At 42.8% G+C, this 144,179-nt stretch overlaps 1 protein-coding gene across 1 annotated transcript; it reads right to left on the bottom strand.

The window, feature by feature from the left end:
- Positions 1–68,705: 68,705 nt before the first annotated feature.
- CHSY3 (chondroitin sulfate synthase 3) lies at positions 68,706–143,851 on the bottom strand. The gene is made up of 3 exons (XM_077344471.1): positions 142,529–143,851; positions 139,081–139,364; positions 68,706–73,661 (listed from the first exon to the last, which is right to left on the bottom strand). Exons 1-3 carry the CDS (start codon positions 143,283–143,285, stop codon positions 72,099–72,101), a joined length of 2,604 nt encoding a protein of 867 aa, XP_077200586.1. The 5' UTR covers positions 143,286–143,851; the 3' UTR covers positions 68,706–72,098.
- Between the last annotated feature and the right edge of the window lie 328 nt (positions 143,852–144,179).

Here is a 144,179-nt window from a genome sequence, read left to right as displayed (position 1 = left end):
GTGACATCACACAGACCCTCCCACTGAATGTGACATCATGCTCTGTTGCCCTCCACCACCACCCCATGTCAGAAAAGGCCTGCAGCCTATTCCACTGGGCTGGCAACAGGGCTGGGACAAGCCTCCATGTGCCCCCCCCCCACCTCCAATGCCGGGCTGCTTTCTCTGGAGTAGCCTTCCTGTCCTTGGTGCTTGCCCCCTTTGCCAGGCTCTAGGCACACGGGCAAGAAAGGAGACTCTCACACATGGCTCGACTGGCTGCTGTGGCCACAGAGCTCAGCTGGGGTGGTTCATAAGGAGCAGCCATGAGCCAATGCTCCACTTCTCTTGGCTAGCCTGGGTGTGGCTAGCTCCAAAATTGGGCTGTGGAGCCAGGGATTTGGGCTGTCTTTCTTGCTTGTTGCAGGGAGCATTCCCCTTTTGAGGGCAAAAGCCACAGTGATGAACCCCCATCCACTGACATAACCATATATGGTCATATCCATTTTTTAAAAAAATTAAATATATATGCAAATAATAACTCCCACCCAATTGCTGAAACCCTTCCAAGGCCATTGAGAAACCCCAGGGTTCCACAAAACCCTTGTTGAGAAAGCCTGGGATAAGAATGACTTGCAAAAATAATTGAGTGCTCATCAACACATTCTCTTTAGGTTTTGGTCAGTTCTGTGCTGGTAATTTAATTCCTGGCACACACTGGTTTGATAAGGATTGGGATCATAACATAAATAGAAAGGGGTTTCCAGCTTTCCTTTGTGCTATTTCCCTGACATGAAAAGGGCCATGGGGAATGTTTTTGATCTGGTTGGGGCTTTTTGTAGACTGGTGGGGAACAGCTCAATTAAACAACTAATAATAAGCCATTTCAGGTAAGAAAAATAGTACAAATGAAAGCTAGAAAACCATTTCCTTTTTATGCCCTGGTCCCAATCCATGGGACTAAATGAGTGCCCAGCTTGCTGGGAAGTAAACGGTAATGACTGGGGAAGGCACTGGCAAACCACCCTGTATTGAGTCTGCGATGAAAACGCTAGAGGGCGTCACCCCAAAGGTCAGACATGACCCGGTGCTTTCACCGGGGATACCTTTACCTTTACCTTTTACTCAATCCAAATCAGATACGTGTGTGCCTGGAATTAAGTGGCTAAAACAGAACTGACCAAAATTAAAACAAAATGAGTTGATGGGCTCTCCTACTTTTTGCCCACCATCATCCTAGTCTAAATTGGGCCTGCATATGCCTGAGATTAAGTAATAAGCAATTATGTAAAATTAATATATCATAATTGTGTAATATGAGTTCCCAGTATGATTAATCATGAGGGATCAGAGAAAACATAGCATGTAAACGGGCCCTGAGACTGGATCCATGTGAGTATTTCAGTCTAGTTTCAGTGATAGAGAAAACGCCCTTCTGGAATTATGATACTAACACCCTGCTCCTGGAATACTCAACTGCTGTTTCAACTAGTCTAACAGGCTATCCTCATTCCAACCTTTTTCTTCAGGAATGTTTGCTGCTACCAGTGACAGCTAAATCTCTTACTGGCTGTGTCTTGCCTTTTATTTTAGCCAAACCTATTCAGTCAACAACTGTTGTGGGCTACTAGCTTATTAGTTCTTAGATATAGGTTCATAAGAGTTAATAGACTATCATCCAGTTATTTGTAACTCATTCAGATGCCTCTGTCCTCTATACAAGTGAAGTAGATTTCTTGAAACAGACAACCATTCTGTTGGTTCTGTAACCATGAAACAACTTCATGCTTGGAAATTTTTGAAGTCTCAAACATCAATCTGAAAGTAAAGTCACCACACTAGTATCACATAACTTTGCAAGTTCTTATTGCCTCCCAGTATAAGATCTTATTTACATATCTTTAAACCGCCCCGCGGCGCCACGGGCTAAATAAAGGAGTAAGGGCCCCGAAGGCGGGATGAAGAAGGGTGCCAATAGGCCCCTTCCCTTGGACTGACCAGATTGGCCCCTCCGCTGGTCAGTCCACCCCCAAGCTGCCAATCAACAGCCACGCACAGTGCGGCTGCTGATTGGCTGCTTGCCCGGCCAACAACCAATTGGGTGGCGCAAAGCGCCTCCCAACCCGCCCCACCCCCCACCAGAGCTTTCCTTCGCCCCACGGTGGCCATTACTTTGCTGGGCGCCAAAAGCGAAGGTAGACTCCTTGGCCCCCGCCCTGACAACGGCTCCCCAAAACCCGGGGAGCCCGCTGGCCGGCTCGCTGAGCCGCCCAGCGCCCTCCCCAGGGCCTGGGGAATGTTTCCTTACCTCGCACGTCGCCTAAAAACTCTCCCCAAGCCCCGGGGAAGGCGATCCGCACTCTAGAGTGATTTTTAGAGTGGTTGACCATGTATGCTGATTGTTTTAAGGTTTTAAACTTGCATACTGATTTTACTGATGTTACCCTCTCTGAGTGTTCGGATGGGCAGGCTGGAAATATTGTATTATTATTTCAAAATGAGGTTGATAGATTCCACAGTCATCCTTCCCCCCCCACACACACACACACACATTATTTCAAGGTCCCTGGTTTACATCCATAGCCTACAAGCTGAAGGGGACTGACCTTAGTCACTCAGCATTCTCTGGAACACACAAGGGGTAAAGAAATCTTGCAAAATGTTTCCATCACACTTAACTTTTTCTGGTTCACATACCTTCAACTTTTCCTTCCTCCGTTTCTTTTGCATAGGTCAAGGTCAAGGTCAAGGTCAAGGTAAAGATAAAGGTATCCCCTGTGCAAGCACTGGGTCATGTCTGACCCTTGGGGTGACGCCCTTCTACTGTTTTTGTTTGCATAGGTACACATACTAAATAATATCATGATATATCCCTGTTCCTTGGCTGCTGCTTGCAGTTTATTCTTTAGCTTGAAGAAACTTGCTATCTCCAGCTTTTCACCATCTTCAGTGCTACCAGGTTCTTGGATAGATAAATCCTTTTGCTTTTCAGCTTGAGACTGCATAACTTCATGCTCTATCAGCTCTTCACCCACCTTCCGGAACTCCTCAGTCATTCCCAGCTGGCTGTTCTACAGTGGGACTTGGTGGTCAAATTTGATTCCCTATACTGGCTGAAGAAGCATGGTTTCTTTTAATGCTTTGTTGCTTGCTGAATAAATGCATTTTGATAACGATTTAATGGCAGTAATGGTGCATGTGGTTCAGTATTTTCTCCTAATGCAGAAAACATTGGCTGATCATTCTTTTGTTATGGTAATGAATCAAGATAGCTCACCGGTGTTTCCCAGAAGCTTTAGAAGATAATCCCTTGATACCTTTGTTAAGCAAAAGAGCTTGGGAAAGATTAGTCCTTCCAGCTAAGGAGTGGAGGCAGTGCTGATTGGAAATACATGTTTATGAATATCAAAGAAAGAACTAACAGCAGATTTTTAATCTAGTTGCTAGTTTCAAATGTTATATTTGCTATATATACTTGCTAGTTTCAAATATTATATTTGGGGATACCCAGTTGAGTGTACCAGAAGTTTATACTACCCGCAGCCTAATATGGATGGTTGCCATTTCATCTGAAGCAGAAAATATACATGTAATGGCCTATTTAGACAATATGGTGAAAGAATATATATGGGAATAATATGAATAACATGTGCTCCTGATGTACATGGCTAAATACCCCTAAATGTATTGAATGAAAAGGGCTGGTGGCATAGAGAGAAGTGATCAGAGTACTGTGAGCTGGCGAAAGCCCCATGATTTCCTTAAGATTTCCCTCTGTCTTTCGAGGGGAGCTGACATGGAATACTAAACTGGCTGCCTGCTGTTGTTTCCCTTAGGTTCTTGTATATTTCCAGTGTTTACAAGTATTCTATAAGATCCCAGTGTTCTCCCCATTTAAGGGAACCAAGCTCCATACCTTAAGAGCCTCAAATGAAGATCTAAAAGTGGAAACTAATCTTTTAACAGCTGAGGAAACAGCTGAGAATGACTCAGATGACAGAACAGTAAGAATAACTGAATAAAAACAATAGCTAAAAAAGAAGCAAATTACATATAATTTGTCACTGAAAAGTGAATTTGTCATTGACAAATTAAACAGCCATAAAAGTTAAAATGCAATAAAACCATTCTAATACAGACATTTAAAAAAATCAGAAATTTTAAAACTAAATATAATAGCTAGGGATAATACAGACTTCACAGCCTTAAAAGAGCCCAAACTGTACATGTTGGTGAACTCCTAGACTTAGGTCCAAATCAAACATTACAAGTTACAGGAGTTGCCAAGGGGATCAGCAGCCATACTGCAGTTGCAAGTTTCTGGTGGCTGCTCCACTTAGAAATACTGCAGAGACCCAAGCTGAAAACATTTTTTTTAATTGTCAGGTAGACAGTTTAGAGTTATGAAAGATGCTCAAGGAAAGCCGAGAACAATTTCAATAGAAGTTGTTCTTATCAGATGCAACCTAGACTGTAAGTACTTTAGTTGGATCCCCTCAACATTTTCCGTTGTGTGCTAGATCCTGTCCTTTGCAATATCCTGAGTTTGTAGAAATAACATTTTTTAACTGGAAAGAGTCTGCAGAAATCTTTACCCACCTGCCTGGCTTCTTCCTGTGAGGTGAGGTTTGGGCAACCATGTTTATGTATACCGCCCTGAGCCAGCTTGCTGGGAGGGCAGTCTAAAAATTCCAGTAAACATAAAGAAACATAAACATGTTGGAAAGAGGGGGGCTGGATTTTATCTGGTGGTTGTAGCATCCAAAAGTATGTGTAGAGGGAAACAGTGGCTAATCTTGCCGACACTGTGACAATGGTAAGCTTTGGAAAAGATCACAATAAAGCCTGGCTCCTGTAAGAGTGGAAAATTTCAGGTTTTCTCTCTTTAGTTGCAGACTTTTTCCATGGCACTGTCCTTGAGGTAACCATTTGTTTCTTCCAGTCACTGGAAGTTTTTTTTTTAATTCATTAGAAAAAGTGGCCATGACTTACTGCGGCCCACCATTGACGAGGTGGTGGACAGGAGAAAGTGAAGGTGCTTCCAGGCAGAACGTCAGGAAAGAGCAGCCCAGGGCACATGCACCTTGTACGGGAGAGAAAGGCGTGGGTGGCCTCTTTCTTCCGCAGCAGCCGAGCACACAGCTCCCCAACCCATCCACCCTGTTATATTGTGGATCTGTTGAAGCTTATGGTTATGGCTTGAGGAGATACTGTTACAGGTTGTTGTTGTAATGCTTATGTATGATAAAATAATTGTCACAGCTGTAGGAGGGCAAGGGGATGGAGCCTGATTAGGGGATGGGAGTTTGGATGGGGAACAAAAGTATTCCCCAGTTAAGGAGTCTTGTTTAAAGGCATTAGAGCTGGGTGGGGTCACCTGGCTGGGAAGGCCCAAAACAGTGCCAGCAGAGATGTGGAAAAGGGTTGGGCTGGAGGAGGTTTGCACCTTCTGAAGCACCCCACAAATCACTGATGAGTAGATACCCAGCAGCAAGGGGTCCCATGGGCCAGGTGGGGACTGGGACGGGTTCCCCAGGGTGCCTCTGGGGCAGGTAAAATGTGTCCATGACCCAGTTAAGGCTCCCTCTCCCCTTGCTGGCCAACACATTACTGTTGAATAAAAGCTGTGGCCTGTTTGCCAAACAATAAACAGGTGTGAGCATCATCTTTCAGCCCATATGCCAGCCTGCAAGTCAGTATCATTATATACATATATATTGCGGTAACAATATGTATAACATGTTCTTTGAATTCGAAGCCTTCATTTTTAAAAGTAAATTTCTAGCCACCCCTTCCCCCCCTCACACACACTTTCCAAGATATTATATATAAGATATACAATATATAAGATATAATATATAAGATATACAATCTGAGAAACTGTGGAGAAACTGGCCTTGTCAACATGCTATTGCCATTGTGATTTATCGGCTGCCCCACCAGAATCAGGAAAGCCACAGGGGTCCATCATTTTATGGACACCACCAATGTACCCTGCCCTGAGAAGGTAGGCTATAAATGTAGATTGTCAAGTCCCATGGAATTCAGAGGCACTGACATCTGAGTAAACACGTATGATGTTGTGCCATGAAACTTCAGTAGAGGTGTTAGTAGTCAACATTAGGTATAGTGAATAGTATTCCTTGTGGAGGATTCTCAGTGATGTACTTTCATATTCACATCTGAACTGAGAAAGAAATGGGGAAAATTGCAGTACCAGAGTGGCCCTCAGAATTTATAAAAGTAACTTCTTTATTCAATGAAGTTTAGTGCCAGGAAGATTTTCCTGTCTCTTTTTTCCACAATTGCTTCACCTCCTGGTAATAAGGATTTCTGGGGCATGTAATTCTACAGTACAGATGAAAAGCTCCTGCTCTAGGCTTTTATACATTTATCTAAATGCAAATAAAGTCCTATTAAAACACTCATTATGAAAGGTTGCAGCATCTTGGTTCATAAGAGGCATCTGCATAGACAGCATATTGAAATAAAATTTAATACTGACTGACTAAATCAGTAACTACCAAAAATAAATTAGGTGGACTAGACTCATTCCAAAAGCAGAAATCTCTGAATCTCAGGCATGGCTCAAAATATAGACTAGGGTTGCATGCTCCAGCGCGCTTCGACTGCTGCAGCAAGCACCGAAGCTCAAGGTGGTCACAGTGCAGTGTCACAGTGCAGAAGGGAGGGGAGGTACCGGTGGCGGTGTGCCAACTGACGCCCACACACAGGCGCAGAGCTCTGTGCCTGAGTGTAGGGGCCGGCTGGTGCGCCACCGCTGCCCCTCCCCTCCACGCTGCAGTGCTGACTGCCTCGGGCTTCGGTGCTTGCCTAAGTGGCTGAAGTGCTCTGGAGCATGCAACTCTAATGTATAAATTTAAAAGAGGACAATAAATAATTTTTGCAGAGTTCTTGGAGGAAGGGGAACATTCAGTGATGCTACAGGTCATTGGCCCCAACCAAATGCTTGGTGGAAGACTTCTGTCTGGCATGCCCTTTGAAACTGAGCCAGCTCCTGAAGGGCTCACAACTCTTCTGGGAGCTCATTCTACCAGGTAGGGGTCAGGACTAAAAAGTCCCTGGCACTAGTTGAGGACAGGTGTGCATCTCAAGAGCCAGAGATCACCAGCCAGTTAAACTGTTATTCGGGAGATCCAGCTTGGTGTAGTGGTTAAGAACAGTGGCTTCTAATCTGGCAAGCTCGGTTTAATTTCTTGCTCCTTCACATGCATCCAGCAGGTGGACCTTGGGCTATTCACAGCCCTGATAGTGCTGTTCTCACAGAGCAGTCCTGTCAGAGCTCTCTCAGCCTCACCTACCTCACAAGGTGTCTGTTGTGGGGAGAGGAAGGGAAGGTGATTGCAGACCACTTTGGGACTCCTTTGGGTAGTGAAAAGTGGAATATAAAGTCCAACTCTTCTTCTTCTATCAGTCCCTCAGGTACGTGGGGCCCAGGCCATGGATAACCTTAAAGGATACAACCAAAACCATGAACCTGATTCGGAATTCAACCAGAAGCCAGTGCAGCTGCTTAAAGACAGGTGTAATGTGAACTTTCTATGGTGTTCTGGTAAGAACCTGGGCAGCAGCATTTTAGACCAGTTGTAGTTTCCAGGTCAGAGAAAAGAGCAGGCCTGCATAGAGCAAGTTACAGTAATCCAGCCTGGAGGTGACCACATGTAGTCCACTGTGACTATGTGTTCTGGGGACATGTAGATGCACACTTCCTTTCCCAGCCCCTTCCTACTCAGTCACAGGATAACCGTCTTTGAGAGGTTGAGTTTCAGGTGACTCTGTCCAAGCCAGACTGTCACTACTTTCACGCAGCTGGAAAATGTCTATCAGGACATAGGGATGGGTGTCATCTGCATATTGATGACTCCCAAGTCCAACCCCCCAGACTATCTGGGGATAGAGCTTGGAATGGGGGGTTTTGGGGAAGAGAGAGACCTCAGCAAGGTATAATATCACACAGTAGTAGCCTAGCTGGACATAGATGGAAAAACACCTATTTGGCTACTCTAGTGACCTGCGCCACCATGAAATGGAAGGTGTCCAAGATTAAGCCCACATTCCTGGTGGAATGTGCAACCTGAAGTTGCACATCATCCAGGGTGGACAAGCGCTCTTCCAGATCCTGGTCCTTCCTACCTAGCCAAAGGACCTCTATCTTGGAAGGGTTGAGTTTCAGGTGCCTGAGCTAAACTGTCACTGCCTCAAAACATTATATTTTGAGTGCTTGTAAATATATAATTTATGTACTTTTTATCTGCATGTTCATTATGTTAATTTGGATGGTTATAATTTGCTGAGGCCAAATATAGTATATAAAGGAGGGAAGGGGGTTGGGATGCTCAGGATACTTCAGATTTCGTGTTTGAATTTGGAATCCTTACACAGGTAAATGTCAAAAGGAAAGGGTTGGTACACTGACTGTTACTGTCACAATGCCCCCTAACTCCGTCTTTCTTTACTATTGTTCCCAGGAGAATGTTGTATTTTGAGCTGAAATATCACAGGTCACCAAACTCATTCTATAATTATTTTTGTCCCTTTCAGTGTTTTGAAGGATGATTACATTAGCAAAAAGTGGTGTTCAGTAGGCATGCTTACCTGGACCTCATTAGAAATTGGCTGGGCTACATGGAGTTATTTTGCATTTGATTAGGATCAGGCCTAAATTAGCTTGTATTAAGCTTGGGTCTATTTTGAGCTGCGGTTTATATGACTGATGATATTTCACTAGAGAGTGCTCCCAGCTTCTCACCTTTCTGCCTGCTGACACTTGGCGGGGTGGCAGAGGAGACAAATAGCCAGATGTCACACCAGCAGGGCAATGACATTTCCAGTGAATACCTGGAAATGATACCCCATTGCCAGTTCTAGGACTGGCCCAGACTCTATTTTGACACTTTCCAGCTTCTCAGTGCTAATCAGTCCTACCTGCCAGTTCCCTTTCCAAAACAACAAAAAACACACACACAATTTTTTTCAAAAGGAATAGAGGGATAGAATCATAGAATCATAGAATCATAGAGTTGGAAGGGGCCATACAGGCCATCTAGTCCAACCCCCTGCTCAACGCAGGATTAGCCCTAAGCATCCTAAAGCATCCAAGAAAAGTGTGTATCCAACCTTTGCTTGAAGACTTCCAGTGAGGGGGAGCTCACCACCTCCTTAGGCAGCCTATTCCACTGCTGAACTATTCCGACTGTGAAAATCTTTTTCCTGATATCTAGCCTATATCGTTGTACTTGAAGTTTAAACCCATTACTGCGTGTCCTGTCCTCTGCAGCCAGCAGAAACAGCATCCTGCCCTCCTCCAAGTGACAACCTTTCAAATACTTAAAGAGGGCTATCATGTCCCCTCTCAACCTCCTTTTCTCCAGGCTGAACATTCCCAAGTCCCTCAACCTATCTTCATAGGGCTTGGTCCCTTGGCCCCAGATCATCTTCGTCGCTCTCCTCTGTACCCTTTCAATTTTATCTACGTCCTTCTTGAAGTGAGGCCTCCAGAACTGCACACAGTACTCCAGGTGTGGTCTGACTAGTGCCGTATACAATGGGACTATGACATCTTGTGATTTTGATGTGATGCCCCTGTTGATACAGCCCAAAATGGCATTTGCCTTTTTTACCGCCGCATCACACTGCCTGCTCATGTTTAGTTTACAATCCACAAGTACCCCAAGGTCTCGTTCACACACAGTGCTACCTAGAAGCGTATCCCCCATCCAGTAGGCATGCTTTTCATTTTTCTGACCCAGTTGCAGAACTTTACACTTATCTTTATTAAATTGCATCTTGTTCTCATTTGCCCATTTTTCCATTGTGTTCAGATCTCGTTGAACTCTATCTCTATCTTCCGGAGTATTTGCCAGTCCTCCCAATTTGGTGTCATCTGCAAACTTGATGAGTAGTCCCTCCACCCCCTCATCTAGAATTAATAAATATGTTAAAAAGTACCGGGCCGAGCACCGAGCCCTGAGGTACCCCGCTACTCACCTCTCTCCAGTCTGATGAAACACCATTGACAACAACTCTTTGAGTGCGGTTCTCTAACCAATTCCCTATCCACCTGACTATCTGAAAATCCAGATTGCAGTCCTTCAATTTATCCATCAGAACATCATGGGGATCCTTGTCGAAAGCTTTACTAAAATCCAAGTAAACAACATCAACCGAATTTCCCCGATCCAGCAAACCTGTTACTTGGTCAAAAAAGGAAACTAGGTTGGTCTGGCAGGACCTGTTGGAGACAAATCCATGCTGACTTCCTTGAATCACCAAATTTTCCTCCAGATGTTTGCAGATCGCTCCCTTTAATATCTGCTCCATTATCTTTCCCACAACAGAGGTCAGACTCACTGATCTGTAGTTTCCTGGGTCATCCTTCCTCCCTTTTTTGAAGATCGGAATAACGTTTGCTCTTTTCCAGTCCTCCGGGACATCTCCAGTCCTTAAAGAGGTTCCAAAGATGATGGACAAGGGCTGTGCAAGTTCTCTGGAAAGTTCTTTGAGTACTCTCGGGTGCATTTCATCCGGACCAGGGGATTTGAACTCATCCAGTGCAGCTAAATGCCTCTCGACAACTTCTCTATCCAAGGTAACCTGCCACCCAGACACTATCCTTTGGCTACGGCCATCTCTAGATGTGCCTAAACACTTTGACCTGTGGGAAAAAACAGATGTAAAATAGGCACTAAGCCTTTCTGCTTTCTCTGCATCTTTCGTTAGAGTTTGTCCATCTGCACCCAACAGTGGGCCTACTGCCTCCTTTACTTTACGTTTGCTCCTCACATAACTGAAAAATCTTTTCTTGTTACAATGGGCTTCCCTGGCCAATCTTAGCTCACTCTCAGCTTTGGCCTTTCTGATGATTGTTCTACACTGCCTAGTAACCTGTAGGTACTCTTCTTTAGAGCTCTGTCCTTCCCTCCATTTCCTGAACATTTTCCTTTTCTTTCTTAGTTCCTCTTGAAGTTCTCTATTCATCCAAATAGGCTTCTTAGAGCTCCTGCAGTGTTTTCGTCTTTCTGGGATAGTCATTGATTGAGCATGCAATAGCTCTTGTTTGAGTAGCGCCCACCCTTCACATGCTCCCTTCCCTTCCAGCATTCTCGTCCATGGTATGACACTCATCATGTCTCTGAGTTTATTAAAGTTTGCCCTACGAAAATCCAACATCCGCATCTGGCTACAAACTTCCTTGGCTCCCCATCTCAAAAGGAATTCTATGAGGACATGGTCACTTCCCCCTAGGGTCCCCACCTCCTTCACCTCATCCACCAACTCTTGCCTGTTGGTCAGTATTAAGTCCAGTATGGCTGAACCTCTTATCTTATTGGACATGGCAAATTACTGAAATAACTGGCACTACAGATATAATCAACTTAGACATTATTTCTTATCAGAGCTTATGATGGTGGAAAGTGCCAGTTTATGTCACAGCCAATTTATGGTGGGTTTCCAAGGCAAGAGATGTTTGGAGGTGGTTTGCCATTGTCTGCCTCTGTGTCTCAACCCTGGTATTCCTCAGCATCTCCCATCCAAATACTGACCAGGGCTGATCTTGCTTAGCTTCCAAGATCTGGTGAGATCAGGCTAGCCTGGGCAACCAGGTTAGTGCTAGAAGGGATTATAGGGTGTAATTTTCTGTGCTCCTGAAAGTGGGTAGCATTAAAAGATTAATCAGGAATCTATTAATATATTAAGACTGGACTGGACAGTGGAACTGGCAGTGTTTCACACATGCACATTCTTATATAATGTGATAGGAGTCCTATTTTCCCTTTCTCCTCCCCACAGACCTGTCTTACTTCACACATTTCAGCAGCCGTCACCAAAGAAGAAAATTAAACTCTACCACCACCATTGCTACTGTGCAAGTACAAAGCTGGTCAACAGCTGTTAGAGACATGCAAAAGAAATTGGAGTTTTGGCTCATGTTTGCTAGTTGAACATGTTCCCGGCCAAGTTTGCTGCATCCCAATTTTTAATAATCAGATGCTTGATATACTGACAAATTATCTACACTTGCCTCCCACCCATTCATTCTCTCATTTCACAAAAACATATCTATACAAGCATTTACCTCTCCAGTTATTTTTCTGGGAATGGACATAAACCTGACCAGAAAACAAGCCGCCATTTTCAGACCACCATAAAGCTCCTTTGACTGAGTCTCATCTTTTTACACTCTGGGTGAGTATTTTTCAAATAAGATTGAAAAAATAATATTATCACCATTAAAAGTAAATATGCTCTAGCCCAGTGGTCCCCAACCCCCGGTCCGGGGACCGGTGCCGGTCCGTGAATCAGTTGGTACCGGGCTGCGGCTCCTCCCCGGCTGCTGCCTCGGGGGTTGCCCTGCCACTCTGCCGCCAGCTCACCTTTGGTGCTCTCCAGCAGCCGCCATGGCTGGGGCTCCCCTTCGGTGTGGCACTGCACAGCTGGGCACTGCACAGCCAGGGGCACCGGCAGGAAAGCAAGCGGAGCAGAGGCTCAGGCGGCAGCGGCGAAGTCCCTTGGCAAAAGACTACCCCCCCCCCCCGGGCCTCAGTAAAATTGTCAAGAGTTGACCGGTCCCCGGTGATAAAAAGGTTGGAGACCACTGCTTTAAAGTGTCACAGAAATTATGTGGAAGAGTTTTCAGTCTCCCGAATTCAGGTTATCATAAACTGAGAGGGCCAAAATACAGATACTTCCTTTGTATTAAAGAGTATCAATAGAATAATACATTTGCATTTGGAAATTCTGCTATACTATTTTCTACCCTTTCCATTTCCTGAAGGCTTTCTTCCTGCAGTGCTTACCACTGGGAACAACAGTTTTTCAGACTAAAAACTCAGATGATATAATTAGCACGAAAGAAAGAACTTCCTGCTATCAGCTGGTTTTCTTTCAGGGTATGTTTACTATTGCATGAAAACCTTATTGTGCGGTTCAAAGTGTGTTATAAACATTAAATGCATTCTGACAAATGCATTTTCCATTACTGAAATTCTCTGGCAATTGAATCAGCAATTTCTGACTATGTATGAGCATGGCACATGGGTACACTATCTTTTTGCTACACTTGAAATGGAGACCAAGAGTATATGGGAGTAGATCACAAGTAACCAGGTATCATATTTTGACCTTTCTAGATGAGGAATACAGGTATGAGACTCTGACAAGTAGTAGTCTTTCATATTATTAAATCTCCTTATGACCCACTAGTAACAGCAGGCTGCTGGGGGTCGAGATGTGTCTTATTATGTCTTAGATAAATGCAATCTGGGCAGGTGGAGTGCTACAAACCTAAAAGTGCTGCTGCAGAATGATAGGTCAGTTTGTAATATCCCTCATTCCTCATATAGGATATTATTGGAAGGGGAAGCTGAACTGTAAGCAACATGGAGGCCTGGTGGCTTTCTTGCTGGAGTAGGTGTTAATAAAGAGCTGATTGTTTTCAAAGAATTTGCACTTGTGTCTGCCAAAACCACAGACTTAACACTTTTGTAATGCATTCTGTGGATATATCACTTGCATACACACTTAGATTTTGTGTTAGTGTAGTTCCATCTCAGAATGCCATTAAAGTAGAATCTGGACACAGATATATGGATGACTATCAGATGCTGAAGGCTGAGGAAGTAAACAAGCTGCTTTGAAGAGTGTGGCCAAACATTTCTAGACTTAATCCTTGTTCTTTGTGGGTGTTAGCATCAAGACAGGCTGGGTTGATCATGTGTATTTGGGTGGAAATAAATGCCTTTCCGCAGGAAGGTATAATTCCAACAGCCTTGACCTTTTCTTCTCCCATGTTAAATTAAACACTTACTAGCTTATTTTGAACTTTCAAAAGCCTCGGATGTCACATTTCAAAAGCACAATATAAGAATCTCATCCTTCAGTTCTCCTTCAGTTCTCTGGGCTAGCGTCTCTCTCACTAACCCATTATTCATGGGCCAGAACACCCGCGTTGGTGGCAGCAGGGCATCAGGGAAAATCCCTGATTTATATGCCTGCGCCACGAGTGCAGGCATGGCCCGGCCCAGGGCCACAGAAAGCCCATGTTATCAGAATGTGGGAACTTCTGCAGTCCTTGGGATACTGCGGGCACTGGCAGGGGCTGGGCGGGCTGGTGCTGTCCATAATTGCCAACACCGGGTCTTTCGTCCCACCGGGCCCATGCCCCTGCAAGCTCCGCAGAGCCGTGGAGCTGGCAGGGGCATCCCCCTGCCCCCGCTGTAGTGTGTGGTGGGAGCCCAACCCCTCCCCACTCCCCCCTGGCCCCTTCCCACTCCCCCACCAGCCTCTACCACTTACACTGCCCGGCAGCATCCCGGGCTTCCTGGCCCCGGCGCACAGCACATGTGCGCGCTATGCCGGGGCATCCCCGTATGCTGGAGAAGCCCTTCCCCTGTGCATACATGGGGAACAATGGGGCATCCTGCCCCTCCGCAACAGCACAGTGGCAGCGCAGAGAAGCCGCTGCCATGCATAATGGATCTCTGTCTCTGTCTGTCTCTCTCACACACTCTGTCTCTGTCTCTCCATCTTTCTGTCTGTCACTCTCTCTCATAAAATAGATAAAGAGCCTGCTCAGTAAAACATATGGGAAAATCCTGCATGTGAGGGAGAGAAGAGGGCAAGATCATCATAGTTGGCCTTAAATTAATAGTTCATTATTATGCTGTATTTTCTAAAACACCTCAGGCAGGTTCTCTGGAAATTTAGTCAAATGCACTAAATAGAAGTGTCACATAGGTGACAGGGACCAAGAAGTATTTATTAAAACTTTTAATACTTTAAAAAGGTTTTTAAAAAAAACTTGCAACATATCCTTCCACAATAAAATCTCTCATATCATTCTTGCAATGCCAGAAACCATGAAAAGTTTTGTTTTAATTCTGAAATTAGTTAAATTATATATCCTACATTTCCAAAAAAAAGTCTGCTTGTAGAGGGAGAAAAGGAAGTTCATTGTCTTCTAAGTCTTTGATCATTAAAAAAGGATTATCTGTTCAATGTCTTGATTGTCCCCTCCCCCCCCCATGAACCAATATGGCATATTTATATGAGAGGCATATTTATCTGGTCTTTTCCATTGTGATATAATGAATAGAAGAAGAAGAAATTATTGTTGAAACACAATCTGATTCAAATCAAACAGGTGAGGCCCATCCAGCAAATATCTTTGCACCAACCCACTTTCACTAATAATGTGAAAAGTAGGCTTGGAAGGGAGTAAAACCTGTTTTTGTTCTCTTGAACACACAGGACCAAACCCACACTTTCTGGGAGCGTTGGTTAGGGTTTCCAGGTCCCCTAGCTCCTGGCCCATACCAATTATTCTGGAAAAACCCTCCACCTTTTGTGATACACTGCTGCTATTTGCATTAAGGTCCATGTGGTATTGTTATGTGCATGGTGTACACACTTTGTGATAGCCTGCAAATATATATATATATATATATATATATATATATATATATATATATATATATATATATATATATATATATATATATATATATATATATATATATATATATATATATATATATATATATATATATATATATATATATATATATATATATATATTGGGGGGGAATCATCTGAACTAGTGCATAGCTACTTCTCTAACTGGCAAGACTCATATCCACTTTAATGTAGATTTCAAAATGATAATTAAAGCAGCTAGTTCTGCCCTGCCAATCCAAATGGTGTGCTTTGCATAGGGAGTCGACTGTGTAATTAATATGCTACAGGAACAGGAGTGGTTCCTTCAAAGAGGGGGTTGGAAAGCCTGCTCATGCTCTTTTCAGCACACGTTTGAAAGTTCATCTTGGGTGAACAGTAACGAGGGCTTAATAGATGTTTAATATGCTTGAGGTCTATAATACAGCAAGAGAGCAATAAAGGTGCACCAAGAAAGCAAGCATTATCTGACAATAGAATTTTAAAAAATGTATTCCCTGAAATGCCGAGTAGCTGTGTTATCATTCTGGTACAGTGCAGAGATATCATTTAATGGAACTGAAATGTTTTTGCATGTATTTGCCATCTGCACTTTTGCAAACCAAAGAGCAGCTGCAAACATTAGGCTCTGGCTCCTTTGGTAATTAAGAAAAAAAAGGCATCAGTTACCATGTAGAGTTTTCCCTTCTGGTTGGACAAACACTGCTCATTTCATTCTCCAATTGTTCTGCAGTTTGCTTTAGCAAGTGTTGTTCTTGGGACCCAGTGATGCACTGGGATTCTAGAAACAGTTATATGGCACAAGACAGGAATGATCCTATCCTACGAGCATACTTTAGTAAGATCAAATTCAGAAAAAAAACATAGAAATAAATAAGTCCCTATTAGTGTATTGCCCATCTGCTGCTGTCAATATCATTTTACAGTCAACATAACAGGTCTCCTCTTAGCATGAGGGAAACAATTGCACTGGATGGGCATAACAAGTCACAATGGCCACAGAGGCAGGTGAGAGTAGCAGGCACTTAGAGATCCTACATGTTCCCAACCTCTCAGTGCTAAAGTGAACCCAAACTTGTGTTTACTAAATTTAAAGTTGTTTTTTGTCAAGTCTTGGGTAAACTCCATTCTCAAACTATACAAAAGCCATTGTGAAGTTTGGTGTCAGTTGGTGGTTCTATTTCTAACACAGCAAGCACTCAAACACTGTACTTACCTAATGGCTTCCATTTTTATCAGATAGACCTTATTTAAGAGTGCAGAGTCAATAAAGGTAGAGAGAGGAGTATAGGGGTTGTCAGAGTGGTAGTTTTCTCAGCTAAATGAAACAATTCTACTTCAGACTGGTGATTGTACAAGACTGTCAGTGTAATACAGGGCCCATTTCACCAATGGAGGTTTAGATCAAAGTCACAGAAGCATTGATTTCTAGTTACTGCTACAGTGAATGTGTCCTTTACCTAGGAAAATATGTCCAGCAACATAGTTGCAGGAAACTTTGATCCTCATATTGATATAGAATCATAGAGTTGGAATGGACCATACAGGTTATCTAGTCCAACCCTCTGCTTAATGGAGGATCAGCCTAAAGCATCCATGATAAGTACCTGTTTAGCTGCTGCTTAAAAACTGCCAGTGAGGGGGAGCTCACCACCTCCTTAGACAGCTGATTCCACTGCTAACCTGTTTTCACTGCAAAAATGGTTTTCCTGATATCCAAGGGACCAAGCCCTATGAAGATAGGTTGAGGGACTTGGGAATGTTCAGCCTGGAGAAAAGGAGGTTGAGAGGGGACATGATAGCCCTCTTTAAGTATTTAAAAGGTTGTCATTTGGAGGAGGGCAGGATGCTGTTCCCATTGGCTGCAGAGGAAAGGACATGCAGTAATGGGTTTAAACTACAACGATATAAGCTAGATATCAGAAAAAAATTTTCACAGTCAGAGTAGTTCAGCAGTGGAATAAGCTGCCTAAGGAGGTGGTGAGCTCCCCCTCACTGGCAGTCTTCAAGCAAAGGTTGCGTAACACTTTTCTTGGATGCTTTAGGATGCTTTGGGCTGATCCTGCGTTGAGCAGGGGGTTGTACTAGATGGCCTGTATGGCCCCTTCTAACTCGATAATTCTATGATTCTATGATTCTAACCGGTACCGTTCTACATGTAGTTTAAAGCTATTACTGTTGGTCCTACCCTCTGTTGCCAACAGGAACTACTCCCAGCCTTCTTCAAAGTGACAACCTTTTAAATATTTAAAGATAGCAGTCATGTCCCCTCTCAACCTCTTATTCTCCAGGCTTAACATTCTCAAGTTCCTCGGCCTTTCCTCATATGGCTTGATTCCCAGGCCTTGGATCATTTTCGTCATCCTGTTCTGCACCCCTTTAATTTTGTCCAAGTGTCTTTGGAAATGAGGCCTCCAGAACTACAGACAGTACTCTAAATGCAGTGACCAATGCAGTATATAGTGGGACTATAACATCTTGAGTTTTTGATATGATGTCTCTGTTGATACAGCCCAAGAATGTATTTGATTTCTTTACTATTGCATCACACTGTTTACATACAGCCCACAAGTACCCTAAGTTCTTCTTCACACACAATGCTACCCAAAGTATATCTCCCACCCAGTAGGCATGCTTCTCAGTTTTGTGTCTCAGTTGTAGAACTCTACACTTCTCCTTATTGAATTGCATCTTGTTCTCATTTGCCCACTTTCCCAGCATGTTCTGGTCTTGTTGAACTCTATATTCTCAGGGGTGTTTGCTAATCCACCCAATTTGGTATCATCTACAAATTTAATGAGGAGTCCCTCCCCCCTCTCATCCAGATCACTGATAAAAATATTCAAAAGTACCGGATCCAGTATTAATGTCTGTGGCACCCCACTGCTCACCACCCTCCTATCCAATGGAATACCATTGACAACTACTCTATGGGTGTTGTTTTCTAACCAGTTCTCTATACACCTAACCATCTACAAATCCAGTCAGTATTCCCCCAGTTTACCCATCAGAACATCATGGGTAATCTTGTCAAAACCCTTACTGCAATCCAGGTAAACAACATCAACTGAGTTTTAATGATTTAGTAATCCTGGGATTCGGTCAAGTAAGCCTGTTACATTTTGTGAACCAGAGACTGCTTGGTTAGTTAGCTACAGTGTTTCTGCTGGTCGCAGATATATATTCATGTGTGGGGTTGGGGGGGGGGGTACAGACAAAAAATGTAAAAAGTGGGAACCAAAGGCTATGAAAGAGTGGAGACAATGTTTCCCCCTATCCATTTACATCAACAGTAAAATCCTAAGTATATTGACACTCTTCTATGCCAATTAAAATCACTGGGTTTAGAATGGTACAACACTGTTTAGGATAGCCCTGCTGCTATACCAAGGGTGAAATATTCCATAGTTAGGATTAAGAACAAATTGATTCACATTTAACTTGCTGCTAATTCTGTTTCAAGTCTTTCACTATGAAGGCTTCCTAATGTCTTTTGTTGAAAAATGTTGGCTTATATATCAGCAGCAGAATGTTCCAGGTGATGACGATGTCTTGTTGCTAGTTTCTGAATATTCATTCCATTGACTTCATTTATACCCATTTTTCTCTCTAAGAGGAATCCAAAGTGGTTACAATATTTTTTCTTTCTCCATTTTATTTCCCAAACAATCCTGCAACACAGGTTAGGCTGAGCACATATGACTCAAATTGCCCATAAAGCTTCCATGGGCAGAGTGGAGATTCAAACATGTGTCTCCCAGATCCTAATCTGACACTACACCATATCTTTCAATGAGACTAACCTTTGTATAAAAGAGAAGGAAATTGTTGGCAGTTTCATTAAAAGTGTATATTCTGACTTTCCTTGTGGTTCAAGGCATGTTAAAGATAATAATTAAAAGCATTACAAAAGAGACACCTACAGTTTATATTCCATTTAAAGGCCTAGCAGATGAAATGGTCTTGCAGTGCCTCATAAAAATATCTAAAGACAGCATTCTCATAAAAATATCTAAAGACAGCATCCTCATGCCTCCTCAGGGTGCCCATTTCCACAGAATGGTAATGACAATAAAAAAGACGCAGGCTCTGGTTGATGCCAAGTACCAATTCCTCCTCTTAAGTAGAGGAATATCAGGACTGCCTGAGGAGTACAACTGGTGCATGGTGACATAAGAGAGGAGAAGATCCTTTAGATAACTGTGCCTAGGTCCTGAAGGTCTTTAAAGGCCATAAGCAGAACAAAGTTTGAGTCTTTGTTAATCTTAAACATGCCCCTGGACTCAAACTTTGTTTTACTGCTTCAGATCAGGATGGCTACTGACCTGAATCTATCTTAGAAACACACTAGCAGTCAATCAAGCTATTTCAGGACAGGCACGATAGATACCTGCTGGCTAGTCCATGGCAATAAGCAAGGTGCCACATTCTGAACCAACTGTTTTACAAGTTATCTTCTAGGGCATCCCAATGTGTAGTGCATTACAATAGTCTAGATGTGAGATTTAAAACTGCAGGTCAGTATGCCAGATCAGCTGAGTCGAAGAAAGGAGGGAGTTGGCAAAGCAGATGCAGATGACAGAAGGCATAACTGGCCACTATACTAACCTGCTAAACAAAGTGCAAGGTTGGGTCCATGAGCACCCACAAGCTCATCACCTGCTCTGGAAATGTCAGCATTCCATCTTCTACCATAACACTCTCTTGGAGAATAAGTAGGTGAGCGAGTCTGTGTTTGTTAGTATATGCTCTTAATAACAAGTCTCATAATAGTGATGTCTGAGTGGACACAGGGGCCTAGGCCTAGTCTGCACACAATAGATAATGCACTTTCAATGCACTTTAGAAGTAGAAAATATGTATTGCTAATTATACCAGTTCCTATAAGATAGTAGCACAATGTGAATGTAGATTAGTGTGTTTTATAAGATCACAAACAATTAATACAGTGATTGTAATGTGAGAAGAACAATATTTCTGTATTTTTAAGGCATGAGTTATTTGGGAAGAGTAAATAATATTCTGTATATACTAGATTTTTAAAATAAAAAAAATTAATTGCTAAACAATTTTCATAAATTTTCTTAATAGGAGAAAAAGCACACTTTTGGAAATAAAGCAGTGGGTTGGATCCAGTGAACTTTTTGTTCAGTGTCACCAAATTCTCCTTGACAGACCCTCTCCCACATGGCTTTTGTCTATGCAGGCTCTGTAATCCCTAGCATAGGCTTTTTTGGGTGGTCAACGATGACCTTTCCTCCTACTTTTACCATGAAAAAAAAAACCTGATTGGATCATCCAACCCAAAATTGCTGCTGGTACACTTCCTGCTTAGATATTTGTGTGTGAAGTGGCACGGAGCTGCAGCTAACCTATTCTGGGTATTCTGAAACCTAAAGATGCCAGCAGAGGGCTTTCAAGGCATGTGATTAAACAGAGGTGGTTTGCCATTTGCTTGATATCTGCCTCCAGGTGGGACCTAGGGATCCACCCGGAATTACACTTCATCTCCAGATTACAGAGATCAATATATGTGGAGGAAATGGATGTTTTGAAGGGTGGACTCCATGGCATCATGCTCCACTGAGGTCCCTGGCCTCCCTCAATTCCATCCCTAAATCTCTAGGAGCTTCCCAACCTGGATCTGGCAACAATACCCCCCATCCCCCACTAATGGTCATAGGGGACCTGGCAATCCTACTGTTAAGTCTTCCTTGGTAGTCTCCCTTCCAAGTACTGACCTTGCTTAGCTCCCTAGATGTGTCAAGATAACCCACCATGCTGCCTTCCCTCCGTTAGTCCAAATACAATGTTATATTTTCTAGTTTTAAGCTTGATGTCACACATGCCCATTGACTACAGTTCCTGCTGGTATCTTTAGTTTTCATAATACCTACATCCCACATGTTATGGATTTTCTTACACATTAAATGCTGGTTGGGTTGGAGATTTTCCCAAACCCAACTTGTACTTAATTTATCATCTACCATAATCTTTTCATGGTGTTCCAATAATTTCCCAATGCTTTCTCAAACCACATTTGAGAAAGCATGGAGAAGTGATAAGTAAACCATCAAAAGTCAACAAATGGGAAAAGGGGAAGAGAAGCTCAGAAAAAAATGGCTATATCTAAGAGCCCTAACGATGGGAAAACCTCCATGTAAAACTATTCAAATTGGCATCTCCTTCCTTCAGCCTCTTTACTACCTTATTTTTTGATTAAATACTTAACTTTCTGCCTTTCCTTTTGGCTCAATGAAGCTTATTTTGCTGCATGTGCGGACCAGATTAGTGTTTTTCTTCTTTAAATATGTTAAGATTGCCAATTAGATGCTAAAGAGAACAGGCTATTCAAATTATTTGTTTAGTGCTATGGATGCAGCGGAAGGTCCCCACAATGACTCTGTTCTTCTGTGTGCTTGCGGGACTCACTTGTTAAGATATGAAAGCTTTCAAATGAAATTATTGTAGTCGCGGATCTGTGCAGAATAACATGTCAGAATTAAAACATCACACAACTCAGCACTTCTCCATTTCCTTTTCATACTTCTTTCCCATCTTTTTCTTCAGTTCCAGTCCCCTGCTGCCAGGCCTTACCATCCTGCCGCTGATCAGATGGCAGATGGGGGGATTCACCTAGAAACAGAGCAAGGCCCAGTCGATGTTGCAGTGACATGTCTATGTCACTTCAGACGTGATCCACACGAGGGCTGGCAGGTGTGGTGGCCCTCTTCAAATTTTCCCTGTCCTCTTAGTGCCTGCCCACTAGCCTCGTGGTTCCGATGGCAGCAAGTGAGTGGTGGCTGTAGGAATTGGTGGTGGAAGCAATAAGGCTGAGCAGGTAGGGCTCAGTATAGTGGTGGTGGTGGTGCAGGGGGTGTACTTGTGAGTCAAGGCAGGTGCCACCAAGTGCAGGCAGTGCGGTGGGAAGTGGGTGCCTGTCATGCTGCCATTGGCAAATTCTGCTGCTGCTGAGCTCCTACTGCCAATCTTTAACAGACCTCTTGGAGAACAGCTGTAACAGGACTGTGACTAGCCCAAGATCACCCAGCTTGCTGCATGTGGACAAGTGGGGAATCAAACCCAGCTCTCCAGATTAGAGACTTTTAACCACCACACCAAGCTGGTTCTCCTTAACATGGCTGCTTGCTATGAAGTGAGGACTGTATTCCCATCAATATCGCTGATAAGTACCCATTATCTCAGTTTGACACTAGCACCTTTCCCCAGTGAAAAACTGGGGGGTTAACAGGGGAATTAACAGGAATGCCTCTTCAGTTATGTGTACCTCAATATGTGCTCACTTCGGCAGCACATATACTAAAATTGGAACGTTGTGTACCTCAATGTCTACATTATCATCACCTGCCAAAAGGTAGTGCTCCTAAGCTCTGATCACTCCAAGCCCACAAAAGGTGTTGCGTATTCTATAGGTATGGTCTTTGCTGAATGACCTACAGAAGTGTATGGATTCTGTAGCTGGAGTAACCCTTTTTCAGTCACTGTGTGTATGCCTAGCAAAAAGTGATCTTTTTTTGCAGGAAAGACTCAAACCCTCATCTGCAGAGCACCTAGGAGTTTTTCTTATTCTAGAGCTGATTGTGCTGATCATGCCATGGTACCTCTTCTAGTAGAGGGGGCTGTGTCCCATTTATTGCTACCCTTGACATGTTTTTCCTATGGGCCATGGTGACATGATGCCATGTTTCTATCCACCTTTCATGGAGGCATTGGTAGCACCCCATTACTTGCTACTGTTCACTTGCTATGATCTCTCCTCCTTGTTCAGGACATACCCTCCTCCCCAACTATGTGCACAGGTATGCTCATAGAAGATCAGACAAAGAAAACAGACTAGTGATACTAGCAACAGTGTCAGTGATGCACTAGCCTCAAGGTTTCAGAACTGCATTGGAAGTTGCACAAGCAGCATAAAGCAAATATGCACTTACCCTCTTTCTCTATCTCTTTCTGAACTTCTACTGGCCTCCAAGAAGAATTCATCATCATATTTCAGAAAAAGACAGTATCATCCCACAGGACACCAAGATCGAGGAGAGTTCTTTTATTTCCAGAGGAGCCATATGTGCTTTTCAATGCCAATTATGAATACCATTCGCAAAGTTACATCAAAAGAAATTTCAGCTAATTAAAAATTAAACAGAGATATCCATTTATATGATCACTAACATTAACTATGTGGTTATGGGAAGGTTTGGGATTTCTTCACAAGTAGGTGTGTGCTAAGGTTGAATAGTCTTTCATTTATAAGTAGCCATAAGAATTATCCCAGTAGATCTTGAGGGGACAAAATAGACATGGGGTTGTTGTGGGGGCTCTTTTTTATTAACCTGCATAAAGGTAAAGGTAAAGGTATCCCCAGTGCAAGCACCGGGTCATGTCTGAACCTTGGGGTGACGCTCTCTAGCGTTTTCATGGCAAACTCAATACAGGGTGGTTTGCCAGTGCCTTCCCCAGTCATTACTGTTTACCCCCCAGCAAGCTGGGTACTCATTTTACCGACCTCGGAAGGATGGAAGGCTGAGTCAACCTTGAGCCGGCTACTGGGACTGAACTCCCATATTAACAAAGAAAAAAAAAAAAGGATGTTGACACCACACAGTGCATTTACAGATAACTGACTTTATGAATTTTAGATCAATGAATGCTGACTTGTAGGGGGGTGGGGATTTGTACTTTGGCTAGCTGTCTTGGTGAAGCTAGTGTGTGAGCATTTCAACAATTTCAATGGGGGGGGGGAGGAAGATTGAAATTAGGCACTCTCTATTGTTTTGCCAGATAGTACCAATGGGCAGAATAGAGATCAAATCCCACGCTGGATTTTCAGAAAAGACAAAAGCCTGCATTTTGATGCTAGATTGTTCACCACTCCTTATCAGCTCGGTGATTAGATTAATCATCATTTTTCTTATATTTATTAGAAATTCCAACTGAGAACACAGAATTTGCTAACTATCACAGGCATTGCATACATTTTAATGGTCTCCTGTATTTCCACAGCAATAAATGAGGTAATTTAGACCAGTTCCACATTCTAGTCTTACTTCTTTTTACAGCCAAGTTGAATTGCCATCTGATGCTTTGGCTTTGCTGCACTCCTTCCACTATAGTTTTTCCTCCCTCATTTTTATCTTTGATCCAGGAATGGACCCACACCATGCATTGTGCATTTACTAAGGTTCCATACTGACTCCTGTCATGCACTTTGTCATTAACAGAGCCTTCCTTTTTTGTGTGCATGCACAGTAATATTATTATTACATTGTCAAAAAAAAAAAGGCTCACTGTGTGATGGGGAAAGCCATCTGGTAAGTTGCCATTTTGATTCCTGCTAGCAGAAATTCCTGAGCATCCCTTTAAAGGTCACTAAACCCTTGAAGCTGCAACTTGGCTCCAATTTGACCCCTGAACTTGGTTCACTTGTGTTCAGTGTTTCTTTTGTGTTACTACTTGTCCTGAAAGGGACTTTGCAGAATTAGGATTACTGGCAGAACTGGAATTACAGAATTAGGACTGCTGGCATTTTAGGGGCTATATACTCTCCAGGTTTCCTTGGTAAATACAGTGCAGTATGTCAACAGCTCTGCTGCCTGTAATTTGGCCAGTTTTCTGGAGCATTTTCAGAATGGGTGCATTTTCAGAACCACTCATAGTAGGAAACCCAGTAATCTTTGAACTGGAAGTCATGGAGGATCTTGTGCAATGAAAAAAAAGATTGAACCAATGGTAAATGAAAATAGGACCTCACCTCCACCATCCAGTGCTCTTCAGCACCGTCTCATTGGGAATCTTTTATTCAAATATCTTTACCCACATAGAGCAGCATTTGCCATTGGTGGGAGCTTGAATTCTAGCCAGACCAGGGGGAAAGTTCTATGGCACTGATTCTCTGTTCTGCAATTAGTCACCATACATCTGCAAATCTGGTAGTTTCACATGGTTGCCGTCATTACACCCTACTCCCGGGCACATATACATGAAATGCCTGTGAAAGAGTCTCAGAAATTCCTATGGAAGTATCCCATGATTGTCATGTACCAATTCTCTACATAATACAAAACCACAATGTCATCACACCTGCCTAACAATAATGGAGCCCTGATAAATGAGAACAAACACATGTGTATTTCACACACCAATCAAACCAATTCGTAAAACTTCAATAAACATCTGGAATGTATCACAATAATCCATTCACATTAAATAATGAATGAGTGAACAATCATCCAAAACATCAAGCGGAGCTATGGGGGAAGAGAAAGGGCAGGGATGACAAAAGCAACAAAAGTGTGAAGTGGCATAACTCATCTATAAAAAATGTAAATGAAATTATAAATAGTAAGAAAAGGAGAGGAAATTCGTGGACAGGCAGTTGCACAGAGAAAGGGATGTGGAACTGTACTGTCCGTTTTGTCACAACAATATAACATTGCTGCATAACAATGGGGGTGGGAACTGAGTTGTAATTCAATCACTGCTGTGTATGTTTTGAGAGAAATTATAGGATGTGCCATGGACAACCTGCAAAAGCAGAGGGTTATCAGCCTCCAGGAGGCATCTGGTATCCTGCTTTTCCATTCAATCTCTAGATGACCATGATCAATATATATGGTGGGACTATATGGCCATGATCAGAGCTGTGCTTGTACAGCTTAGTTAATAGGCTGGACTCTCACTTCCCAACTGAATCTAGTCCCTCACTCTTCCTTATCAGCTGATCAACAACATTCCTGTGGTGGTCTCTGAGCTACATGCCCTGGCTGTTGATCAGGCTGATAAACAGCATGCACTGCACCTATTTGTTCAGGGATTCTGCATCTAAGAATATATGTAGAGAAAGCTGCTTCTGCATGTGCATAGTACCTGCCTGGATCTGTGTGCATGTTTTTAGCTATGTGTGACTTTTTATTTCCTATACAATTTACTGGGGGGGACTTTTTTGGGACATCTATTTTGGATATGCCTAGAGTGCTAAAATGACTAAAATTAGGCGGTTTTACTTTGATTACATTGTGTTGTATTCAGAGCACCCATCCCAGTCTATTTTACTTGGTAAAGCAAAGTAGCTCTGTCTATCTGTTGGCCATGCCTTTCTTTGCATCCCATTAAGCCAGCACAGGAACAAGACAAGATCAGCCAGCACAGCTCATGGCTGCTACAGGCATTGAAAGACTGCAGCCTCCTAACAAGATTACTGTTTGCAGTGGTCTGTCTGCCTCTTCCTTTCTTTCCATTCAGCTTCATAGTTTGGTCTGCTCAGCCAGATTTTACAAAAGGGTGGAAAGCCCAGTACTGTGTTGTTGAAAATAAAACAACCTTTTCCATGTTCTTATTTTTTGCTGTTCCTTTCCACTCATTGGGCCTCCATTTTGCTCCTGTTCTTTCATGAACTGCCTTCATTTCTTCTTCCCTTCTAATCCCCCTCCCCCTTCATATTTATCATACTTGGTCTAGCCCATACCTTGGTTTGTACTTCAGAAGTACTTGACAGGAGTATAGCAGCAGGCCCTTGTTAATACTGTGAAGCTGTTATGACTAATAAACCTACATAGCTAAACAGAGCATTTATATGTGCACCGCTATATTTTTTGTATAGATAAAACATCTGCCAATTGGGTATTAAGCCATGTCTGTTTTCTCCTTTAACAAGCCTTGACTCCTTGATTGTTCTTTTAATTGTACCAGAATGCATGAATCAACCACCAATTATGAAGATGTAGAAATAATTAAAAACAGATCTTAAACAGAGTTGTTCTTAAAAAAAAAGTCTGTCAGTAAAATTTTAAGAGCCTGGATATTTCTCACCAGCAAATACATTTATCTTAAATCATAGCTCTCAGGCATAACTGTCAAAGCTGATAAAGTATTCTGTTTATTGTCGCCACCAAAACCAGCACAAGCATTGACAAGGCAAGGCCCTAAAACTAATCACTCCAACACCCAGGACAATTAAATTTCAGTGACAGTCAGCCTTATCACTGAAGGGTTCATTTTTCAACCATTCTCAGATTGCCACAGGAAGGTCAGCAACACTGAATTAAAAGTGTTTTAATCTCCCAGTGATGTATTTTGGCTCTCATGATTCAGTGATATGGTACCCTGTAGAAACGGATGTGTTCATGGATCACAGCAGATCTGCATTTAAAATTAATGTATCATGTCACAAGTCCTTAATTACACCTACCGCCAAATAAAACTTTAAGGGAACAAGACTTTCAAGTAGATTAAAAAGTCTTCTCATTCGCATACCCAAAAGAATTTCCCTCTCTGTGTTACGAATTAGATATTTTTGTCAGAATGAATAATAATGCACTCAGTAACCAGAAACCAGTGGATGCAATTCATGATAATTGCAAAACATGTTCTGTACTGCATAACTTTTTCTAGTTTATTTCAGTTCTGATTCTTGATATCTTTACACAGTCATTGCAGTCTCTTTTCCATGGATACAGTTTTTATTAACATAATCATCAATAGAAACTTGTGGTGTGAATAAATAGCAAATGGTCCAGACTGGGCTATATGCTCACAATCAAGCATTTAGGACTTATTTCAAGGACTCAAAAGAGCCCACTAAGATCTTTGGGAAGAGTTTGCTTCATGCACATATTTTGTTTAAAATGAGACTGGCATAGTTTGTTGCCTTAAATGCCATGATATACTTTGTCAGAACTACATAATGTAATGCCTAGTCTTTTCACCTTTTTTTGCACAGTGGCTATAGGATTCTGAGGATGCTATTGACATTTAAGACTTGTTAATCACCTAGTATTTATGCAGTACACACAAGGGGCACATAGAACTGCGGATTTTACAATGATCTTAACTGTAAGGCAGCAATGAAGCCATGTCTGCTATTACTTCCAGAACTAAGATTGCCAACCACCAGGTGGTAGCTAGAGATTTCATGAGAGTACTAATGATTGCAAAGTGGAAGAGATCAGTTCACCTGGAGGTGTTTAGAGCATTGTACCTTACTGAACTCCCTCTCCTCCCCATATCTCACCATCATCAGGCTACACTCACAACATCTTCAGGTATTTCCCAGACCAGACCTAGCAACCCTATCTAGTACTGTTGCTTTATTTCTTTAAAGAATAACTTGGAAACCAGAAAGGTATAGATGGATGTGCTCAGCTCCTCATTGCCATGGTGATTTCAATTCTTCCAGACTGAATTGCCCAGATTTGTGTGGAATAAACAGATTTAGTTTTTGCTTAGGGTATTATGAATTGGCATGTTGGTGAGAATGGGCTTTGGTTCTTACATTTACCAGGTTTGCTGCCAAACTTAGTTAGAGGAGCAGTGTAAACCCTTCTGTTTCAAAAAGTGATAGAATTTCAAACAAACAGCCTCCAACTGATAAGTTCACAGTGGAGACTATCTTCCTGATAGAGGAAGGAGTTTGTACTGCTCATCCACCATGCTGTTTCATAGCTGAGTGAGTGTGTGATGTAGGACTGTCTTTTATATGTTAAGAAGTGTTACTTTTTTGTATCACATTTTTATGTCCCGAAGGAGTCTCAAGGTGGAATATAATTGCCTACTCCTCCTCTTCCCACCTTGTGAGTTGGTGAGACAGAGAGATCCCTGAGAGAACTGTGACTAGCCCAAGGTCACCCAAGCTGGCTGCATGTGGAAGAGGATGTAGGGTCTTAAATACTGGCAGGCCATGTCATTATATGATTAATTTTTTGTTTCAAAGTTTTGCACCAAAGAATAGGGAGACCAGGCAGCCTGGTAACCTGCTGAGGGGTGGTGGGAGGACTGGTGGTGCCATGTCATTTTCCCAGTGAATTTCTGGTAGATATATCATCCTGCCAGCATGACAACAAAGCAACATTCTAAAGTTTGAGCAAAAAATTGGAGTGTTGCCTGAATGTCATAGAAGCAATGTGACATGATGTCACTTCTGCAATTCTCTAGAAAGGACATTGCATTGCTAGCACAGTGCCATTTTCCTTGTTGTTCTGCCTCCCCCCTCCCCCATGCTGATTCACAGTCATTGGCAGGCAACCCTAGTGAAGAACCATGACGATGCCAATGGAGCAAAAGAAACTGCAAATATGAGCAGCAATCAGGAAAGAGAGGCAATTCTCAGACATGCTCCCAAGTATTGATTTGGCTGCATTCCCAAATATGCAGTCTTTGGTGCTTGGCTTCGGAGCCTGCTATGTGTTCATAGTATAAAAAGATTAATCTCCGGAAAACTATAGAGATGAGCAACTGTTAAAATGGCAGATAATCCTTTTAAAGAATGGTAATACATTTTACAGCTGATAGTTGCATTATCTTTTGGCCATAGCTATCTGCTGATGGCTATTCTCTTGCTTTTGTTCATCTGAAACCATTAGATAAAGGTCCTTTTCTTCTCCTCTTTGCATAATTTTATAAGAAGTGGACAGGTTACTAGGGAGGAAGAGGGTGACCACTTGTCCCCTTGATCCCTGTCCGTCTTGGCTCCTTAAGGGGAGTAGTGGATGGATAGGTGATCAGCTCAGGGACATTGTCAACTGCTCTCTCCAACTGGGGGAGTTCCCTGAGGCATTGAGGGAAGCAGTGGTATGCCCTCTACTCAAGAAACCATCTCTGGACCCACATGACCCTGCAAGCTACTGCCCAGTAGCGCACTTAGCGTTCCTGGGAAAGGTGGTGATAAGGACTGCGGCGGACCAGCTCCTAGCATTCCTGGAAGATACTTTGGCCCTCAATCCATACCAGTCTGGCTTCCATCCTGGCCACAAGGTTGGGACAGTGTTGGTCTCCTTGTTGGATGACCTGCATCGCCAGCTTCACCAAGGTGGCTCTGCTGTGCTAGTTCTTTTAGATCTGTCGGCCGCATCTGACATGGTCGATCATGAGCTGCTAGTGAGCTGTCTCGCTGGTACAGGGATAAGGGGTACAGCCTTGCGCTGGATATGCTCCTTACTCTGAAACCGGACACAGAGGGTAGCAGTGGGAGATGAACTATCGGGCCCTTACCAGCTCCCTTGTGGGGTCCCACAGGGCTCGGTGCTCTCCCCCACATTATTTAACATCTTTACGCGTCCTCTGGCTCAACTGGTGCAGAGTTATGGGCTGGGTTGTCATCTGTATGGTGATGACACCCAGCTCTTTCTTCTTATGGATGGCCACCCGGACTCTCCCCTGGAACCATTCGCCATATGTTTGGAAGCTGTGGCTGGATGGCTTGAGCAGAGTCATCTGAAACTCAACCCCTCCAAGACGGAGGTCCTGTGGTTGGGCCGTACGGGAGCAGACCAGGAAGTGCACTTACCCTATCTGGCCAGTACGGGAGCAGACCAGGAAGTGCACTTACCCTATCTGGCCAGGACGCAACTTAAGATCACGTCTCAGGCCAGAAATTTGGGCGTGACCACTGATGCCTCACTAACACTCAAGGCACAGGTCAAGCAGGTAGCTGGCCAGGCATTTTTCCATTTTTGCCAGGCTTAGCTACTAACTCCCTATCTGTTCTCCAAACACTTGGCCACAGTGATTCATGTGACGGTCACCTCCAGATAAGATTTCTGTAACTTGCTCTACACTGGTCTGCCTTTGGGCTTGACCTGGAAACTGCAACTGGTCCAAAATGCAGCTGCTAGGGTCCTCACAGCTACACCTGGTTACCGGTTATATTCCAGATCAGGTTCAAGGTTATGGTTTTGACCTTCAAAGCCAACTATGGTCTGGGCCCAGCATATATGAGGGACTGCCTATCGCCCTATACCCCTGCAGGGCCTTACGCTCTGTGGGGGCTAACCTATTGTTCATTCCCAGACCCAAGGAAGTTTGCCTGGCCTTGACCAGGGCCAGGGCCTTTTCAGTCCTAGCCCTGACCTGGTGGAATGAGCTCCCAGAAGGGCTGCGGGCCCTGCGGGAATTTTCAATGTTCCGCAGGGCTTGCAAGATGGATTTCTTCTGCCAGGCTTTTGGTTAAAGCCGGGCAGCAAGGGAGATCCACCACTCCCCCTCACAAATGTGGCGGTTGCATGTGCCATCAGCCCCCCCTTTTTTTCTTCCTTTTAGTGGGATTATGGAAATTGGATTGGTTTGCATGAACCTGGCTGCCATTCTTGTCTTGCCTTGTTGTGATTAATGTACTATGTTTTATTGTTCTTATTACAGTTTTTGGGGATTGGTTTTATGTGATCCGCCTCGAGCCTCTGGGGGAAGGCGGGATATAAATTAAAGGATAACAATAACAACAACAACAACAACAACAACAACAACAATATATTCACTTTCCTCTGTAACATCACAGAGAATGCCATGACTAGAAAGAGAGTGCTGGGTTGTCAGAATTGCAACGAGCAACATTTCGTTACAGAATGATTGTTGCTAATGTATATTGAGGATCAATTACCCTGCAAATAAGCAAAACCAATAACTGCTAGGCTTTCTGCTTAAAATTCCTGCCATCTGGTTGGTTAGATTGATATCTGAGGTTGAGGCATAAATAGTGCTGCGTTGCAGAAGGGGATTGCACTAGATCAGCCTTTCTCAACTTTCTTACTATTGACACCCCCCTGAAATATTCTTAAGGTTCAAAAAACCCCAGAAATGGTGTGATCATGCAAAATATAGTTGGGAAGCAAAGCTGTGTACACACCCACCCAGGGACCACCCCTTCCCACCCCCTCCAGGCCCATCATTGACCATTTAGAGAAGGGGGGAGGTAGATTGACATGATGGTCATATCACCTGATAAATGTTTAACACATATATACAAAATTAATTAACTCCTACCCATTCAGGAAACCCTTCCAGGGCCATCAAGAAAACCCTGGTTGAGGAAGCCTATACTAGATGAACTTTTGGTCTCTACCAGTCTTGAAGCTGTGATTGTTATGGTAATGCAACTTCTATGTTGCTATATCCCATACCTCTTTTGCTATTTGTCTGTCAGCTGGACAAAATCCAAATGGGTATGGCTTCACAAGGCAATATGCTTGTGGGCATTTTGTCAGCTGGTCTCACTCCAGAATTGCACAATGAGATGCAACCCCTCTCAGAAGCCAAGGGATAATTCCTTTCGCTGAGGAGAACACAACCTTCTCAGAAATGATCCACTCTTGCTCCCAACTATCTCTTTCAAGCTTGGGGGGGGGGGCTTTCCCATTAGCTATCACCACCACCTCCAAGTATTTACCCCTTCACCAGGCCCCCCATTCCCCCTCCCCCCCTCCCCCCCCGGCTGCTGCTTCTTACCTTGACCAGCAGCATCCCGGGCCTCCTGGCCTGGCTCAAAATGCATGCCCGTGCGCTACTCCAGGGCAGCCCTGCATGCCCCGCCCCCGTGCATACACGGGGAATGGTGGGGCATCCTGCCCCACCACAACAGCACAGGGGCAGCACAGAGTAGCTGCCGCCATGCATAAAGGTTCTTGGGGAGTTTTTTCTGATGATATCACTGAAATTGAATGAGTAACAACTAGAGATCCAGTGTGGTGAAGTGGTTAGAATGGAGGACTATTATCAAGTTTAACCCCTGCTCTGCCATGAAATCTTGCTGAGTGATTTTGGGACAGTCACACATTCCTATCCTAATCTATCTCAGAGGGTTGTTGTGAGGATAAAATGGAGGAGAGGAGGTAGGGGAGAAAGGAATATGAATAAAGTAAATGAACAAATGAATAGAAGGTTCGTTGTGTTGGTGGTTTGTGCAGGCCATATGTCATGAATAGACCATTACTCTGCCGTTATTTGAGAACTCATACAGTTGAAGGCAGATTGCTAATACAGAAGAAAGTACCATATGACGTCATCCCTACATATTTGTTTTATCTGTGCAATTGAAACAGATTATCAGAAAATAATGGAACTGATGCATAACAATTGTAATGAAAGATTATCTTATTTGATATTTAAATAACGTTATGCTTTTTAAACTAGCTGACAGCAAGACACTTTCCCTATGAAATTCAAGATTAGGGACAGATGGAATTTTCTATTAATGCTTGGTGCAGCAGAATTTATGGGGGTTTGACTAATGTTTTATCTCACAAGGTAAAGGCATAAAAACATTTTGACTTAATTTGGATTCATGCTTATTAGCAAATCAAAAGTTGCCTTAATGGCAATGTGCCACACATGCTTTCTAAGGATAAATGTTGTTCCTATTAAATCTTGAATAATTCAGTTGACACTAAAGGAAATAAGAGTTTGGATATCTGCTTTCCTATTGACTGCAGAAACAGATGGCAGTGGTTTTAATTTTGAGAATCTCTCTTGGTGACTGGAAATTTGCCCACCCCACTTACACAACAGGGTAAAACTTTTGAAACACCACCATAATTTCATCACCCCTTGTCTTCATGAAATGTATGCTGGAATATATTGGTGGGTTGTCATTTGATTTCTAGTTCTGAACTCTACATGGACTTTTAACCATATTTTATAAATATGAAAGCCTGCCTCATTTTCCAGAACTGATATAACCCTGGGGAGCATCCGTATACAACAGGAAAAATGGCAGCTCCCAGGACTATTTCATGTCATGAAAAGGTTGCAAGGAAATTAATGCCCTCTCCCCTTGAGTGCTGTGCTCCCAATCATAAGTAGGCATCTATTAGGGTTACCACACCTCTCCCTATGGGGGGAGATCTCACACCAAATTAAACAAATACATTGGGATGGCTTCTTATGCTACTTTCCTCTTGATTAGCAATCTTCCTTCCACACTTTAATATAGGTTCCCAAATAATAGCAGAATAATGCTCTGTTCATGACATTTAAAAGCCTGCAAAAGCAGCAACAACAAAACCTCTATTCACTTGTTCACTTTCTTCATTCATACCCCACCGTAAATCTGTACAGCCACTGCTATTTGGTGATAGATTTTTTTAAAATATATATGTTGTTGTATGTGATATAATGTACTTCTGTGGGAAATTCCAAAGTATCAACATAATACACTGTAGTATCAAAAGCTCTGTTGCGAGAATCTTTTATTCTCCAACTCATCCAGTGTTAATGTCTCTCCACATGGAAGTTATTTTCTTTCAGCATAAATTGCCAGAGCCTTCAGGCTAATTTTTGATCTGTATGTTTACACAGATCTTTTTCAGACACCCATTTCTCTAAATTATAACAAACATCAATTACTGTGGAGGATTATTTAGAGAAATAAAAACTGTATGTCTATGGACTACAATTTCGATGAGCCCCTACCAGCACAGGGGCTATCAGGCATAGTGATGATTGTCTGCAGTCACTGTACTTTATCACTAGAGGCCAATGTAGAGCTTAAGTAAACTTTCTGATGCAACCTTCCTCCCAGCAAATAACACCAGAAAAATAAGCACTGCAACTATATTGATCTGACATTTCATCCAGTCATTCCATTACTCCTAGGGATCAGTGGTGGAGCGCCTGCTTTGCATGCCAGAGGTCTCAGGCTCAATCCTCAGCACGTTTCCTGAAAAGGATAAGGAAGGAGGTGATGGGAAAGACCTCTGCCTGAGACCCTGGGGAACTGCTGCCAGTCTGAGTAGACAGTACTGCCCTTGATGGACCTAGGGCCTAACTCAGGCCTAATCTGGCCTGCTATAGCCATTGAAGCATCAGTGTAGGATATGGGAGATTCAAAGTTTGAACCCTGTCCCCTGCCCTCCCACCATAGACTTCGCTGTGAGACCTTGGGCCAGTCACTCTCTCTGCCTTGGATGCTGTGAGGATGAAATGGAGTACGGGAGAATGAGCTCTAGTCATAAATGTTGAAGAGATATCATGAGAGTTATGCATAAGCTCACTCCCTGACATTTTGTTGTTGGCTCCGCTTCCTGTGGAAGTCATTTTGTGGTTGAGCCCACCACCCTGTGTCAAAATTTAAAAGGTGTCCACAGTCTTGAGAAGGCTGGGGACCCCAGTCCTCCAACTGCAACTTGATGGTATTTCCCCCTACCAAATGTGACAACTAAAATCCCTGGACTTATCGTTTCCTAGAGGTCTCCCATTCATCACTCTCCCATTCAGAACTCTGCCTGGGTTCTTGGCTTTCATCCTGTTGACTCACTATGATCAATTTTCTTTTCTCATTTCTTTCAGTCTTGACACATCACATCAAGTGACTTCATATCCTGGAAGGTCCAACGTAATTGGACCTTCTCTCTATGTAGCAATAAGGTCCACATCAGGCACTCTGTAGGATCTGCCATACCAGTTAACCTGCCAGGACAGGAAAGATCCTCTGTCTTAAGTCTGGGGCTAGGCTTGAAATCCACAGCAACCTCTTCCATAGCTCAGAGTTTGTCCTGACTGCCTCTTGAAGAAAAAAAAACATAATTTAACTACATCTATCCCTGCAGAATAGAGCCTCTTGTGGCGCAGAGTGGTAAGGCAGCCATCTGAAAGCTTTGCCCATGAGGCTGGGAGTTCAGTCCCAGCAGCCGGCTCAAGGTTGACTCAGCCATCCATCCTTCCGAGGCTGGTAAAATGAGTACCCAGCTTGTTGGGGGGTAAACGGTAATGACTGGGGAAGGCACTGGCAAACCACCCTGTATTGAGTCTGCCATGAAAATGCTAGAGGGCGTCACCCCAAGGGTCAGAAATGACTTGGTGCTTGCACAGGGGATACCTTTACCTTATCCCTGCAGAATAGTTAATATTCACATTACTCTTTGCCCCTGGCAAAGGAAGATTGAGGCAAGGAAGGTCCAATGCCCTGGCCAAATCCAGAGATGGCCAGAGATGGACTAAAACAAAGGTGTTAATGTGTCTGAGGAAGAGAGCCATCATGTCTCAATCCTGGCAGCTAGGATTTGGGGAAGAGATTTCCCCCTTGCAGAGGGTCAAGTATGGATATGTTGCAAGACAAAGAGGTTTGCCTAGGAGCCCCTGGGCAACAGGATGAAGCCAGTCCACTCGATCAGCAATACAATTGGGTGGGGGGTAAGTTGGAGACAAGATTTGAGCCAGGAGGCACCTGGATTAGGCAGAGGCTGTCATTCTGAACCTAAGGCATAGAGCAGGATTTCTAAGATGGGGTCTGGCCTGGCTTGGCAGACTTTAGCAGTGTCATGGCTTTCGGCTTAAGCCTAGACTATTGAGGGGTGCCATTGGCCGTAGAAGACAGTGTGCCCATCTGTGAGGCAAGGGGTCCTGCCATACTTAACAATTCTAACAAATGGGTGATTCAAAGTTGGAGATCTATGCCCACCTTTGAGCATCCCATTATTTCATTTCCTGCTTCAGTATTGATTGGCTGAGACTTGTGGTCTCACTTCCTGTCTCAGGGTTGATTGGCTGAGCCTTTGGTCTCCCTGTCTCAGTGTTGATTGGCAGAAGCTTGTGGTCTCACTTCCTGTCTCAGTGTTGATTGGCAGAGGCTTGTGGTCTCACTTCCTGTCTCAGTGTTGATTGGCTATGGTCAGTTGATAGAACAATGTCAGATGGCTACAGGATGATAGAAATTCAAATTAATAGGTACAAATGATGTTCAAAATAAGGGACTGCAACTGTGTAAGGGATTGTAGCTGTGCTTCTTGCCCCAAGCACTATACCAGCATGCTGTCTTTTACACTTTGGCAAGCATGCATGCTATTAGATTTGGGGTGCATGAGAGATTTTAAACAATCAAATATCTACATGGTTTTGTCTTCTTTCTCTGTTTTCTGTACAGTTCTCAGGTTATTTGCAATGGACACATGGTTGAAAAATTCTCCCATCTTATTCTTGACATTCTTTTTTTTCAGTCAGGATCTTTTTACATGGAAGCTGTGTTCTAGCTTTCCCCTAGGGTTGCTAAAGGAAAATGAAAGATGGGCTCTTTTAAAAAGGTTTGTCTTTGTTTCTCTTATGAGATTTAGGTATGAGGCTGTGCTGCATGTTTTACAAACAGAACTACATTGACATCTACACTGACAAACTGAAAGCACTAACAGCAGTACACAGAACATTTAAAAGGGCTGAAGACAATGTACTTTTTGTTTTTAATTCCTGAATAAAATATTTTAGGTGATAGCTGCAGTTTAGCTCAGGTAATATATTTTAACTGAACCAAATCATCCTTGCCAATCACAGTCTTTTTAGCCACCATGAAATTATTGTCTTATAGTGGTAGGTAATAATATCCTAATGGTTTTGCAGCTGAATTTTTCTGATATTACTAGGATTCTATAAATACTGATGATAAAGGTCAATACCCCCTTCTCTGTTTGAAAAAGACTTAGTATTCCGTCATGGACCCAAAATGTAGAGAAAGATTAAGTCCTTCGTGTCGCCATTAACTTCTTTAATAAATGTTCATCTTGATTTTAGTTCAAGAAAGAAAATTGGAAAAATAACTTAAGAAGATGACCATCTGAGAGAAAAAATGGCTCCTGAAAATTTGATAACGAGAGGGATGAGTCAATGAGTTGAGATTTTCTGAATGTCAAATGTTAAAAGAAATTTACAAAATATTTTCTGGTTTGTACATTGTCACTCAAGACATTGTAAAAATTAGGAGTTATAATGATAACTGTTGGAAATGTCAAAATATAAATATATCATTCTGTCATATATGGGGGACCTGCCAGAAAACAAGGAATTATTGGGTTAAATTTGTGTTGGATCCAAAGTATGACATGATACCAAATAATATTAAAATTTATAATGAGCTTGTATCTATGCATTACTATTATTAAGGAAAATTATTGGGTTTTATTGTATTTTTATTCTTTTATTGCTTGTAAACCGCCGTGATCCCTGTTGGGAGCGGCGGTATATAAATCCAAGAAATATATAAATAAAATAAATGAAATAAATGGTAACTGCTGCTAAGATCCTTTATCCAAGAAGATGGAAAAAAGATTCTGCACCAGATGTTATGGGTTGGTTAAACAAATTGACAGCATATGGAACAATGGCCAAACATATTGTATTTGCCAGCGTATAAGATGACCGGGCATATAAGACGACTCCCCAACATTTCCACTCAAAATATAGAGTTTGTTACATTACATTACAGTACCTGTCATTGTCACCATTGTACGGCCGCAGCACAACTGCAGCGCCTCCGACATGCCCCTCCCTGTGACCGGCACTAGTGCACAAGTGTGCATGTGTGAGCTCTGTGTAGACAAGGTGTGGGCCAGAGCGGCGCTGCTTCCCACTGAGCAGAACGGGCCGGTCACAGCAAACAGGCTGGACCCCTGTCTCGCTGCTGATGCTCGCTGCAGCCACGCTGATGACCCGTCATGCTGGATACCACATGATACTGGATGGAATATAGAATGAGGTGGGCAGGCATCAGGAGGCCATTATGGGCAGTTGTGTCTATCCCAATTGAAGTGCACCCGGCATATAGGATGACCCCCCCACTTGGAAGCACGTTTTTCAGGGGGGGAAAGTAGTCTTATACGCCAGCAAATACTGTACATATTTGACGTAGAACAAATTAACACTGTAATTCAGAGGAAAATGGAGCCTACATTTGGTCAGAAAATAATGAAGACTTGAAATGACTACTGGTGAACACTAAGGGCTTTTCTGCACATTTGGCATTGTACTGTGAAGCCTACTGTATTGCAAACCACAAGAAATAATCGCAACTCACCAGCACTTCACACTTCTTGAACTGTCTTGCATGTTTATGACCGCTTTTTCCACTGTAGTCTTGTTGTGCTTTGGCCTGCCTACCAGTATCAATCACTTTGGCCAGCCAATCCCCACCCAGCATGGCTGATTGACAGATGAACTTCTGACAATTAAAAAAAAATAGAGTTATTCTTTTAATCGCCTATCCAAACCTTCATAGAGGCACAGACAAACTCAGCTGAGGTGTGTATCTACCTATTCGTTGCTCCAGTCTGTTCTCCATTTTTAAGAAGCACTTCCTGTCCCCCAGAGGAAGGGAGAAGGAGGCAGGTGCAAGGGCAGGACATTATAGAATCATAGAATCATGGAATCATAGAGTACCAACATCCAAAATCCAACATCCGCATCTGGCTACAAGCTTCCTTGGCTCCCCATCTCAAAAGGAATTCTATGAGGACATGGTCACTTCCCCCTAGGGTCCCCACCTCCTTCACCTCATCCACCAACTCTTGCCTGTTGGTCAGTATTAAGTCCAGTATTGCTGAACCTCTTGTGGGTTCATCTACCATTTGATAAATGAAATTGTCAGCCAGGCAGGTCAGAAAGTTGCATGTCTGAGGACGCTTCGCAGAGTTTGTTTCCTAGCACACATCTGGGAAATTGAAGTCACCCATGATGACAAGGTCCTGCCGCTTGGATATTTTCTCAAGCTGCTCACAAAGTGCAGCATCCACATGCTCATGTTGGTCAGGCGGTCGGTAGCTAACACCAACCACCACACTGTTTGTTTTCCCCTCGTTTATTTTCACCCAGATGCTTTCCACTGTAGATATGCTTTCCTTCACTAGAATTTCCTGACAGGTAAGCCCTTTCCTCACATACAGTGCCACTCCTCCACCTCTTTGATCTATTCTGTTTTTTCTGAACAGTTCATATCCATCCACCATTACATTCCAGTCATGAGAATCATTCCACCAAGTTTCTGTGATGCCTACTAGATCATACCTTTCCATCAGCATGAGAAGTTCCAGCTTGTCCTTTTTATTGCCCATGCTTCGGGCGTTAGTATAAAGACCTCTGAATCCTTTTACTTTTGGTTCCCTATGAGCTGGCCTTGCCGGTTGGGCTGCCTCCGATCCTTTTCCTTCCATACACTCCCTATGTTGATCGTCTCCTTCCCCTAGTGGCTTTAGTTTAAAGCTTTCCTGATGAATCTCCCCAGGTTTTTGCCAAACACATTCTTCCCCAGTTTCGATAAGTGCAGTCCATCAGGTGCTAGTAGGCCTTCCTCAAGAAAGCCTATCCCATGGTCCCAGAAACCAAATCTCTCCTGCCGGCACCAACTACGCAGTCAGTGATTCACCTCCATTATCTTCCTCTCCCGACACATTCCTCTTCCCTTGACAGGCAAGATTGAAGAGAATACCACTTGTGCCTCCATTTGCTTGAGCTTCCTCCCCAGATCTTGATAGTCTTTTTTAATAGGAGCGATGGTATTCAGGGACATGTCATTCGTTCCCACATGGACCATCACAAATGGGTAGCGATCCGTAGATTTGAGGAGTTTGGGCAGCCTTTCTGAAACATCTTTAATTTTCGCCCCTGGCAAGCAACACACCTCTCGGGTTAGGGGATCGGGCCCAGCCACATGGCGATCCATTCCTCTTAGCAGGGAGTCTCCAATTACCAGTACTCTCCTTTTTTTTTCTCAACTCCATTTCCTTCTGTCCCCGTGGCCTCTTCCCTTTGTCTTAGAGTTTGTTTTGGGACCTCTTCCCTCGTTGACCTTTGCACCTCCTCTGCAAGGGCCTGAAATCTATTCTGGAGCTCCAAAGGCCCTGAGAACTGTCTCGCCTTTCGCCGTTCAGTTTTTTTCCGAACTGCCTGCAGAGGCTCCCTATTGTGGTCAATCTCCTTATCCTCTTCAGGACTGGTTGTATTGTCTTTATTCCAAGTTGCAGAGCTCTGGACTATGAACTCCTCCCCTTTCTTACTTTGGGTCAGAGTAATAATTCTGTTTTCTAGTCCCCTAATCTTTTCCTCCAAAAGTCTTACCAGCTTACACTTGGGGCAGCTGTAGTCCATCTTGTCTTCTGGGAGGAAGGCAATCATGTCACACTCACTGCAGATGATGGGATGAGTGTTCTGGAGGTCCATTGTAATGTCTAGGCAGTGGAAGTACTAGGGAAATATAATCTACTGATATAATCTACTGATTCTAATTGCTCGGCCAAGAACCCCATGCCAAGAGCCCTTTGTCTCTCGCCCTTCGGCTCGCGCCTCTGGTGAGGAGCAGCCCTTTTTAATCCTCCCAACAATTACCCAGCAATCACCTCACCCAGGCAGAACAATAGCCTCACCTGGTCAGCAGCAACTCTCCCCAGTAGCTCTCTCCACGTGCTCTCAATTGTCTGAGCGAATGTAGCACTTCTTTGCCTCCATACCTTTCTTTTATTTATTTATTATTTGGACTTATTGCCCACCACTCTCATGACTGTCTCGTAGCAGGTTACAGTTTGTCTGTGTTAAAACGCCCATTAAAACCATACCAAGCATTTTGCTGGTGGCCTGCTGGTTGTCTGCTGGGGAAAGCGCTTTTAGTTTGGTGAAACCACTTTATGCAATTCCCCAACTAGTGCTTTAAAATGACAGATGTAGCAAGCAGTTTGCAAGCCAAACACTGGAGGTTGGCGACATCATGCGGTGTGGCCGGAATATAGCGTCTTCACAAGGTAAGCATTTCACTATATTTATTGCATGCAGAAAAGCCCTAAAATGACAAAGAAAGATTACAGATGAATATCAAGAAGATATAAGTAATGACTACTACTGGGGAATTACACAACTTTAAGATTGGTGATGAAGAGATGTAAATTATTCAAGTTTTTCTATTCCTTGGCTTCATCATCAACAAAAATGGATACTGCGCAAAAGGCATCAGAAGCAGATTCAGACTAGATGAACAGGAATGAGCAGAAACCAAACCAAAAAGCAAAATGGATAAAAGGATATATTTCTATTATTCCATATTTCAGAATGACATTCTGCCACTTCTGTCTCTCAGTTCTGTGCTTCCTAGAAAGCAAAGAAAAATGTGAAGTCATTCTTGCAATAGTGGTCAAACTGAATCTTTATTCTTCTCGTATAAAATGAATCCAATGAGTTTTGCTGGAGAGGAAAAATGTAATTCAAGTCCCGTTAAACCCCTGCTTTCTGTTTCCTGAAAAATCAATAAAAACAGCTGAGCAATGGGAGCACCTCCCAGTTGCTTATTTGTTCTGCAGTTTCTTGTGGAGTGTGTTTAAAGTGAGGAGCATCCTTGTGAGCAGCCTGCTCCCTGCTGCTCAGCTGTTCATGTGCTTTAAAGTAGCAATCCCCAACCTGTGGGCCATGGACCACATATGGTCCTTCGACTAATTGGAGGTGGGCCTCGAAGGACGCCTTCTCCCCCCCCCGGCCCTTTACTTCATCCCCCCCAGCCCTTTACAACACACTTCATTGTTGTGCTGTGTCTGTATCTTATTTTGAAGGGATGTTTAAACATTACCATAGCGATCAGAGAGTGTTAGGGCAGTGGTTGAGAGTAGAAGAGTAAACTACCCCCTCCCCACCGGGCCTCAGTAAAAGGCGGTGAGTGGTCCCCAGCATTGAGTGGTCCCCGGTGATAAAAAAGTTGGGGACCACTGCTTTAAAGGACTTTCTGCAAACCCAATTTAAAGGTCCATTTCAATTGGGTTTGTGGAGCCACAAGCCAGTTCAGTTCACAAATGAACCTCCCAGTTTGGTTTGGTCCATGATTCAGTTTGTGTTTTGGCCATGAACTATGAACCAACATGAACCAGTTTTTTCTGGCTCATGTCCATTCCTAGTCATGAAGGAGCTAGAAGAAATTCTCAAGTGTATCACTAGCAACCAAGGTCAAGTTAACCCATACTATTGTATTCCCCATAACTGCATTTGGGTATGAAAGACAATGAAGAAAGCTAACAGTAAATAAGTGTAGTGTTGGAAGAGAGCTGGTGAAATGTGATGTTGGAAGAGAGTTTAACAAATAATATGGATTGCCAAAATATGGGTTCTGAATCAAATGAAGCCAGATATGTCCCTAGAAGCTAAAATGACTAAACGTAGCCTATCATCCTTTGGTACTATTACATGAAGTCAAGAGTCTCTAATAAATGCACTAATGCTAGGAGAGGTTAAAGGTCACAGAAAAAGAGGAAGACCAAAAATAAGATGGATTGGCTCAATGAAGAAAGCTGTGGCCTTCAGTTTGTAAGACCTGAACAAGGATGCTGAATGAAAGGGCATGTATAGGTCATTAATTCATAGGATGACTTGGAAATTACTCCACAGTGCTTAACATGGACAATCACAAACACACACAAAAACATTCAGGAAAGGGAAGGATGCTTAGTGGCTCAATGAATATGCGGAGACCATAATACAAGTCATATAAGTGATATAAAAATAATTGTTTACTAATCCAGACCCAGGATGTAGTCTTCCATGAATCATGGCAGTCCCCAACCTTTTTCCGGTTGAGGACCGCCTCCGGGGTTGGAGGAGAGCTGCCGGCCCGGCTGCGTGCATGCGCGTTTTTGCCAACAGGTGGCGCTAACGCGCATACGCAGAGTAGCCGCGAATGCGCATTTTCGCCAGCAGGGGGCGCTAACACACATGGGCGGCAGCTCCGTGCATGCGTGTTTACATCCGCTGGCATGCCGGAGACCGTGCCTGCCTCTTCACCCCACTCTCACAGCAGGAAGCTAGCCGGGCCGCAAGTAACGCGGCCGCTTTGGTGGTCACTTCGCTCGGGGCCTGGCAAGCTTTTTGCAGTGGGGGGGACGCAGGTGCGGTTGGTGGCAGCCCAGTACCGAGGCCTTCACGGTCCGGTACCGGGCCATGGACATTTCTCTCTGTTATAGCTCGTTGTATCCTATTTATTATATTTATATACTGCCCTCCCCTGAAGCTCAGGGTGGTTCAGTCTAATGCATTATATGTGATACTTGTGAGATGTCCTGTAAAATATTATTGACTCCAGAAAATAATACCAGTTACAATTACAAAGAAGGGTAATTGTGGGCTACCCAGCTAAATTGTGGGTGTCCCCAGGAAAATTCTTGACATGAAGATTATTGAACACTTAGGACTTGAAAGGAAATTTGGGGGTGGGGACTCAATTTAGAGGGGAAGCTTATAATGGCTTCCAGTTTGTAGAAATGTGTCCTTTTAAGGTTGAATTTGTAGTTGGCTTCTTTCTAAAAAAAGAAAAGAAATACTAACGAGCAACAAGCGAGGAAACATAAAAAGAAGTGACAAAGGAGAGGTCAGTATATTACCTGGAGTGGGGCTCTTGCCTCCGTATATGGGTAAATGGTCATGACTGGGGAAGGCACTGGCAAACCACCCCGTATTGAGTCTGCCATGAAAACGCTAGAGGGCGTCACCCCAAGGGTCAGACATGACCCGGTGCTTGCACAGGGGATACCTTTACCTTTACCTTTATGCCTTGAAAGTCCTTCTTAGCAATGGAAACTAAGAAATTTCTTTCCTTTCATGGTGTATAGTGAACTATTAAATAATACTTCATTGTCCATAAATACTTTCTATTTAATTAATAAGAACAGACTCTACTCTTTATTTTACTGCGGAAATTAAACATAAAATATTCATCAGGATAAAAGGAAATATCTCTATTATTCCATATTTCAAAATGACATTCTGCCTCTTCTGTCTCTCAGTTCTATGCTTGCCAGATAGCAAAGGATAATGTGAAGCTATTCTAGCAATTATGGACAAACTGAATCCAATGATAATTGCCTATTCTGGACAATCTCCAGGTTCCCCTTTATTCCTCAAAAATACGGCTCCTTCACACATTGACTGAATGGTCAGAGAACATGGGAGGCCATGACTGTGCTAGCCCCTTCCTCCATGTGTGTGCCTGTTCATTTGCAGAAGAAGCCACCATTCCCTTCCCCATGATTTATGATGTAGATTTAGGAATGTTCTTTATCATGACGAGGGAGGCATAAGGTTTGGTGCTGGTTTCCCAATTCTGTGCCAGCTTGGAGGAATCATATATACAAGAAATATATATATTTCTTTTTAAGTGCAAATGGGTTTTCTTTTGTAAAAAAATGTTTCTATTGAAATATTATAATTATATTCTGCCTTAAAAATAGAGTATGATATACCCATCAGTATATCAGTTAAAATCAGTTTAACACAGTTATTTTGTACAAATTCAACATGAAAGCTATGGCCAATAATTCCTCATATTCTAAATCTTTTAAAGTTTTTTTCAGCTTGATTTATTGGAAATTTATCTGTAGTAGTTGTCATTCAACTATGCATTAGCTAAGTTATGGGATCTTGTCTCCATTTGTGGCATAGTTGGGTAGCTGAATACATCTCCTGGAGGGTGCTGCATTCTGTGTCTGCAAATCACCTGGTAGTCCCTGGCTCTAATAAAGTCCAACTGGCATCAACCAGGCTTTTTTGGCTCTGGTCCCTGCCTGGTGGAATGAGCTCTCAGATAACAACAGGGCCCTAAAAGAACTAGCACAGTTCCGTAGGGCCTGAAAGATGGAGCTCTTCATCAAGGGTTATGGTTGAGGCCTGTCTGGACCAATGAATCCATCAATATATAAGGCTTCACCTGCTTTAGGTAAAAATTTCTCGAAGGCTGCCCCTGGAAAAAAGAACATCAGTGGGGATATCACTAACTAGACAGGAGGGGAACGTTTGCAGGTCTGTTTGCGAATCCCTGCATTAATATTTAGAATAAGAGAATCATAGAATAACAGAGTTGTAAGGGACCTCCTGGGTCATCTATTCCAACCCCCTGCATAATGTCCCCCTGCAGGACATTCATCCACTGTAACCTGCCACCCCCTTGAACCTTCACAGAATCAGCCTCTCCATCATATGGCTTTCCAGCCTCTGTTTTAAAAACATCCAAAGATGGAGAACCCACCACCCCCTGAGGAAGCTTGTTCCACTGAGAAACCGCTCTGTCAGGAACTTCTTTTGGATGCTTAGACAGAATTTCTTTTGAATTAATTTCAGCTCATTGGTTCTGGTCTGTCCCTCCAGGGCAAGAGAGAACAGCTCTGCTCCATCCTCTATATGGCAGCCTTTTAAATACTTGAAGATGGTTATCAGATCCCCTCTCAGTCCTGTCCTCTCCATGCTAAACAGACCAAGTTCTCCTAAAATTTGCCTTTGACAATTCCTTAACTCTGTCTAAAGTGATAAGAGTCCTAGGAGAGAGAAGGGGCTGAAACATTCCAATGAAAAAGTTTTTAAAAATTATACCATGCAATGCTGATTAATGTTTACCTCAATCAACACTTGTAGTAAGTGCTTACACCTGACATCCCCTCACAACCAGGAATATGGAATTCGGTAACATTTATAGTTAGTCTTTGATTGCATCTTTAAAATTATTGGTTTATTCTGTAATTCTCAAGTTCCAGAAGGCCCATCCATGTACTTCTCATTTCCCTTTTAATTATCTTTTGAAGATCCTTGTAATGATTTCTGTTAAATATACATGAACATGACCTTTTACTTTGGTTGTCCAAAGAGATTTAGAGAGTGTAGTGCTGAATGAATGAACATAGGTACAACCATTTTTTTTTGTTAAAAGGCATGGCCACAGCTTATTTTATTGTGTATACACAAGGAGCAATGTCATATCATAGGGATAGATCCTAGCCTCAGGTGACCCTCCTGCCATCTAGTGAACGCCATCTCTGCTGGGAATGAACCACAGAGTAGCAAGACAAAGGGACATATGAGGGTGCCGGTCTCTGCATGTTTTCCCCTACCTTGTGGTGTAAGGCAGCTGGCAGCCCCTGCCTGTGTGCCTCCATACCCCCACAGCTCCTAATGGGAGTCCCCCAAATGGAGGAGTCAGGCACAGCCTCCCCCTCAAAGGGTCCGTCCCAATGCCCAAACCATCAATCTTTGACAATAAAGTGCCACATAAAACAAATGTACATATAACAAACCATGCTGCAAGGGAGTCAATGTGGGAAAGCCAGGAACTAAGCAGAGAGGCTGAGACCAGTGTGGGGGCTTGTTTAAATAGACTCCTGGACCTCACATGCATGCCTACCTCAGTGACATGCAGCCTGACATGGCAGGTTGCAAGAGAAGAAGCCAGACCAACCTACCTGTGTCCCCAGGAGTACCATGCTGCCAGGAGAATTCTGCACATTTTCTTAATGAGTAATTCTCCTCCAGGACATTTGTCTTGAATGAGTTCCGGGATGTCAACAGAGCAGATAAACATCTCTCTTTCTGACATTAAATATTTGACATCATGCCTAACTGTTACAAATGAAATTACATTTAGCAAATGTTAAAGATTTACAGATCTTCTGTTTGAAGCAGGTTGAAACCTCAGCCTTAACCTCTTTAGATACTAGCACCCACTGGATTGGCTCACGATCTATTCTCTAGTCATACTGACCCAAGAGTCTGCTGATCAGTTCAGCTGCTCATTAATAGTTTGTGTCTGTTTGTCAGATTACTTTTTGAATATTCAGTGCAGAATGGTATACTGCAATGAGTAGTGTTCTACACAGTTCAAAGACACTCCTACGTTTCTGTTCTCCTTCCCACAGGCCAGTAATTGTGACACATCACTCAACAGCCAATCAGTGAGTAAATCAGTCCGCCAGCAATTTTAAATAAAAACTCTAGTTAAAAAAAAACTTTAAAATTGTTGTTTTTAAAAATCTTTGGTGCATTTTGCATAGCCTTATGGGAGCTCAATTGTAAAGTTGTTCAACATATATTTGAGGTGGATGGTAGACAAATGAACAGATCAGAATTTTAATCAATTGTCCAACATAGTATATTTGCTTATCAAAAATGTTTGATGAAAAGTTTGTGTCATCCCTAGTTGACATCAACTGCAGACCTAGAAAGTCATCTTCAGAATTTAAGTATTGGTTCAAGGTTTCTTTTAGGATCCACCTGTTTATTGACAGTTCCTTTTCTTGTCGTATTGCTTCATGAGGATCAGTGTCCAAACTTATTTGAAAACCAGGAGATGTGGAATGATACCTTCACTACTAAGGAAGGAGCCACACATTACACTTAGGTCTATGATACCTTTCCCAACATTTAGTTGCTGGAAATGTGATCTAAGGTGGGACATTACCATACGAAGAAAGTGGCTGTTTTCTAGTTGCTTTCACAGATCTGGGGAAAATATTATGGGCACTTGTATCTTTTCCCTAGTGGAACTAAAAGCAGATCTGGGGTAGTGATGACTGGAAAAATAATGTTTGAAGAAAGAGTTATAGCCTCTGTATGTCTAACCTTGACTTTAAATGTTATAGCTTTAACCTGTTTGTAACTGTAAGTGAGAGAAAAAACATTATGAACTACCCAAGTACATGTACCAAAATGCAGTACATCAGACCATTTGGTGTGATATGCAGGGCCACAGCAATCAAGGTGAGTTCTGGTTTTTAAGGAGTTTTTTTTTTACAGAAATATTATTTATTTGGATTTTTATACCGCCCTTACATATGGCTCTGAATACACAATAGGGCAGGGGTAGTCAAGGGGCAGGGGCTCATGGGAATTGTAGTCCATGAACATCTGGAGGACCACAGGTTGACTACCCCTGAAATAGGGAACAGATTGGACTGATATGTTAATTTTCTACTTGCTGGCTTTTGTTTTCCATGGGGGCATAACTGCACCCTGAATAGTAATGTCTATTATGTCCACTCATTTTTCTGCAGATGAAGTCCAGGTCAATAATTGCTGTTCTGAGGTATGTTTCTATGCCCCACTCATTTCAGTGTTATCAATTGCACCACTGAGATACTTCCTAGTGCACAGAAACACATCATCCTTTTGTTAAAAGACAGCTTGCTTCTTTGGCAGTGGTACTTCCTTCAAAGCACCAGCAAAGACCTGCATGCACATGTTGTTCTCTACAAGTCATTCTTGTCCATCTTGTTTTGGACTGTATTATGCTAAATATACATATACATATACATATACATACATACATACATACATACCATATATACATACAAACATATATATATATATATATAATGGTTAGATCCAGACTAAATTTTCCAAAGGCACTTCTGTCATTAGAACAGAATGGGCCCCCTCCCTCTTTCACTGGAGCTGACTGAACTCCCTGAAATACTGCTCCAAGGAGACAAAGGGACCTCAAAAACAGATCAGGGGTCTATAGGAAGAAGGAGGAATTGGTGCAAATTATTCCACTCCTTCCATTAGCAAACATTTAGTCTGTATTCAACTATCACCTTGTCTATTACAGCAGTGATTAATACATTTCAACTTACTATGCAAAAGCATATACAGTGAACTATGCCTTGGTCAAACAATTTATATACTCAGTGAATGTGTATTTCCATCACAGGCAGACGATGACTGTCATGTTGATCACCGTGCAAAGTGATAATTATTTTAAGCAATGCAGTTGCAGAAGAGTATTGGTTACTAGTTTTAACAGTATTGTCATGTGGAGGTTAAATAAAGGCTTTACAATGGATACAAAACATAACTGAAGGCATAAGTGAATTTTAATTTTTAGCATAAAATATTCATGCCATTTTTTGTGTCAAAATCCTCTAACAGTCATGTTGCCTGTGACCTGACGTGTTGATAAACAGTTCAATTAATTGCTGTCTTGAACTTCATGTGACACAAAAAGACAGCATTCATCATCTCTATCCTAACTAATTTCCATAATCCTTTTTTATCAAATGCAAACTAGGAAAAAAATAAATGCTGCAAATCATTTATCTAGTTGCACATTACTCCCCACCAACCATTCATATGCTGTAGTATTCATCCTGCTATTTTTGCTGCATTTATCCTCTAGATGAATGCCTTGGTATCTAATTACTTTAGAAAAAGCTTAACTGAGATACGAATAATCCAATAAAAAGATTCCCCTTTCTCTGGTTTCTGATTCTAATGTTGAATGTATGTTCTTTTGATACTTGCCAGAATTTTCCTTGATGAAACTCTTATTGACGGCATGACCTTGTTCAGCTAATTGCTGAAGGTAAAAAAAATACTGTGTCATTCCCTATTTAAAAAGAATTCATTTGCTGTGGATAGTTCTGGCACCAGGTGCATGTTCTGGTCAGTATTTTACTTCTCATATATTCTATATTTTTATTCTTGTTTCATGTGCAATGTATAGTTTATCTTACATGATATATTGGCACATATGCATCTATTTTTGTAATTTCTTTTAAAGAAATATTTCTTTTTAATATTTAAAAAATCATTTTGGAATGCTTTTACTAAGAATGTTTACGTGTTCATTAAATATAAAATTATGTTTTTTTATAGATCCCCCTGATGAGGCTTACTCAGTGAAACACATAGTGGCTTTGTAAAGCCAATCTATTACTTAAAACCTGGTGTCACTTTTGTTTTATGAAATATGTAAGATAATTATATTCAGTAACAGTAGCAATCACTGGAAAATGAATGTTTTGCAGCTTTTAAAACTTGTTCATGTCTTTATTAATTTATATATGATCTAAAAGGAGAACGTTTTCTTTGCATTGATTTGGAAAAGTGTGATGCATTGCCAAATGAAATCCACCTGTGGTGTTGAAGGCTTCTTGTTGTGACACATGATTTTACATGTGGTTAGTATAAATCCCATGAAAGTCCTTGCAGAAATGGAGCTCAAATTCCTCTTACCAGAGTATTCTAATGAACCATGGAAGGAGATCTAACTGAAACTAATGAAGTCATAACCAGTAGAAGGCCAGTGTCAACACACAGAGAAAATCAAGATGACCAACACAAAAAAGAATTACAACCAAAGTCAGGAGCTATACAGGGGTTGATAAATAACCCCGAGCAGTAAACAAATGGAGACTAGGAAATTGGAAGTAGGCCAAAACTTTTGACAGTGGGGGAAAGCAAAGAGCGCTCAAATGGCCAGCTGCAGGGCAATAGGGAGGTGTTCTGAGCCCAGGTGCTGCTAGGGAGGAAAAGCCTTGCCAGGAGCTCCCAGCTTCACCCAAGCCTCAGCTGGATGAGAACTTAGCACAGCCAGATGTTCAACAGACAGAGAGTTCTGACCGGCAGGAGGGAATGAAGCCGCAGACAAACCAGAACTTAGATTCCACAGCTGTTACAGGAGCTCCTCATTCCACTGCCCATCCTCCAGCTGCAGCTCCCTGCCTTGTCAGCCCACCTAGCTCACCTGAGCCAATTAAGCAATGCCAGCTATATGCTGGAAAAGTGTTCTAGTCTAAAAGGCACCACACCATGTTAGCAAGACAGTTGCTGACTGCATAAGACTGGGAGTCATCACAAAGTGAGAACTGAGAGGCTGCTGACAGCCTATATTAACTTGAGGCTGAGAGACCTGGGTTGTAGACCCAACCTGTGACCTGCTCCTTCTGCTATGTCCTTCAACTGCCTGAAGGAAACCTTGACTCACAGAATTGAGTTAAGACATTCATTGCATTCTGTCTGTCCCTGGGCATTCTGTTTTTGAAAGAATGATTATCTTTGCCTCCCTTGCAGCTTGTCAGTACATCCTTCCAGCAGAGAATTGAAACCTGAGACCAACACAGGAGGCAGCTAGCTTCTGTCCCTAGGTAAGGTATAAATGAGGTAAAGAAATATTTGAACAATAAATCAAGTGTGGCTTTAATTCATTAATTAATATTTTTATTTATTCTTTTAAGCTAAGGTGACCAGATTGTCCCATTTTTGGAGGGACATCTGAGGGTACCTGGCAAATTGTACTTTGTTGAAATTAAAAATATATATATTACAATACTATTTTTGCATTCTATGTATTCTATGAAAATATTTGTTGCTCCATATAGACCAAATTTTTAATCAAGAACCTCCCCACCCGGTCAATAGTGTCCCGCTTTACCAATATTAAAATCTGGGCACCTTATTTTACGCTCCTGGCCTGCCAACTCGCAATGACTGATGACAGATTTAAAAAGACAATAAAATTGTATAAAACCCCAACTGGCCCAGGCCCAACAATTATAACAACTCCTCCTTCTTTCTCCCCACCTCCATCCTGCCTAGACTACAGGAATGATGTCATTAGAGGGGAGCACTTTCAAAGGAGGGGCAAGATCTCCTGTCAGCCTGTCCTCAATCAAAAGCCTGGTGGAAGAGCTCAGTCTTGCAGGCCCTGTGGAACTGTGTCAGCTCTGACAGGGCCCTTCGCCCTTCCGGGAGCTCATTCCACCAGGCAGGGGTCAGGGCCAGGTGAGCTTCCCATGGACTCAGAATCACCAGTCTGTTTAAATCTGCAGAGTGAATTATTAAAAATAATTCAAGTCTTTATATAGAATTTAAAAAAATTCAAATGATGGTTATAAAAAATAAAAAATATTCAAAGATGTATTTCTCTTACAGTGACCTATTATGCACATATGTTTTCCCTCACTTTCATCATGCATGTTTGGATTTGTCCCCATGATGTATCAATGCTCCTCTTGATTGTAAGCAATATAGATCTTCAGAATCATATTCTGTAATCAATAAACCTGTGGTCATATAATTTATCCCGACATGTTTTTTTGCTGGTTTTCTTCTACTGCATTGTCATCATATCTTCATTAGATCTGCAAAGCTAAGATTACTGGACAATATTGTGCCACATGATTCTTTGGTAGAGATTTTAAGATTTATTTATATTATCCATTCCATCATGTTAGGAGCAATATATAAATAACATTTTTTGCATCAGTTGTGATTTGACCTAGTCATTCAGATGAATTCATAAATTAATATTTATTTTGAATAATTCAATAATTATATTGTGGTTTTATTCCCCCTTTTACAAATCAATACATATACTCTTTCACACAATTCTACAGATAGACCCATTATGCACGTGGGGAATAACTCACATTCGGGGTGGAATGGCGGCGACTAAAATCACCGATACCGCACGGAGCCGGCTGCAACCAGCTGCAGCTTCGGTGCATGCCGCCGAAAAAGCTGCATTAGCAAATTTTAACTGGTGTGCTTTGCGTCTTCCCCCTCCGCGTTTTCCATGTGCCCCGAAATCGCCATTTCGGCAGCCGTGCATAATGGGCCATAATGAGCCAAAACCCATAAATTATAATTTTGAAGCTGCCAAGTTTTTCTAATATTGTATCAGCAGTGGCATCCATTCATTGTTACTAATTTTATGAGAGCAACTTTCTAGGCTGCGACTTACCATGCCCGCCATTAGTGATGTGACAGTCAGGTGGAAAAAGGATGGCACTTGAAGTGGAGCATCAAAGGTGGGCGTGGTGTGTATGGCGCAAATGCAGCACGCAGTTAGAGGGGAGGAGCGGACATCAGGCACTATTTAAGTTGCTTGTGTGTGAAGCCCGCCTTCTTCTGCACACCAACCGAGCAAGGAGATTCCCACCTTCCCACCCTGAATATGATTGTTACAGGTTTTAGATTGCTTGAAGATGTGTTCTGGATTGTTATGGTTATGTACTGTTTTAAAAATTGTCACAGCTTGTAAAATGGTAAAGGGGTGGAGCCTAAAGTGGGGAGAGGAGTCGGAAAAGGGGTAAAATGACTCCCTAATTTAGGTACCTCAGTAGAGGTGATAGCCTGGGGTGCAACCCAACCCAGCTGGGAATGCCCAAAGCACTCAAGGAAATAGTGACCTGTGCTGGGCCATAGGAGGCAACCCAAGTTCACTGAGAGGAGAAAATGTCCAGTGGCAAGGGAACACGTGGCTCAACAGGGGTTTGAGACGGGCTCCCCAGGGCGCTGTTGGGTGCTATTGGTTATGAGGGTCAGATGACCCAGGATAAAACAGTTAGGCTTCCTCTCCCCTCACCTGCCAACACATTGTTTGGTTAAATAAAAGCTGTGGCCTGTTTGCCAATAAAATAAAAGTTGTGACCATCATCCTTCAGCCTATATACGCCAGACTGCAAGCTAAAACATGGGAAGGGTCTCCCATCAGGAAGCTTGCAGATTGCAGCTTCCAACCACGCATTTGCAAGCAGGAGGTGGTGTGGGTTTTACACCTCTGTGCAAAATCAGTCTTAATCTTGGTCACTGTATATGGAATTCTCAGAAATTTGAAGGACATACAGAAGTTAAATTCTGAGTTGGAGTTGTGACTATGAGATCTATTTGTTTATGAGTAAAATCATAAAACTGTAGAATACATTATTTCTTACAATGTACCCACAATACAGTGATCTACAGAGTTACATAAATAATGAATAAATTAACCAAGTAAAATAGATACATCTCTGCCCCAATGAGCTTGAAATCTAAGTAAGCTTAGACAATAGCGGAAGTCAAAATAAGGAAGGAACAGTTAGACAATGGTAATTATCAGTTATCCCACCCCATAGAATTTTGGATGAATGCTAGAGCATCACAGTGATGAGATGGTATCACTTCTGGTTTCACACTGGTAGTGATACCATGCATAGAATCATAGAATAATAGAGTTGAAAGGGATCTCCTGGGTGATCTCCAACCCCTTGCACTAATCAGGACACTCACAACTTTATTGCTCATCCACTGTAACCTACCACCCCCTTGAACCTTCACCGAATCAGCCTCTCCATCAGATGGCTATCCAGCTTCTGTTTAAAAATTTCCAAAGATGGAGAGCCCACCACTTCCCGAGGAAGCCTGTTCCACTGAGAAACCACACTGTTATGAACTTCTTCCAGATGTTTAGATGAAATTTCTTTTGCATTAATTTCATCCCATTGGTTCTGATCCATCCCTCCAGGGCAAGAGAGAACAACTCTGATCCATCCTCTACATGGCTGCCTTTTAAATACTTGACGATGGTTATCAGATCCCCTCTCGGTCATCTCCACTCTGGGCTAAACAGACCAAGCTTCCCCAACCTTTCCTCATACGTCTAGGTCTCCAAACCTCTCAACATCTTTGTTGCCCTCCTCTGGACACACTCCAGTTTGTCTACATCCCTCTTTAACTGTGGTGCCCAAAACTGAACAGACTTCCAAGTGAGGCCATACCAGAGTAAAGTAAAGCGGTATCATCACCTCCCATGATCTGGACACGATACTCTGTTTGATAAAGCACAAAATCCCATTTGCCTTTTTAGCCACTGAGTCATGCTGCTGACTCATGTTCAATGGATGATCTACTAGGACTCCTAGATCCTTTTCACACACACTAGAATAATAGAATCATAGAGTTGGAAGGGGCCAAACAGGCCATCTAGTCCAACCCCCTGCTCAACGCAGGATCAGCCCAAAGCATCCAAGAAAAGTGTGTATCCAACCTTTGCTTGAAGACTGCCAGTGAGGGGGAGCTCACCACCTCCTTAGGCAGCCTATTCCACTGCTGAACTACTCTGACTGTGAATTTTTTTTTCCTGATATCTAGCCTATATCGTTGTACTTGTAGTTTAAACCCATTACTGCGTGTCCTTTCCTCTGCAGCCAATGGGAACAGCATCCTGCCCTCCTCCAAATGACAACCTTTCAAATACTTAAAGAGGGCTATCATGTCCCCTCTCAACCTCCTTTTCTCCAGGCTGAACATTCCCAAGTCCCTCAACCTATCTTCATAGGGCTTGGTGCCTTGGCTCCAGATCATCCTCGTCGCTCTCCTCTGTACCCTTTCAATTTTATCTACATCCTTCTTGAAGTAAGGCCTCCATAACTGCACACATTACTCCAGGTGTGGTCTGACCAGTGCCGTATACAATGGGACTATGACATCTTGTGATTTTGATGTGATGCCCCTGTTGATACAGCCAAAAATGACATTCGCCTTTTTAACCGCTGCATCACACTGCCTGCTCATGTTTAGTTTACAGTCCACAAGTACCCCCAAGGTCTCGTTCACACATAGTGTTACCTAGAAACGTATCCCCCATCTAGTAGGCATGCTTTTCATTTTTCTGACCCAGATGCAGAACTCTACACTTATCTTTATTACATTGCATATTGTTTTCATTTGCCCATTTTTCCATTGTGTTCAGATCTCGTTGAACTCTATCTCTATCTTCTGGAGTATTTGCCAGTCCTCCCAATTTGGTGTCATCTGCAAACTTGATGAGTAGTCTTTCCACCCCCTCATCTAGATAACAAATATGTTAAAAAGTACCGGACCGAGCCCTGAGCCCTGAGGTACCCCGTTACTGACCTCCCTCCAGTCTGATGAAACACCATTGACAACAACTCTTTGAGTGCAGTTCTCTAACCAATTCCCTATTCACCTAACTATCTGAAAATCCAGATTGCACTCCTTCAATTTATCCATCAGAACATCATGGGGATCCTTGTCGAAAGCTTTACTAAAATCCAAGTAAACAACATCAACCGAATTTCCACGATCCAGCAAACCTGTCACTTGGTCAAAAAAGGAAATCAGGTTGGTCTGACAGGACCTGTTGGAGACAAATCCATGCTGACTTCCTTGGATCACCAAACTGTCCTCCAGATGTTTGCAGATCGCTCCCTTTATTATCTGCTCCATTGTCTCACTGGTCTGTAGGTCATCCTTCCTCCCTTTTTTGAAGATCGGAATAACGTTTGCTCTCTTCCAGTCCTCCGGGACATCTCCAGTCCTTAAAGAGGTCCCGAAGATGAGGGACAAGGGCTGTGCAAGTTCTCCGGAAAGTTCTTTGAGCACTCTCAGGTGCATTTCATCCAGCCCAGATGATTTGAACTCATCCAGCGCAGCTAAATGCCTGTCAACAACCTCTCTGTCCATGTCAACCTGCCACTCAAACACTATCTCTTGGCTACTGCCATCTCTAGATGTGCCTAAACCCTTTGACCTGTGGGAAAAAACAGATGTAAAATAGGCGCTGAGACTTTCTGCTTTCTCTGCATCTTCCGTTTGTCCATCCGCACCCAACAGTGGGCCTATTGCCTCCTTTACTTTACATTTGTTCCTCACATAACTGAAAAATCTTTTCTTGTTACAGTGGGCTTCCCTGGCCAATCTTAGCTTACTCTCAGCTTTGGCCTTTCTGATGATTGATCTAGTGCCTAGTAACCCGTAGGTACTTTTCTTTAGAGCTCTGTCCTTCCTTCCATTTCCTGAACATCTCCCTTTTCTTTCTTAGTTCCTCTTTAAGTTCTCTGTTCATCCAAATAGGCTTCTTAGAGCTCCTGCAGTATTTTCTTCTTTCTGGGATAGTCATTGATTGGGCATGCAATAGCTCTTGTTTGAGTAGCGCCCACCCTTCACATGCTCCCTTCCCTTCCAGCATTCTCGTCCATGGTATGACACTCATCATGTCTCTGAGTTTATTAAATGTCAGGGTCCGGGGTTTCTTGTTCCTTCTTTCACTTTCACTCGGGCTAGCCAGAGTAATGGCTCATGGTCAGTCACCAGACGAAAAGAATTCCCAGACAGGTAATACTGTAAAGCCCCTACAGCCCACTTGATGGCCAAGGCTTCACGTTCAATGGCTGAATATTTTCGTTCGGCGGGGGATAATTTCCTACTAAGAAACAATATAGGTTCCTCTTGTCCTTGCCTCTCCTGAGCCAAGACAGCCCCGATTCCCGAACCGGAGGCATCTGTTTGTACTATGAAAGGTTTCTTGAAGTCAGGATTGTGCAGAGGAGTGGCCTGAGCTAATTGTTTCCGCAGGTCCTCAAATGCTTGTCGCTTTTCTGTTGTCCACTCTATGGTATTAGGCTGTCCTTTACGTAGGCTATCTGTCAGGGAACTGGCCTTTGTAGAGAAATTAGGAATAAATTTCCCATAGTAGCCTATCATCCCTAGAAAGCGTTTCAGATGTTTCTTCGTCGTGGGACGGGGTAGTTGTTGAATCTTTGTGACTTTCTCTGGAACTGGCTTCAATAGGCCCTTACCTACAATGTATCCTAGATACTGTAACTCTTGAAAGCCAATACGGCTTTTCTTAGGATTTGCATGTAGCCCAGCTTGTTTCAAGGCTTCGAAGACTCGGGATAGATGTTCTAAATGAGTCGGCCAATTTGGGCTGCATATTAAAATATCATCAATATAGGCTGAAGCGAACCCTTCACAGTTGGCCAAGGCTCGATCTACTAATCTCTGAAATGTTGCTGCTGCTCCATGGAGGCCAAAAGGCATTACTCGAAATTGAAAGAGGCCCTGCGGAGTGGCAAATGCTGTTTTTTCTTGGTCCTCTGGAGCCACGGGTACCTGCCAATAGCCTTTCGTGAGATCTAGTGCTGACAGATACCTGGCCTCTCCCAGTTGTTCAATTAGCATGTCAGCCCGTGGCATAGGATAGGCATCAAACTGGGCCACCTGATTAACTTCTCGGAAATCCACACAGAAACGAGTGCTACCGTCCGGTTTTGGCACTAATACTATAGGACTCCGCCAAGCGCTTTGCGAGGGCTCAATTATCCCCATTTTGAGCATATCTTCTACTTCAGACTGCACTACTGGCCAACACTTGCGAGGTATAAGCCTCCATGGAGCTCGAACTGTTACCCCTTCCGGTGTCTGAATTCGATGGACCGCTAGATGTGTTCTCCCGGGTAATGAGCTGAACACTTCTTTCCAGTTTTGCACTACCTCTCTAGCTTCTTGCACTTGTTGCTCATTCAAAGACGAATCTATATTAGGATTTGTGCTCTCCCCACCCGCCCAGGGGCTGGTTCCATCTGGTAACTCCCCGGGTTGGCATGCTAAATTGACTTGCCCATCTTCCCTGGTATACCATGGTTTTAAGCTATTCACATGCAGTGGTCTATGAGCCCGTCTGTGTTCGCCACACTGCACCTCAAATGTCACGGGGCCCAACACTTTAGTGACACGATACGGACCTCTCCACTGATCTCCCACGTGGGTCCCCAAATTTTCACGATGAACTAACACGTCCTCCCCTACTTCAAATGTTCTTACTTTAGTGCCTTCATCGTATCTCTTTTTCTGCTTCTCTTGAGCCCGGTGTAGATTTTCGGTTGTGTGTGTTCTTATTTCCTGCAGCCGTTGCTGTAATTGCTGTACATACTCCTTTGGACGCTGCCCGGGGGGTCCAGGATCAGGAGCCCATTGATCACCCACCAGTTCCAATATACCCCGAGGCTTACGTCCATACAAAAGCTCAAATGGTGAAAATCCTAATGAAGCCTGAGGAGTTTCCCTAATAGCAAGCAGTAAAGGGTCTAAGTACAGATCCCAATTACCAGCACGACTATATGCTAACCGGCGGAGCATTCCTTTAATCGTTCCATTCATCCGCTCCACCAACCCATCCGTCTGGGGGTGGTGAACAGCTGTAAAAATCTGTTGGATTCCCAAAGTTTGACATACCCGCTTCATCAATTGGGCCGTGAAAGGTGACCCTCGATCAGTCAACAGTTCTTTTGGTAGGCCCACTTGTGCAAACAGTCGCATCAGAGCCTGAGCTACCCCGGCACTCCGCATACTTCGCAAAGCCACTGCTTCCGGGTATCTGGTGGCATAATCTACCATGACTAACAGGTATCGATTACCCCGGGGTGTCCGTGGCAGGGAACCTACAAAATCCATGGCAATCCGTTCGAACGGGACTTTAATGATGGGAAGTGGATATAACGGAGCCTTAGGTACTCCCCCTTTGGCTGTTCTCTGACATACCTCGCACGTACGACAGTATCTGCGGACATCCTCTGCTACCGCTGTCCAAAAGAAGCATTGTAAAACCCTGAGTAACGTCCCTCTAGACCCTTGATGCCCCGCCCACTCATGCTCATGGGCGCTCCCCAAAACTTCTCTCCGATAGGCCACTGGGACTAGTAACTGTTGCCTTTCTTCGCCTCTATCTTTTTGTAGTCTATACCACACCCCTTTCTCTACAACTACCCGGGGATATCTCTGGGCTCTTCGAGGATCCCTTACCTGTCCTTCCCATACAGACACAGCTTGCCGTAGATCCTCTAATGCTGGATCAGTTCCTTGGGCCTCTACGAAGTCTGGGTCTTGGGACCATGTCTGTTGTACGTCAGCCTTCCCCGAGTCGAGCCCTCTCTCACTCGCTCCTTCATCCTCTTCTTCATCCTTTCCTTCTTCTCCGTCGCTGTCATCCTCCACTGGCGTTGTCTTCTCAGGTAACTCTGCATGTTCCTTTGAGGTTCCCTCTCCAGGATCATCTTCAACTACCGGGTAGGCTTCAGCTTGAGTGTGACGTAAGGCCTTCTGCATCAACTGTTGAAATGCTGGAGCATCCCGACCCAACAAAAGGTCATATGGTAAGGTCTGCACCTGTGCTAACTCTAAAGCTTGTGCCCTCCCTAAATAGTTCACCGTCATCCATCGAATAGGACACGTCTCCAAATGACCATGGAAACAAGCTACTTGGGTCCAACGATGGACAGGAATCCCTGGAGGCACCAACTCCGCCCTAATCATTGAAACCGAGCTGCCACTATCTAATAAAGCTTGCCTAGGACCTTCATCTAACCAAACTTCTACCAATAAAGCAGGGGGCTTAAAGGGCTTGTTCACTGTTGTGACATTCAGAGACTCACCCCAACCTAAATCGCACTCCATAAGGGGGCATTCCTTACGGAAATGGCCCCACTGGCCACATGTGTAACATGGCCCTCTATTGCTCCCCATATTCACAGGGGGAACAGGTGGAATAAAGCCTCTCCCACGCCCTCCTTCCGCTCCCGAAGGACGGGCTCGACCTTCCCCTGGAGTATAACGACCACCACTCACTGAACCTCCAGGTCTTGAGGGCAACCCAACCTTGTATTTTCCTCGACCTGACACCTCTGTGCCCTTGTTCGTTGGTACCTCTTTCCCTGTCCCTCCTGCCTTGCCCCCGTCTTTAGGGTTGTTTCGCTGATCCGCGGCCACCACATTTTCTAAATACTCTGTGGCCTCTTTAAGTGTTCGGAGCTTCCAACAAGAGATCCAGTGTCTTATACGGGGAGGAAGAATTGTCAACAACTGTTCCAAGACTACTTCATCTACTATCCTCTGCTCCCCGGGAGACCCCGGCAACAGCCACCGGGAGGCCAGATCCTTTAACTTGGTCACTAATGTCCTGGGCCGTTCAGTAGGCTGATAAACCACAGCTCGGAACTCCTGCCTTTGTGTTTCTGGGGTGATTTGGTATCTGTCCAATATAGCAGCCTTTAGAGACTCATAGGATGCTGCTTCCTCTCTACCTAATGCTTTCAATGCAGCCTGGGCTTCTCCCACTAAATAGGGTCCCAATATAAAAGGCCATTGCTCTTTAGGCCACTTGGCCGCTTCTGCGGTTCTTTCAAAGGCTTCCAGGAAAGCTTCGATATCATCTTCAGCTGACATCTTGGTTAATGCAAAGGTGGGAGGCTTTGGCAATGCTATTGGATTAGTATTACCAGCACTGCCAGCTGACGGAGCTAATGCAGAGACCGCCTGATGAAACCGCTGCATTAAGGCTTCTTGGGCCTCCTGCTGCTGCCGTGCCATCCTTTCCATTACCTGAGCTTGGTGTTCTGCCATCCACTTCCCAAACGTTTCAAAATCCATGGCTGTAGGAGCTCCTGCAGTTCCCTGCTTTTTCTTCCCTGTCTGCCCCTCCAGCCCTCTGCTCCTTGTCTCCTCCCCCTCTTGGGTTTCTATCAGACTTGTAGCTCCGGCTGCATGGGAGGGGGGAGCTTGAAAGCTAGCTGGGCGTAACAAGGAACTGACTCCCGACGAAGAACGAGGCGGAATGCGTGGAATTACCGGTCCAAGGCGTGGTAAACCCCCAGGGATCCCCGTACGGGCCACCAATTTGTCAGGGTCCGGGGTTTCTTGTTCCTTCTCCGCCACGATGTCGGGAGCTGAAGACCAGGCCAGGAAAGATAGTTCTCAGGATAGGCAGCGTCTCAGAACGGAGTCCTGTTGAATGACTTGCATTCACGACTCCCGGGTTCAGAATAGTTTCCTCACTATGCTGAACCCCGCCTCCTCACAGACGCTGACTGCCCCATTTAAATATCCTTCCTCTCCTCGTCCCCACCTCCCGAGCCCTCAAGAACCTCCCACCAGTTCTTCCGGGTACACCTGTTCTGCATTATCTGTTCTGCCCTCACTTTGAGCCGGGCACGACCAGACTGTCGGCGTTCTTCGTTTCCTTTCTGTTCACTTTCCTCCTTCGTCTCTCCCGCGTATGGGTCTGTGGCCGCTGCCCCCTGTTCCCGAGAGACTGCTACTCTGCCTGTGGGGAGAGGATCTTTGGCTGCAAGTCGGGCCATTCCCGACATTAAAGTTTTCCCTACGAAAATCCAACATCCGCATCTGGCTACAAGCTTCCTTGCCTCCCCATCTCAAAAGGAATTCTATGAGGACATGGTCACTTCCCCCTAGGGTCCCCACCTCCTTCACCTCATCCACCAACTCTTATCTGTTGGTCAGTATTAAGATTATTAAAGAAGACAAGGATGAATGCTTAGGAAATTGAACCCAGCAGTCAACAAGGATAAATTATATGGAGAGTGTAAAGGCACTAGTTCAAATGACACTCATACACTTAATCATAATGGAAGAGAGGTGGAATTGTACTCCTAACTGAAGAACAAGAAGGTTATTCAAGACAGCAGAAATTACAATGGCAGTAACTTAATGAACCGTGTAATGAAGTTGTAGAAAAGAAATATATAATTAAGTTTTAGCCAGCAGTTCTTATGGACCTGCTTGTAATCTGTGGAAGGTTACAACATATACCATCTGTGCCATCTAAGTGATCAGACTACTTCAAGGAAAATAATAATAAGTGTCATAGCAATTTCTGATCTACAAAGGTCCTTTGATATGATATCATGAACTATCATGTACTGGTACATCTTATTATGTGTTCTTGCTATGCAGTTTATTTACAGACAATAGATGTCAAGAAAGCATGTTGGCTGTGTTTAGAGACCATCTGGTGTATCCTGACATGTATAAGGCTGTGTAGGTCTTGCTGAACAATGCCTATTTCAGTCTTGTTTGTACTTATCACCAGTGTTCAGTATTCAGCTAGGGATGGGCAAAAATTGGTTTGTGGTCTTACATTTCTCAAGAATTTGGCCAGTGAAGGCCCCCACCTGAACCAAGATTCAGAGGATCAGTCCATTTAAACCCTCCATTTTGCTTCTCCCTTTTCAAACAGAAGGAAGTGAAATTGAGGTTTTAAATGACCCAAACACAGCAGCTTTAAAGGAAATATTATACAATCCACCCACCCCTCTTTTCTTTATAAAATATGGTGCTCATGTGCCATTTTCTCCTACACAAAGGTTACCCTTGGTGACAGTTGTGTGCAGGATTCAGGCTTGCTGGTGGTTAGAGGTACAAAGATAATTAAGAAGTATCTGGATGCTTTGGATAGGTATACATGCCCTGGGACAGATGGTGTCAACCCAAGAGTGCTTATAGAACTAACTAAGGAGTTTGCAGAGCCACTATCCATTATCTTCAAGGCCTCATGGGAAATGGATTTTGTGCCACATGACTGGAGAATGGTGAATGTTCTTCCAATTTTTAAAAAGAGAAGGAAAGCTGATTTGGAGGACTATAGGGCAGTCAGTTTAACCTCTGTCCCAGGGAAAATCTTGGAGCCAATTTAAAAGGACTGATCTATTAAAAATCTAGAGGACAAGTCAGCATAGAATATCCCTAACTGATCCTGTCAGACTAATCTCATTTCCTATTTTTTGACTGAGTGATGAGTTTGGTAGATCATGAGGATGTTGGGGATGTTGTATATTATGAGAGCCAGTTTTGTGTAGTGGTTAGGAGTGCGGATTTCTAATCTGGCATGCCAGGTTCGATTCTGCACTCCCCCACATGCAACCAGCTGGGTGACCTTGGGCTCGCCACGGCACTGATAAAACTGTTCCGACCAGGCAGTGATATCAGCGCTATCTCAGCCTCGCCCATCCCACAGGGTGTCTGTTGTGGGGAGAGGAATGGGAAGGCGACTGTAAGCTGCTTTGAGCCTCCTTTGGGTAGGGAAAAGCAGCATATAAGAACCAACTCTTCTTCTTCTTGATTTTATTAAGGTTGATAAAATTCCCCATGATGTTTTGACAGGCATATTAAAAGGTTGTGAAGCAGATTTCTGAATGGTTATGTGGATAAGGTATTGGCTAGCCCAGGGGTAGTCAAACTGCAGCCCTCCAGATGTCCATAGACTACAATTCCCAGGAGCCCCTGCCAGCGAATGCTGGCAGGGGCTTCTGGGAATTGTAGTCCATGGACATCTGGAGGGCCGCAGTTTGACTACCCCTGGGCTAGACAATTGCAATGGAAGAATGGTAATTGGTGTCAAGACCCAGATTTTTCCCTCTGTGGGATACTTGCAGGGTGGGTTTGGGTAGTTTGTAAGCCTGGTGAGGCCCAGGTTCATCTGGATCTTGCATTTGATGCTGGCCTGGCATGTCCCCTCAGAAGGCCTTATTTTTAGGTTGAGAGAGAGGCCTCTGGTATTCTCCCGCTTCCCCAGTGAAGTGCAGGTAGACTGTTATCTGAGTGTTTCAGTCTGGGAGTATGAAAACTCCCCTTCTGGGAGTATGAAAACTATGTCCACCTTGTTACTAGCAAGGCCTTGAAATGTATTTAGCAGAGAATGGTATCAACAAGACTCTTATATAAGCCTTAACATTAAGTGTAAAGTTAAATTGTTCAGTCAAATGTCTTTATATGCTTTAATCCTGTAAAGTTAACTGTGTATCTTTGAAAGGTAGCTGCAGATTGTCATGAGATTTAAGTTGATCTGCTCTGTTAATAGAAGGAAGTTTAATGAGTAAGGGATGCTGTTCTCTAAGGTTAATGTTGTCAAAGATGTTTAGCAATGTGTTTTTACCTACAAGTGTCTCTAAAGGTTAAAGTGTTAATGAAGCAGCCTTAAACTTTAAAAAGATTATGTTCCTGCTGGTGAAGTGAGCATTACTGAGATCTGACTACTTAACTGACCGTTTCAAACAATCTGCAGGTGATTCCTGAAGACATTTGAATTTCATCTTAAATGCTTTGGTTAGAAGATGAAGAGTTGGTTTTTATACTCTGCTTTTCACTGCCTCAAGGAGTTTCAAAGTGGCTTACAAGCGCCTCCCCTTCTTCTCCCCACAACAGGCACCCTGTGAGATACGTGAGGTTGAGAGAGCTCTGACAGGACTGCTTGGTCAGAACAGCACTATCAGGGTTGTGACAAACTCACCTGGCTGCACGTGGAGGAGCAGGGAATTAAACCCAGCTCATCAGATTATAAGGCACTGCTCTTAAACACTACACCACACTGACTTGGGTCATTATAATTATACTAGAAACTAAGCCTGCTGTGTCTTGCAGACAGCAGGCGCTAGGGGTCTGGAAGAGTTTTGCGAGGTGGGTGCGCAACTTGGCTGCGGCAAGGTGGGGCACCGGAGGGCGGGGATGGCGCTGCCTGTGTGTCTGCGGCATTGTCGTGTGGGCCCTCCATTTGTGGACCGGGCGCGGCACGAACCTTGAAATGGGAGGCTGGAGATGGTAGGCGGGACGCTCGGCGGTGCCAGCGGTAGTGCCGCTGGGGTCGGGGCCTGCGTCGCCATCACTGCCAGCGCAGCATCTTCCATGTGCAGAGGTCGGTGGGCTGGGCGCGGCTTGAGGGTTTTCCCGACCAGTCGCTGAAGCGGCAGCGTGTGACAGGTGCCTGTCAGGTGGTGGTGGCTGCGGTGATGAGTGGTCACTGTAGGTAGGGAGGCCAGAGGCATAGGCTGGCGGCATGGGCACAGGTATGGGGGAAAGGAGCAGTGGCTGGGTCAGTCTTTGGGGCGCGGCCGGAGGTTCGGCCACGGCCGCAGGTCCTGTTTGGTGGCTGTGGGGGGATGGCGTGTTCGCAGCTGTGCCCGGCTCTGTGTCGTCGCCGCGGCACGGGGGCAGTGGGCAACCTTGCGTGGCCAGGGTTAGGCAGGGAAGGGCGGGCAGCTGCAAGCGGCCGATGTGGGGGTCGGTGGCAATGGAATAATCGGGAGCCGCACTGTGTGCGGCTCCTGATTGGTCCCTTGGCGGTGGACTGACACTCGGAGGGCCCAGTCGGAGGGCAACCAGCTCATGAACTATCGTTTGTCAGTAAATCAGCCAATACCAAAACAATATGCAATAACAATTGTGGTTCAATGTATAAAATATACAGTCCAAATATCAAAATGTGTGCATATAATTTTTTTTAGAATAAAAGTTTATATAGGAGAATAAAAAATCCAGATTATAAAATTTCATCTAGCCTACCGTCAGTCACCATGTATAGAATTTCTGATTGCACAAACCTGAGCACAGAATCTAGTGATCTGGCATATTGTCTGATGGTTCCGGTCAGAGAGGAAATAATTTAGCTTTAGCTAATAATTTCCTTGTGTTTTTTACTGTAAAATGGACATTTGAAAAATATGCGTTTGATTGATTCAATCTCCTGTTGTAAACAGTTACAAAGCCTCTGTTTATAAGTTATTTTCTTGTATTTTCCTTCCAAGATTGTGGACAGCAATGCCTTATTTCTGGCTAATGTAAATCCCCTTCTAGAACTATTGGAATGAATGAAGTATAGATATGCAGCAGAACACTTTCTGTTTCAATGGGGGGGGGGGGTGGAGGATAGAGGAAGATCCAAGTTCAAATCGATCTGAATTCAGTAGGATCCACAACGGAAAAAACAAAGTAAGTGCAGAATCAGCCCTGGTCTCTATACAAGAGATAGAATACTTAATCAAAAACCTGAAAAATGGAAAAGAACCTGCAAGTGATCATATTACGGTAGAGGTTTTAAAATCAAATGTAGAATTGTGGGCTCTATTGTTGGCAAATTTATTCACTTACATTGACCAAACAGGAATAATTCCAGCAGAGTGGGAGCTCACAATAATACCAATCTACAAAAAAATAGATCTGATCCTAATAATTACACACCCATCAGTCTTATAGATATGATCTGTAAACTTTATACCAAGCATCTCTGTATTAAGTTATGCAACTGGACAGATCAATACCAAATATTAGAAGCTGAGCAGGGAAGCTATGTACATGGACACTCCACATTAGATTATTGCCTTGTCCTGGATTACCTAATTCAGAAATAATTAATACAAGTGAAAGGCATTTTATATACTGCTTTTGTGGATTTGAAGGCAGCCTTTGACTCAGTCATCTGGGAAAGATTATAGGCAAAACTGGCAATTACAACAATTGCCTTTTTCTAATGTTTAAATTGCATGAAAACACTTCTTTGCAGATAAAATATTCTTTTGAAGGCAACCTTTCCAAATCAATCCAGGTACAAAAGGGAGTTAGACAAGGCTGCCTACTTGCCCCCTTCTTGTTTAATATTTATGTAAACAACTTGATAACTGACTTGCAGAACATTTATGTTCATGTCCCTAAGATAGCCACAGAGAAAAGATTTCCAATTCTGATGTAAGCAGATGATGCTGTTTTGTTTGACCTTGTTTAATATATGTATTAGATTAAAAAAAAATTATGGGTTTTTAAGAACAGAATACCCTTTGAGGAAAAATATATCTAAAGATAGTTTTCTATTTAAGATACATTATAGTCCAAAGCTCAGTCATCACGAAAAATGGATTAGCTTTTAATTATGTAGCATGACGCTGTATATTCATGCAATGTTAAAAAAAAGGTAAATGAATTCCATTAGTCCATTCACAATGTCATGCTGCCCCAGAGGTCTCTGTAAGATTATTTTCAGCATTTTCCTGTCAAGTAGACATTAGCACAGGTACTTTGTTTTGCAGTTCTCAAAAGTGAGGATTTGTCTGCCGAGATAACATGCCTTTCTTCACAGTAAAACATTATAAAATAAGCCTACAGAGTACTAAGAAAAATTCCATTGTTCCTCTACAAATCTATGTACACAAAATCTACCCCTTACCTAGGTTTCAAGAAGTTCAAAGAATTGAACTTGGTTGGAGTGGAATAGATCTGCACAAGGAGCTAAGTGTAACTAGAGAGAGGCAAGCAGTAAAAATGAAAGTGAAACTTTTTGAGCAGAATACTCCACAAGTCTTTGTATCTTTGTGTGTATAGCCTGAGATTTGTTATATGATTCTCTCCCTGCAGAGTGAGATCTGGTGTCTTAGAAAACTAAACACCTTTTCATCATCATCTGGCCTCCTGTATTAACTGTAACAGATTGGGATAGGTAAAATCAACATGTTTGACGAATGTCCAAGTTTTGACCCTACGTAATGTTAACAGTAGTAAATTTAAAACATTTTCCATCCTTTTTTTGTAGATAATGCTAATTAACTGCTATGAAATATATCGAGGCATTACATCTTAATTTTCACTTCAAAAATTATCACAGGTATTTCTAAAAAAATACTAGTAATGAAATTAGAAAACATACATCACACTGGTTCATCTTCAGGATGACTGGAAAAATTCAGCACCAATATCTATAATGCTAGAATAAAAAAATGGATACTAGAAACTTACTGAACATTGTCCAATACAAAAGTCTGCAAGAAATCACAAAAATCCAGAAACCTACTTCTGGAAGTTAATATAGTTTTGATATGTACCTTTCATATAATGAAGGTGTTCCGCATTTTGTAATAATAATATCTCATGTGTGATTTCCTAGCACCTAATGTGTTTTTGGCACATTCTTTAACCACCTAGTTGGGAACATGAAAATCCTTGCAAATGAAATCTATTATTACTATTATTATAACGATTCTCTTAGTACTAATCAACTAATCTGAAAAGTTATTCCAAAGACAATGCAGTAGTTTATAACAAGCATTTATAATCCAGTTCGTAACAAATTAATCCATCATATAAACAAATGAATTGGTCATACACTAAATAAATATCTATTAAGTAGTAATAAATGACATTTTATTCTCATGTGGGACCTGATCCAGCAAGTCCTCTATACACAGAACTTCTGCAGTCACCAAATTCAACTTATGTTCTATGCTGTAATTTACCTTGATCAAACCATTTTGTTCAAGGCTCAAACACAAATATTTATCAATGTTATCAATGTTTAATTAAAACAGGTTTTCAGAATATTTTTGCTATAACCACTAATGAGAGATTGGTTTTCTTAAATCTTGTATACAGTAAAATTGTTCTTCTAAAAGAAAAAAAAATTCAGGTTGGCCAAAATCTCTAATTTCATATTGACTACATGAGCTGCTCCACGGGCTAGATGTTAAAACATGACATTAGAAGAAGAAGAAGAAGAGTTGGTTCTTATATGCCGCTTTTCCCTACCCGAAGGAGGCGCAAAGCCTTCCCATTCCTCTCCCCACAACAGACACCCTGTGGGGTGGGCGAGGCTGAGAGAGCTCTGATATCACTGCTCGGTCAGAACAGTTTTATCAGTGCCGTGGCGAGCCCAAGGTCACCCAGCTGGTTGCATGTGGGGGAGCGCAGAATCGAACCCGGCTCGCCAGATTAGAAGTCCGCACTCCTAACCACTACACCAAACTGGCTCTAACTGTATAGGTTTGGTGCACTTTGTTTTAAACTAGGACCAATAGGAAAGGTGTAGAATTTCATGTTCGCCGAGCTGGATTTCTGAGAAGAAAAAAATCTGGACCCTTCTGGATTGTTCTACGTGTTATCCTCTCTGTTCCAGAATTACAACTGCCTATTCTCATTTCATACAAGGAGTTGCAAAGACTGGCGTTTTATATTATATTTCTTTCAAGGATACGTTAATCTAATGTTTTGGCACAACATAAATACTATTTCATGAATCAAGTTTTCAACTAATATGCAAGAACATATTAAAATGTTGTCTGCCAGAAGGTTTTAACAACTCAGGTTAAATGGGAGTCAGGGGAAACTACAAGTGTTTTTAACCAAGTGGACCAATAGTATAGACAACTCTGATGTAACTGTGGTGGTACCAACAATGCCCAACCCTGGAATTCAAGAAAACTGAGTTGCCTGGATAAGAATATTGGCTACAACTTGGTGATAAGGAAAGGATTCAGTAATCTTGGTTTTTAATAATAATTGTGTACCATCAAGTTGCAGAAGACTTATGATGGTCCTGTAGTGCTTTCAAGGCCAGAGGTGAGCAGAAATGGTTTGGCATTGCCTTCCTCTGCACAAGTATCCTAGTTTTCCTTTGTGGTCTATCATCCAAGTACTGACCCCATGGCCTACCCTGCTTAGCGTCCGACCTCTGAAGACATCAGGCTAGTCAGGGTTATTCAGGTTTTTCACTAAAATGTAACTATTTCCATGTTTTCCCCCTCATGCACCAATGCTATACAGTGAGATTTCATATAATGCATTTGTGGTACAAAAGAGGGGTACTTCCAGGAAGGGAAGAATTGGAAGAGGAATGTGAAGGCATAAAGCTCTGACAAATAGGCTCTTTGGCCTCCAGCTCTGATAAATAACAAAGATTGTTTAAAATCTGGCAGAAAATCATTTGGGAACCTGGGTGATAATGCTCATGGGACAAGATTATACCATCCTTAAGTGTTCCAATCTACCTGTACTGCTTGCCATTCACCATTGTTATCATATTTCCTTAAATACAAGCTGTACTGGTTTCATGGAATCTGGATTCTGATGAATGATAACTGTAATGTATTAAATGATGTCACCTCTGAAAGACAAGTTACTTAAATTCTTTTAGAAACTGCACAGTCTTAGTGTTGCTATGATTATTTCCCCTTAAACATCATTTTAACCAACCTAGATCTGGCTTTTACTTATATGCAATCAATTGGGTAATTCTGGAATAAGTTTAAAGTGCATTACAGATAAAGAGACATATGCAATGAATTTCAACAAATATTGGTAAGTTCTTTTCCTTAAAAACCATATATATTGTTTGCTCAGGTTTACCAGCTATGTGGTTTAAAGTAAATTGAATTATGTTAGATCTTGAAATGTATTTCTTGATTATGCCCTCTGAATTTTTAGCATGACAAAATTTTCTAGCTCGATATTACAAATACAGTTTAAAAGAACTTAGGCAAGAAAACACTGACATATTGCAACATGCCTAAGATTTGAAATTACCTTTGTTTTGACAAAACATTTCTAAAGAATACCAGGCTTTATGTTTTGGTTTCTACCCATCCACTATTCCACCGATACACTATACAAAATACTCAAGCTGTTTAAAGATAAAGTCCACATTCCTATAAATCTTTACTAATATAAATATATTGGCAAGAACTTTGACCAGCAATAGAAATTTCATACTTAAATAATAACATTTTCTTTTAAGTTTAACAATGACCGATTTTAGAATACAATATTAATGCACAATTGTAAAAAAGACAACAATAAGTACCCTTTTATTTTCCTTTGTATCAAGTGCAGCCTTAAGAAATAAAATAGAAAATTATTTATATATATTAGAGGCTCATTCTAAACCAACATAAAGCAACACATTCTTGTCTGAAAAAAAAAGAGAGTACATCTGTACTTTTATTATAAATAACCATATTGTGTCTTCTGGCCAGCAAATGAAGGACATTGGTTCAGGAACTGCCTCAATTATGCAAATATTTGAGTAAGTCACATTTCCTTGAGAAAACGTAGTTCAGTTGAGCGTAGATAGTAATGACAAGGTCATTTTATTACTATCTTTAAGTTTCTTGGTAGCCAGTACCAGTTGCACTTGGAAAGAAAACTTTCAGTTTTTGTATTTTTCTTTTAAAAAATCAGCTATTTGTTCACTTTAAAAATTATAAAGATGAAGAATAACAGTTTACTTTAGTCCACATATAAATTAGAAAACTCAAGTTTGCCAGAGTCTCTTTCCCAGAGGAAGCATAAAGCACTTTTGTGGTACCTTCAACAGAAAATATCTGCATCACATTATGTTTAACACACACAATGAAGACTGATATTGCATCCTAATGTCCAAAGAGAACATTCGTTTGATGTAGTCCTCATGATAGATGTGCTCCATGAGATTGTTTGAGTACCATGGTTTGACTTGGTTTGTACATCAAAGAGGATAAAAAGACACCACATCTAATCAGTTCAGTAGGAATCAGTAATGATCCTGACAGCAGAGTCTATTCATTTGAGGTCAAACACATATCCTTTGGAAGACAGAGGAGTTTGTGAATGCAATAATAAAACAAAGTAGTAATGAGGTAAACTCCCCTAGGAAGGCAGAGTAAGTTAGAATGTCAGGAAAGAGTTTGATTATACCTGACACCCAAATGTTTTTCGAGCCATATTTCAGCTAGTTGCATGGCAGAGGCAAATGTACTTGCTTTGGATCCTAAGCACATTTTGTATTGTTTAGGATCTAGGTTGGGATCACAATGAACTGGATGAAAAATATGCACCACACCTACTTCTTGGCTTCTAAAAGCCTTCAATCCAGAAGTTATTACTTTAGTAAAAAGATCTACATCTTCAAGTCCCCAACCTTGAATTGAGGTGTCAAATCCACCAGCACTTACCAGGTCACTTTTGTAAATGCAAGTGATTCCAAACCCATAGTCTCTCCAAAACCCAGTTTTCTTTGTAAAATCAAAGTTACTATCTATTGGAGGGCTGCCACCATATGTAACTTTGGGATCATACTGACTAAAAATAATAGGATAATAAACTTGTTGCCCTTGAATAGTGTTAACTCGACACCGCTGAAGAAAATCTGGGGTGAATATAAGGTCAACGTCACAGAACAACAGCAAAGTGTCATTGTCAAACTTGGAGGAAGCCACTTCAAGACCTAACCCTCTTGAGAAAACACTTTTCATTGGAATTACTGTTATGTCTGATTTAGGATATTTATGATGGTATTCATTAATCAGGTCTACGTGTTTACTGGAATCCTGACCAGAATCTGAATTGAACAGAATAACTACCAGCTGTACATTCTGCTTAGATATAAGGCAAGTCTTCTCGAAGTTTTCCATAAATCTTAAGAAAATATCATATCGCCCTGTGAGAGGGACTAAAATATGAATCTTTTTATCACCATGTGTTTCGGTTTCTTTGGCACCTTGAAGTGATGAAAACATCTTGAAAGAATTAGAAAGGAAGGAAAAAGACTGTGTGTCACTATTCAAGTTTTCAACAAGCCTAACCACATCCAGTTCATCTTCTTCTTTGAAAAAAGGTTTACTAAATAACTGCTGAAGGTAAGCATGCCGTCGAACTGGAACAGTAACTTTTCTTCCTTTATGCCTTTTGTATAAAAGCAGCAAATCCAGAATGTATTCCACTCCATGCAAAGGGTCAATCCTGCGGTACCCATACTGTATTTCATTGAAGTCAATAAGCCTCCCTCTAGATTTAGAGTTCTCATTGATCATTTCCATTACCTGCATTACAGTGTCATCCAGTGCTGCCCGCAGGACACTATTAATGTTCTGTTTGGGTGGTTGATTCTCAGCCATAGAGTAAAGCAGCTTTCCAGTCAGAAACTCCCATTCAATGATTTCATTCCTGTCATGTGGCTGGAAGCGGTTAAAAGATGGCATCATTCCCAGAAGTTGATCATCTTTGCTGATTTCAGTATTACTGAGCCTACTCATGAGGGCACTTTCTCTATGAAGCTGTATGGTACGATAACGTAATTCTGATATTTTACGGGCCAATATATAATTATGAAGCCTATACTGATAGGTAGGCCTTTTATTTGGATGAAGTGTAATTGCTGTATGAATTTTGCTGTTGTGAAGATCTTGTATATAACCCTTCCGGTTGTGTTCATAGTTTTCATGGAACAACTGCTGCATCTAGAAAACAGAAAAGAAGTACTATTAAGTGGCTTATTGTCAGCTATGAGAAACTATTAAGCAATGGCTAACTCACATCAGTTACATACTATACTGTAAGGTCATCCTCAGTCATCTAAATAAGTTATAGAAGTATCCTTATCTTAATTTTAAAATAGGAAAATACAAATGTCACAAGAATAAAACCCAATATGTAAATAGGATATGTATGTGAGAAAACAAGATTGGAATGGAAATTTAAATAAAGGTTTAACCCAGACTTTTCCAATCTTAACCCAGATCTGAAGCCCAGTAGATACAGAACAAAAGACATATTTATCATCCAGAAATCCCTTGAACTGTTTTACCACTATACACTCTGATTCCCTAGCTAAAGGTAATTGGAGACCAGTCTATAGTTGGCAGTAACATTCCAATCCAATATATTCAAAGCATAGATCTAAGAACTACTTCCTTCAAATAACTACAACTCACCCCCAGTAAAATTAATGCTTTTAATCAAAAGCTACAACAACTTCATCAGAATGATTTTACAAGCCAGGATGTGCATGGATCAAGAACTGGAATGACGGCTCTCATAGCTCCAAACAATATCCATTTGAATCTATGTGTAGATAGTGGGCAAGCAGATTCCTGTCACATTTTAGGCACTGACCCTCCTATCAACTTCACTTATTTCAGAGATTTTATCAAAGAAAGTACCTCAAAAATAGTCTCAGCTGAGGCCAAGACTAACATCATCACCAACGTCAGACATAGGTATGACAAAGTCACAAACAAATTCAAATAACTGAGATGGACAGGATTTAGCAAATAGAAGGAGCAATCTTGAGCAATCTACTCTGAAGTAAGTTCCATTTTATTTGAAGGCACTTACTCTCAGGAAAGTGTCCTCAAGATTGTATCCACAGTAGTGGCTAGAAATAAAGTATTAATTGTCAACTTTGCAGCTCTGAAAATAGGCTCTGTGACACACTGACAAAAAAGGAGTTGACTGCAGGAGATTCTAACACCGGCAAAGCTTTCCAGTACATCCAGTACATCTTCAATGAATGATTCCTACTATTGATGTTATGGTGATACTTCCAGTGGGAAGTGTGTTGATCCACAGAATACTGCATAGCAGTGGTCCCCAACCTTTTTATCACCGGAAACTGGTCAACACTTGACAATTTTACTGAGGCCCGGGGAGGGTAGTCTTTTGCCGAGGGACGTCGCCGCTGCCACTTGCTTTCCTGCCGGTGCCCCTGATTTCCCTCTGCCCACTGGGGGATGCTGCCAGCAGCAGCTGCGCAGTGCCACGCTGAGGGGGAGCCCCAGCCATGGCAGCCATTGGAGAGCACCAATGGTGAGCCGGCAGCAGAGTGGCAGGGCAGCCCCCGAGGCAGCAGCCAGGGAGGAGGATGAGGAACAGCTGCGGCCCAGTACCAACTGATCCATGGACCAGTACTGGTCCCTGGACTGGGGGTTGGGGACCACTGCTGTATAGGATACTGCCTAAGTAACAATGCATTCAGGGTTTTGGGATGGGACTGCCAGAGTAGATGACTCAGGTTTTGAGTGACACTTGTAGCTGAGCAATAAGAAATCTGTTAATTATTGCAGTAATGTTATAGAAGAGCCTCTTGTGGCGCAGAGTGGTAAGGCAGCAGAAATGCAGAAGAAGAAGAGTTGGTTCTTATATGCCGCTTTTCCCTACTCGAAGGAGGCTCAAAGCGGCTTACAGTCGCCTTCCCATTCCTCTCTCCACAACAGACACCCTGTGGGGTGGGTGAGGCTGAGAGAGCCCTGATATCACTGCCCAATCAGAACAGCTTTATCAGTGCCGTGGCGAGCCCAAGGTCACCCAGCTGGTTGCATGTGGAGGAGAAGTGGGGAATCAAACCCGGCTCGCCAGATTAGAAGTCCGCACTCCTAACCACTACACCAAACGGCAGTCTGAAAGCTCTGTCCATGAGGCTGGGAGTTCAATCCCAGCAGCCGGATCAAGGTTGACTCAGCCTTCCATCCTTCCGAGGTCGGTAAAATGAGTACCCAGCTTGCTGGGGGGATAAACGGTAATGACTGGGGAAGGCACTGGCAGACCACCCCGTATTGAGTCTGCCATGAAAACGCTAGGGGGCTTCACCCCAAGGGTCAGACATGACTCGTTGCTTGCACAGGGGGATACCTTTACCTTTACCTTTAATGTTATAGAGAAGATATAAATTGCATTTAAAATGCCATGTTCTTGATATGGTTTAAGTCTTGAAAAGGAGATATGCATTTGCAAAAATTAACAGAATCAACCTGTAGACAACTAATTCATAGACAAGGAGCCACTATACCTGTACAAAGAGAATAGGTAAATATATTCGTAAACAGTATGTAGTCATGGTGCTTTGCTACTGTATGGACAAATGATAGGCAGCAGCAATAGGCTAAAGCATTTATGTGCAAGTACATCCACAATAAAAGAAGAAATATTAAATACATGTACCAGGACACACCAATTAGTGATCACAAGTGTGTTATTATGAATAGTGAATTAAATTGTCATCCCATGTAACAAAAACTGACCAACTATACCCATTTTTTAAAACTCAAGTAAGAGGAGGCAATCTTGCATTTATTTAACTCTCAAGTTTGCTAGCTAGAAAATTCCCATGACTTCTAAAAGATTCTGCAAATGAAAGGCTTGGAACAAAACCAGCATTATCTGCTATTTATGTGCACCTTTTGAAACTTTCTAAAATAACAAATGTTCACATTTCATTTTTTAAAATGATGACAACCACATTTTGACAGAAATTCCCCCCCCCCTCCCCAATTACTTACATGGACAAACAGAAATGAAGGAAGCAAAAATCTTGAGTAGGTAAAATTTTCATGATGCCATATGAGATTAGCAATAAGAACAATGGAGATACTCAAGGCATATGGTTTAGAAAATCACTGAGGACCAAAAGAAAAGTGGAATTAAATAGGACTGACTGAAAAGAGCTTTCTATATTTTGTTTTTTATAGCTATCTATCAAAATTATTCAGCTCAGATTTGATTTCTCAAGAGGTACAGTTCAGCTTTTCATTACTGTTCATCAGTTGTGAAGTCTTTCCTTCTGAAGATAAAAAGCTTCCAATATAGAGTAAGATGAAGCAACTTAGATAAGCTTCTCCTAATAGAATATTGCTATTATAGAGGCAAAAACAGAATAAAAAGGCTATGTAGAAAGCTTTTTCTTAATGAATTCTAATACTTTGTAAACTTTACTTCTAAAATGGTTTATATAAACATTTTTTGATGATTGGACTGTATATTTTATACTTTGAACTGTGCTTGCTATTGTATATTGTTATGGTACTGGTCAAGGACTGTAATAAATGACTGACTACTTTGACTTACGTGTTTCTTTGATGAACTGTGCGCTCAGTATGATAGTTTGCTTATTAAAGGGGGTGAGAGAAAAAGAAAAGAAAAAGACAAGTTAGGCTCACAGGTAGAATTTGGGGCACAACATTCCTGTAACTACTATTTTTGTGGTTGTTAAAAATATCCACACAGCTCTTTTCTTACTGGATGAGATTTCAGTGTTAGTTCCCCACTAAGAGTTCTAGAGCAGGGGTAGTCAACCTGTGGTCCTCCAGATGTTCATGGACTACAATTCCCATGAGCCCCTGCCAGCAAACGTTGGCAGGGGCTCATGGGAATTGTAGTCCATGAACATCTGGAGGACCACAGGTTGACTACCCCTGTTCTAGAGAATCTAGAATTTTACTGTGCTCATGCAGAACTAGGGTTACCAACATCCAAGTGAAGCTTGGAGTTCTCCCAGAATTTATTGACAGATTACCAAGATCAGTTTCCCTAGAGCTGTTTGGAAATAGTGTCTGGATGGCTCAGGCAGAGCCGCCTGAAACTCAACTCCTCCAAGAGAGGTCCTGTGGCAGGGAAGATGAGGTCAGGATCAGGAAGCGTGCCTCCCATGCCTGGATGGGGTGCAATTGACACCTGCACCAACCGCTAGGAATCTGGGAGTGATCGCTGATGCTTCCTTTCCATGGAGGCTCAGGTCATTAAGGTAGCCTGAATGGTGTTTTTTCATCTGCGCCAAGCGCAGCTACTAGCACATTACCTGTCCTCCGAACATCTGGCCACAGTGATCCACGCAACAGTCACTTTCAGGTTAGACTTCTATAACTTGCTCTATGCGGGCCTACCCTTAGCTCTGACCCAGAAATTACAGCTGGTACAGAATGTGGTTGCAAGAGTTCTCACTAGAACACCTTGGAGGGCCCATATTCAGCTGGTGTTGTGTCATCTCCACTGGTTACCAGTCTGTTTCTGGATCAAGTTTAAGGTACTGTTTTTTACTTTTAAGGCTATACATGGCTTGGGCCTATGTATCTGCAGGACCACTTGTTTGCTTATGCCCCCCGCAGGGCACTTCTTTCTGCGGGTATGAGTTTGCTGGTTGTCCTGGGCACCTGGAACATTCATCTGGCCTTGACCAGGGCCAGGGCGTTTTCAGCCCTGGCCCCAACCTGGGGGAATGAACTCCCAGAAGAGCTGAGGGACCTGTCAGTTGTCAGCTTTCTGCAGGGCCTGCAAGATGACGCTCTTCTGCCAGGCATATGGTTGAGGCCAGGTTGAGGTCCCGGTGATACCATTTGGGGATCCTCTGGTGTTGGTTAAAGCAGGACCCTTGGTCCTAATGAAAGAGCTCCCTGACTGTAAGCTGGATGGGGGGGAGGAGTGGAACTCTAATGTACTGCTATCTTTTATTATTTTAATGTGTTAAGGGAATTTTAGGGGTTGCATTGTTTGTTTTATTGTAAACTGCCAAGAGTCTCTTTGAGAGCGGTGGTATAGAAGTCCAAAAATAAATAAATAAAATAGAGAAAATAGTTGCTTTGGAGATAGATTCTATGGCATTATACCTTTTGAGGCCATGCCTTCATCAAACCCTGCCCTCTCCAGTTCTACCTTTGAATTTCCAGGAATTTCCTAAACTGGATTGGCAGGTCTATCATCATAACCCATATATGGCACTATACAAAGATTACAGAAAAACTGGTTTTAATGTCTTTTTTGTTTTGTTTTGTTTTTACTGAAACATATAAAAACAGAAATTTTCACAGCATGTGAGAAAGAATGCAAAATATCCATGTTGACAATATGCAAATGTTGTCACAAGATTTTGAAACAGGAAAACAAACTGGCATGTGATTATCCAGTTACAGTTCATATACAACAGATTCCAATTCTCAAGGTTTTTTTTTTTTTACCAGGTGGTCAATTCTACATGCTGCATATTATTTATATAAAGGTATTTTCTTGTAGAAAGGCATGCCATTGATTACCACATAATTTGTGTGGGTTAATATGTACACATCTATATGAGGATCAAAAGCATGCTCTGGGATTGCCAGTTCCCACAAGATGCTAGACATCCCATTGTAGCATCCACCAATCATTCCACATGGGCTGCAAAGAGGGTCTCCCTTATATACATAAACTAACATTTTTTTAAACAATTTGAATGAGTGAACACACACACACACAACATGGATATAAACAGCACTTACTATATCTCTAGGAACCTTATAATCTCATCAAACCTATCCTAGGCTTCAAGTTGTATATTTATATACATCAAAGTACCTTTGCATACATTATACGACAACTATATCAAAGGCATAGGGATATACAACACATTTGCTAAGAAATCTCAGTTTCAGAAGTAACCGATTCTTCCTCTTTTAATACCTTCCACTTTTTCATCCAGCTTCTAGATCAGTGACACTGGTACTCCATGGCATTCCAAGGCATTCCAAATTTTGGATTAACCATTTTTTTTTGTCCCCTAGATCAACAGAACATGTATATGCAACAGATTCGCAAAATTATGCTAAAATAAAAGCAAATGTATAGTGAACTCCTTGATAGTAACAGGATAACAGCAGAAGACACAGATCCAACACAAAGGTTATAAGTTTTTCAGAGTTATAAAATTTTCTTTGGGATCATTACCCATCCCTTAGAGGTCAATCTGTTCAGCATACAATAGTATCTTCCATTTAATAGTACTGTATATTTAATCTCAGATCAAATGTAATTTCCTTGGATGTGTACAACACACACACACACACAAACATTCATAAACAAGGAGTGACTCGAATGAGGCACAGAACAGCACAATTTCCTTGTCACTCTGTCTTCCCTTTTCTTCATTGTTAGCAGTTGAAAAAAAATTCAAATTAAGATTTTAGCCATTATGGTGTAATCAAGGAGATTAAGTGCAGCTTCCTCCCAGCTGATTTTATTAACATTAAAGTTTTATGATAAATTATGAGCATCCCTAGAGCTAAACATCCAATTAAAACAGCATAAGCATGGTAGGATGTCTATTAAGATGTTTTTCACAGATGAAATTCTAATTATATTGCCATTATAGTTTTCTACAGGCATAGTTATGCTTTGTTAAAAGATGAAATCAAGATACAGCATTAATTAGCATAAATGTATTCTTAAGGCCTTAAAGAAAAAGGAATATCAAAACTGGAATTACATGCTTCATGGCGACAGAAAATACAACATTTACCATTCTACCATCTTAATGGAGAATTAACAAGATGGGATTATCCCATTAATAAATTTATGGATTACCTGCCACTATTTATTAGTTTAAAAAAAAACATTTAAAAGCCAATTACAAACATGATAGTTTAAGACTACTTTATGAGCTCCAGGCACTTTTACAACTCTCAATGTAATGTAGTAGTTGTTCTGTTGCACAACTATCCTTATCCATTGTTGTTCCTCTATATATTTATGAAACAGCCTAGGGGGTGGGACATGTCCGGCTGTCGAAGTTGGAATAGGGCCAATCAGGGTGCAGCCAGCTTTGCCCTGATTGGCCCTGGCCCTGCAGCTCCCACCCTCCGTCACTGGACTTTAGCCTCTTTGCTCTCAGACGCCTCAGTGCCTGGAGTCAGCAGCAGGTAAGGGGAGAGGGCCCTGGGCAAAGGATCATGGTGGAGGGCCTTTTGGCCTACTAGGGCCTTTTGGCCTGCTAGGCTGGGCCTCCTAATGAGGGCCTCCCGGCCTGCTGACTGCTAAGGAGCCGACTAGCTGACTGCTAAGGAGCTCTGTTGGCCTTGCTAATGAGCTGCCCAGCCCCCACCCGCCCCAGTTGATCTGGCTGCAAGATGCCGCCCAAGGCCTCCTTAAGCTGCCTGGCCAGGGGCCAGGGGAGGGGACCCTTTCAAGGCCCATTCTTAGGAATGGGCTTTGAAGCTAGTTCAGCATAAAGATGTTGTTACTAAGCAGCATCTAACTTCACAGAAAGAAATCCTCTAGAAATTAATTTTTCTCAGTAGCAGCTCGTAGTTCCTTTTTCTATCACATAAAAATGACAATTGTGGCATCCGGAAACAGCAATGGTAATATCCTTACAGCAGCCTTCCTAAACTTTTTTACCTTTGGGAAACATCTGAAACATTCTTCAGGCATCAAGAAACACAGATAAATCATGCAGAATATGGGTGAGAAGCATAGCCGTGTAAACACCCATCCAGGTCTGGCAAGGTGCAGCAGCTACAAACTCACCTGAAAACAGCAAAGATAGCAGCTGATTAGCCCTCCTCTTTCCAGATAGTCTCCAGAGGGTTGCTGTCTCCCAGAGCCAGGTCCCCCACCACCACTGGAGGGGGAGCAATGCTCAGAAAAGCTGAGAGGATAATTAAAATGGTGCTCTGGCATGGGCTGGACAGAGCCATAAAAACAAGCCAATTTTTACTTATTCATCCCCCTGCCCCCTTGGTGCGGAATTAGTTTCCCTTCTGGAGGCTTGTTGGAAGGATTTCACACTGTAAAATTTTGGCTTAGGGTCAAAAATTCCTGAAAAAATTGAGGCACTCTTAAATAAACCAAGGAAACAGAGAACCGAATGACTTATAATCCCTGAATGGTGTGAAAAGAATTCAGAAGAAGAAAACCAAAACACTTCCACTCGGAAATCAGGGTCAAATGCATAAATTAAAAAAATTAAAAAACAGATGGGAATGGGGTTGGGTGCTTTGGTATCTGAAGCGGCCATTCCAGGCCGAAGGAGCCAGTGCCATGGTGCAGGGGGGGAGAGGTGCTGGTGTGCCTGAGTGTGTGTGCCGACCGGTGCGCGGGCACCCCCCCCCATGCCATAGTGCAGGCTGCTTTGGCCTGGAACGGCCGCTTCAGATGCTGAAGCGCCCAACCCTAGACGAGAATGCAGACTGAAACTGCAAAAAATCACCGGTTCAAAAAAAGGCCCTGAAAGAAAAGATGTCATGGACTTTATTAAATAACTTTGTAAAAAAATTAACAATAATCTGTTTCTTTGTTTTCTAATACTATAGTATAAACAAGCTAATAAAACGTTGACCTGAGTCCTTGGTCAAAATTGTGGCACTTCTCAGAATCATAGAAAAATAGAGTTGGAAGGGACCTACTGGGTCACTATGCAGGACGCTCACAACCCTATTGCTCATCCACTGTAACCTGCCACCCCCTTGAATCTTCACAGAATCAGCCTTTCCGTCAGATGGCTATCTAGCTTCTGTTTTAAAATTTCCAAAAATGGAGAACCCACCACCTCCCGAGGAAGCCTGTTCCACTGAGAAACCACTTTAACTATCAGGAACTTCTTCCAGATGTTGACAGAATTTCTTTTGAAATTATTTTATCCCATCGGTCTGTCCCTCTGAGGCAAGAGAGAAGAACTCTGCTCCATTCTCTACAAGGCAGCCTTTTAAATACTTGAAGATGTCTATCAGATCACCTCTCAGTCCTCTCCAGGCCAAACAGACCAAACTCCTCCAACCTTTCATTATACGTCTTGGTCTCCAAACCCCTCACCATCTTTGTTGCCCTCCTTTGGACATGTTCCAGTTTGTCTACATCCCTCTTCAATTGTGGTGCCCAAAACTGAATACAGTACTCCAAGTGAGGCCGAACCAGAGCAGAGTAAAGCGGTACCATCATCTCCCGTGATCTGGACATGATACTCTGATATAGCCCCAAATCCCATTTGCCTTTTTAACCACTGAATCATACTGCTGATTCTTTTCGTACATAGTACTGTCAAGACAAGTCTCCCCCATCCTATATTGGTGTAGATGGTTTTTCATACCTAAATGCAGAACTTTACACTTGTCCCTGCTGAATTTCATTTTATTCAGTTTAGCCCACTTCTCAAGCCTATCAAGGTTATCCTGTATTCTGAATTCTTTTGTGTTTGCTACCCCTCCCAGTTTAGTATTTTCTGCAAATTTAATAAGTACCCCCTCTAATTATTTATAAATATGTTGAACAACACAGACCCCAGGACAGATCCCTGGAGCACTCTACTTGTCACTCTTCTCCAAGAGAATGCTCCAAGAAGATTAACAAGTACCCTTTGGGTACAATCTGTCAACTAGTTACTGATCCACTTGACAGAATTAGGATCCATATTGAATTTTATCAACTTGTCAACTAGAATATCATGTGGAACCTTATCAAAAGTTCTACTGAAATCCAGATAAACTATGTCCACAGCATATCCCTGATCCAGCGTGGTAGTCACTTTCTCGAAAAAAAAAAGGATAAGGTTGGTCTGACATGACTTTTTCTTGCAAAACCCGTGCTGAGTCTTAGAAATCACATCTCTGTGTTCCAGTTGCTCAACGACGGACTGTTTGATAATTTGTTCCAAAATGTTGGCAGCTAGTTATTAAGCTGATGTAGTCAGTAGTTACTGGAATCTTCCTTTTTCCCTTTCTTGAAGATAGGGACAGCATTTGCCTGCCTCCAATCATCTGGCTTCTCACCTGACTTCCAAGAAGTATAAAAAATAATGGACAGAGGTTCAGAGATGACATCTGCAAGTTCTTTTAGTACCCTTGGATGCAATTCATCTGGCCTACAAGAATTGGCTTCATTTAAAGAAACTGTAATAGCTCCATCAGTGTCCTGAAGTCTTATGCTATTCAATGGCATTGTTTCTCACTGTGTAATGCACCTTAACAATTAATGTGAAAGGTAGGAAGGCCTGGAGGATCATTGTCCATGGGGTCACGATGGGTCGGACATGACTTTGCACCTAACAACAACAAAAGGCTATAAATAAAGTTAATAAATAAAATTAAACGTTCTGCTGCCAGACAACAGCACAGTATATGGAATCCAGCTGAGGAATTCCAGAGCCTAAAGAAGAGAGGCTATGTGTCCTACTTTTGGAAGCAGAAACAGAATACAATCCCTGTGCTGTATCTGCCACACCACTGATGTAATGAGAGGAAGGCAACGACAATATGTTAAATGAATACCTCACAAAGGATACTTTCAGATGAGCCAGCAGGATGCCTCTTCAGTTGCTGAGGTATAATGCAGAAGCTGGCATTTCAATAATTAATGTTAAATCTTTTACAGTGCAATCCTAAACCACATTTCAGCCTTCTAAGCCTACTGACTTCAGTGACCTTAGAAGAGTGTAACTCAGTTTAGGGCTGCACTGCTAATTGCTACAATGTCAGGAAATCTAATAAACATCATGGCCAATATGAGAAGCTGCAAAAAAACTGAACTAAAACATCCATAATAAACACAGAACAAAATAATTATTAGAAATGATGATATATGTTAAACGTATATACGTATAATAAAGAGAAGAAAAGATTCAGGTGGCCTCAATTGACAAAGAGTCCAGAGCTCTGACCTAAAAGAAATAAGAACCCAGACAGGAGAAATTTGTACTGTGAACAAATGCTTTTTGCATCACTGCTAGAGGAGCTCAGACAAGTCTGCCCCGCTGAAACGGAAGAATTCCAGCAGTATTTGCTCACATAAACAGAGCATTGAAGGAGAGCCAAGAGCTCCTGTGGTGATGAGTCACAGCAGTGATTTCTTCCTTTACTTGTGTGTGTGTTGTGATCATGATTCTACTGTGTTGCTAATGTTTGGGAACTATCCATAAAACACAAAGTAACAAACTTTTAAAACATATTATTTCAAATTCCACAATGGAAAACAACGTTATATGAAAATTCTGAATGCAGATTAAATGAAATCCATTTCCCAAAGATTCCTGAACTCACATTTCCTGTATCCCACCCACAGATGTCTCAAAAGATGGAAAAGTGTAGCTCAGGCCTGCATGTTATACTGGTTAAATTCTGGATGTGATACACTTTCCCCTTTTTTGCTGTAAAAGTTCATTGCAAGATGCTCACAGTAAAAACAGACAGCTGTTAAGATATAGCCACAAGTGGAGCAGTTTCCAAAAGAAAGCCCTGAAGTCTTCTAAGTGCACAAAGAACCGTGTATCCAACTGTAACCCAAAGGGGTGGAGTGGGGGGAGGCAAGCAGCCAAGAAAGCAAACATTCTTAGCTTTTACAGTAAATTACATAATTTCACAGTCCTGGATTCATCTGAGTATATGACGTTATAGTTCTGAATGGGGGCTTACAGACTCTACCTTGTGATAGCATCAATATGGCTTTACCTGCTGGAATGTCACAGTTCATGATTGGAGACACAAGAAGCAGAACGAAAGCCCCCTTTCCCCCATCAGGCTGCACATCAGTATGGTTTACAAAAATCTGAAAATGAATTTTGATCCTACAGTAAAGGAGTTATGAAGAAACTGGAATATAGTTAAAGCTGTTTTCTCTGAAGGAAAAGAGGGCGAATGAAATATATTCAATTCAAAGGTGGTCCTTTACAGAAACCTTATAGGAAATATTGTTCTGCAATTGTTCAGTTGCAGACATAATCAGCATGAAATAAGTTATAATTTCTTTGTGAGAATCATGTCTTATTGAAAGAACACCACTCAGTGATGTATAGAACAGACAAGATCGCAATCCAGTATGCACTTTACAGCTACTAAAGTGCCCCAATTCTAAATCAGCAAAAGGAATTTCTTACAGCCATTCTGTTCATGACTGTAATGGTTTCTATGACAAGATGAGAATCCACAGTCCAAGTCTATACAGAGCTCCTTCACACACAGCCAGTTTAAAGTGCATGGAAATGCACACCATCAATTATCATGTGGAAAACTACTCACAAATTATTAAGTCTGATAATAGTGTGACACAGAAATTCTTATTGAATAGATACTCTAAAGGGGAACACGTTGACACAAAGAAACACATACAACCCACACCTTTCTTCATGCCCCACAGAATAATTCTCATGTAATGCAAGTCATATCTTATGAAGTGGAAGCACTGCTAGTGTTATTGCAGTGTTCCCCCATTTCATAATCATTGCAGTTAATACAGAAAGAAATGCACTAGGCACAAGTCATAAAAATGTTTACGTTCATGAAAGAAGAACTCATATAAAGGGGCAGCTAGGAGAAGCATTTTTTTTCTTTCTCCTTTTGCTTAAGAAAAATAATTGAGACCACCAGAAGAATTCCAAGAACACTGGGACCCTTTCTTGGAAGAATGGAACAAATAAGAGATACATTTTTCTTCCTTTTCTTTTCTGTGTATTATTATTATTATTATTATTATTATTATTATTATTATTATTATTATTATTATTATTATTAAAATGAAAGCATTTTTTAAAAAGTTTTTAATACTAGCATGTGCTTGCCTGGGTTCATGGGAATTGTAGTCCATGGATATCTGGAGAGCCAGAGTTTGGCCACCCCCAAAGGAGACAGATAATGTCAGATGGGGTTACTTCAGTAGTTCATGCATACTTCAGTAGTATGCATATTTTGTATATATGCAAGATTCTTTAATAAACGATTATGTTAATTTTAAAAGGCATCTTGTTAAACTGAACTTCTGCCTGAAATGTTGAAGACTGACTCTCAGACTTATGTGTCATTTCCCAACATATTGTACTTGGTTCTACTTCTCATGGAAATCAGCAATAAATCATCAGTTCAAGTTACAGAAACACCAGTCAGTTCAATTTGTAAAACAAATAATTTTTACTTACTTCATACCCTATCTTTCTCACCTGGAAACGACGGTCACTCATCGCTCTCCCCCCACACATATGCACTGGAAGCCAAAGATGCTGCTGCTTACAGGAGGAGAGCCCTGTCTGTTGTTTGGAGGCTCAAGTTCTGGGGGGGGGGGAGGATGGCAGCAAAGTCCCATAGATCAAGGAGAGAGGATGGCCACAGTACCACTTGACAGACAGGCCTCAGGACGATGCCCCAGGAGAAGCATGCCTGTGTGAGAGAGTTCAGCATCTCCAAGTGGGGAGGAAGGCCCAAGAAAGCTGTAATGTCCTCTTGAGTGCTGGATGGGAGGGACTGAGAGCGTGGGGAAGGGATAAAAGGGAGACTGTGGCCAAGGTCAGGGAGACAATGGGATGTTGGGATAGTACTACAAGCTATACCATGCCGAAGGCCTTTGGTGAAAGCGGCTGCTGACCCCACCCCATTTTGCGACATTGCAAAAGCCTCTCTCCTTCTTCCCCCTTACCTGGGCTGAAGGCAGCATCCCCCTGAATGGTAGCTCCAAACCCAGCACAAAGTAGCAGAGTTTCTTCACCACTAAAAAAGGTTACTTCCTCAGCTAATAATTCAGTCAATATACTGTAATTTTACTGCAACATTATGTTTTCCAAGCATATGTAAAGAAACTTGACATGGTAATACAAACACATGCATTTAACAAATCACTATGGCTACATGGCACAAGGGCAGGTCTGGGATTTTTGGGGATTTTTCAATATAAACTATCCCACTGAGACAATGGGAGGATAAGATCCAGTCAGATTCTCTGAGGTAAGACAAGAAATAAACACAAAAATAAAAATGGCTGAAAGGGAAATGCTTTTAGCTATATGAAGCTGTATTTGAATTCTTAATCACACATGCAGAAATATACATAGCTGAATAAGAATGCCAGCTAACTCCAATAATAAACTGGATAGTTGTACATTTATAATTAGGGCTATGAAACATGCCCCTGAACTAAACAGAGAGTTCTGTACACTTGAGAATTTTAAAAGTGAAGGGTTCCCCATCTAAGTGCACACATGAATGGTGCAGTAGGGACTATGGATGATCACTGCTTTCCAGGAACTAAGATTATATTGAGGGTAATGGAACTTCAGTAAAGTTTTGGTTTGTTTTGTAAGGGAAATAGAGGAGAGTGGGAGTAGGTGTCTGGTTTAATGTTTAACATTGTATGCTATCTTGGAATGGAAAATTAAAGTTGGGGAGAACAGGTTCCATCAGAAACACTTCCATGTACATATTCTTAGCAAGAAGAAGAACCCTGTTAAAAAATGTTTCTTCTTCCCCAATCTAGATACATCTTGCATACAACTCTATTTAGTTGTTTAGGAATGAGATGGGCAGGATTTAATCCTTCCAATTTTTCCCTCGTTGTAAAAGAGCTGATTGGACAATAACTGATTTCTCCAAGGGATCTACTTGCATGGGCTATCTGAGTAGGTACTAAATAGCATAGCGCAGATAGTGACAAGTCGTTTTGGCTCAGTTGAAGACATACATCATAAAGTTCAGATATAAGAAGGGATAAAAATATTCTACAAGTTTGTGTCTTCCCTTTCTAAACCTCTAAACTGTTGTTAAAGTTGTAACTGCTGAATAAGAGGCAGGCATGACCTGGACCCTTTATGCATGGCGGCAGCTACTCTGTGTTGCTGCCGTGCCATTGCGATGGGGCAGGATGCCCCGTTGTTCCCCATGAATGCATGGGGGTGGGGCATACAGGGCTGCCCCAGGGTAGCGTGCGCACACGCACTTTGGGTTGGGGCCAGCAGGGTAAGTGGCAGCGACCAATGGGGGGAAAATGGAGAGGAGCCAGGGGGACTGTGGGGGGCCGGGCCCCCTCCACACACTTTGGCGGGGGCAGGGAGATGCCCCTGCCGGCTCCGCGGAGCCCACAGGGGCGTGCGGTGTCCTTACCCATAGGTTGGGGCCGGGCATCCAGGAAGCTGTGGAAATTCCTGCGTTTCTATAACGAGGGCCTTCCGTGGCCCTGGGCCCGGCCCTGAATGGCAGTGACATCGGGCATAATTGGGGATTTCCCCCGGAGCCTTGTCACTGCCACTTCGGGCATTCTGGCCATGCATAATGGGTCCTAGAACAATCAGTGCTTTTCAATTCATTATTGCAACTAGAAACACCAATCAAAGACTTTTCACAATCAAGAGCTTTTAAAGAGATTGTGATGTACCTCAGTTTTAATAAGCCTACTTTTCTAACATTTGATCAACCCTGCAAAGCCCAAAAGTGTGAGCACAGTTATTAATAGCCATGCTTGGCAAAGCATACTATCAAGCAATAGGTTAAAGAACAAGTCAAGAACAATAATTGACAATTATACTGCTTAATGGTAACAGAAATAAAAATACAGTAAAATTAATTACATTATTTAATGGATCAAGTCTAATTTTGCACACAATCTAATCCAGAATTCAGATAATTATGTACACACATCCAACAGGATTTCTGAGTCCATTTTCCTTCCAAGTCATCTCGCATAGCTTGATATTACCACAAACACATTTATTTGCCTTTCCTACGTAGAAAAAAAAAATAAAGACTTCTTCTTCCCCAGATCGCCCTCTTTCAGATCTCTCTTGCCTCATACCACTGGACTTCCCACATCCCTCACCATTTCACCGGACTTATTCTAAGCATTAAGCTGTTGCTTTCCCGATTTTTGTTCTTCTGCATTTATGACTTTAGCTACACTTTGCTTATCTACTGGTAACAATTCTAGAAATTGTGACATCTTTTCCCATAGTAACATTCGATAGTGCTCCCATGTCTGCTGTACATTAGTCACCCTCAATCCCATAGCTCTTGGGGAGTAGATCTTCTTTCCCAGCAGGTCTAATAATTTCTCTTTGTCAAGGGGGGACGGGGATGGGACGAAAGATTCCTGGCTTTTCCCTTGGCTGGAAGAACCCCTAATACTATGAAGTTCAATTAAGGGTGTCTGAATAAAAAGCTGCAGCCTTTTCTCTAACTTCTTTTGTGACACTAGTTTTACCAAGATGGCCAGAGCTATATCATAGTGCTGCCACAGAACAGGATTCAGAAGTGTACAGCACATTCATGATAGGGTCAGCAGGTTGAGGTTCCGATTTATTGAAGTCTAGACCTAGAGCTTTCATCATTCAGTTCAACTATTCCAAATACAGCTTCAACTCCTCCATAGGTAATGGAGCAGCTGACTCAGCAACTATGTCCTCTCTGGATATGCTCTCCAAACCTACTTCTGATATCTGGTATAGTGTTTCCTCTAGGTTAGAATTATAATGGAGAGATTCCCCATCTATATGGAGTTGCAGCAGCCGATCCTGTTTTAAAGACATTGAAGAATCCTTGGATCGTTTCTATGGGCATGGGACATGCATGTAGTGTTTGAGCCCATTGCAGAGAAAACATGACTGGGAACAGAACCTGTAGATTTTGCTGAGACACCCACTGATTCTCTGTATGTGTGTGATTGCCTTTATTTTGAGGTGTGGGTAATTCCCTGGAAGGAACCCTGAAGATCTCATTCTCTGAGGAGTCTTGGAAGTGAAGTACCCTTCTCTATGGCTAAGGTGTCCTTGGAGGCAAACACAATTTGATATTGAGTCTTGATGGTGAGTCCTAGCATTAAGGCAACTTCAATCTGAAAATTGTCATTATTGATGCTCAGTTCCTAGAAACATAGAGTTGGATTGTAGTTCTAGGGTCATCTAGTTCTCCCCTTGCATAAAGCAGGAACTCACAACTTATCTGCCTATCCACAGTGATCCTAATTTCATACCCAAGTAATCCCTCCACCAAAATTCGCCAGAATCCAGCCTGACCTGGAGGAAATTCACCTATCATCCTACAGTGGTGATTGGCAATACCCTGGGTAGGCAAGGAAGGGCCACAAGAAGGAAGCACTGACACATCCCTTCCTGCCCACCCACCCACCATCTGCCTGAGTTCATAAAATCAGCATTTCTGTCAGATGACTATCTTGTTGTTAGGTGCAAAGTCATGTCTGACCCATCGCGACCCCATGGAGGACAATGATCCTCCAGGCCTTCCTGTCCTCTACCATTCCCCAGAATCCATTTAAGTTTACACCTACTGCTTCAGTGACTCCATCCAGCAACCTCATTCTCTGTCGTCCCCTTCTTCTTTTGCCCTCAATCGCTCCCAGCATTAGGCTCTTCTCCAGGGAGTCCTTCCTTCTCATGAGGTGGCCAAAGTATTTAAGTTTCATCTTCAGGATCTGGCCTTCTAAGGAGCAGTCAGGGCTGATGTCCTCTAAGACTGACCGGTTTGTTCGCCTTGCAGTCCAAGGGTCTTCTCCAGCACCAGAGTTCAAAAGCCTCGATTCTTTGACGCTCGGCCTTCCTTATGGTCCAACTTTCGCAGCCATACATCACAACTGGGAATACCATAGCCTTGACTAAACACACTCTGCTTTTTAGGATGCTGTCTAGATTTGCCATAGCTTTCCTCCCCAGGAGCAAGCGTCTTAATTTCTTTGCTGCAATCCCCATCTGCAGTGATCTTGGAGCCCAGGAAAATAAAATCTGTCACTATCTCCATTTCTTCCCCATCTATTTGCCAGGAATTGTGAGGGCTGGATGCCATGATCTTTGTTTTCTTGATGTTGAGTTTCAAGCCAACTTTTGCACTCTCCTCCTTCACCCGCATCAACAGGCTCTTTAGTTCCTCTTCACTTTCTGCCATTAGAGTGGTATCATCTGCATATCTGAGGTTGTTGATATTTCTCCCTGCAATCGTGATCCCAATTTGTGACTCCTCTAATCTCGCCTTTTTCATGATGTGCTCCACATACAAGTTAAATAGGCAAGGCGACAGTATACAGATAGATATAGTATACAGATAGATGACTATCTAGCCTCTGCTTAAAAACTTCCAAAGAAGGAGAACTCACCAACTCCCAAGGAAGCCTGTTCCATTGAGGAACTGCTCTAATCGTCAGAAACTGGATGTTTAGCCAAAAACTCTGGTCCGACCCTTTGGGGCAACAGGAAACAACACTGCTCTGACTTCTATGTGACAGCCCTTTAAGTATTTGAAGATGGTTATCATATTACTTTTTAGTCGTCTTCTCTCCAGGCTAAACAGACTAAGCTCCATCAACCTTTCCTCATACGACTTGGTCATACCAGAGTGGAGTAAAGTGGTAAAATCATCTCACATGACCTGGACACTATACTTCTTTTAATACAGCCCAAAATCCCATTTGCCTTTTTAGCCACCAAGTCACACTGCTGACTCATGTTCAATGTATGGTCTACTAAGATTCCTTGATCCTTTTTACACATATCACTGCTGAGACAATTCTCATCCATCCTGTAGTGATGCATTTGATTTTTCCTACATAAAAGAAGAACTTTACATTTATCACTATTGAAATTCATTTTATTCATTTTAACCCAGTTTTCTAGCCTGTCAAGATCATACTGCATTCTGATTCTGTCTGATTTTGGTGTGTTTGCTACCACTCCCAATTTAGGGTCATCTGCAAAATTAATAAGCATCCTCTCTGTTTTTTTATCAAAATAATTTATAAACATGTTGAACAACATTGGGCCCAGGAAAGATCCCTGAGGCACTCCCCTCACCAGTTCTCACCAAGATGATGAACCATTTACAAGCCCCCATTGGGTGTGATCTGTCAACTAGTTCTCGATCCACCTGACAGTAATAGGATCCATACCACATTTTCCCAACTTGTCAAGAAGAATTTCATGTGGAATCTTATCAAAATCCTTGCTGAAATAAAGGTAAACTATGTCCACAGCATTCCCCTGATCACTTTTGAAAAGTGATAAGGTTAGCCTGACATGACTTGTTGGTAATTACTGCCATCCCCTCTGGCTGCTGAAGAAGAAGAAGAGAAGAAGAAGAGTTGGTTCTTATATGCCGCTTTTCCCTACCCGAAGGAGGCTCAAAGCGGCTTACAGTCGCCTTCCCATTCCTCTCCCCACAACAGACACCCTGTGGGGTGGGCGAGGCTGAGAGGACCAACTGATTATTTGTTCTAAAATTTTGCCAGCTATATACATAAAGCTGATGGGTTGGTAGTTACATGGATCCTCCTTTTTGCTTTCTTGAAGATGGAAACAACATTTGCCAGCCTCCAATCTTCTGGAACTTCACCTGTTCTCCAAGAATCCTCAGTGATGCCAACCATCGAGACTGGAACAGAGAGGACTGATGAGGAATGGAAGAGCAAGTCTGTTGCGATGATCTTCAATTCCAAGGGGAACCTGACCAATACTGAGTCAATGGCAAACAAGTCAGGCTGTCTCTGGGGGAATTTTGTCCTCTTTTTAACCTTTTTTTGGAGGTAGCTCCAGTGCCAACTTCAGAGTGGAAGCATGAGATTGAGGTTCCAATACGAGTGTGTTGGGGCAAAGGTCACCAAATGGGCACCCGTGTCCTTGTCCGCCTGGGCCCAACTTTCCTCCTGAATATCCAAAGTTTCCAAGACTTTCTCCCACAATTCTGCTTTGAATCTGGTTGTTCCTCCCTCTCACAACTTTGGAGTGAAGCATCTATAGACTTGGTATATGGCCATATTAAGGCCCACTACTAAGCATAGAAGGCTTAGAATTATTATCATTCTGGGTCATTTTTGCTTCATTTTAAAAATAGAACACCACAGTTTTAGTACTGAAATCTTCAGACTCCATGGATGAGCCACATTTTTAGATGCCCCCAGGAAGAGGGCTAGCCCTACTTCTGTCATGTTACCCTTCAGGTGGGAAAAGGGTTCCCTGGAAACAGAGGTGGGAGAGAGGACTTCTGAAGGATAGAAACTTCTTTATAAAAGCCTGGAAGCTCTTCTCGGAGCTGGCCTACACATAAGACTGCACAGGATCCATAAAGATGAACTACTGTGAACCAGATGGCAATTTTGCACCTTTTCAATTTTATGCAATGAGCCATTTCCTTCCTGATGAAGCTCTTTATGCAAAAAAAGGTGCCAATGGTTTCAGCCTTTGAAACCATTGTAGAAATGGATTGTGATTTCCAGCAACCGTTTTCATTAATTCACTTTTATATTTAATGAATGGATCTTCCACTGCAGATTTTATTCAACTTACAGATTTGAGGAATTTCGCTTCTTCCATACACTTCCTGCAACTGTCAAAACCAGTGATAACCATATCAAGACATGTCACAGTGGCCAGGGGGTCAGGGGCCAAGTAGATTAAGCTTAGCCTCAACTTGGTGGAATGAGCTCCCAAGTGAGATCAGGGCATTGTCTTGGTTTTGACCTTACGCGGTCTGGGCCCAGCGTATCTGAGGGACCGCCTATAGCCCTATGCCCCCCGTAGGACCTTAGGCTCTGTGGGTACAAATTTATTGGTCATCCCCAGCCCCAGAGAAGCACGCCTGGCCTCGACCAGGACCAGGGCCTTTTTGGTCCTGGCCCCGATCTGGTGGAATGTGCTCCTGGAGGAGCTGCGGGCCTTGTGGGAGCTCTCAGCATTCCGCAGGGCCTGCAAAATGGAGCTCTTCCGCCAGGTCGTGGGGTGAGGCTGGGCCGCATGGAAGGTCTGCCCCCCCCTTACAGTGGCAGTAGCGTACTCCATCTGGAAACCTCAGTCCTCCCTTCCCCTCGAGTGGGTTACCAAGGGGCAGAGTAGATATGAACTGAGTTTTTACCACATCATGTGGTAACATTTATGTATATGTTTTATATGTTTTATTGGGTTTTTTTATTTTCCAACTTATTTTCTAATTTGGGGATTTATATATGATATGTTTTATATGTTTTATTGTATGTTTTTATTGGGTTTTTTAAAATTTTCCAACTTATTTTCTAATTTGTAGGTTTTTATTGTAATTCTATTTGTTGATAACCACCCCTGAGACATTTTGAGAGGCGGGATACAAATTAAATAAATAAATAATAGATAATAATATTCTCCAACCATGCAGTAGAGCAAAACCTTAGTGAAATGGTGTGCTTCCTCTTACAGCAATGTATGATGTTCACCTAGCGAGGGGATCTTTAAACATATAATACATTTAGCATAAGACTGAATTAGTAGTAGTCCAAACTGGAGGAGATCATTGCATGGATCAGTGTTGCACCGTTTTTTAGAGTTTTCACAGCTTTTCCTCCTCAGCTTTTACTGGCTGAACATGCACTTAGTTTTGAACCAAAATGCATTGCAATGGATGCTGACTTACTATAATTTTCAGGTTCTGCAGGTGTGCATAAGTGCACAGCTCTTAATTCCCACATTACTTAGTTCAAAAGTTTTGTAGCACTCTTTAAAATAACTTTTGTATTTATCTCCAGCAACTGATGATAGACATGGAATGAGCTCAGCATGAAGGCTGAGATCTAGCTATTGTATATTATTAAAAACAGTCTTCTTAAAAGCAATCTGCAAAACATAGTTCACAATGCAGACTTCCACAGAAGCACTTACCTGCCTGTCTGAGAAGTAGAAGCTTTCTGAGGCCAAAACTTTCAAGGTTACAGAATGTATAATTAACTAATCAGCAGTAAGGAAGAAGGTGAAGCTTAAACGTTTGCAGACCATTTGTACAATTGAGCATAAACAGACGGATCCAACTGCAAGCTTTATGTTTGGGAGATGTCAAGGGAGTGGGAGTGACAGCAAGAGCTTGCGTTCTGTAAATGTTAACATGAACAGACGGGCCCAATTTGCAAACTTTACTTTCCTTGTGCACTATGGAAGAAATTTGTTCGTGGTGAAATTCAACAACAGCAAAATCCATTTGCAAGCTTCTACTCAAATAGCAATGCTAAAATCTCCATCTCATGTCTATCATTCCCCTCTACAACCTCAATACATGGAATTGTACACTGTCTGTTTTATGGAGTAGAAGGCTAGGAAATTTTCTGAAATGTACATAACACTTTAATGTTATATTACTTCAATGTAACAAAGCTTGTATGTATGTATGTAAGATAAACATAGTACTTGCAGGAATGTTCTATTCTTACGGATAATTTGCAGGTTACATAGAGTTGTGCAGCTAGTAGCTATTCAGCCAGGTTGACTAAATCTTTGGGTACAAACAGTTTCCTATAGTCCTATTCTTGCCCATTGTTGTTCAGTGCCATTATGAAAACACTTGTTGTTAGTTGCGAAGTCATGTCCGACCCATTGCGACCCCATGGACAATGATCCTCCAGGCCTTCCTGTCCTCTACCATTCCCCTGAGTCCATTTAAGCTCGCACCAACTGCTTCAATGACTCCATCCAGCCACCTCATTCTCTGTAATCCCCTTTTTCTTTTGCCTCAGTCGCTCCCAGCATTAGGCTCTTCTCCAGGGAGTCCTTCCTTCTCATAAGGTGGCCAAAGTATTTGAGTTTCATCTTCAGGATCTGGCCTTCTAAAGAGCAGTCAGGGCTGATCTCCTCTAGGACTGACCGGTTTGTTTGCCTTACAGTCGAGGGCAATCGGTGTGGCCGGGCCCTGGGGAGGTTTTTTCCTCCGCCCCTCCCAGCCCCTCGCCCCGCACCCGAGGCCAGCCGTGTGCCCCCACCGCCGGCCCGCCACCTACCTCTGTTCTCAGCGGCAAGGCAGCAAATGGCGGCGGTCAGCCAAATGTGGCCGACATTGGAGGGGGGCGGATCGGGAGGCACCTTGCGCCTCCCAATTTGTCAGTCCGGCGGTAAGGGACCAATCGTGAGATTGGTCCCTTGCCGCTGGACTGAGAATCAGAGTGCCGAATTGGCAGGCGCAAACTGCCTGCCGATTGGGCCCTCCGATTTCCAGTCTGGGGGAAGGGGCCAATCGGCACCCTTCCTCATCCTGGGCAGAGCCCGCTCTCTGAGCCCTTACTGTTTTATTTTATCCGCTCCACAGGAGCAGTTAAAGATGAGGCCCTCCCCCTCCCCCTCCAGGCTCCACAAACCCCACCCCCTCCAGGCTCCACATCCCCAACCTTCCCGAATTTGCCAACCCAGAGTTGGCTGGCTAAAAACTGATAAATTTTAATAACTCTGAATCAGGATAGTGTTTGGATTTTGTCTCAATCCTTCATTAATTAACCAGTACCAATTGTGCATAGAATGAACCCTTGAAAATGGCTGCGCAAAGATAGCATGAATTACAGCCAATCAATAGTTTTGGTGCTGAAACAAGCCGCATTCAGTTCAATAGCTGGCATAGAAAAGATAATTGAGTCATTCTAATGGTAGCTGATTTTCTAAAACAGGTCCATAAATGCTTCTGGGACTGTCCTTTTGGCCAATGAGAACTTCATGCAGTTGTATGAATGAGTTATGTCAGTTCAGCTCAATTTCCATTTTAGAAATGTTTGGCAAGCTTTATAGCTCCATGATATTTTGAAATTAGATTGTTCATGCTTCTAAACACAGGTAAAAATACTGAATTAGATAAAATCATTATTAAACGTTTATTTATTTATTTTATTTATTCATATTCATATTATTCATATTAGGATATATCTGAATTAAATTGCATTCTTTTCAGTGACTGAATTTTTACAAGCTTGTTAGAATGCAATCTTTTTCAATGCAATTCAAGTATTATTATGCCAATTAATATTATTGCAACACTTACAATAATGTAACCGTTTGCAGAATTTTAATCTTTTACTGTAAAGAGGATCCTAGCCACTGAGGACCAGACATTTGCGTAAATATACTAATGTTGCTACATCTCCTCCCAGCCCAAAATTCCCAGTGCTGGTAATCTTCAGTTAGATTGTTCTGTTCTTAGCACAATTTTGGTACCAGGTATAAAATAATCATGGGTGGATACTTTAAGGCAGTGGTCCCCAACCTGCGGGCCGCGGCCCGGCGCTGGGCCGCGTAGGCCATGGCGCCGGGCCGCAGCTCCCTCTCCCCGCCCCCCCCGCAGTAAAAAACTTCCCAGGCCGCAAGCTTGCGGCCCGGGAAGCTACTTACTGCGGGAGGGCGGGAAGAGGGAATCAGGGCCGGGCTACGCCTGTGCAGGCCGCGCCTGCGCGGCCCGATCCGCGGGCGTGGCTTCCGGGCGCGGCCCGATCCGCGGGCGTGGCTTCCGGGCGCGGCCCGATCCGCGGGCGTGGCTTCCGGGCGTAGCCCGATCCGCGGGCGCGGCTCGCGGGCGCGGCTCGATGTGCGGGCGCGGTCCCCGCTGGCGCGGCCCGATGCCCTGCCGGTCCCCAGCCTAATAAAGGTTGGGGACCACTGCTTTAAGGATTCTTGTCACTTCTAAAAGTATGCATTCACATAAGGAACAAAAGAGAAAGTTATTCCAATTATTAAAGTTCTCAAACTCCAGTTGTACCAGGACCAAGAAAGGAAAGACTGTTGATTTGCTACTTGTAAATTCTTCACGCATATACAATTAATTGAGCCAGCTTGGTGTAGTTGTTAAGAGCAGCAGCCTCTAATTTGGAGAGGCAGGTTTGATCCCCTGCTTTTCCACAAGCAGGCAGTTGAGTGACCTTAGCTACTCACTGACTTGCTAGAACTGTTCTCACTCAACAGTTCTGTCATAGCTCTCTCAGCATCATCTACCTCTCAGCTATATTTGCTACTTTAGTGACCAGCAGCAGAAACTACCTACTCCCTTATTATCATGTCATCACAAAACAAAGACAAAATCAAAGAGAAAAAGACCATACACAGCCTACCTAAAGATGAAAGTTTTGTGTAGCCCAAATAACATAAGTTAAACATTTCTCCACACCTGCAAAAATTAACGAAAGGCCAGAGTCTGGCTTCAGAGTAGATGCTCCTCCTTAATGTTGAAGAAAAAAATGGAAGTTTTGAGACTTTTTTAAGGCTGGCAATCAATTATACTAGTACATAGCTTAAGGATCAAATGTTTAGTATGAAATACAGAATCCATACATATAGAAGTATATAACTGCTGTAAGATGGGAGGAAGAAGCAACGGGCAGTGACATGAGGCTGGAATTTGGTGAAAGAACAAGAAAAGCTGTTTTTTTAATATACCACACTTTTGACCAGCCTAAGAAGCTTCAAAGAGGTTTGCAAACACTTTCCCCTTCTCCCCATAACAGACACCATATGAGGTAGGTGTGGATTTCTGCTTACATGACTTTCTCAAATCCCCTCCTCCTGCCCCCCCCATAACATTATTCTCAAGGGTTCTCTGTACCCCAGCAACAGCATTACAGAGAGGAGGCATTTGGGGCTGCAGCAATGCCATTTAAAACAACATTCTTATGGCGAGCTTTCTACCAACAACTGGAGTTCAGCTTCAACATCATCTCAGCCCCAGGTTAGCTACTCCACCAGAAGCACCCAAAGACAGGTGTGCTAAAGGGTTGCCATTCTTACAAATGTTCTTGTTTAATTGCACTAACTTTCAAAGAACTATAACAAGTAAGTTTGGTTCTGGAAAAAGTAAAGGAGAGAACAAGAGCATTATATGAAGAACTGTGTCTTAAGAAGAGAACATAAGAGAAGCCATGTTGGTTCAGGCCAGTGGCCCATTCAGCCCAACACTCTGGACAGTGCCAGGGCCTGGACAGTGCCGGCACCGTGCATAAACTGGGATTAACCATGCTGTCATGCAGGCACCAGCCTGCCCTTCCCTGCCTGTGCATAATTGGTCTCTGTGATGCAAACATTGCCCTTATAACTTTTAAATTGTCCTTTTATCTTTTAAAAAAGGAAAATGACTCTTTAAAGAAAATTTAGGTATAGGTATTTATATGCCTTGCCCCAAGTCCTCCAGGTTTCTTTAGTGGTTGTAGGATAAATTGCTACAAAAGTTAATAATCAAGTGGACTAAGGAAAAAATAATATTGTGGTAAACATTTGTTCTGAGCTACTTACATCTGTTGCTTCAACAGTAGCGGAAAAATGGGCTTCTGCCAAACTAAAGAGTTACAGAATATGTGATCTGTTCCCACCATCTGTAGCAAATAAATAAGAAATTAAGAGAATAAGAAAACAACCTAGCTAACCATTATTTCAGATCTTTAAAATGGAAAGCATAACCTTGATTACCCACAGCAGTACAGAGAGATCCAAGATTATTTTTTTTATGTGAGGTAGAATAACAGGTTATGTTCCACAACCCACTATTTGTGGGGAAGTCCCTAATATCCTTCTAAAGCCAAAGAATGAGTCTTTAAAACCTGAACAACTTCAGTAGCATGTTTGTCAATTTCTCTGTAATTTTTCCATGATAAAACTAGTTCTCCTAGGAGATTCATTTGTTCCCATATATCATTGTTTCATTCTTGAGCATCCTTACTGTTTATACGTTTTGATTAACTGTTGCCCATCTGGCTTTGACCAGAGCCTGTATATTTTTCAGTGTGGTATTGGCTCTGTGGAATGGGCTCCCTGTAAAGGTGGAGGTTAGGGTTGGGCCCCTTGGCATCTGAAGTGGCCGTTTCTGGCCGAAGCAGCCAGGGCCGTGGTGCGGGGGGAGGGGAGGCGCGGGCGCTGGTCAGCGCTCATGCGCAGGTGCAGAAATGCCACGGCGCTGGTTTGGCCGGGAACAGCCACTTCAGACGCCACAGCACCCAACCCTAGTGGAGGTGGGCTTTCCTGGAGATCTTCAGGAGGTTCTGCAATGTCTACTTTTTTGCTAGTGTTTTTGAGTGACTGTTCAAACAAATTAACTGTTGTATACAAATCAGTTAAAATTGGAATATAAAACTGATAAAAACAAAAAGGATTTAAAAGTTGTCAAATGGGTTCCTACATGGGAGTATAAAATTGGGGGGGGGGGGGAAGCCATGAAGATTAGGGTTTTAGCTCTGGTTACACAATTTGAACCTTATTTTCCTAGTGGCGAGGACAAAAAGTGCAACTCTATTGGTAACATAGGAATCAATATGTGACAGTAGAAAAATCATATTTTCAGTTCTTGAGAGAGCCAAGTATTCTTGCCTCTTGGGGACAGTCCATTACATAGTGTGTGAGGTCCTCAATCACTCCCCTATCATGTGCATTCAGATAGGGGGAGATGAGAGTACCGACCACTAAGCAGTGCTATAGGTAAAGACTGAAACCTTAGATGGGTAAATGCCATCCTGAGTGTTAAAGATGGCAAACTCACCAGATATGAGGATCTGCAGTGGATTCTCTTGAAAGCTCTGGAGTGAGCGATTATATTGCTGTCTAGTACTGCATCCATTTGATAGATCCATTTGCCGAGCTCCTTTACTGAGCTTCCAGGCCTGCTTAGATCACTGGGGATAGAATAATGCAAGGCAATACCATTAACGTACACAGGGTAGATTCTATCACTAAGGGTAAGCTTTGGGTTCTGGCTGCAGCCAGCATCAGAAGTCTTTTGTGTACATTTCTGCCAGTGCTTCAAGGTGATTAAGTTAACCTGTGCTTTTATAGAAGGTAGTCCCAGTTTAGCCCTCATAAGAGCTACTGGAGATCCTTTAGGAAGTGCAAAAATCATTCTCATAAAGATGTTCTGGACCCACTCAAACCAAGCACCTTTTAGGGACAGGAGGGGGAGAGATCCAAGATTTGCCATTTTAATTTGGTTTTAAAAGAAAATGAGATTAACTATTCTTGTAAGCTACCTTGAACCACAAGGGAAGATGGGATATAAATTTTAATAAATAAATATGAATGTTTGTTATCATATTTTAATATTTTGTATGGTTTGCTGTCTTGACCCTAAGTTAGATGGAAAAGCAGCATAAAATGTTTTAAATGTTTTAAAATGCCAGTGAAAATTTTCCAACTTAATATGTATCATCATACTAGAGCCAAAATAAGTCCTGGTATTTTATCTGCACAGGAAAAAGGAAAAACAATGACATGCATAATATAATGGGTTGGATCCTACCAGTCTATTCATAACTCTATATCTATTCCAGCACAAGATACCTTCTGCCAATGTTAAGGGGTATTCCACCAGCAGAGGGTAGTCTTATTTCAGTGTTCTTGCACTGGAGACATATTCTGGTGCCAATAGCACAGGCTGGTAGGATTCAAGCCATTAACTTTTACAGGAACAAGAAACAAATCTATATGGATAACTACTGTGGTAATACGAAAAAGATATTGAAAATAGTATTTGTTGCATTTAGGAGCACACTGCTCCTAAATCTGTTGCATTTAGGAGCACACTGAAGCAGGCTTTTCATTTGTAGAAGAAAGTCTCACTGACTTCCTTAAGTCATTCCCTAGTGTGCTTTTACAAATGAATTCCTAGTTAGAGACCGTTTGATGAAAAATGTATTTGTCAATAAATGGATTCCATTTAGGGTACAAAATTTATCATTAAGGGATTGTTTAATATATCTACAATACATTAAAATAAGAATATAATTATTTATTAATTATTATTTATTTGATTTATACACCGCTCTCCTGGCAAGCCATTCAGGGCAGTGTACAATATTAAAACAGAACAATGATACAAGTTCTGTATTTAAAAAGTAATAACGTTTTATACCATTAAAACCATATCTATAATTAGCAGTAACCTCGGTTATAATCTTTTAAAATTTCTCATGTAATCAAGTTCCACGTATCTATTGGCAGATTAAGATGTTATTGTAGAGAGTGTTTTTTAATAGGCAGCCCATTAGATGTTGTAGGATCACATGACCCAACCAAAAGCTTGGCAGAAGAGCTCAATCTTATAGGCCCCACGAAAGTGCACCAGCTCCATCAGGGCCCTGATCTCCTCTGGGAGCTCATTCCACCTAGTGGGGGCCAGGGACTACCAACTGGTTGATTAAACTCATAAAATTAGGAAAAACTTGGTATATGTGTATGTGTTACAGCAAAAGGACACTATTCAAGAAAGTATTTAAGTATATATTTCCTTACTACATCTTCAAGAGTATAAAATGGAACAAAGTATACTTAAATAAAAGAGCAAACAGGGATTAGAATATGAACCAATTAAAATTAGTTTTATTGTAATTGAATTGCAACCCAATGTAGGGTTGCCAGCCTCCTGGTGGATGTGTAGGGTAACCCATCCAAGAAAAAAAAAACTTCTTATGAGAGTCTGACTGTCACAGGGTATGTGGAACATATACCTGCTGTTGGACTCCATGATCCTGGCCCTCTCCCTTTCTGATACACACAAACACTCCCCCCTCACCTCTTGCCTCTCCCACCTACCTGTCTTTCCTGGTTACTTCCCCTCAATCCCTCCCTCCTGTCCCCCACACCTGTTCCCCATTCTCCCCTTGCCTCTCCCACCTACCTGTCCTTCCTGGTCCCTTCTCCTCAATCACATCTCCCCACACCTTTCCTTTCCCACCTATCTCTCCTTCCTAGTCCCTGCCCACACACACACACACACACCCCTTCTTACTTGTTGCAGCAGGAGTTCTGCAGCCCTCCGCCAGTGGCCATGGCATCTTCCCAGGCCTGTCCCGCTCCACAGAGGGCATAACAAGCCTGGGAAGCTGGGCGCCACAGCAGCAGAGGTTCCCCAGCCTGCCCAGCTATCCCAAGGGAGGGACAGGCTTGGGAAGCTGGGCGCCATGGCAGCAGAGCAACTCCAGCCTGCTTCAGGGGTGGTGCAGCAGCCCCAGCCAGTTTTAGGGGGCCCACCTCTGCTGGCCATGATCTCCTCTGCTAGTGGCCTCCCCACATTTTCTGGCATGCTCTCTGGGACGGGGCTTTGGATGTCACATCTATACACATTTCCATCCCACAGGTTTCACCAGAAGATGTGTTCCACAACAAAAATGGTCAGTCAATAGCATGATGTCACTTTCAGGAAAAATGTGGAAGTGATCTGAGTGACTAGAAATTTCCAGCAACATTATGGTTTTACCATAGACTTTCTAATAATTCCTAGACAGGCAAGATTTTGCATCAGTGCTGATGGCCAACCATGCTCCTCCCTACCCTCCCATCTTCTGCTGGTTGCTACACCGTGCCTTGCAACTGTAAATCCCATTTTCATCTTACGTCTACCCCATTAAAAAAACAACAACTAGCAATGCTATTATTCAATGATAATTGTTTTGGATGGGGAGGCTTCTGGTAAAAATAAGCAGATTCCTATTGAAGCTCAGAAACCAAATTTTACTTGCATAACAGAATTATTACAAAGGAGGAAGAAGAGAAGAGCTGCGTTTTTGTACTCTACTCAGAGAAGTCCCAAGGAGGCTTATAATTGTCTACCCTTCCTCTGCCCACAGCAAACATCATGTGAAGTAGGTGAGGCTGAGAGAGGTCTGACAGAACTGTGACTGGTCCAAGACCACCAAGCTAGCTTCATGTAGAGAAGAGGAGAAGTTCTCTAGATTAGAGGCCACCACTCTTAACCAATATAGCAAGCTGGTTCTCAAAAGGTTGTGTTATTTCATTAGAAACTAAAAGAAAAGTAATTTGAATCTCAGTATTACAGTGAAACCTGATATGTAATCAAGATCCCTTTCTATAAATCTTTCTAACCATATTAATGTAAAATATTTTCCTTACATTTAATTAGCAACTGTGTTTTTATGGTGTTGAAAAGGATACATATTTACATAAAGCTATGTATATATAATTTAGTTATGCAGTATAACTGAACTGTTAATTACTGATTTAACCTTCTTGCAGATTATTTGCTGTTGCTTCTACTTCTGCATTTGGTGCCAGAATTTATCTGAACAGTTATCTGGGAATACAGAAGATAATCAACAAGTGATGCTTTAATGTTTTAATTTTTAATTAACCCATTGTGTGCCACTTATTTCAGTTCAACCTCTGCCCCCCAGCAAACAATTAAAACCATTAAAACCAAATTTATAAATGCATATAATCATTAAACAATAATAAAACAATTAAAACAAACAAAACAATTTGCTCATATATATAATTTGCTAACAATTGTTGCTACTACAGTTTTGTATGTGTACTTTAGCTCTGATATTTTTTAAGCCTTTTTTAATGAGCTTGAATGATTATAAAGATAGTATTTATTGACTGATTATGCATAGCGGTGGCCACACTGGGCTGCCAGTGGTTCCTAGCATGCCCTGCTTCATCCCGAGTATGCATGGGAGAAAAAATCCCCCAGTGCACATGGTCTGCCCTGGAATTCTGCATGTGCACAAACAACTCCAGGGTGGGAAAGGTCTCCCATGCCTCATGGTTGCGGCAGGGGGCATGGGGGTCCCACTACAGGATGGTGGGATAATGGCATGCCGCTATCCCACCGTCATGGGGGTGATTTATGTCCCTACAAGGACACCATAGGTGCAGGGTAGAAGGCACAGCTTTTCCCTTTTGCCCATACGGGCTCCTGCTGGCCACCACAACAAGACAGGGAACATGAAAGAATCAAGGTTCCCTTTCCACGGGCCATCAGAGGCCCTAATGCAAACCAGGGCCAGGAGGGGGCCGGGATGTTGATGATGTCATGTGTACCGGGGTTTTAGCCCCACTGCCCTGCCACAGCCAGCCCGGCCTTTCTGCCCCTTGTATAATCGGTCATTGTGTGTTTTTTTTAAATTCAGCCTGTGCCTTGCTGGCCCTTATGAGGATAGTAAGATAGGATTCAAAAATAGATTTTATGTCTTGCAAATCTGCCTGTGGGGGTAACACATGATTGTTAGAAGGTCCACAAAAATGAATGGATGGTTTCTGCCAAGGTAAGTGGCTCTATGAAAATGTTCCTAAATTTAACCCACCATTACTTCTCTCCACCTAATCCTATTCTATTCAATAGTTTGTTTTTTTAAGATGTTAAAATGCTGGTGCTTTGTTTTGCTTTTTGCCAACACTAAATCTTCAATAGCATTCTGTATATTGAAAACAGCAAAGTAGTTTGCCTTAAAAATGACAGCAAGCAGTAACATTGTATAGCTAACTATCATGAAAATTGTCTTCTCAGACTTCCTTCAGCTAATTAGCTAATGTAATAGATTGATAACAGACCAGTAACGAAAATTATATACCTGCTACTGAAGTGCTAAGGCATTCAAGAAGTTTGACACCATGAACATTAATAAATTTGCTAAATTGCATTGCCAGTAAGCATCATTTAGGGTTATATTGCTGCATTTAATTTCAACATTGTAAGAACAATTTCAACATTGTAAGAGGTTGTATAACTTGTTATTGTTGTTGTTATGTGCGAAGTCGTGTCCGACCCATCGCGACCCCATGGACAATGATCCTCCAGGCCTTCCTGTCCTCTACCATTCCCCGGAGTCCATTTAAGTTTGCACCTACTGCTTCAGTAACTCCATCCATCCACCTCATTCTCTGTCGTCCCCTTCTTCTTTTGCCCTCGATCTCTCCCAGCATTAGGCTCTTCTCCAGGGAGTCCTTCCTTCTCATGAGGTGGCCAAAATATTTGAGTTTCATCTTCAGGATCTGGCCTTCTAAAGAGCAGTCAGGGCTGATCTCCTCTAGGACTGACTGGTTTGTTCGCCTTGCAGTCCAAGGGACTCGCAAGAGTCTTCTCCAGCACCAGAGTTCAAAAGCCTCAATTCTTTGACGCTCGGCCTTCCTTATGGTCCAACTTTCGCAGCCATACATTGCAACTGGGAAGACCATAGCCTTGACTAAACGCACTTTTGTTGGCAGGGTGATGTCTCTGCTTTTTAGGATGCTGTCTAGATTTGCCATAGCTTTCCTCCCCAGGAGCAAGCGTCTTTTAATTTCTTTGCTGCAGTCCCCATCTGCAGTGATCTTGGAGCCCAGGAAAATAAAATCTGTCACTATCTCCATTTCTTCCCCTTCTATTTGCCAGGAATTGAGAGGGCCGGATGCCATGATCTTTGTTTTCTTGATGTTGAGTTTCAAGCCAACTTTGGCACTCTCCTCCTTCACCCGCATCAACAGGCTCTTTAGTTCCTCTTCACTTTCTGCCATTAGAGTGGTATCATCTGCATATCTGAGGTTGTTGATATTTCTCCCTGCAATCTTGATCCCAATTTGTGACTCCTCTAATCCCGCATTTCTCATGATGTGCTCTGCATACAAGTTAAATAGGCAAGGCGACAGTATACAGCCTTGCCGAACTCCTTTCTCAATTTTGAACCAGTCAGTGATTCCATGTTCAGTTCTCACTGTTGCTTCTTGACCTGCATATAAATTTCTCAAGAGACAAATAAGATGCTCTGGTATTCCCATCTCTTTAAGAACTTGCCACAATTTGTTGTGCTCCACACAATCAAAGGCTTTAGCATAGTCAATGAAGCAGAAGTAGACGTTCTTCTGGTACTCCCTAGCTTTCTCCATGATCCAGCGTATGTTGGCAATTTGATCTCTAGTTCCTCTGCCTCTTCGAAATCCTGCCTGTACTTCTGGAAGTTCTCGGTCCACATATTGCTGGAGCCTAGCTTGTAGGATTTTGAGCATAACTTTGCTAGCATGAGAAATTAGTGCGATGGTGCGGTAGTTTGAACATTCTTTGGCATTGCCCTTCTTTGGGATTGGAATGTAAACTGACCTTTTCCAATCCTGTGGCCATTGTTGAGTTTTCCAAATTTGCTGGCATATTGAGTGTAGCACTTTTACTGCATCGTCCTTTAAGATTTTGAATAGTTCAACTGGAATGCTGTCACTACCACTAGCTTTATTGTTGCTCAGACTTCCTAAGGCCCATTTGACTTCACATTCCAGGATGTCTGGCTCCAGGTCAGTAACTACCCCATTGTGGTCATCAGGGATGTTAAGCTCGCTCTTGTATAGTTCTTCTGTATAATTTTGCCACCTTTGTTTGATCTCTTCTGCTTCTGTGAGGTCCCTACCATTTTGGTCCCTTATCATACCCATCTTTGCATGAAACGTTCTCTTCATATCTCCAATTTTCTTGAAAAGATCTCTGGTCCTCCCCATTCTATTGTTTTCTTCTATTTGTTTGCACTGTTCATTTAAGAAGGCATTCTTATCTCTTCTAGCTTTTCTCTGGAATTCTGCATTCAATTGGGTGTATCTTTCTCTTTCTCCCTTGCCTTTCACTTCCCTTCTCTCCTTAGCTATTTGTAAAGCTTCCTCAGACAGCCATTTTGATTTCTTGCATTTCTTTTTCTTTGGGATGGTTTTAGTTGCTACCTCTTGTACAATGTTGCGAACCTCCGTCCATAGTTCTTCAGGCACTCTGTCTATCAGATCTAATTCCTTAAATCTATTTGTCACCTCCACTGTGTATTCGTCAGGGATATGATTTAGTTCATACCTGAGTGGCCTAGTGCTTTTCCCTACTTTCTTCAATTTAAGCCTAAATTTTGCAACAAGAAGCTCATGATCTGAACCACAATCAGCTCCTGGTCTTGTTTTTATTGACTGGATAGAACTGGTTGTATAACTAGCCCTTGCTAAATCTTGCTGCATAATAAATGTTCTTCTTTTTTGCAGGGTGAAGAGTTAACCCTAAAGTCTTGGTCAACTTGTAGCTTGGATAATTATACCATCTTTCGATTTTGGTCACAGAAGTTACCCCTCATTCCCACAACTTGGAGCTTGCTAAAATACTGCTGCATTTAATTACAGAAACATATGAAGTTTCATTATTTTATATGTAAAACATATAAATGCTTTAAAAAGTATGTTGCTCAATACAACCTTATAAATAGTTGAGACAGTTTAAGTACTGAAGCATTTACGGAGATGAAGCTGAAAACAGGAATGTCACAACCCGTGTCATACAGTGTCACATGTTGCTCATAGCCAGTTCATAGCCACTGTACAAAGAGGCCAACCACCAAGGGAAGAAAGCAAGGAAGGATTTGCACTTTTCTTCCCTGGTCTCATTTGAGGGCACATGCACAGCAATCTTTTCACTACAACTGGACAAGTTTGAGCTGTTTGGACCCTGCAATCATCACTCACAAGCAGGGCAGCCAGATTTGTAGATATGCAAGCCATGATATTAAAGAGCTTAAGCCTTGAACTGGCCCCAACTCTTTTTAAATGTAATTTTCTAACCTTCCTTTTATGATAAATACCAATTTTGATATGTACACATCGATTAATATGCTGCCTACCTACATAACATATAATAGCTTGTTCCCTGTTAACACTGTGCTTTCTCAGGTAGGGTGATTAGAATAAGGTGTGCTGGTTGCCTAACAAAAAACATTGGCTTCTTTAAAAAAATATTTTGGTTATGGAAATCTAACTAGTTTGGTAAAGTAGCATTTGAAGCTAGAAACACTATATTTCCAAAGTCTGGAGGATCACTTTACAACTACAAGATCAACTAGAGATGTTGCTTTACAGTGAGCTAACAAAGAATCCCATGGTATTAAAAAAAAAACACACCAAAAAACCTTCTGGCCAACTCAAGTAGTTATTGACCAGAATAACCAACATTCTCCCCAAATACGAAATGTTTGAAGGCATGTAGCCAATGAAAAGCACATAGCCTGTTTCTATCACTAAAAAGCTTCAAAATAAATTTGTAACTGGCTTCTTTACTCCAACTTGGAAAGCTCACTAATTATGAAAAATTATTTTCACAATTTAACATTATTTTAATTACAAATAGATCATATATATTTTTTTTATTTACAGCATTTTAAATTCATTTTTTCCAAACAAGGTAGAACACTACCCGAAGGAGTCTCAAAGCAGTTTATAATCTCCTACCTTTCCTCTACTAACAGACACCCTGTGAAGTAGGTGGGGCTGAGAGAGCTCTGAGAGAACTGTGATTGGCACAAGGTCACTCAGTTGGCAGGAGTGGGGAATCAAACCCAATTCTCCAGATTAGATGCTGCCACTCTTAACCACTACACCAAGATGGCTCTCAAGCAAGGCAATAGGATTAAGATGAGGAAATTAAAACCAAGTAAAATCTCAAACAAATCAGAAACAAAGCATCAGTATTAACATGGCATATTGAACAATCTAGATATATTATATAATAATACATACAGTAACAGATGATACATACTATATACAGTAGTAGTATAATCCACCGGTCCGTGGATCAGTTGGTACCAGGCCGCGGCTCCTCCTCCTCCCCAGCTGCTGCCTCACGGGCTGCCCTGCCACTCTGCCGCCGGCTCACGTTTGGTGCTCTCCGGCAGCCGCCATGGCTGGGGCTCCCCCTAGGCGTGGCACTGCACAGCTGCTGCTGGCAGCACCTCCCAGTGGGCGGCGGGAAGTCAGGGGCGCTGGCAGGAAAGCAAGTGGAGCAGGGGCTCAGGTGGCGGCAGCAACATCCCTCGGCAAAAGACTAACCCCACCCCGGGCCTCAGTAAAATTGTCAAGCATTGACCGGTCCCCAGTGATAAAAAAGTTGGGGACCACTGGTATAATCCATAGTCTCCCACCCTTAAATTTACATACTGAGTCCCACCATAGTTTGATAGTGCATCTCAAACCTGAACCCAAACCCACCGTTACAGCTATTCAGGAAACAACTGTTTTGGAGAATTCATTTTTGTCCTCCCAGATCAATTCAAATTCTATTAGAAATATTCTTCACATTATGAAGAACTATCTATATATATTTATTCCCATTCGTTAATGTGGAAAGCTGGGCTAATGACTCGGTACATGCAAAGGGATTTTGTATTTATTTACTGCGTTTATACCCCATCTTTCTCCCCGAAAGGGAGCCTTTCCTTAATTTAGTCCCCATGACAACCCTATGAAATAGATTAAACTGAAAATGTGCAACTGGATTAAGCTTCCATGCCAGAGTTGGGATTTGAAGTTGGGTCCAACACTCTAGCCATTACTTCATGCTGGCTCTGAAACTTAAACACCAGTGATTGACTCCTGGCAGGTCCAGATGATCAGGGGGTCTGGAAAGCAAGATGTTCTTAAAAGGCTAAAGATATTGGATCAAAACATGCTTTATTCTATATTAATTTAGCCCAGCTCCTGGGCATCATAAAATGCCCCCAAGACTTATCTAAAGGGGCCATTGTTGCTAAGGGGGAGGAATGCCGACAGGGATCTGACTAGTGGGAGAGAACTCCCAGCCCTGGCATTCTCTGGGCAGTGTGTGTGTTGGCATGGCAACAGGGGGCGTGGCTGAGCTAGGTGTCTGTTAAGTGGATGGCCTGACATTGCTCGGCCTCTTTTCCCCCTCAGGGCACCCAAGGACGCGAAATATAATTGGCTTTTCATTCCGCCCATGTTTCCTCAGTCACTTTTCCTACCTGCTGAGATTAGTTCCAGTTTCAAAAACCCATCAGAAGGGCAGGAGGAACTGGGCAAAACCAAACTTCAACGAAGAAACTGTGGATGGGAATAGTCTCCGATTCCCACTCCTACCTGCCTCCACCCCCTCTTGTATCAATTTAGCTATTGCTAGACACACATTCATCTTGGTGCTCAAGTGAACAAGTCTCTTTCAAGTGCTCTTTACAAAGCTTTGAGTGTTGACTCATACTTTGAAATTTATCAAGATTATGGTTTTGAGACAACTCTAGTTACATTTTCAGCACTGCCTAAAATTATGAGAGAAAAGAGTTTAATATTAGAAATAAAAAGTATGATAGCATGATTATTCAATGATAAAATTGAAGTATCTTTCCACTGCTTATGCTTTCTGGAAAATTGTATACAAACATATGCTCCCCTGAATACAAACAAGTGACAAGACTAAAACTGAACATAACTGTTTAAGGAATAGTGTGGGGAAGGCCAGATAGACAAAGTACATGTAAAAGTTATACCACAGAAAACAGTCCGGTTAAGAATTGTACTGAATGAAATGCATCAAGTAGAATTTATTCTTATTTGCTTAGATAAAATGCCACTGTAACAGCTTTAAAAATATGCCCAAAATATAGTTCAGGACATTTGCAAAGCATTTCCAATCACATAATTAGTCTGCAGGCTGAATGGCTTTGCTCATCTCCCTCTCTTGAGCAGAAACACATTGCTAGGTTATTTAAAGCTCCCCCCCCAACAGGGCTGGAAAGTGGAAGGCACAAGGAGGGAGACAGAACCCCCCCCCCATCATTTAAAACAGCCAAAAGGCTCCCAGCAAGCTCCCAGCCATTACCACCCCCATCGTTCTGCGCAAATTAATCGGGGGGCGGTTCACACACATATCCCATCAACCCATCACCCCTGCCCTGCCTCCTTCGCTAAGCAGGAAATGGAGGGGGGAAGGCGGGAGTGAGGGCAGGACCTTGCAAAGCTGACTATTGCACATTTCAGCCTCCATACAGCCTCCTTTTGCTGGCTGGTGAATCCACTTTTTGGGATTCCCAAACTCACGCTTTAAAATGGAGGATGTAGCAAGCTGGCTGCTGCCCAGATACTGGATGTAGGCGACATCATGCAGAGTGGCCGGAATATGCCGCCTACATTCAGCAAACATTTCACTATATTTATCGCATGGAGAATACCACCAATATCCTCTCCCCTTTTTCTGCTCCCTTCTCTTCTTCCCACCCAGCTTTTATCTTTCCCCCAACCTCAGTTATACTTATAATTTATTTGTCCTTTATATCCTGCCTTACTCAACAGCTGGTACCCAAAGCATCTTACATCATTCTCCTCCACTTTATCTTCAGAGCCCTGAGAGACAGGTTAGATTGCGAGTATGTGACCCAAGGCCATCCAGTAAGCTTCCATGGCAAAGTGGGGATTAGAACCTTGGTCTCCTTTAAGATTAATTGATGTTAATTAATTAGGTTAATAAATTACTGCATTTATTCTGCACACCAGGGCATGCTGGGACCAGATTTGTAGGCCAATGACCACAGGATCCTCAGCATATGACTAAAAATTAGGAACCTTCAACAGGTCCAGTGGATATTGAGGTATGTATGGTTCTTATATATATATTGGTCCTTACATTATAGGTATTCTACCATCAAAAATAATACAAAAATTTGTTCTTTGGGATGAGTTCAATATTGAAGTCGGCATTGTGTGGGGCTGGTACCTTTTTTGGTTTGCACAGATTGAATGTACAATATTTTTCATACATCAAAATTTATTACAGAGCCACTGACAAAGATAATGGTCGAAAATGAGTTTTATCCTCCGGGGCTCATTTTGGCTGTTTTACAGGCTGTGTACAATAAATCAGAGTTGCTTCCTCTTGCCACTGTTCTCAGTGTGTTGAAAGGTAGTAAGCAGAAAGGCCTGGGTGAGTCACCTGGTGGTTGCTGCTCAATCTGGTCCCAATAAGCCTGCGCTCAAAGGCCAAAACAGCTCTGGAAAAGGCCCTATCCCCTCACCCTGCTTTCTATTGACAGAAGCCAATGTTTGAACACTGGCAATACAGTTAAAGGTTCAGAAGTTTCAAAAAACTCCCAATAAGTTTGTCCACGTACCACCTAGCTTATTATGTGTCACTGATGTTTTCACCTGTCATATGATGTCATGTCTAGGTGGGGCTAGAAAGCTATTTTTCAAGTGGTTTGTTTTGGGGAAATGTCTTTGTCAATTTTTTTATCACATCATGAAACACTATTGATACCATTCTGTTAGTTCCAATAAATCTTTATGGTACTTGAGATGGGTTGGCCATCGTATCTGACAGCTTCTGTCATTGGGATGTGTGTGTTAATTGTTAATTTCCATTTTTATTAAGGTTTTTAATCAGTTTTGTAGACAGATCTGTCTAGTCTGTTTATGGCTCTATTACCCAGATTTCTATCCACAGATAGAGTCATGTTGAGAATTAGATACACTGATTACACTACATCATCAAGTTATAATAATTCATTACATTTAAAAAAAAGTTAATTGTACCATTTAGCAATAACAAATTTGCTTTGGCAAATCAAAAAGGGAAACCCTACCAAATGTGCCTCTGCTTAATTTTTTAAGTGGCTTACAGAAATCTCCCTTTTTTATATTGTTAATATTAATATTTATGCTGTTTTAACTGTTTTATCTTACTGTTGTGAACCACTCCGAGCCCATTTGTGGAGATGGGCAGTATACAAGCTTAACAATAAATAAAATCATTAAATTTCATTCTCTGAGCCAGCCTTTCCCAACCTTTTTACCTTTGAGAAACCCCTGAAATATTCTTCAGGCTTCGAGAAACCCCAGAAATCACATGATCGTGCAGAATACGGTTGGGAAGCATAGCTGTATACATGCCCACCAGGGGGCCCTTCCCCTTCCAACCCCCTCCAGGCCCCTCATTGGCCATTTTGGGAAGAATGGGTAGATCAGCATGAACATATATGGTCATATCACCTGATAAATGTTTAACACATTTTGAAAAATATATCAAAAATTAATTAACTTCCATCCATTCATGAAATCCTTCCAGGGTCATCAAGAAACCCAAGGGTTTCATGAAACCCTGGTTGAGAAACCCTGCTCTAAGCATATGTGACTGTCCCGAGGTCACCCAGCTTCCATGGTAGTGTCTGTTGCCCCTTTCACATTACCATTCTAAACTAGATCATATCTGCTGTTGGTTTGATTCTGAGCAAATACAGGGATGGGGGTTTCATATAGGAAGCTTCATCCCCCTAATGAGCTGTCTCTGAAACACTATGGCCATTTCAGATTGTGCTGCTGTTTCCCTCTGCCATTTTTTGCTGTGCAATCACCTCCCCCCCACTCCTTCCACCTGTGCAAAGGTTCTAAGGAGTGAGACAGCAGTAAACTGCTACATAACTCTGGGTCGGTGCTCCACCAATAAGTGATTTACTCTCGCACGCAATTTAGGCTTGACTTTTGATGGGGAGATGGATGAAGGGTTTGAAGACACAAGGTGAAGGTAAAGAAAACCAAACAGCTTCTCCTGTTCTGTACAGTGGCTTGAGCAACAGATCATACGGTAGCTGTTGGGCTTCAATCTTCTACTACTATTTCTATTCAATATTTGTTTAACAAGTGAATGGGTTTTGTTGCTATTATTATTCATCACTTTAAGACATTATGATTACACATGCATCATATCACTAGGTATTTGATATTTGTTTACTGTGGAATCAAGACATGGACTTAGTAATCAAATATCTGGTTCATCCCAGTTTCTTTTTTGAAATGCAGTCCATTTGGAGTTTTTCTTCCCAATCTTCAAATAACATCTGCTGCACTGTGCCTTTTGTAAATACATGGAATAATTCCTTTAATTCCTTAAAGCATAACTACTATCATGATCAGCTGATAGGTTTATGTGCAGTTTAGCCTATATATCTTTAAATACCTTCTTCTGTAACAAAGTTTTTAGCATCATTCCTCATTTGTGCTCTTTAATCCACTTTTTACCAAGTTTAAAATAAATTATTTCAGTGCAATCCTAAGTAGAGTTTCACTCTTCTATACCCATTTACTTCATTTACTCTATTCAGAATTATATTTTCTATATAAGCTCCAGCTTACATACATATAGAATACAATATAATTTTTATATATACATACATATAACACAATCAAAACTTAACAATACAGTTTCTAACTATTCATCCTATTGACCTATAATGATGGAGGGAGGGGCATGGGAGGTGGAAGAGGGGGGTATTTTTCTCAGCACCAAAGTAGGTTGTTATTCGGTTTTTATGCTTTTTATGTATTAGGGTTTTATTTTTGATTGTAACCCACCACGAGTCATTTCTGAGCACAGCAGGTAAGAAATGAATTAATGAATGAATGATATGCAAAAACATTTGTGTCCTATTAGTGATACAAACACATTTCCCACACTGTACAGGTTAAAAAACCTGTCATTTAGTGACTGCTTATTATTTTTTGTATGCAGTTTTGTTTTCACCTTAATATCTTCAGTAAGAGTGTGCAAGGTCACTCTATCACAGGACTGGGAGGCCTTTATCTTTGCTATGTACAGGTTTTTTAGGTCCACAGAGTATATCACTTTGCTGCATCCATCACTTTTATCTGGTCTTTTATGGGATATTTGAATTTAATATCACTTTTTGACATACTGGAGTGTGAACTTTACTGAAAGAACTGCTACAAATAGACGTTCCAGTTTTGTTACATGATCATGCAGTGTTATTTGACAGGTGGCGTGTGACTTCTTCGGGTAGTAAAAATTTCTAGCTCTTTAAGAGAAACTATCTCTATAACAATCCTGTTCAGCAATTGTTCTTTTACTGTTCAACCTGAGCTGAAAAAAAATCTGTATTTGACACACAATTGCATTAAAACCATATGCTTTGCTGCCAAAGAGGTTCACTGAGATGTTTACAATATTCCTACTTTAGCAGAATAGGTCACTGAAATCCACTACCCAAAAGTGAATGTGGTTACAGATGCTTCACTAGAACATATTAAAACAGAAGCAATACGATTGAGATATGACAAACAACAGTTGTGTAAATCAATCTGAACCTAGGATAAAGAGTATAACCTGGGTGTAAACTGCACGGAGCTTTTATTCCAACCCCAGATCGATTCAGTCCCTGCACTCTACACAGAATGCGATTTCCATTTGGATTTTGGGCTATTTAATTTTCCTTCTGCAGAAAGGAGGATTGATCCGGAGTGACCCTACCTTTATTGTGCGATTTCTTGGAGTGCTTTTAATGCTCAATATATTTTAAAATCCGGATTGGGAAACCAAGCTCCGTGGTAGAGAACCTCTGATAGGCCACACCTGGTCATGTGACAAGCTTGCCTTAAAGGAAAGCTCCTAATTTCTCTCAACTTCTGTTGGTCCTGGATTTTTCCTCCCTCCTCTGCCTTTTTCGATCTTCTCCCCCACCCCTCCAAGAAAAGAAAGAGGCTCCCTGCCTGGCTCCTCTCCCCCCCCCACTTCAAGAAAAGAAAGAAAGAGGCTTGGCTTCCCCCCCCCTTCTGAACTACACTAACCACGTGCAGAAGACTTTCCTGTTTCAATGGGGGGGGGGGAGGCAGACCCGAGTTCAAAGCGATCTGAATTCAATAGGACTGACAATGGAATAAAGAAAGTAAGTGCAGAATCTGCCCTAGTTAGCTTTAGCAGTTGTTTTTTAGAAATGAGGAATAGCCTCTGCTTTCCACATACAGGGTCCAAGCCTTGTAATCTCAAGCTAAAGAAACAGGCATATAAGAGATTCTGCCAACTTGAGCAGGCAATACTGACCTTGATGGGCCAGAGGATTGATTAAGAATAAGGCTAGTATTTGGATAGGAGACCTCCAAGGATGTGGATGAAGTTGCTCCAGAGAACACTAGGGGTCAGGATGTGGCAGCAGGCAATGGCACACAACACGGGCCAGAAGCACTGGGAGCATTCCACAGCGGCGGCGGCAGAGGGGAGTGGGGGCATGGGGCCCCAACTGCACAATGGCGTGGAGCAGCATGGTGGGGGTGGGGAGATGCCCCTGTCAGCTCCACGGAGCCGCAGAGCTTGCAGGAGCGAAAGGTGTCCCTGGAGGGACGCCGTAGGTTGGGGGAGGAGCCGGGCCTCTGACTAGGCACTGGACTAGCCCAACCTAGCCTTCACCTAGCGAACCCGGGAATATGGAAGAATCCGTGTTTTCTTAACACAGGCCTTCCAGGGGTCTGGGTCAGGCAAGGGCTCAGCAGCTCCCAGGATGGCAGTGACGTCAAGCATAATCAGGGATTTTCCCCGAAGTCCTGTTGCCACCATCTCGGTTGTTCCAGCCCGTGCATAATCGGTCCCTATGACATGAAAAACCAATTTAATTTTAGAAATTGCTTTGTGAAACAACTCTAATTTTACTGACTCACCACATTATATTAATGTAATTAATATTATTAATTCACTAAGATGAAAAAATGTACATTCATGCAGAAAATCTACTCTGATGTATTTAATATCACCTTTTGACATACTGGGTTTCTTTTTTAACACACTAGGTTTCTTTTTTAATCCCAATTCTACAATGGACGAAATCAGGCCCGCCTAGAGTGTGTCTTTATGGAAATCCCTCTCTTCACCTCCTCTCCACACAGCAATTGGAACTTCAAGGTGTGTTCTAATCCCTTCTTTCCTTGAGTGCAAACAGGCATCGATTATCAAAAGCTACATTTACAGGGGAAAATGTTAAGACATGGATTTCATCACTTAATTTGAAAACACCCATGACCCACAGTGTGTGAAGATGCAGATGACTAATTTTCAAAAGTTATGTGTCAACCTAGATAAGAACAAAATCTCCAAAAATAGGTTTAATAAAGGAAAGAGCAAACTGGACCAACATAGAACTCATATTTTTAGATGCATGTGGAATGTTATAATGGAACCTCTAGGTCCCTTTCTTAAAAACAAAACAAAGCTCTTTTAAAAAATCAAACTTCAAAATGTGGATTTCTGTTTCTCTTAAATCTAACCAACCTAATCCACAACAAGCATCATAGATGAAGCTATACAACCATACAACCCCCCCCCCCCAATTCTCAGTAGTTATCTGTAAAGATAAATTGTTGGCTTGCATTCAAAAGAAGATTATATCTACTTTAAGATTTCTTTCAGGCTTTTGTATAATTAGCCTTACATTGATACTGAGCAAATTACTACTACCACCCAACAATCCAGCTATCTTGCTTTGGAGATATATTTCTTTTAGGGTGATGTTTGAGACATTACATGTATAGGTAGGTAAGAGAAACAATCTGCTGCACAACAATACAAAAATCACCCCCCCTCTCAATGGATACCAACTGCCTGCCAATCTGTTTTCAGCTATTTCTGAAACCTTAGTGACTGTGTCAACTATATGGCTTATTTCAAGCATACCAGCATTGCCAAAAGTGGGAGAAGTCTGCCAACATTCATGAATAAGGCTTTATTTCCCATTTATTAAGACCTTACAGCTTTTTTTAAAAAAGTATCTGATGCTGCATAAAGGCGCTGATTCACTATAAAAACCCACATGTATGGAAATATTTACTACTTTGAAATAAAATAGCTAACTGTACTACAATAAATGCCTGAGCAAAACTACAAGATCCAATCATACAGACATTGCTATTTTAATCAGATTTGTTGCATAATCAGTAGGATAGTTTTTCTAATCTAGTAGTAAAATCAGCATCAAGATATTTATCTATATGGTATAGAAAAGTTTCCAGTGCTTTATTTTTCAATGAAACAATGATTGGCTGTGCAAGTCAAATCAAAACTAAAGTTAAAATTCTAATTTACATGTCTCTTCTCACCTAAATATCAAGTGACACTACCAAGAGCTGAAGCACCAAACCATAGTGACCTCTGTGAATCAAATTCTGTTAATATATATAAGTGAACATTTCTTTTGGTTGTGCAAAAATGAGTGTGTCAACTACAATCAGTGCTGTCAGTGTTTGTCTTCAAAGTATAAAGGAAGTACTTGTTATATGTCTAGCAATTCTGCAAGACAGAGCTCTTCCACCAGGCATTTGGTTGAGGCCAGGTGGTGATCCTAGGACTAAGATTGGGTCCCCCCTCCCCTTAGGGGTTGGGCCAGTATTAGATTGTGATCAACCCCCTTCTGATATATTTCTTTGAGATCTGTCCAATTCTAGACTGACCCAGTAGTTACTTGTATGGGAAATGAGGTTAATTCTTAATTATTACTGCCATTGTAATATTATAGAGTTTTAGCATTATTTTATACTAGATTCAAAGCCCGTTCGTGAGAATGGGCTTTGTGTCCTCCTGACTCCTCCCCAGGTTAGTTAAATATATATATATATATATATATATATATATATATATATATATATATATATATATATATATATATATATATATATATATATATATATATATATATATATATATATATATATATATATATATGTATTTAAAAAAAAATTAAATCCACCTCCCAACTGAAGTAACTCCTCCAGGGCTCTGAAATAATCCTGGGGTTACTAGAAACTCTGGTTCAGAATAACTGACCTACAGTTATCCCATTAAACAATTCTCACTGCAGCTTCCAACATATGGTACAATTAGCATAATATTTTTTAATTTTAAGTACAGAGTTAAAAATATCTGTTGGAAGACCAGCTCTGTTAAAAATGAAAAGTCCAATAAATAAACTTCTTTAAAAAGAACTGAATAAGAAAAAAGACTCATTTAGGAAATGGAAGGAGGACCTTATAAGCAAGAAGGAATATAAACAAATAACCAATGCTTGTAGGGAGAGTATTAGAAAACCTAAAGCTCAGTATGAGCTTAGGCAAGTAATGCTAAAAACAAGAAAGGGGTCTTTAGTTATTTTCAAAGTAAGAAAAAGTATAGGGCCATGGTATTGTGGGGACCAGAAAGTGACATTGTAATAGGTGATGAAGAGAGAGCTGAACAGTTCAATTCCTACTTCTCCTCAGTCTTCTCTTGCAAGGGGAATCATGAGGAGAGCGACGAGGATGATCTGGGGCCAACGGACCAAGCCCTATGAAGATAGGTTGAGGGACTTGGGAATGTTCAGCCTGGAGAAAAGGAGGTTGAGAGGGGACATGATAGCCCTCTTTAAGTATTTGAAAGGTTGTCACTTGGAGGAGGGCAGGATGCTGTTTCTGCTGGCTGCAGAGGAGAGGACACGCAGTAATGGGTTTAAACTTCAAGTACAACGATATAGGCTAGATATCAGGAAAAAGTTTTTCACAGTCAGAGTAGTTCAGCAGTGGAATAGGCTGCCTAAGGAGGTGGTGAGCTCCCCCTCACTGGAAGTCTTCAAGCAAAGGTTGGATACACACTTTTCTTGGATGCTTTAGGATGCTTAGGGCTAATTCTGCGTTGAGCAGGGGGTTGGACTAGATGGCCTGTATGGCCCCTTCCAACTCTATGATTCTATGATTCTATGTTCAACATAGCAAAATCATTTCATGTGATGAGGGATGGGAGTAGTGGCCTAGGATCACTGTAGGGTTAATCCATAAACTACTAGTTTATTTAAATGAAACCAAATGTTCTGGGCCAGATAAACTGCATCCAAGGGTACTAAAGCAACTTGCAGATGTAATTTCTGAGCTTCTGTCCATTATTTTTGGCAATTCTTGGAGAACAGGTGAAGTGCCAGATCGGAGGAGGGCAAATGTTGTCCCCATCTTCAAGGAAGGGAAAAAGGAGGATCCCAGCAACTACCGACCCATAAGCTTGACATCTAAAGCAGGCAAAATTTTAAAACAAATAATTAAACAGTCAATTCTAGAGCAGCTAGAGTGGAAGGCTGTAATTACTAAGAGTCAGCACGACTTTCTCAAGAACAAGTAATGCCAGACTAACCTTATCTCTTTTTCTTTTTTTTGAGAAAGTTATTGCCTTGCTAGATCATGGGAATGCTGTGGACATCATTTTCAGCTTTTGATAAGGTTCAGCATTATATTCTTATTAGCAAGTTAGTAAAATGTAGTATGGACCCTATTACTGTTAGGTGGATCAAGGACTGGTTGACAGATAGCACCCAATGGGTGCTAGTAAATGATGCATCATCTTCTTGGAAAGGAATGATGAGTGGAGTGCCTCAGGGATCTGTCCTGGGTTCTGTGTTACGATTTGGATGAAGGAATAGAAGGGGTGCTTATTAAATTTATTAAATTATTACATTCCATTGTCAATCCTGTTGAATTCAGATTGCTTTGAACTCGGGTCTTCCTCTCACCCCCCGCTCCCCACTGAAACAGGAAAGTGTTCTGCACATGGTTAGGGTAGTTCAGAAGGGCGGGGGAGAGCCAAGCCTCTTTCTTTCTTTTCTTGAAGGGGGGGGGGGAGAGGAGTCAGACAGGGAGCCTCTTTCTTTTCTTGGAGGGGTGGGGGAGAAGATCGAAAAAGGCAGAGGAGGGAGGAAAAATCCAGGACCAACAGAAGTTGAGAGAAATTAGGAGCTTTCCTTTAAGGCAAGCTTGTCACATGACCAGTTGTGGCCTATCAGAGGTTCTCTACCACGGAGCTTGGTTTCCCAATCCGGATTTTAAAATATATTGAGCATTAAAAGCACTCCAAGAAATCGCACAATAAAGGTAGGGTCACTCCGGATCAATCCTCCTTTCTGCAGAAGGAAAATTTAAATACCCCCAAATCCAAACGGAAATCGCATTCTGTGTAGAGGGCAGGGACTGAATCGACCTGGGATTGGAATAAAAGCTCCGTGCAGTTTACACCCTGGTTAGACCTCACTTAGAGTGCTGTGTTCAGTTTTGGGCACCACAAGTGAAGAAAGATGTAGAGAAATTGGCGCATGTCCAGAGCAGGGCTATGAAGATGGTGAGGGGTTTGGAGACCAAGTCGTATGAGGAAAGGTTGATGGAGCTTGGTCTGTTTAGTCTGGAGATGAAAACGACTAAGAGGTGATATGATAACCATTTTCAAATACTTGAAGTGCTGTCATAGAAGATGGAGCAGAGTTGTTTTTTGTTGCTCCAAAGGGTTGGACCAGAACCAATGGGTTAAAATTAATTCAAAAGAATTTTTGGCTAAACATCTGGAAGAAGTTCCTGACAGAGCAGTTTCTCAGTGGAACAGGCTTCATGAGGAGGTGGTGAGTTCTCCCTCTTTGGAAGTTTTTAAGCAGAGGCAGAAATGCCAGTTTTATAAATTTAGGCAGATTGTGAGTGGGTGGGCAGGTAGTTGTGAGTTCCTGCACTGTGCACAGGGTTTGGCTAGATGACCTTGCAGACCCCTTCCAACTATGATTCTATAATTGATTCTCTGTATGTCATCCTAGAGAAAAGATGGGATCAAAATATACTTGACGGATTGTGGCACTGTCTGAAGTTTGGATCAGCTTCAGTGTTCATCTTGTTCTGTGTCTGAATGTGCAATATTAGCTCATGCTTAAAAGCTGTTCTTTGGTTTGTGCCATATGGTAATATGGTGACCTGAACAAAGGTGCTAAAATGTTCACCCTTGCCAGTTATAATTTGGGAGGTGTTAGAATTAAGAAATATTTAGTCAATAAAGGGTAACTGTGTTTCATAGCACTGCATAATGTGATCTTGTCTCTGCATCTTGATTCATTTGTTTACCTAAAGCTTTCAGCAAATTGTGGTTTTTTGGTGCTTCTGTTTTTGCCAAAAATAACAAATTAGCAATAAAGGTAAGATTTTAAAAATGAAATAGGTTAATTCTATTTATAACTCCTGACAGCAGTACACAATATTTTCTGGCATTAAGTGCTGGTAGAATTAACTGATAAAAATGAAAGAGGAATGTTGTATAATCATTCTGCAAATGAGCTATGAATTGAGTCTACATAGTAATAAATAGACTAGCGGTAAAGCCCATTGCACCCAGGAACAAAACAGGTGCTAGCACATATACCTGCACTGTGACCTTACTGGGTTCTGTCCTTCCCCCGCCCCCCTTCACTCAATCTTGAGATCCAGTGTGGTGAAGTGGTTAAAGAGTAGCAGACTCTAATCTCAAGAGCTGGGTGTGATTCAGACTCCTCCATATGCAGCTAGCTGGATTGCCAACTTCCAGGCTGGGGTCTGGAAGATAAAGAAAGACAGGATGAAAGAGACAGAGAAAAAAAGAGGGGAGAAGGGAAGGAAGAGGGGAAGAAGGCATCAGTTCTCCTGAAGAAAAGAGTTGTTATGTTGGGGCACTGGCCCTCCTATCCCCAGCCCAAAATAACAGCATCTATGCAGGTTACTACTGTCCCCAACTTCCCATTCAACTCCACATCTTGCATAGACCAGGCCATAGAGGGAAGGGCTTCCACTTCCCTCCCCCCCCCATCATATTTTCCAAGAGCTGGGCCAGGCAGGGAAGGCTGTGTCGGGGGGGGGGGGCTGCTACCTTCTCACCACATCCTCCACATCTCCCAATGGCCAGGCTGGGTGTGGAAGGTCACAGAGAGGGGTGGACTGTTTCCCACCCACCCACACATTTACCAAAGGCCAGGTTACTCAGAGAATACCTTAGGAGATGAACTCCCTCCTTCCCATTGATCCCCATCTCCCAAAGGGCAAGCAGGACAAGGAAGGCTATGAGTGGGGTGGGGCTTCTTCTTTCCCACCCATCCCCACATGTCCCAAAGGCCAAGCTGCTTGGGGAAGGCCATGTGTTATGAGCTGCCGTTTTTCTGTCCCCATAACATCTCCCAAAGGCTGGTCCATATTGGGAAGGGAAGGTTGGGGAGGGGGGGAATTGGGCTGCCTCCTTCCTGACCTCCACCCACATCTCCCAAAGGCCAGGCCAGGTAGGAAAAATTGTGGTGGAGGCTGCCTCGTTCCCACCCACCCATAAGGCACTGCCTTCTTCCCATCCTCCCACATTTCCTAAGGGCCAGGCTTGGTGGGGAAGGCTGCTGGATCCCCCCAGCCCCCCTGATGAGAAGAAGGGTGGAAGAAAGCAAAGAGTGCTCCGGTGGCCAGCTGCAGGGCCATAGGTTTTGAGAGCCAAGGTCCTGCTAGAGAGGACTTCTCAGAGGAAAATACACTCTCTCTCTCTCCTCTCTCTCTGAGCAGGACATTCTGTAACATGGAAGCAATCATGAAAAATGCTCAAGTAGACACAGTCTTCAGTATTCTACATAGTGATACAGCTTGGAGAAGGATGATATCAGTAGCCTAAAGACTCATTTAGTTAATATATACCAGCCACTCTAAATTATGATTTCTTCCACGAGAACAAACAATATAGTATTTATTTATTTCTTCGATTTGTATCCCGCCACTCCCCGATGGGCTCGTGGCAGGTAACATGGTATAATCCATGGTTGTATCTAGTGGAAGATTTCCACAAATGGAACAGAAGCCATTTTCACTGGCTTCTCCCTCATGCCCTCAAAAGCAGCATTCCATAGAACAATATCCATAGTAGCAAAAGGGAAAGAGGTAAAGGCATCCTATTCCAGTGACAGAAATTCCTTCCGCCAGAGAAAATTTGCCATGGTATCCAATGCAGTATTTCAACCATCAATACTGACTACCACTTTAGAAAAATCAGAAACAGAACATGGAAATATACAAACACCATATCTATATTTTTCTAAATAAACTTAATTACTATAAAACAATATGAACTATATGACAATTTTTTCCATGACTTAGGTCAAGGTACTTTCAACTTGACTTGCATTTCCTACAGCCCCATAGCAAGTTTAAGGAACTATTTTTTCACCCCATTCCAGGGGCTAACACAGAATACCACATGTGCAAAAAGACTTCCTGGTGCTATTATGGTTTAGGAAAATAACTTGGGAACATTGCAGTCCCACAATTCCCTATGCCAGGGATGCAAATCAGATCTTATGGTGCTCTGGAAAATAAATTATCTGCAGCTCCTCTGCACCAGTAGGGAAAATTAGTCAGGTCAGAAATATTCCAACAAGATTTACCAAGTCCATTGTAGCAGGTGGCAGTGAATGTGCATTGTACATTCCAGGAGTGGAGAGGAACACAATGCATTCTGTGGCATTAATGCATTCTGTGGCATCACCCAGAAGTGATGCAGAAGTAAATGCAATTTGCTGACATCACCTAGAAGTGACACAGGTATGTTGGTGACATCTGGGAGTGGCACTCTGGTTTTGGTACAAAAGTATGTTAAGAAGTTAATTCTACCATAGAGTTTTGCCCAATGGTCAGTTTGTTGTCCCCCTGGTGTCACTATCAAGCCTATGTCGCTTCCAGGTAACATTATCACATAGCGTTTACTTTCTGTTTCTTCCCTCCTCATATCTGGTAAGTCCCCCTGGGTGGAGTCTGCATGGAGCTTTTATTCCAATCCCAGGTCGATTCAGTCCCTGCTATCTCCATTGAATGTGATTTCCATTTTGATTTTGTCCAATTTAAATTTTCCCTCTGCAACAAGTATGATTGATCCAGAGTGACCCTACCTTTATCCTGCAATATCCTAGAGTGGTTTTAACCCTCAATATTTGAAGAATCGGATTGAGAAAGCATGAGAAAGCAAGCAGATCTCTGGCTGCTTCGAATCTGTGGTAGAAAAGCCCTGATTGGCCAAGGCTGCCCAGGTGACAAGCTTGCCTTAAAGGGGAAGCCCCAAATTTCTCTTAGCAGAAGCCCTAACTTCTGTTGGTAGAAATTTGTGTCTAGGATTTTTTTCTCCCTCCTCTGCTCTCCCCCCCCACCCCCAAAAAAGAAAGAAAGAGGTTCCTGCTGTGCTTGGTTCCTCTGCTGTCTCCAATCCTCTCCCCCCCCTCAAGAACACAAAGAAAGAGGCTCCAGCTGTGCTTGGCTCCCCCCTCGCCTTCTGAATTTCCCTAACCATGTGCAGAACACTTTTCTGTTTCAATGGGGGGGGGGAGGAATACCCGAGTTCAAATCCATCTGAATTCAACAGGATTGACAATGGAATAAACAAAGTAAGTACAATTTCTAATAAATATTGTCAACATTTACATTTTTTAGCCTTGCACAGACTCATCTTTTTAAACTATCCTACTGTGTGGACACATTTTGATTACCTACCCAATTCAGGAATGGCAACCCTAATCCCAGCCCAATTTGTAGAGCAAATATCAGATAGTTTGGACACAAGGGACTGGGATATGCCAAAATTAAAAAAGACTATGACAGACAAGACAGAGGAAGCATGACAATAGGATTGTGGTACTACAAGATATACCATGGACTATTCCAATTCTACAACTATATCTAGTCCACTGCAATGACAACATGCTGTCTTCATTCTAAGCCTTATGCAATAAACCAGTGCAGCCACACTACAATGCTTACAGCTGGATCCCTGCATCACAAATTTTGAAACACCAACCTCAGATGCAGGTTGTCAAGTGTTATAAAGCTTTCATACAGCTACTTCCCACAGAAGTGAGGTTATCCTGTCTGAAGTATTACACAGCCCAGATTGGGCAAAAAGTACCCATGCACTATCCCTATTACATCAATGAACATTTTTGCTGCATTTGTTCTTTACATTCATACTTTATTTCAACTAAGACAACTAAGGCTACAATCCAAAATACACTCACATACTTGGAAATAAACAATATTAAATTTAGTTGGCCTCATTTCTGGCAAACATCATCAGGACTATACTGTTCATATAAAATCAATGTCCTATTAAGATTTCTTCCCACCAGCAAGGAACAAACGTGTTAAGACTCCCAAGGAATTAAAAAAAATTAAATTATTCACTTCAGTACACTACACTACTGCATGAAAACTGCGCAGATCTCTAGGCCTGGCAGGTTCTCAGAGACAAGACTGCCCAGGAACTCTATGTACATCACTTTAAGCTTTTCAGAACAAGGAAAAGGCATAAATAAAATGCACTACTCAACATCTGTACAACCTCCCATAGCAGTGACAACATCAGGTTGTACTTGGACATTCTGTCCTTTCCTACTCTTTTCCAGAAATCCAAAGAAGTGGAGACAGACAGAGCCAAGTTTTAAATTTGATTAAACACATCTAGGGCAACAATAACAACTTTATTTTAAAAAATATGTTAACATATCTGAACCATACCCACTCTTTTCCAATTCTACATTAAATTGAGTATGTAACAGTCATATATCTCAGCGATAAAATACAACTGTTTGCAGTCACAGAAAACAGAAGAAGGCCCAGCTTCTTTTCTTGTTGCTTCTATATGACACAATCAAAAACACTCCCTAGAGCAAATAGTATCAGCATATATGCAACACTTCTGTCTTATTTCCGGAGAAACAACACATCATACTAAGATGGGAAAGGACTTTGTTTCTTTTGGTATTAAAATATTCAGCCTTTGGCGGGAGGTTGCAAATAGAACAATAAGTACTTTAATCAAAGCTATCACTTCAGATGTGCTTTTTGTGAGCCCAATAAGATTTAATTTCGAATATGAATAATAGTCCCTGTGGCAGGTTTCCAACCTCCTGGCTGCATCATTAATCATACCCACAATTAATCCATGCCAATACAGTACTGATTCATGACACAAGGGGGGGAATAAAAGACTCAATACAACAATGCCAAACACAGTGGCAAAAGTAACACCACGATTTGCACAGAGATCACTTTACTGAGAAAGGTACAAATGAGGTAGCAAATAAGTAACACGTCCATTCAAATTTATCATCAATATCCAATATTTTTTGACAGCAGGAGCTGCTATCTTTAAAAAGTGGTGATATTATTCCCACACAGTAAAACTTCCATCAAAAGAAACATCATCATCATCATCATCATCATCATCATCATCATCTCAATTTATTACCCGCCACCCCCAAATGGCTCATGGTGGGTTAGAAGGTCTGAATAAAATCCCCAATAAAATTCCCATTAAAACCCCAGAAAAAAAACAGAGATCCATAAATACAGTCAAGAAAAGATATGACGGAAAAAAACAATGCAACCAAAATCCATTCCCCCCACTAAGAATCCCAAAGAGGGAAGAGGGGAACAGGTGGAACCCATAGCCGCCATACATGTTGCATTATCCTGGAAGGGGGGGCCATACAGATCTTCCTTGCCATGCTGGCCTCGGCCATAGACCTGGTGGAAGAGCTCTATTTTGCAAGCCCTGCAGAATGCCAGAAGCTCCCAGAGGGCCTGCAGCCTCTCTGGGAGTTCATTCCACCAGGTAGGGGCCAGGACTGAAAAGGCCCTGACCCTAGTCAAGGCCACGCACGCTTCCCTTGGGCCGTGAATGGCCAACAAATTAGTACCCACAGAGCATAAGGCCCTGCAGGCGGTCCCTCAGATATGCAGGTTCCCTCAGATATGCGTAGGGCCTTAAAGGTTAATACCAAAACTTTGAACTGGATCCAGGCTGCAACTGAAACCAGGCCTCAGCAACAGCTGGATGTGGCCTCACCAAGATGTTCCCTAGCAGCTGCATTTTGAACCAGCTGCAATTTCTGGATTAAACCCAAGGGCAGGCTCATGTAGAGACATAAATCATGTCTTGATGTATCAAGACATATGGCCTGGCAAATCACAAGGCAAAGCCTACCGCCAATCCCCAACTGTTCCTCTAATATCATCCACAACTGATATCAAGCCAGTAACTTCAGTCTACAACTACTTCCATTATCAAAAATCAGCATCTTTTGAAGTTAGTGACATCATCACATGGGGATACCTAATAGCCTGCATAACAATATAATTTATTCCTAGGATTATGACAAACCAGTGTGCAAGAGGGGAATGAAACAATCAGGCCAATTCCGCATGGGAGTTTCCATAAGATGTCACTGCCAGGGGGGGGGGCTCTCCCAAGTGTCACATGCTTTAACACGCCGTTGTCCCAGGTTAAGGGAACGCAGATATTTTCCACTTTCCCTAAACCTATGCATCTTTCCAGTGGCAGACTGGTGTGGATGGCCTGGCTCCGCCCCCCCTACAGTGGCCTGGAAGAGCTCAGAATTGCCCATTTGGCTCTGCTGCACATCACAGTGCCATGGGGGCCTATAGGGGAATTTTTTTTTTTTTTTGCAGGAAAGTGGGATTCCAGTCTCATACAATTTCACCTTCCTGCAAAATGGATTTTAAAAACCTGCCACATCGCCCTCCCCCCCCCACACACACCATGTGGTGGAACCTTTCCACCAGGGCTGCATCCCCTGTGGGGACACATTTCAGCAGTCAACTGGATCTCCTGCCAAAACATGTCCTCCACAGGGACACAGAACATAGTGGATCAGGTCCATCGATGAAATGTGTCCCTCACCGTTACACACTGGCTGCGGTCAGTAGCCGCTGCTGTCATGCAGAATCAACAAGAGAAGGTACATCTTTAGGGTAAGGGGCTTAAGGAACACTGCAAGGAAGTCAAAAACTACTCTTTGTTATCCATCAGCCCTAGAAGCATTCAAATGCATCTTTCAGAAAATGAAACTAGCTCCCCATAGGAAAGCTGTGACACACCTATGCCCCAATCAAGTCTTTGTTCTTTGACTCTCTCAAACTCCTCTCACAAAAGCCAGAGTGAATGATTAACATTAACAGAACAATAGCCTTACAGTTCAGTCCACTCCACTTAGGAGTGTCCTTGTGTGACAGACTGTTGAGGGTTAATTCTGTTGAGAAAATCAGTTAAAGAATGATAGTTTGGAAACCAGCAGTTGAGAAAGAGACAGTTAGGCACTGACTGCAATGGTAAGCTGGCTAAGAAAGTAAGGCTAATTCCGCACGGGTGGTAAAGGCTGGGGTGGCATCTATATAGACCCGTGCCCACATGACAATCATACCAAGCCGCCACCAACCCGGGCCTGGCACAGATTGGGTTCCAGAGTCCCATTCTAAGGGAACGTGGATTCTTTAACGTTCCCTTTCAGTGCTGCAGGGACAAACAGAGCCTATCCCTTGGCAGGCCCATCTGGATGGGAAGTCTTCCCCACCCTACAGAAGACAAAAAATACCTTGGACAGCATAACGTGCTTCATGGCACCGCAGGGCAGACCAGGACATTTTTTTGTTGTTTATTTTGCAGGAAGGTGGGATTGCGAAATAAAACACACACCCTGCTGTCCTTCCCCCCCCCCTCCGTGCAGTGGAACCTTCATGCTCCCACTGTGTTTTCCAGGGGAACACATTTCAGTGCCGGAGACAATCCCCCGTGGGGACAGAGTACCCTGTGGAGCATGCAGCTCCGCAACAATGCACCAGCAGCAACAATGCACCAGCAGCAACCCAGAGATGTATCACTGGCTCAAGTAGGATCATCATTCCGGCCAAAAGAAGGAAATAGTTTCTAATAAAGAAAATTTTATCCCTGCCCAGTTAAAGAAGGGAAATAGCTTCAAGAAACGAGGAGTTTATAAAGACAAATTTGGGGAATTTGGTTGCATATGCCGGCCTTCTAAACTCTGTCAGTGAAAAAAAGAAAAGAAAACCTGTCTCTCCTCAAAGTTTTAAAGATCTTTTTAAATAGCAGAAATATGTATATGTTGGCAACAAAGTATCTGGTATTTGTATGGCTACAAAGTTACCTCAGTTTTATTATCTGTTCACATCATACATCCTACACCTGATTCCACTTGGCTTTTTTCCTTCAGGTTAAATAAAATGACTTGTTTATTTTGAATTTTCAAAAACCTTTGTGTGCCATTTCAAAAGCAAAATGTAAAATGCTGATTTTATTTCTTCCCGCCTTTCCCAGGGCTGGGCCAGAATTTTATCATCCACTATATTAGCATTTAATATAGTACCCTGATTTTCATTTCTCTACTGCTGCAAATTCAGTCAGGTTTCCAGACTAGCCATGGAGTGGAAATGGTGCTAGTCGCCCTGATGGATGACCTCTGTCACCAGCTAGACCGAGGCGGGTCAGCGCAGCTTATACTACTAGATCTATCAGCAGCGTTTGACACTGCAGATCATGAGCTCTTAGCTCACCGCCTTGCTGATGCTGGGATACGGGGGACAGCTCTCAAATGGCTGATCTCCTTCCTCCGGGGTTGCGGACAAAGGGTTGAAATAGGAGAGTCATCAGCTCACATGTGGAGTCCCACAGGGAGCAGTCTTCTCTCCTATTCTATTTAACATCTTCATGCGCCCTCTTGCTCAGCTGGTACAGGTTTGGTCTGGATTGCCACCAATACGCAGATGACAGCCAGCTCTTCCTCCTGATGGATGACCGCCCAGATTCCCCCCCAGAAATCTTAGCCAGATGCCTGGAAGAAGTGACAAAATGGCTCAAGCAGAGTAGACTGAAGCTCAACCCTACAAAAACGTAGGTCCTGTGGCTGGGTAAGAAGGGACCAAGCGAGAAAGCGCGCCTACCCAACCTGGATGGAGTGCGTCTAACAGTAGCCCACTCTGCAAGAAACCTGGGGCTGATCCTCAATGCCTCCCTCTCCATGGAGGAGCAGGTCACAAGAGTAGCGCGGCTGGCCTTCTACCACCTACACCAAGCCAAGCTACTAGCGCCCTACTTGGCACCAGACCACCTAGCCACAGTGATCCACGTGACGGTCACCTCTAGACTGGATTTCTGCAACTCGTTCTACGCTAGCCTACCCTTATCCTTGACCCAGAAACTGCAATTGGTGCAGAACACAGTGGCCAGGATTCTCACCAACACACCGTGGAGATCTCATATCCAGCCTATACTTCAACAACTCAACTGGCTCCCAATTGAATTCTGGATCAGGCTTAAGGTTTGGGTTCTTACCTTCAAGGCCATACGCGGACTGAGCCCAGCGTACCTGAGAGACTGTCTCTCCGCCTATACCCCCGAAAGAGCATTACGCTCCACCACTGCCAACTGGCTGGTGATTCCTGGCCCCAAACAAGCACATCGGTCCTCAACGAGGGCCAGAGCTTTTTCCATCCTGGCCCCCACCTGGTGAAACGAGCTCCCTGAAGAAATCAGGGCCCTGCCCGAACTCCCACAGTTCCACAGGGCCCTCAAAACGGAACTCCTCCCCCAGGCATTTGCCTGAGACTGACCACAGGTCCCCCCACCTCTGACATCCCCTCCATGGCCTGAAGCAGCCTGATCTCTCTAGGAGAGCTTGTTATGTTGTTATTGTTGGGATCACTGAAATTGTTGTTTAGAACCATTGTTGGGTTGTTATTGTTATATATTGACTATGTTGTATGTTGACTCGTTCCATGTATCCCCCTATGATGTTGTATGTAAACCGCCCTGAGCCATATGGAAGGGCGGTATAGAAATACAATAAAATAATAAATAAATATACAGTATCTAAGAAGTGGCTTTGAGCAGTTATTTTAGGTCCAGTCTAACAGTCATTCTTTCCAGTGACATGACAAGAAGTAACAGTAGTCCAGAACCAGCCTAGAGCTCTAAGACCATATTAGTGCTACAGGATCAGGCAACAACTTTCTATTATTTTTCCCTCCTATAATTTCTCTCCGTTCATCTTTGTTAGACTTTCCCTTTTTAGCATTCCTCATCCACATTCCACTTCCAACCTCCTTCACTCCAGCAGTCTCTCTTCTCAGAGTCCCACTTAGAGAATCTTCCCATCTGCTTTTCACCAACAGCAATCCTATCTTCTTGTCCCGTTCCCTTTCTGTCTTCAGGACACCACACACAAATCACCAACAGGTGAACAAATAGGATAGCTTCCACTAATTTTTAAATTTTGTAAAGATCACTAAGTTCAGATCTACAACTGATAAATACCCAAATGTCTGTTACTAACTTACTGTGTATGTGGATAGCCAGCCCCAATCAAAACAATAAATATTCATGCCAAAACCAAATATCTGTTCTTAAAAGATGTGTACTGTACACTGAAAGTGTTGTTTCATCTCTTTCTATAATTCTACTGACATTGTATTGCAACATATGCATTAACATTATGATCTAATTCAGTGTTATTCAATTATCATAAGGGATCTGGAGATGTTAGGATAGCTCATATTCCACAAAACAGTAAACATATAACCTATTTATCTGAAATGAAGACCAGGTATTTAAAATGTTATCAGGGCTTATTTCCAAAGCATTCATTTTTAAGATTACTGGCAAATAATTGCAAATGCTTGTTGTAAAACAGTTTTAGAGTATGTTTGTGGCAAAATTAAATATAAAGTCTAAAAGAAGTCTTTTAAATGCTCATGTTTCCACTACTACGAAATCCAAGTCACTCACTAAAAATCATTTCTAAAATAAGTGAAGTTTACTTACAAGTAATTTTTAGAATCAAGGTGTAATACATTCCTTGCTTTCTAATGCTCACAACGGGTCTCTTGTTAGTCCTTTGCACAGCAGCTGGCCACAGTAGAGTAGAAAGTAGGGTAAGTAACTAAAATTAGCTTTGTTCTCCCAAATGACAGAACCCCAATTAAGTGGTTTCACAACAATAATCATACAGGGGTTATTTTTCTGTACTACTTTGTAATACATTCTGTTGTTTCATTAACTTTTAGTGAATTAAGATATTCAAAGCAAAGATATAATTTCTTACTTTTTACATGCAATTTTTTTTCAAAATAACATAGCACCTTCAGTCAAAGCTTGATGTATAATTTATAAATTCAATTACTCTTCTGCATTTTTCTTTAATGGCACATAACCTCTTTCATTGCCTATTTAAATTGATTTTCCTGCTTAATGAGATAGTGACATTAGGGCAAGCATATTGTACTATTAAGCCACTAGCAACAATAATTAGGATCATATTCCTAGTAACAATTATAACCATTTATGCTCTTAATGAACACTTTGTAAAATCTAGGAGTGTCATTTACTTGAAAATGAAAAGGAGGCTAGCTTTCAGTTCTAAACACATAGATGTTTCCACAGCTTAAATAAAAAGGCTGAAAAGTTCATTAATGACTGTAGGCTTGGGACTGATTTTCATAACCACACTGAGGAGAAATATGATAGTCATATGATTATATCATCATGCCACAGAACCATCTTATCTCTACAAAACTGAAAAGTGGGCTGACAGGGTAGATGGAAGTAAGGGAAAACTGGGAAGAGAGACTAGAAAGAAGCAATCATACAACCATTGTGCTGTTCTCCCAGAACGGGGAAGGGGGGAGACTGAAGTGGTGTTTTCTCTAGCATTACCTCATCACCTTAAAACACTTATGAAAGTATCAATCTTATATCTATAACAGTGATACTGCTAGCATTACACACCTATCACATGCCATGTTGCTCATTAGCACAAATGTGTTTCCATGTAGATTTTCTACACCAGAGGGTCCAATGCTACCCTTGAGGCTGCATTTACAGCAGTGGTCCCCAACCCCCGGTCCAGAGACCGGTAGCAGTTCGTAGATCAGTTGGTACGGGCCACGCCTCCTCCTCGGCTGTTGCTTCGGGGGCTGCCCTGCCACTCTGCCACCGGCTCACTTTTGGTGCTGTCCAGCGGCCACCATGCCTGGGACTCCCCCTCGGTGTGGCACTGCATCTTTACCTAAATTGCAAAATTGGGATCACATGATGGGAGACAAGAAAGGAACCTACTGTCACCTTCTGTGACTTTTGCTGAGGCGTTACCTCTGTCTTCTCCCTTTCTTAAGCCAAAGCACCTGGGGGGTAAAAGAACCTGCACGGTGATCTCATATAATATATAGGTCACTTTCTGTGAAAGCAATGGAACTTAAATAACAAAGCATTCTGTGGTTCCAACAGAACTTAATGTCAAATAACTATGCTTTGGAGGTTTCACAGGCTCATTCTGATCCCAAACATAGCTGTGTTGTATTCAATTCCATCCTAAACAATCCCTGCCATATTGGCACATCAAATGCTGCAGAGCAGCAGTGAATGTATCTGCTTCTATGTATTCGTGTTTATAAGCAATAACACAATTTAAAATAAATATTCTGGATTCATCATTCTTAAAACTTCTAGATATCACTAATAGAATACTTTCATAAGAGGACAGTACAAAGTCCTGTCTCTAGCCTGTGAATAGAATAACATGCACTTAGCTGAGTTAAGCCTGAACGTTTCCTATTACAAAAAATAAAGAATACAATGATCCCAAACCTAATTATCTGATGTCTATAGTTATAACTTCAATAAACATGCCTAAATCACTGTTAAAAAGATTAATTAAGGCAAAGCACATATCAGAATAGCAAAAAACATTATAATATCTGTTCCACTAAATATTTCTGGCAAGGCCTTGGAGGAGGAGCATGTCTCATAGCTAAAGTGCTACTCAGAGCTTAACACCCAATCAGAGCGGCTGTCCTGCCCCTGAGTGCCTCCTCCTCCAACCGGCGCACATAGGTCCAAAAAGGCCCTGAATGTGGGAACACGGTCTGTGGCCCGGTCGATACAGTAGCTGCCCCTCAAACTAGGGTTGGGTGCTTTGGTGCCCAAAGTAGCCGGCCGCTCCCGATGCAGCCAGCAGAGCTCCATGCCTGCGTGCACCTGCTGGTGCTCGGATACCCGCGCCTCCCCTCCCCACCCCCTGTGGCACTGGCTGCATGCCAAAGCATCCAACCTACCTCAGACCTCTGTCTCATCCCTGTGTTAGTGAGGGAGCAGGCTAGGGTGGAACCATGCTGATGCTTTGCTGTGCCAGGTCAATTAGGAACAAGTCCTTGACCCTGCAAGACTACTTCACAGGGCATGGGGTAGACCTGGCGTGCATCACCGAGAACTGGATGCGCAAAAGTGAAATGGTTGCCTTGAAAAATCTGGCACCACCTGGGTTCTTGGTCACTCATCAGCCCCAGCTCCATGGTAGGGGGGGGGGGTGATCCTGATCCAGAACACCTATTCTTTCAGGGCTCTCCCAGCACCATAGATTGCAGGAACAGTGTGTCAGCCTGACATGGGAATTAATTGAGAAGATGGCCATCTGGGTGGTGTACCGCACATCCACTGCTCCATCTAATGCCTTGCCAGGCCTGCTGGAGGCAGTGGCTCCCTGGACATTGCAGTTCCCCAGGCTTTTGATTATGGGGGACTTCAATGTCCATGCGGATTCATCAGCTCCAGGACTTGGCCCAGACCTGGTATCCGTCATGGCAACACTGTGGTTCCCACAAATTGTTGCCGGCCACACTCATCAGGCTGTCCATACCTTGGACTTGATATTTAGTGATGGTGTGGAGGTGGATCTGTTGGCTAACAAGACCATTCCATGGTCAGACCACCATACCTGAAGGTTTGGGTGCTGGACGTATTTTAGTCCAACCATGGGGACTTATAAAAGCCGAGGGATTTCTGAATGCTCTGCAGGACCCTCCGGTGACTCGTTAGGGTCCTTGGTGGATGATTGGCAGTCCCACCTGTTGACCACCATTGACAAGACTGCTCCTGAGCGTGCTCTCCGCCCTCACTTCAAACAGGCTCCTTGGTTCTCCTCAGGAGAGAAAGAGGGACATTAGATGGCTAGAACAGTGTGTGGTGGAAAACTCATGATGAAGCGGCAAGAACATCTCATTGCACGCTTATGAGGGCATATGAGATGGCAGTGAAAGCCATGAAGCAGCAGAAATCGCAACTGCTAGCTCGTACCCGGCCCAATTATTTAGAGTAGTTCAGACTTTGACCACCCTCAAGGAAAGCGCCAAAATAATAGTAAATTGGAATTAGGCTGTGAGGCTTTAGTGGGCTATTTTGCAGATAAGGTTTTGTCACTTTGCTGCGACCTTACTGCCACAGTTGATACAGAATTTGAACTGAAGCTCAATGGCCATCTCGGGAGATTAGGTTCGATGGCTTCAGACAGCTCTCTATATCTAAAGTGGACAAATTACTCAGGTCAGTGAGGACAAAAACTTGCCTCCTTGATACCTGCCCGTTGTGGCTGCTCAAGTCAGGCAACTAACGGATAGTGGACACACTGAGGGAGATTGTGAACCTCTACCTTCTCAAAGGGAGAGCTCCCACAGCAACTCAAGGCAGCAGTGGCTTGCTCTCTTCTGAAGAAATCTTCTCTGGACCCACAGCTACTGCCCAGTCTTCTCTGGACCCAACAGCTACTGCCCAGTCTTGCATCTTGCATTTCTAGGTAAGGTAGTTGAAAGGGCCATGGCGGACTAGCTCTTGGCATTTTGGCCATAGATCCATACCAGTCGGGCTTCCATCCTGATAATGGGGTGGAGACCATGCTGGTCGCCCTGATGGATGATCTCCAGTGCCAATTGGATTGTGGCAGAGTGGCCATTCTTGTGTTATTAGATCTCTCAGGCACATTTGATGTGGTTGATCACAAGCTTTTGGACTACCACCTCGTTCATACAGGAATAGAAGGAACAGCCCTTAAGTAGCTGACCTCCTTTATTAAGGACAAGTCGCAGAGGGTTGCACTGGGACGGGAGTTATCCAACCCCTTTGTACTACCATGCGGGATGCCACAAGGGGTGGTTCTCCCACTTTGTTTAACACCTATATACACACCTATATACGTTGGTCCAGAGTTATGGACTGGGTTGTCACCAATATGCAGATGATACCCAGCTCTATCTCCCAACAGATCTCCCAGAAATATTTGCCATTTGTGAAGCAGTAGCTGGATGGATCAGGAAGAGTCATCTGAAACTCAACCCCTCCCGTGGCTGGGCTGAAAGGGGCAGGACCAGGAAGCACATCTTCCCTGTCTGGATGGGGTACAACTAACATCTGTGCCCCAAGCCAGGAATCTGGGAGTGATTTTTGATGCCTCCCTTTCTATAGAGGCTCAGGTTACTAAGGTAGCTCAGATGGCGCTTTTCCACCTACGTTTTTCCACCTAGTAGAATGGCTATTAGCGCCCTAACTGTCCCCAGAGCACCTGGCCACTGTGATCCATGCAACAGTCACTTCCAGATTAGATTTCTGTAACGCTCTATGGAGGCCTACCCTTGTCCCTGACCTGGAAATTGCAGTTAGTACAGAATGTGGCTGCGCGGATCCTTACCAGGACTTCCTGGAGGGCCCATGTGCAGCCATTGTTGAAAGAACTTCATTGGCTGCCAGTCTGCTTCCAGATCAGGTTCAAGGTACTGGTATTGACCTTTCAGGCCTTACTTACCTATGGAGCCGCCTACCTCCTTATGCCCCCTGCAGAGCACTCTGCTCTACAGGTATTAATCTGAGGCCCCCAGGCCCCCGGGAGGTAGGCCTGGCCTTGACCAGGGCCAGGGCCTTTTCAGTCCTGGCCCCTACCTGACGGAATGAGCTCCATGATAAACTGCGGACAGTGACAGAACTCTCTGAGTTCCGCAGGGCCTGTAAAATGGAGCTCTTCCACTAGGCGTTTGGTTGAGGCTGGGTGGGGAAGCCCCCCAGGGCATGACATCTGGTGTCCTCCCAACTTGCACGGGAAGCGGGGAAGGAATCCCATGCGTCCTGTGCGCCCTTTCCCCGAACAACACGCCACCACCACCGGCCTCCCGAACCCCACCGCCACCCCCGCACAACCCTGGTAAGCCCCCTCCCTCCGCTACACCCCCCGTGCGTACCCCCCATCCCGCTGCCCCACACCTCCTCCGTTGCTGCCCACGCCAGCACCCAACCCCCAACAAGCGGCTCTGACTGCGCCGCACTTCCCACACTAAACCCTACCCCCCCCACACGAGCCTTTCCCCCCCAACACACCCACCCCACCTCTGACGCGCCCCTACTTGCCGCCTCGCTGACCGCAGCGTTCTCCCCCGGCCTGTTCCACCCGGTTCCGACGCTGCGGCCAGCCCGCGCCACCCGCGCGGCTGCCAAGATAGCTACAGACTGAGCCACGCATGCGCGGCCATCTGCACATGCGTGGCTCGCGTCCCCCACCCTACCCCCTCCCACCCCCACCCGCCAGACCACGCATGTGCCGACTTCCTCACATGCGTGGTTCCCCTCCGTCCCCGCTCGACTCTCCCGAACGGCTCCTCTGCCGCCACGACTCCCACTGCGTGAAGCCACCCCATCCCGTCCCCACACTCCACCCTCCACCCACCCTCCCTACCGCCGCCATGCCACCTCCCCAAGCCTCTCCTTATCACCCATTTTTATAAATGGGCTTCGTTTCTAGTCCAAGAATAATATTCCATAATAATTTTCCTTGCATCACTAGTTTGTACATCCTGATGTATATTCTTTACATTTTAGTAATCTAACTATGTTAGTACAGTGTGTGTGTGTGGGGGGGGTGTCTATTATTGGTGGTCTCTACATAGATCCAGACTCAGAAATCTGTGCTGAGGCTGCATTTTTGATTTTAGCATATGTTAAGCTTGATGAGAATTAAGTATTGGTTATGTTTGGTTGCAATAGTGCAGCAAAATCTAAAGAGCACAGATGGAATATTTCTAACAGTAGCTGGTAATAAATAGAGACTTTTTATTAAATAATTTTGCATACAAAATCCATCCCATCATCTATTATTTCTTACCTCATAAGACCAAACGCACTGAGTTCCACCAAACCGCCGAACACATCGGCCCACTTCTACATCCTCATGAGTAGTGTACATTTCTCGAAGACATTCACCTATGTGTGGCACCATCCTCCTAAGAACTTCACGACTGAAGATCATCCCAGGTCCTCCCATGCAGAAATTCTCTCCTGGCTCAAGAGCCAGTTTGCCAAGTTCTTCAGTATTTCCCAGTCCTGTCTGCCCCAAATAAAGAGGCTTACTGCTGTTCAGTGACCTTAGGAATTCCTCTAATTTTTCCCCTAAAAGAAAAAGTTTATTGTTAATATCATATCATGTATACTTTGTTTTTCCACAGTACAACTACAATTCAAACTATAACTTTAATATAGCCTTTACTTCTTTCTGCTCTATCAAACAGCAAAAAAGCATGCAAAGGGATATAAGGACACTCATAAGTCTTCAAATCTTTTCTGCACATTAATCTATTAAAGGGCCCAAAATTCCCTATAAAGTAAACAAATGTCAATTAGAAGAAGAAGAGTTGCTTCTTATATGCCGCTTTTCCCTACCCGAAGGAGGCTCAAAGCGGCTTACAGTCGCCTTCCCTTTCCTCTCCCCACAGCAGACACCCTGTGAGGTGGGTGAAGCTGAGAGAGCCCTGATATCACTGCTCGGTCAGAACAGTTTTATCAGTGCTGTGGTGAGCCCAAGGTCACCCAGCTGGCTGCATGTGGGGGAGTGCAGAATCGAACCCGGCATGCCAGGTTTGAAGTCCACACTCCTAATCACTACACAAAACTGGCTCTTGGATATACCCCTTTTAACCTAATTCAAGTGGAATTCAAGTCCATTGATTTCAGAGGAATTTACTTTGAAGTAAGTATGCTGCATTTTAGTTAACACTTTTCAATTTTCCAGACTGCAGCTTATAGCAATGAGACGTGCAAGAAATTAAACTACTGTTGCATATTTAATATGAAGTACATGCTATTGTAAACAATATAATGTAATGCCAAGTGAAGAACTTTAAAAATATGGCATATAAAATTTCAAAATAAGACACACTATATATGGAAAATAACTTTATAGACCTTTTGCTTCCATTCAAGACCTGTGCACATTTGTGTTGCACTACAAAACACTATATTACACTTAGGATGTTTAAAACTGGCCAGTAAAGATGGACAGAAATTTAAATATTCAAGGTATCCCTGTCTTTCCGTAAATAAATATATTTAACTATTAGCATTTGCAAGCCAAATGAAATAAAGTTACTATTAAGGATGTTTCAGAAAGCCCTAATTGTATTTCTATTTCATTTTGGGTGAATTCCTAGTTTGGCTCCCAATCCACCCACCCAGGCTGTGCTTCTGATCTAAACAGTTTACAGCAGTGGTCCCTAACCCCCGGTCCGGAGACCGGTCCCGGTCCATGGATACTGTTCCGTGGCTCCTCCTTGTCCTTCTCCCCAGCTGCTGCCTCAGGGGCTGACCTGCCACTCTGCTGCTAGCTCACCTTTGGTGCTCTTCAGCGGCCGCAATACTGTATATTATAGTGGAATTACCACAGCTCTGTCTTAAATTCTATTCATGGATAAGACAAGTTATGATTGTTTATTTCTGCCAGTTGAGGCCAAATAGTCAAGATGCCTGTTAAGCAAACTCAAATTTAAGTTTACCACACTTTGCTAAACCTGCTTTAGTTCATGGATTTCTCAGCTACACACTTACAGCTCTACCCCTATGGCATATTCAACATAATCAATACCATTTAGTAAAGTATATAGTTCTGAGCTTGCATTTTAGTTCTACAGTGAATGGATCTAAGAGGAACCAGAATTAAGACCTTCTGCCCTAGAGACTTCAGATATGAGGAACTGGCTGTGATTACTTTGCAGTGGAGAAACTGCACTTACTAAATACTCACTATGCTGCTAAGCTTTCTCATAGTCCATTTCAATGACTAAAAGTCTGGTTCAAATAAGGTCAGATTCAGAGGTAATCTTCAATCTTTATTAAACAAGAAATATAAAATTTAATAGGTAAATTATCCAACTGAAATAAACCCTTGTTTATTGAACATTGAACTTCATGCCTTGTTTTCTCTTTAAGCAACCCACAACTCTTTTAAGGTTTACCAAACTGCAATGAAAAGTATATTTTAAAAATTGCTGAGAACGCTCTTGTTGCCTACTAGAGCCAAGGTGTTGTACTTATTATTTTTACTGCTATGATATACAGCCCATCCACCTGGTCTCAGATATTAAAAATATAAGAAATGTATTATAAAGATCTATATATATATTGCCATATAAAATGCTGCTAATGCCAAATTAAAAAATGTAATCACCAAAACACACAAGCATGAACATCAGTCAGAATAAACATACTTTGGTATTCTGCTACCCAACCATTCTAAAAACAATTACACCTTTCTAAATTCACTGATATCTAAGGCCATTAGGAAACTACCACTGGTTCCCACATTGCTCTCTATCCTTATAGCTCCTTATGAAGACGAAATGTACCAAATGTTTCCTGCTCTTTAAGTATGGAAAGGATGCATTGTAGTAATCAGCATGTTACTTCTGAAGTACATCCACTGGTAATCTAAAGCAACTTTTTGCTGTGTTATACTCAAGGATTTTTCTGTTGTCACGTTGTTCTGACATTGTTAGAACAGTTTATGCAAGTATTACACACAAGTGACTTGAGTATCACTGCCCATGTAACCTGTTTTGGGCCTCTGGGAAAGGGGAGGTGAAAACCTAAATTAGTAAAAATAATAAATAACCAGAGGACAGAAATTGTTATACAAGATGGGCTTTCCAGCAAGAAAGGAGAGGGACAAAGAATCTCAGCTCTAACAAGCACACAGAAGGTTCTTAGCAAATCTCTAAAAAAAAAAAAAAATTGAGCTGCTAGGCTAGGGGTGGGGCTGGGTGGCTTTCAAGGGCAGGAGAGATGAACAGAATCAAAATGCAAACTCTCACTCTTCCTTAACTTGGCAGGTAAGCCAAAGAATATTTACTGGCTTAACTTTCCAAGAAACTTGCCTAGGTAGACAGGTAGAGAAGGCTGAGAGAAATGGGAGATTGCAAATTCCTTACTCAAACACAGACCCCATTTTGTCCTTCCAAAGTAGAAAACACCCATGGGCCAGATTTTTGTCTACTTGTAGCATGCATGGACAGCCATTACAGTGAGTACAAAGGGGCCTGATGCCTGCACAGGGCTAGTGAGATTTTCATAGGTCCTCCACTGAAGGAAACAGTGTGCAGCAGATGACAGTGCCTAGTTTTCAAACAAAAAGTGCTAGGTTCACCCTGTCCTTGTAACTTCCTTTAATTCAGTGACTAGCTAACTGCACTCTGTGCATGTTCAGGACTGATTTCCTTTAATAGCACTTCACCCACCGCAAAACTAAAGCACAGCAACAACAGGTGCGGGGCGTCACTCCTCACCTTTGATATAGACATCGTCGTCCGCCCTCATGAACCACTCGTAGGAGTCCAAGTAATGATCGTGCATATACTTGAGCATCATAAAGGACTTCTTCTGTGGCGGGTACGAGTCGTCGACTCCAGGCAAAGCAATGACCGGCAGTGGCTGCTCTCCTGGCAAAGCGGGCGGCGGGACTGAGCCCTGGCTGGAAAAGAACTCCACGCGGCCGGAGATGGAGCGCACCCAGGTTCGTTGCGCCGCCAGCGCCCGGCTGCTTAGGTACTTCTGGGCAGTCATGACCCCCACGTAGAGGAAGTGGCGAGTCTTGGCGCATCCCGGGGCGCCCGTGTCATCCCCGCTCCCATTGTGGCTGCTGCCGTGGCGGCCAGCGCCTTCTTCCCCCTCCTCTTCCTCTTGCGGGGCTCCTTCTCCTCCAGCAGCAGCAGCAGCAATTGGAGCACTGGGCACAGGCTCGTCCTCCGCGGCGGGAGGCGGCGGCGGAGGCTCCCGTTCCCACAGGCGGGAGCCCCCGAGCCCTCCAGCTGGAGCCCTCGCCTCAGGTTGCAGCTGCCTCCCGTCCCCCGGCAGCCCCGCCGCTCGGCCATAGTAAGCACAGAGGCTGTTGCCGCCGCCGCCTCCGCTAGAAAAGCTGCTGCCGCGTCTCTTCCTCTCGCTCAGTTCGGCCACTTTGGGGGCAATAAGCCAGGAGGCAACGGTGAAGCCCAGTACCAGCCCCATCATAACGCTGAGCCAGGGGCGCCGGGACCGCGCTGCCATGGTGGTGGGCACGGGACGGGGCGGCGAGCGAGCGAGCGAGCAGGGACGGCTGACGAGGAGACGCCCACCGAGCTGCCGCTGCTGCTGCTGCTGGTCCCACCTCCGCCGCCCCTTCGTCACACTTCCAGTCCCCGAGACCGCCCTGGCAAGTCTGCGAGGTGTGGCCGCGGTCGTTGTGCGCTGCAGCCGTGGCAGCTTCGCGCACTGTTGCTCCGAGTGAAAGTTCTCACCCCGCGGCGGCGGCAGCAGCGGCGGCGGCTTCAGGGAGAGGACTGGCCCGCGCACTCCCTCGCGCTCTCAGGCTTTCCTGGCAGCACCTTGTCGGCGCCGCGCCGCGCCGCTGGTCCCTTCCCGCCCCTCCCACCGCACAACCGCCTCCATGCAAGAGCGGCAGAAGGGAGAAGCAGCAGCCACGGGAACCTGTGAAGCAGCCTCCGCTCGCTGCTCATCTCGCTCCCTCAGGGCCGCCGGTGTCTTTCGAGCGCCTCACTCAGGAGAGAGCGGTGGCGGCAACCCCCACCAGGGCCGCTGCAGGAAGGCGGAGGGAGCCGAAGAACGGCCGACTCCGCCTGAACAGCCTCTCCGGAAGGAAACTCTTTTTTTTCCACAGGCCGCCCCCTTTTGCCCCCACCAAAATTTGCTTTCCTCGAGTTTGCCTTCCAGGCGCGTCTAGTCTTTCCTCCTCGCCCTCTTTGTATAACTTCTGGCGGGGAAAAATTCTCTCCTTTGTTTGAGAAGAATTAGGATGGGATCAGAAGTAAAAATGGGCATGTATTAAAATAAATGACAAGAATGCCCATCGGAAACAGTTGGAAGACGCTGGAATAGCCGTTGGAAATAATGGGAGTCAAGAATGTCAACTGACTTGCATAGGCTCCATTGAAATGCATTACA

Source organism: Paroedura picta, chromosome 7 (genome assembly GCF_049243985.1).
Source record: "Paroedura picta isolate Pp20150507F chromosome 7, Ppicta_v3.0, whole genome shotgun sequence".
Taxonomy (NCBI): domain Eukaryota; kingdom Metazoa; phylum Chordata; class Lepidosauria; order Squamata; family Gekkonidae; genus Paroedura; species Paroedura picta.
This window is presented reverse-complemented; position numbering and strand designations above follow the sequence as displayed.

Coding starts and splice junctions, on each gene's coding strand:
- CHSY3 (XM_077344471.1), bottom strand. CDS start 143,285: ATGGCAGCGCGGTCCCGGCGCCCCTGGCTCAGCGTTATGATGGGGCTG. Junction 139,365..142,528: donor CGACGATGTCTATATCAAAG/GTGAGGAGTGAC, acceptor TTTTTCTTTTAG/GGGAAAAATTAGAGGAATTC. Junction 73,662..139,080: donor AGTGCGTTTGGTCTTATGAG/GTAAGAAATAAT, acceptor TCTGTTTTCTAG/ATGCAGCAGTTGTTCCATGA.